Source organism: Zeus faber (assembly GCF_960531495.2).
Source record: "Zeus faber genome assembly, chromosome: 19".
In the NCBI taxonomy this organism is placed as follows: domain Eukaryota; kingdom Metazoa; phylum Chordata; class Actinopteri; order Zeiformes; family Zeidae; genus Zeus; species Zeus faber.
In genome coordinates, this window is record NC_137206.1 from 19,772,938 (window position 1) to 19,917,116 (window position 144,179).

The window sequence follows — 144,179 nt, forward strand, 5'->3', positions numbered from 1 at the left end:
TTTTACATTCATTCATTCATTCATTCATTTATTTCCGTAAATATTTCTCTTCTTATTTCTGCTTTCCCTGACGAGGACAAGCTGTCAATCAACTTGTTCTGGTCCCGCCCACTAAGTCCGAGTAATCCCTCCCAGATGTATTCGCTCGGTCCCGACCTTCCGATGCGTTCGGAGGGACCACGCACTCCGCTACGCCGTGCCCGTCAGCGCGGACAGTTGGTCAAGACTCTCCCTGCAAGCGCCCACCCTTGTCCAAATACATTTGTGATTCACCACACCACCCCGTCCCCACCCACGGAGCAAGAGTTAAAATAGCTTGTCCGAGTTCACTTCTCAGCTCTTGTTCAAATCCTGCAAGAAGCCATCGTACTTGACGGTTTCAGGCGAATGCTGCGTTCACGACACCTGGGAGCTGGGAAACATCCCGACTTCCTACCGAGATTCGAGATTTTTTTTAATTTTATTTGTCACATACATATACATACTTTCATACATATATGCAGTGAAATGTAATACCATTTCCATTACCAGTACCATTCATGATATTTGCATTTGCATTTAGTCATTCAGCAGACGCTTTTATCCAAAGCGACTCACGGGGGAGAATAACATTCACGCTACACTGCGACAGAGACATTAAGTGCGACAATAAATACTGCTAAGTAGTGCTTAGTATTTGCAGGTTAGGAGAGGAGGTACTCTCTGGGGAGCTGGGTCTGCAAGCGCTTCCTAACGACAGAGAGGGAGGCCCCCGCTCTGGTCGTGTGTACGTCCATGCCATTCACTCTGAGCGCCGCTTCGGTGATCTCGGGCGTAAGCGCTTTGACAGGGGAACACGTCGGGGAACTCGGTCGTCAGTCGGCGTCGAGGAATTGGCTTTCCAGTTCCCGGCAGTCGTGAACGCAGCACGTCGACGTGACCGGTCATCAACTGCTTGGACTGAGTGGGCGGACCAAAACAAGCTGATCGGAAAAGCCGAAGGAGGCTTTCTTTTACGGAAATAAACGAATATTTTATTTATATATATATATATATATATATATATATATATATATATATATATATATATATATATATATATATATATATATATATATATATATATATATATATATATATATATACGTGCTGTGTGTATATATATACTGTATGTGTGTGTGTGTATATATATATATATATAATTTATTTATTTATATTTGGAAATAAATGTGAAAATGAATAAAAATAAATACAATAGTCATAAATTCTGATTCACACCAATTTGTATTGCTCTATTCATTTCCAGATTTATCGATCTCTTTCTGTGTATATTTTCGACTGTTTTTTTTTTTTTTTGTTTGTTTTGTTTTACTCCTCTTTATAGTTCCACATTTATCGATTCATGCTTTGATTCATTTTTTTTTTTTTTTTTATTGTGGCACTTTCAGGGCTCCATGATGGCTGTATTCGTGTGGAAATGACAAACCCCACCGATAAAATATCTGCGTAAATATAGTAAAATTGTGTCGTAATCTGTGAGCGCGTCCGAGTGCGGGTTTAATCTATGCCGTTCTATTTTAAACGCCGCCTCCGGATTGGTCGAGAGCAACAGGAAATGCTCTGACCCCTGCCAATCGGATCGCAACTCTATTCTAAAATCTCTGGGTTGTATGGTGGCCTGTTATTTTATTTACATTGTTTTTATGTCGAAGGCGGTAGATCGGTAAGTACTCACCCTTAAAGATATAATATGTTGTTTTCGCAGGTTTAATCTACAGGTTCCATTATTGTATATATATTGTCTGGACAGTTGTAAACAGTATTACATCTCCTCCCGTGCATGCGGGGGACGAGCGTTCCCTCAATGGAGCCATGGAGTCAAACCTCCACAATCTCTTTAGGAGACCTTGCACGGCGATCACCGGCATTTTAAACCATGTAACATAAATGCAATGTGTTGGCGACAAAATGCATTAGAGAGCTGATCAGGCCTGCATCGAAGTACGTGTGTATTCGAGAATATGATTTCAGTCGTTTGCCAAGTAAAACCCTTCAAAGTTGTAAATATCGCAAGGAAACCTGCGCGTATGGAGCAGCACAACAGCAGGAGCATGCACAGTGCTTATTATTGGTATTATTGGTGTTATTCAACACTTGGCCTTCTTATGTAGAAAGGAGAGTGACTCCCCCCACGTCCTGTTATTTATAGCAGAGGCATGAGTTAATGGGCAGACACCTTATCCTTGAAGTTATTAGATTTTCTTTGTATATATCTTTAAGCGTTATAACATTAGTTTGTTCATGTTATATGAACAAACAGGAGAGGGCGCCGTGTCTACATCCAAAGTTTTTCATTAATATTATTATTACTACAGTATTGTTATTAATATTAGTAGTAGTAGTATTGTTATTATTATTGTTGTTGTTATTATTATTATTATTGTTGTTGTTGTTGTTGTTGATGTTGTTGTTGTTATTATTATTGTTATAATAATTATTTCTATTTTTAATTGGTGGCTCAGTGCTTAGAAAAACAGGGTTTAATAAAGTTTTTTATTATTATTATTATTATTATTATTATTATTATTCTATTTGCAGGTCACAGGTCGAGCTCTTACAAAATGAACATGTATGCTGTTCCCAGCCCTGGAATACCAGGCTGTCCACCAGGACTAGAGTATCTCACTCAGGTGTGTACTTTACTCTACTTTAGGCTTTACTCATATTCAAATATAATTTATGTTGAATTATTACCAGAGTCTAGCGCTTAGTTGCCTATTGGGTTAGAGGAGTGAATTTTCGACGGAAGATCACAGTACGAGACATGGTTAAAAACATCCAAAATCCAGTCCTAGTTCCTTTTAGCAATGACTTAAGGTCCATTCTCATCTCAGTGGTGTAACAACGTCACCGTTCTAATGCGTGACCAAATCCAAAAAAGGAATTTCATGTGCGTTTTTCTGTGTATTTAGGTGGATCAGCTGCTCATCAAACAGAAGGTAGAGGTCATAGAAGGTAGGTAACACCAACTCATGCAAATGAAATAAAGGAATCGTTTAAAATTTGTATTAAAAAATGCACTGCATGCTCATCCCCTGCAGCACTCGTTGGTTTCGAGAGCAACAACAAGTACGAGGTGCGTAACGCCATGGGGCAGAACGTCTTTTACGCCGTGGAGGAGAACGACTGTCTGAGCCGGCAGTGCTGCGGGCCGCTGCGGTCCTTCAACATCCGCGTCCTGGACAACTACGGCCACGAGGTCATCACCGTCACGCGGCCGCTCAAGTGCATGTCCTGCTTCTTCCCCTGCTGCCTACAGGAGGTGGGTGAGCGCTCTGGAGACTGTTAATCACCACAGGGTATAAAAAATAGGATGTGATAGCTATTTTGGGCTATTTCTGTGGGTCACAGGATGATTTAAAATACAAACTGGATAATTAAAAAAAAACGAAAAACAATTTTTTAAATAAATGAACATTTTTTTTCTATTATTTCCCCCGTCATTGAAGTATCCTATATGTGTGGCAATACTAATTATTGATTACTAGATTATGTTATTTGTATTCTTTAATTTTGTTTTTTAAATTGTTTTACACTTAACTGCATTTGAGCCATCCTAGTGTCTGACGTATCTAGGAGTAGTGGACTGCCAAGTAGTGGCATCCAAGGACCAACTCCAGATCTTGACCGATGCCTTGCTCGGTACATTGGCACTTTTTTTTTATATCTATAATGGTCATAAACAATAAAAAAAAATCTATATAGATTTATATGAAATACTATTTTCGTTGCAGTTTGGTATATTCTCTTGACTGTTGATTCATAAAGGAAGCAATCATGCACTTTTGTCTGATGATGATGATGATGATGATGATGATATATAGTTTGTGTACAGCGTCTATATCGACTAGAGAGGAGGTAAATGCATTGTCATTAATTTCGCCACATTGTCCAGTGGTGTCAGTTGTGACCTGAGCTGAACTGAGCTGTTGATTGTGAATATCTGAGGGGTTGGAAAATTTGTATTTTTGTTTCAGTGTGTGTATGTGTGTGTGTGTGTGTGTGTGTGTGTGTGTGTGTGTGTGTGTGTGTGTGTGTGTGTGTGTGGAGGGGGGGGGGGGGTGTGGCACTAAAAATAGGACAACCACCGATCAACCACAATCTGCTCTCCCCTGCCTCCCGTCTCAGCTGGAGGTCCAAGCCCCGCCGGGCAACACGGTGGGCTACGTCGTTCAGCAGTGGCACCCCTTCTCCCCGAAATTCATCGTGGAGAACGAGAACAGAGAGCCCGTGCTCAAGATCCACGGGCCCTTCTGCGGCTGGAGCTGCCTCCCAGATGTCGACTTTGAGGTGGGTAGGTTCCGGATAAAAAAAAATCCTAATAAATTTGCGAGAACAGACCGTGACACGGTAATGTTGTGGCCTCTCGGGATGTTTTCCTTTCTCTCTGGGAATCATCTCGACGCCGCTCTATGAAGCCCGAAATGTGTTTCTAATCAGATGGAGCCGCATGGCACAGGCCCAGACTGTGTGGAACAGCGCGGCTACTGTTCAGGCTCGGTTGTTTATATGAATTTGGGGCAGTTTGGGCCGGTGGTACAGACCCTGAACACATGTAGGAATGGTTTCAAACAAGCATGAGCGTGGGATATTGGCAGCTTTGGAGGTTGTAACTCTAATGTGCATATATGGCCGAGGAATTACATTGCTCGACATTGCGATGCCCCCTCTAGATTGTAACCATGGATGAGGTCAACAAGATTGGGAAGATCAGCAAGCAGTGGACGGGACTTCTCCGAGAGGTTTTCACAGACACAGACAACTTTGGGATCCAGTTCCCCATGGATCTGGATGTCAGGATGAAAGCTGTGATGATCGGCGCGTGTTTTCTCATTGTGAGTGCGACGTTTTGGTTAATAATATACAACTTTGAAATTCCAGGATAAACTGTAGTAATGCTTTCATTAGCGTATATAACATTCAGTATGAGGGAAAGTTATATCAAATGGGAAATTACTATTTCAATAATGATAACTACAAGAAGCGTTACCATCAAAGCTGCAATAGAATCACATGAACTACTTTCTAATAGGAATTATATATTTATATTATATATTTCTTCACTTATATTGTATTATATTACTTATATTTCCTGCTTGATGGGGAAATTCATCAAGCTTCAACGACATTTTGTCAGAAATGTGGTTAGAAACCATTAAAAATGTGGAACAGCTTCTGGGACTGTTTCTAAAAGCTATTTTTTTAAATCGTTATAACACATCTTGTATTTATCTGGCCATTGTACTGAGATAATTTTAACAGGTTGCATCAAAGCCCCTTTTCCCTTTCCTTTTGTTTTTTTCCCCTTTCATCTCTCTCTCCTTTCCTCTATATTGCTGCCACAGGACTTCATGTTCTTTGAGAGCACTAACAACTAGCAGCCATGTCAGATCCCGGAGCCAGTACACAACATTCCTGGAACAACAAGGCCATAACGCTATGGTGATCAGCCCAAAAAGCCCTAACTTAGTCCAACTTCCAAAACGGCTGCTGTCAAAAGAAAAAGGGGCCAGGATCTCCCTGAATGTGACTGTAGGAAAGTCAGAGCGTCGGACCGGAAGGTTTGTGTTGTTTGATTTACTCAGGTCGGAAAGTGTGAGGTGGAGTTGTTATTGAATAGATCAGGCCAGTACTGTGTGAGCGCACAGTGGGGTGTTGATAGATATTTATGTTTAGGAGAAAGTCTACATATTTATTTGTGTTATTGGGCTCAGAACAATATTATTAATGACAAAATGACTGAATGAAGATACTATTATATAATGAATGCTGTCTATACACAAGTTAGGAATCAAAGATACGTGTAATAATGGTTAATAACTCATCAACCAAATACACATTACATTTGTTTATAGCAATTGACATGACAGTATCATCGTACAAAAAAGAAAATGTCATGTTGTTTTAATAAAAGGAGACGTTTTTTATATTTTATTAGTGGAATTTGGATTTCAGATATTCACTGTTTACTAACTTATTTATTAGTTCTAATGATTTTTTTGTCAACACAATGTGTGACAATGTGACATTTATCGGTTGGGGTTTTTGCATAGATTTTCAATTTAATTTGTAATCCTAGTTTTGAACACTAGAGTGAGCTATGTTTTTGTTTACTGGCATGATCCATCGAAAAAGCCAAACAAAGTCGATATAATGATATATAGATGTGCTGCCGAATGGGTAAGGTTAACATTTGTGTCTAATGTTATTTTGCATTTTGGTACAAACTCAGGTTTAACTGCATGCTACTGTAATGTTGTTTATTGGCACTAGGAACTCATGTGCAACTAACATACTGTAAAACACTGATTATATTGGAGGCCTTTACATTAAAAGTTATTTTCATCTGAACAAAAAAATATTCCGGATTGATTTTTAGAAACTTGGAACGTCTCAGGTCACATCCGTAATAAGCATTTTGTTTTCTCTGGATTTCCACGGGCGGTGCCATGGAGATGATTATGGTGGTAACTGATTATGAGTAAGAACCATACCAGACAAACGGCTGTGTATCTTTGTAAAAGTGTTCTTCACACTCCAAAACATGTAGACATCCATGCAATCACCATCATGTCCCATGTGGATGTTTAGGGCGCTGGAAGGAGTGAGACTGGGGGAAAGGGTTACTGTTTTAAATATATTTTGGGGTCATGTCTGGGATGAACACAATTCCTCTATAATTAAATTGACAAGTAGCCTTTAATTATCTATTTAAGGCATTCTACATTCCTATCACATTAACTTAATTTTAATAGTTGAGGGGTACTTGACATGAAAAAAAAAAAAGGTTCTTGTGTTGATGTTTGATTTGTATCTGAATTTTTGTTGACATATTTTTTGTTCGTATTTAGTTGTATTTTTTCCCTAATGGTTCTGTGAACGCCACCATCATCCTGCCTCTGCACGCTCTGAGCCGGACAACAGCTCTTTCTATCGAAACACTTCAGTCAAAAATAAATGAATGTTACAGCTATGCGCTTGTATTTGTGTGCGTGCGTGCGTGTGTGTGTGTGTGTGTGTGTGTGTGTGTGTGTGTGTGTGTGTGTGTGTGTGTGTGGTGTGTGTGTGTGTGTGTGTGTGTGTGTGTGTGTGTGTGGGTGTGGGTGTGGGTGGGTGGGGGTGTGTGTGTGTGTGTGTGTGTGTGTGTGTGTGTGTGTGTGTGTGTGTGTGTGTGTGTGTGTGTGTGTGTGTGTGGTGTGTGTGTGTGTGTGTGTGTGTGTGTGTGTGTGTGTGTGTGTGTGTGTGTGTGTGTGTGTGTAAAATAATCAAACGATTAACTCTGCTTTTATGTGGACTATTAACAATTAAGTTTTATGTATTTACAAAGTATTCATTGTTGATGTTGTCCCACATCGACAGTTTACTGATCAAAACTAGATGCTGGTTTATTAAATTCGCCACTAATTTTGGTGGTGGACCCCGCCACCAACAATGGATACAGCATATAGAGGAACACATACGTCACGCAAATACATTGAATGGCTGTTTCTTAATTAGTCCCAGCTAAATAAAGTTTAAAATATGTTGTTGTTTTTAGACAAAATATCTTACGGATTAAAACCTTAAAGTTCAGGGATGCGCACATTTTGGTATTTTTTTGTATTTTTAGAGCTTATTGTGCGTAATCACCGGGTGTCATGACATTTCACTGCATATATGTATGACCGTGTGTGTGTGTGTCTGTGCCAAATGATCTCTCGAATCCTGAATCTTGAACTTAAGTGGGACTGAGTGTAGGCGTGCATGGGATAATTCCGAGTTTCCCCCGAACGCACCATACCCGGGCTCTCCGCTGTACGTCGCGGGCGTGCGGCCGGCGCTCAGTGCGTCCCGAGTCCTGCGAGCGGTGGACGCGGAGCCGCGACCGAGCATCCGGGGCTCGACCGGGGAGAGTCAGTCTCAACAGTGGACGCCCAAAGGTAACAGACACATTTGAAAACGCACTGGAGACATACGTACGACGTGTACATTGGCGAAATCCACAGTACTATCGGGTAAGGGGGACAATCCCTAACGCCGTTAAACCAGATGCATGGTGCCCCCTTACCAGACTGCTAATACGGAAGCCGCTGCTGGACAATTGAGTGCGGGTTTTATGGTCCCGAGCTGGATTTCAGTGTGTTTAACATATAAACCCGTGTTACGACTTAAAAAAAAAAACCCCGGAGGATAAACGAAGGCGTTGCTGCTCCGGGCGTGTCACAATCACGTGAATGAAATAGGTGGTTCCAGTTCGGAGCGGAGCTAACATGGCTGGCTGCTGGACTGGGCTCGCTAGCCCTGCACTGGGAAGCAGCGGTGGTTCGGTTCAAGTGCCGGTTATAAGCTGTTGAACTAACGATCCGCCCCGAACAGACCGTCTGTCAGAGCAACGTAATTCCACTTGCCCTTGGTTTAGTTCTACCCAAGTCAGCACAGTCAATGCTGGGGCGTAGATGTGGGTGGTGTTGGAGGATCCATCTGCTTTAGAGGAGGTGACGCGTTGTGATTCCGTGTTAATGGGGCTGAGTGGAGTGTTGTCATAGTGCTCCGGTGATTTTTACCCCAGTACCGTGTAATTCCGGTCCAATCCTGACAGCTGTGCCCAGGGAAACGTTGTGCGATTCCAGCTGTTCTCAACGTGAGGGTCCTTCAGCAGGCTCCAGAGAGTCCACAGCAAACTGAATAGTAGTTAAACATCCCCTTTATTTTTGTTCACGTGACGTTGCAGCCATGAGGGAATGTATAGTAATGAGGGTTTTGATCATGTTTTCACCGTTATCCCGCTATCTATAGTAGGGACTTAACAGGTTGGGGTCCCAAATCTTAACAAACGGGGTCTGTGGCATCAATGCGTATCAAATTGACGGTCCTTGATATTAAGAATCATTGGCTGGTTAATGAGTCTGTTGTTCTGGTGGAACTAAATCGTTAGCAAAATTTTCCAAACGAAATAAGAGACTATCTGAGAGTTTCCCTTCCTGCAACCCAGAGGCGGAGGAATTAGTAGAACCGGAAAGTGGAAGCAGACCATGGAGTAGTTCGGCACTGTGGTCTTAGATGGAGATGATCTCTGTGTGTGTGTATGTGTGTTTGCGCACGTGTGTGTGTGTGTGTGTGAACTACAGAAGACCTGATTGAGTTACGGCACACACACACAGTGTGTGTGGTGTTGGATTCACTTTTCCGTTGTTCCTTTCTGCCTTCAGCCTCCTCTTCTCACAGCTTTTCTCAGTTCTCTCCTGTCTTACATGGACTCCTTCAATCGCCACGTCCCGCTTTCTTTTGTTTTTTGTTTTTATTTTTATTTTTTTCTTTATCCAGGCCAGTGGGTCTTAATGGTTAAATGTTAAACTACCTGGCTATAAAACAGCAAACCAACCAGGTACTTGTTAGTGACTGGCTTCGCAGCCTCTCTGCCTGCTAATCTCAATGTCTAGAATAGAAATGGATCTCTTGATGGCAGTCTGTTGCATATGGAGTGGAGTAATTTACCGGAGGCAGACCAACTCGAATCGGTTTATGATTTGGCATCCAGCACTTCCGCTTCAAGTCGTGTAGACCACGAGTCAGTTGGCAGCTCCCATTTGACAGTTAAGTGGTGTTACTGTTGAACTTTTGTTTTGTAGCTGTTACTGTTTCACTTGAGCTTTTGCTGTCTATGGGGGTTGAAATGTGCAGCTGTCAGCTTCTTTAGCTGGCCCCCCCTTCTCTAACATGCTGAGTGGCTAAATGGAAGTAGTATCCGTTTCTGAGAAGAGCCTTCCTCTCTCACCCCCTTCTGTTTCACGTTCTACACCTTATGATCCTCTCCTTGTCAATTCTACATCGTCGTCAGTGATGCTGTCTTTCCGTTTTCACTCCTCTTATCAAGATCCAGGGTGGTTCAGTGGTCACAGGAATATAAGATTGTTGCCTGGTTTGCCGTTTCTGGTCTTTAACCTTCGCCTTGATGATGGTGTTGTTATAGTGTGTGTAATGTTTGACTTTCTCGAGTAAACCTTTGCTCTGTGTCCCATCTCATCCTTGGTTGTTTATTGCCCATGATGCTGCAAATACCCTTTTATTTCAGGCTGAGCTGTAGGATCCATCAGTGTTATTTGTTAATGGGTCATATTAGAGTTGAGCAATAATTCAGTATTACGGTATGTTGTGTATGTGTAATAAGAATGTGTGGCCTAAAATGTTTCAAAATAAAAGGTCTGAATTATTTGAAGGTTTTATTTGAAAAGTGTGGGTTGTTGAACCGGTATTGAGAGAATAGCCTGAGCCAGCTGTTGCTCATTCTGATATCAACCACTCTGCTTGAGTCCCAATGATTGAAAAAGGCTTGGCTTAAAAAGAAGAGTTCTCCTTTCAGCCTTTTCTCTCTTTTAGATCAATCAATTTGATTTAGTCCTCTGGATCTTAGGCTAATGCATGAAATGTGTATCACACATGCTCCCACTCTCGTCATTCTGAATGTTGAAATTCTTTATTAAGTGCAGCCCTCACAGAAAGCCGTGGCTTAGCTTAGGTTAATTCTCTGCACATTCTCATAGTTAACATTCCTGTTATTGTGTGTGTGTGTGTGTGTGTGTGTGTGTGTGTGTGTGTGTGTGTGTGTGTGTGTGTGTGTGTGTGTGTGTGTGTGTGTGTGTGTGTGTGTGTGTGTGAATGAATTAATTAATTAAAGGGGTTTTGTGTTTTCCATTTGGCTGTCAGACCTAATTTTACTTCCACTGGAGCATTTGAAATTCTCTCCTAAACAGGTTGCTGCTAGTTGAGCCACCTATACTACATACACATGTTTTTACACACACACACACACACACACACACATACACACACACACACACACACACACACACACTTTTATTGAGAGTGTTTGTACCAAGCTTTACACACAAAGTCACACTCAGTTTTTTCTGAATACACTTGTGATTTATGCCCCTCTCGCTCTACAGCAGTCTAATGTAAGAGGATGCTCTCTCGGCCACCATGGCCAGCGTGACCCTGAGGTATTTCTGCTACGGCTGCCTCTTCACCTCGGCCACCTGGTCGCTGCTCCTCTTCCTCTACTTCAACCTTGGGAATGAGCCGGGCCGCGCCAGAACCCCCCTACAGGCCTGGAACACCGGAGTGCTCCAGCAGCAGCAGCGGCCGATGACCAAGGCTGTGCAGAAGGCAGGACAAGGGGCCTTTTCATCCAATAAGGTGGTGGAGCTGTCTCCTGAGATGGGTGAGACATTGATGTGTCTGGAAGCTAACTTGACACTGCTGCCCGCGACTCATTATTAAAAGGCTTTGGAAAGTCACAGAAAAGTCAGGACGAGGCCATGAACTCAAAGAGAAAACAAAGTACCTTCTAGATTATTAACTCACGCCGTTAGTGCCTTTTCTGTTTCAGCAAGAGTCCAGCTGTCAAATTGTGGAAACATTGAAGTAGTGGTTGATAGCATCACATGTGCAACATAAAAAAAGTATATAACTTGTAGTACAGTATTTGGTTTCATTACCTACAGCACTTTGCCCTGACAACACATGGAAACGAGCAAAAAAGGCCCTGAAAGTCATACTACAACAACAACAATAAAAAAATATAGCAATGCACAGGGTCCTGTTAAGTCACATTTTTCCTGGTTTCCATGAAATATACCATCATTTCGTATCGACAGCAATCACAAATTTCAGAATTTCCACTATTTCACAATCATACAATTCCCAGCTATTTCACTAATTTATCGTTGCACGAGTATTTTGTTGTCAGTGCTGTGAAAACAGAGAGGTATCATACCATAATACATACAATTCATAAGTCTATTATTATTATTATTATTATTATTATTATTATTATTAACATTTTACAGAGGTTTTTAAGTGTGGCGGTTGCCAGTGCAAAGCACTGCGCCACCGTGCCAGTCCTCATGAGCAGTTCCTAGATTTTGCAGTGCAGACATACTGTAAAAGAAAGGGACGGCTCCTCCAAAATTTCTTAGAACTATTACAAAGTTCCTGCGGCACGGAAACGCCTTGTGACCGATCACAGTTTTCCGGGTTCTGTGAAACGCAGCACGAGTTTGAATTTTCAGTTTCCGTTAAACGCAGCACGGCTCCTGCTGTCTGCCTTAATATATGGAACGCTACTCTGAGCAACCACTATACAGTCTACCACACACAAATCATTTGATGCCAATCACCACCCAGAGATGATGCCTGGACATGTATAACATCGGATAATGATGTCACAACGCCCCGCTTCTAAATTGAATCGGGATATGCCAAAGTTCTTCAACTTCCGGTAAATTTGCAACAGTTTTTCACTAATTCCCCTGATTTACCCCCCGCCCCCCCACACCTTATGCATGCACGCACCCCCACTGCAATTTTGCACGATTGCCTGCCTAATACAAAGTTCCCTCTTCCATCACACTCTTAAGCACTCTTTAACTACACACCAACAGCCATCTACATTGTGTTTCTGGGGGTTTACAGTTCTCCTATTCATACAATAATTAGCTCTGTGCTGCCATGTCAAATACTGTAGTAACCACATTGAAAGTAGGATTGCACCATTTCAATTCAAGCGTGAATGAAATTCATCGGCTAAAATGCACCGTCAAGCACTGATCTAAGTAATTTTCACTGTTTTGTTATTATTATTATTATTATTGTACTCCTCTGGTTTCATAGAACACTGAAATTCCACTAGACCAGTATCAGGGTAAACTACCTCTCTTGAGGACGCACCCAGTCTAGTTGTGAGCTTATCCAGCTTGTCCAGAACTGTAGTAATCTCTCCTCATGCATCTATAAACAACTGGCTGACATGATATCGCCATGGTAACATGAGGGAAGTTGCCACTATCACACACTGTGGAGGATGGTGGTGCACGTTGCCCTGGCAACTCTGTCTGTCCCACCTACGTGATTTTTTAAATTCCTTAACTATGGAAGGAAGGTGATTCATTGTTATATTATTATATACAGTATATTACATATTTTCATTTATATAATCCACCTTTTACCTCCCCCCTTCTATTTCCCTCTAGGTCTAATATATCTTCTTTCTCTCTCTGTAGGTCTGATATGTCACTGAAATTCAGTTTGCTGTATTGTCAGTAGTAGCAGTAGTAGTAGTAGTAGGCAATAGTATTGCAAAACAAACATGTATAACACAGTTATGATATTTCCTATTTAAGTCTGAGCACAGACACATAAACACACAGATCTATGATAACAGATTCTAATGTGGGTTCTGAGGTTATGACGGATATTAAAATGTTCTCCCCTACTTTTTAGAAAAATGTACATAATAATACTGTTGTTTTTTTGTGCGTTTCACTCAAAGTCTCTCCCCCCCGTAGGTATGATATTCAGTGAGGCCGACCAGAGACTCAGGGACATGGGTTACCACCGTCATGCCTTCAATGTTCTCATCTCCACCAGGCTGGGCTCCCACCGCGACCTGCCGGACACCAGAGACTCCCAGTAAGACCAGCTCTCTCTCTCTACCTCTCCCTCTCTCTAGTGTGTGCGTGCACATGGGTGTTTAATAGTATTAAAAGTCAACAGATAAAAACCTCTAAAGCTGCTCACTACCAGCTGGCCACCCACCCAAAATGAAACACTGGTTTAATGTCAGGACATGATTATACTGATGTTGCCAAACTGGAGCGAGTAAAAGCATTATTAATTGAGTGTACTGAATATTAATAATGCCGTTATGAAATCAAGTGAAAAATCATTGATGATATAAAGGATTATTAACAAAACGGTGGTGTTTGTGTTATCTTCCACCGTCTCCCTTGCAGTCACAGGCCCTCACATAAAGTACTAGAATGTTCTTCTATTCTTCTACAAATGTTCTTACACATTGCCGGTAAAATGCTGCTCTGATCCAGACATATCCACATCACCGATGAGATGTTTGTTCTTCAGGAAGTTCCTCTGTTCCTGGTGTCTGAGTCTCTGTTAGAAAAATGATTTTGCTGAATGCCCTGTTTTCTAATAAACATTGATGAGGGAAAAAGTTCTTGGTCTCAAAGTGAATTTATTATCTTGTACAAGGGCCGGTTGTACAAGGGATGGATCAGAGATGTGCTTAAAAGCAGCTCTCTGGGATCAACAGTTTATTTTGGGGAGTCAGAATATATGGTCAGGCAGGACAGGCAAATTCTGTGACAGGCGAAGGAATGCATGTTGTGCCCCCTTTATACAGTTTATCTATTTAGATAGTTCACGGTGCGTACTGTCTGTGGGAATTCACACTGTGCTGATATGTGATTACATAGATTTGGTTATATTGTTGCACACACAAGTTTATATGGTCAAAAAATTCCCATCAGTCTCTCACACCGTCTCTCTCCAGGTGCAGGGACAAGGTCTACACTGTGGCTCTACCTTCCGCCAGCGTGGTGATCTGCTTCTTCAACGAGGCGTTCTCCGCCCTGCTGAGGACGGTCCACAGCGTGCTGGACCGGACACCGGCATACCTGCTGCACGAGATCATCCTGGTGGACGACAACAGCGAGCTGGGTACAATGGTTGCACCCGACCTGGCCTGGAATCGAACATCAGGCGGAAAGAGTTTAGTCGGAGACAGTTAGATGTGACGTCTACACTGATCCTGCGGTGGACGGATTAGGGACAGATTAGCAACTCAAACACGCACCCAGACACACAGACACACAAAGTGGTTGTTTACTATGTTTATTTACGGTGAGCCTCTTTGTCCATCTGTCTCTCTGTGGCCTCTGTCCCTGTCTCTCTCTTCCAGAGGACCTGAAAGAGGACTTGGACCACTACATTAAGGAGGAGCTTCAGCCCAAGGTGCGACTGGTGAGGAACCACAAAAGAGAAGGACTCATCAGAGGACGCATGATAGGAGCCTCTCATGCCACAGGTACATCCCTTGTCCCCTACATCCTACATCCTTTTCCTCATCATCCTTGCCTCCTACATCCTTGTACCCTAAATTCTCTTTGTCCCCTACACCCTTTCTCTCTACATCCTTGTCCTCTGCTCCCTAGTCCCCACCACCGCCCCCCATCCTTGTGGCCCCATCCTTGTCCCTACACCATGTCCCCTACATCCTTATCCTCAGAGCTTGCTAAAAAAAAGTGCTAATCTCACAACAACAACAAAAACAACCACCTTGATTAGTGTGGCCTGGTTAATATATTTTGTGCGGGGTAAAGTAGATTCAAAATAAATATATCTTGAAAAAATGTAGCTCACGTCAGAAGCAGGCAAAATAATAATAAAGTAATACGATAAGAATTTAAATGCAAAAAAGAAAATAGCAATATATGGAAAAATTGGAAGATATACAGTAACCCTAACAGTTAAACCTAAACCTACAGTGAACCAGAAATATGAACTTAAGATAGAAATGGTGATGTACAAAAAGCCTGACATTATAAGTGAGCCTTAACAGTAAAGAAAATGTTGGCAATAAGAAAACAATAGCAAAAAAATCCACATTAAACATATACTTTTGTATTAATAAAATGCAAAATTATATATATATACACATATATATATATCTCAGCCCTGGGTGGTGGTGGGGTCCCTGCACCAACCTTGGGGAAACATCGGGTTCCTGTCTGTGTTTCCAGGGGAGGTGCTGGTGTTCCTGGACAGCCACTGTGAGGTGAACGTGGCGTGGTTGCAGCCACTCCTGTCCCACATCCAGCAGGACCAGCACACGGTGGTCTGCCCCGTCATCGACATCATCTCGGCCGACACGCTGGTCTACTCCCCCTCCCCCATCGTCAGGGGGGGCTTCAACTGGGGGCTCCACTTCAAGTGGGACCCGGTGCCGCCCTCCGAGCTCAACGGGCTGGAGGGAGCTGCTGGGGCCATCAGGTGATTTTATGAACTGATCGGCGCTCAATCAGACATGATCAATCATGTTTTAGTTCATATCCAGAATGATACTAATGGTATTGATCTCCTCCAGGTCTCCCACCATGGCAGGAGGACTGTTTGCCATGAGCAGGAAGTACTTCAACGAGCTCGGCCAATACGACGCAGGCATGGACATCTGGGGTGGAGAGAACCTGGAGATCTCCTTCAGGGTGAGGGACCAGAGAGATTATTCTACACCTTTTCAACAATACACCACACTGGGTAATGTTGGTAAGTTTATGAATATCCAGAAGATGGTTTAACGGGCTGGATCTCTCTCCCCCTCCCTCCCTCCCTCCCAGATCTGGATGTGCGGCGGTCAGCTGTTGATCGTTCCCTGCGCCAGGGTGGGACACATCTTCAGGAAGAGGAGACCCTACGGATCGCCAGGCGGGCAGGACACCATGGCCCACAATTCACTGCGGCTCGCCAACGTCTGGATGGACGAGTACAAAGTAAAACTGGGCATGCTTTGGATACACACACACACACACACACACACATACACACACATACACACACACACACACACACACCTAGTTAGCATTTGCTCAATCCTCATCCAAATAAAATTCTCATACACATGAAAACCGAAATCTTCTTGAGCAGATTCTCTTAAGATTCATTCAGTAATTTATCTCCTACAAACTGACAATATAATAGTAATCAGACTTCATTACTAGTACGTTATCATTTCCTAATCCGCGAAAGAACGTACAGAGGTTACTGTGATCTTGGGCTGCACTATATACCCTGTTTTTATTTTTGTTGCGATATGAATTTCCGTGATAAACACATCACAAAGGGCTGCGATCACAGACAATCAAACAGGGTCTTTTTTCCACTAAATCTAATGGGGAGTATTTTTAACTAAATCAAGGGGAAATCAAGAGGATTATTTGTTTTCATTATCAAATCAAACCTTGACTTGTTTATTAACTCAAATGGGGACTTTTGAATTTTATTTAATCATACAGGGACATTTAAATTTTCTTAATTAAATAAAACTCGCGACTTGAGCCTTGAGCCTAGAGTTGATGACGTAATCATAGAGCGTCAAATAAATCCAAGGGGTGAAAACATGGGGGGAAAAAAAATAATGACCTTCTGGGACAATTTGAAATTTATCATTATTATTGCATTTTATATTGGAAAGGAATGCGGTATTGTGATCAACGCCGCGTTCCTCAAACCCACTTCCTGTTTCCCGTCCCTCTCGTCCAATCAGGAGCAGTATCTCTCTTTACGCCCCGAGCTTCGCGATCGTTCCTACGGCGACATCAGCGAGCGCTTGGCGCTAAGGAAACGCTTGAACTGCCGCTCGTTCCGCTGGTACCTGGACACCGTCTACCCCGAGATGCAGCTCAACGGCAACAAACAGCAACAACCGTTTATCAACAAAGGCATGAGACGACCCAAAGTTCTGCAGAGAGGACGGGTAAGAGACACCTGGGGGATTTATAGCGGTTATTATTTTATTGTTCCACGTCTGTAATGTTGCTTTTCTCATCCACAGTGAAGCTGTTTCCACGCACATCTGATTTTAATAAACAACAACTGGCACATAAGCCTTTATTTGCAATGTCTATCTCTCTCTCTCTCTCTCTCTCTCTCTCACACACACACACACACACACACAACACACACACACACACACACATACAATTAGAATAACTGAGCAGTTCTGCTTCTCTTTGTGGTGGAGTAGATACAAGAGTTAAAGGATGTTAAGTTGGAGCACATGATGCTTTGCGGGATATCAGCAGCCTGTAGAAGATACAGAGACACAAATTCATTATAGTTCAGTCTACTGAGTAGACTCATGACTTAATACACCAGTTGTTATTGGATATTCTGTGTTTACACATGATACTAGGCTAACCTAGTAATTGTAATATACACCCATCAGCAACATTAAAACCACTGACCGGTGAATTACATTGTTCATCTCATTCCAGTGGCACCTGTCAAGGGGTGGGATGCATTACGCAGCAAGTAAACAGTCACTTCTTGAAGTTGATGTGTTGGAAGCAGGAAAAGTGGGCAAGAGCAAGGATCTGAGTGACTTTGACAAGGGCCAAATTGTGATGGTTAGACAACTGGGTCAGAGCATCTCCAAAACGGTTCCTGGTATGCAGTGGTTAGTACCTACCAAAAGTGGCCCAATAAAGGAAAACCGGTGAACAGATGACAGGGTCATGGGCGCCCATGGAGTCATTGATGGGTGTGGGAAGCAAAGTCTAGCCCGTCTGGTCTGATCTCACAGAAGAGCTACTGTAGCACAAATTGCTAAAAAAGTTAATGCTGCTATGATAGAAAGGTGTCAGAACACACAGTGCATCACAGCTTGCTGTGTATGAGGCTGCGTAGCCGCAGACCAGTCAGAGTGTTCATGCTGACCCCTGTCCACCACTGAAAGCTCCTTCAATGGACACGTGAGCGTCAGAACTGGTCCATGGAGCAATGGAAGAAGGTGGCCTGGTCTGATGAATCACGTTTTCTTCTACATCATGTGGATGGCCAGGTGTGTGTGCGTTGTTTACCTGGGGAAGAGATGGCACCAGGATGCACTATGGGAAGAAGGTAAGCCGGTGGAGGCAGGGTGATGCTCTGGGCAATGTTCTGCTGGGAAACCTTGGGTCCAGGCATTCATGTGGATGTTACTTTGACACGTACCACCTGCCTAAACATTGTTTCAGACCAAGTTCACCCCTTCATGGCAACGTAATTCCTTGATGACAGTGGCCTCTTCAGCAGGATAATGTGCCCTGCCACACTGCAAAGATTGTTCAGGAATGGTTTGAGGAACATGACAAAGAGTTCAAGGTGTTGACTTGGCCTCCAAATTCCCCAGATCTCAATCCGATCGGGCACCTCACAACTCCCAGGACTTAAAGGATCTGCTGCCAACGTCTTGGTGCCAGATACCACAGGACAACTTCAGAGGTCTTGTGGAGTCCATGCCTCCACGGGTCAGAGCTGTTTTGGCAGCACGCGGGGGACCTACACAATGTAAGGGTTAGGTGGTTTTCATGTTGTTGCTGAGCAGTGTATATTGATGGCGATATTGAGGGCCGGGCCCTGGGCAAGAAAAGCAGGATGCATAATAAAAATAGTAAAACACTCACAACAAACAGGTCACCATTTGTGTGTTTAAAATCTGAAATTGAAGTGAAATACTCATTACTATCATTATCACTACGACTGGGTGGTGATTCCAGCATGATGACTAATCTTAAACTGCAAACTGAATTACCGTTATAACCTTAAACGCAGTGAAACTGCGTAGAGCTTGGCTAAGATCATAGTTTTGAATTGCAGGTTGCTAGGCAACCCTCAGTTTGGAGTCCCTGTAGCAGCTGACGCAAATGACAGGCAAGCCAGAGCTACCTTCATGCTAGCACAGTAAGCTGTTCAACTCAAAATACCCAGTGGTGTTAAAGACAAGGACTGAGTTCAAAAAGCGGATGAGGAAGTCCTCATCACCTTCTCTTTTGTCCCTATTGGGCTAATCTTCCAAGAGTCCAGAACACAAAACAACAATACAGATTACAAACTCAAAAATAAAATAATTGATACCATATATCCCACAATATAATCACACACATACAACCCACAATAATATTGACTCTCTCCGTCTCCAGCTGCGTAACTTGGCGTACAACCATTGTCTGGTGGCTCAGGGCCGAGCCAGCCAGAAGGGTGGGGCCGTGGTGCTCCGGTCATGTGACCTCAGGGACCCCGAGCAGGTGAGCGGCGCTGAGCCATGGCAACCACGGAAAAACTTTACTGCATCGTCTTTGTCCCGAAAAATAAAGTTAATAATATACACCTGGTCTGGGTTATAGTATGTACACATGTGTTTATGTGTGCGTTTTATTACATGGATACCTCGGTATGTTTGTGTCTGTTCTATAAATTGTCTGTGTGTGTGTGTGTGTGTGTGTGTGTGTGTGTGTGTGTGTGTGTGTGTGTGTGTGTGTGTGTGTGTGTGTGTGTGTGTGTGTGTGTGTGTGTGTGTGTGCGCGCGTGTGTGTGTGTGCGTATGCAGGAGTGGTGGTATGACGAGGACAGCGAGCTGGTTCTGGCCGGTCTGTTGTGTCTGGACGTGTCCGAAGTCCGGACGTCCGACCCGCCGCGACTCATGAAGTGTCACGGATCAGGAGGTTCCCAGCAGTGGACACTGGGGGTCAGTCACACACACACACACACACACACACACACACACACACACACACACACACACACCCCTAAGTGAAGACCAATGTTCCTGGTGCACTTAAACAAAAAAAAAAAAATAAAAATAGCAGACTGGTCCTCACAAGTATATTAAAACACACTAACACACACATTCTTGTACCGGTATCAAAGCGAGGACCCATGGTCTTGGCACACTTCTAAACCAAAAAATTAGGAGACTGGTCCTCAAAGGTATATTAAAACACACACACACACACACACACACACACACACACACACACAGACAGACAGACAGACAGACACACACACGGTCCTCAAAAGTATAGCAGGCAGTAGCTCAGGAGGTACAGTGGGTAGTCTAGTAATCCGAAGGTTGCCAGTTAGATCGCTGGCTCCTCCTGCTAGTGTGCTGAAGTGTCCTTGAGCAAGACACTCAACCCTGACCGCTCCTGAATGGCCGCCTTCATCGGTGTATGAATAATTTAAAGTCGCTTTGGCCTCTGTTAAATACTTTTTAAAGTATAGTGAAATTCAAACTCAAGTAAAATTCTTCTTACTTTGTGATATTGACGTTTATTTGTATTATATGTATTTTTTTATATATTGTTTTTGGATCGTTTATTAAATATTGTTTTAAAAAGCTATAGAAAGTAAACAAAAACTACTACAAATTTATCTCTCTCTCTCTCTCTCCAGAAGGCGAACCGGCTCTACCAGGTGTCTGTGGGCCAGTGTCTGTCCGTGCTGCAGCCCGTTGGACCAAAGGGCTACGTTGCCATGGCGATATGCGACGGCTCCCAAGCGCAGCAGTGGCAGATGGAGGGATGACGCCGACGAGGTCACGGCCAACGGAGAAGAAAGGACGGAGGGAGCAGCGCCCGCGTGTGGCCAGGAGGGAGGGCTGCAGCCTCTACGCGCCGCCTCCTCGCCTCCACTAGGAACTAGGAAAGGAAATGAGAGCACGAGGAGACGAGGGTGTGGTACGATGGGTGGTCGTGGAGCTCAAGCCTTCTCAGGGGGACGTCTTCAAATGTAGTTCTTCGGGAGACAATCGCGTCCTTGTTGTTTTACAGGGTTTTTTTTTTTTTGGGTTTTTTTTTTACAGAGTTTTGACGCCTCTTCGTCCAGAAACTGTTTTTATTCTTTTATTGTGAAACGTTCGTTGAAGTCTGATAAACGTGTCGATTTCGGGGGGGGGGGGGGGACGACTTCAAAGTCTCTAAAGCATTTTTACTGTGATCAACCAGCGAAGCAGAGTGGATTGACCTGGGTCATTGTCAAGGCAGCATCTAAATCCAGGAGGGAACGTTCACTAATGTTTGGTGTCATGTGTTTGACTGGTTCTTTTAACTAAATTCAATTTGGTCAATGGTAGATCGCCCCGGCCGACCCGCCCCGCCCAAAACAGCTGGCCCCCTCATCTCATCTCAGAGGAGCAATCTCATTGGCTAATTGACTTTGTTGGTTGCCATGACAACTCCGCTGGCAACCAAGCAGCTAGCCCACGACGAGCGTTCTCGCGGGTCTTTCGGGGGCCAGCAGGGGGCGCTCCCCACGAGGTCACGGGAGAGTTATCTTGAACTCGTCACGGATTGGTTTTGTCATTTGAACATCGTAAATGTTATCATTTGACATATTATAATTGTACAACTCCATTTTAAAGTGTGGTTTTACAGCCAGTTATTATAAATATAACCTATAGAATTATGTCATTTCAATATGAATCAGGGAGACGACTCAGGATGGGAAGAAATCGCTCTGTTTGGGGAGAATGGACAGAGACGTTTTTATGGGAGTTTTGGAATTTAAAGAAACGTTTGTTGTTTTTCACAGTAAGGTTTGTAAAGCTGTGTGTGAGTTTGTTTTTTGTTTTTTTTGTCTTTTTTACTCTCGTTTGTGTGTCCTCATTCATCGGAGCAGTGTCGCGTCTCATTTAGAACAAGGAAATGTGAAACCACAATTCACTGTATTCACGCGTCGCAGACGGAACGTGATCTCACCTGGAGGTTGGGACGTGGTACGAAGCCAGGGCAGGGCGCCCCCTGCTGGTCGTCCGGAGGTACCGCAGGCCCCGTGGACTGGGCCGGACCGGTTCTGCTGCTTTTAACATCGGCAGGAAAAAACAAATCGTGCTCACAACTCCAGCAGCTCTCATTGTCGGACATGATATCACGAAACAACAAGGCTTGGTTTCAAATCTGTTTGTGATTTCATACCTGCAAAACAGACATGCAATACTAAAAAAAAAAAAAAAAAAAAAAATACAAGTCTATATTCAAGTAAAGACGAAAGATGTTTATTTTTATAAATTTGACTTTTGCGTCTGACCCAAAGCTATTTTTCCTCCAGGAAAGTGATGTGAATGCACAGTGCAGTGCTTCAGAATCGCAATCATTGAATGTTTTAATAAAGTTTGCTTGATAAATGTTAACATACTTTATTACTTTATGACAAAATAGTCTTGAAGCGTCTGGTCTGATGTGCGACTTTCCTCTCAATGGAAAGTTCCCGAGTTAAAGGTTTATTACGTTGATTTAAAGGTGCAGTGTGTGGAATTTAGTGGTGCAGATCACAACCAACTGAATGCTTCTCCCCCATGGCAGCGCCACATTGCGTGCAACATGGTGGCGCAACATGGATGCGCAACATGGCGGCCTCCATGGAGCGTACCCACTCCCTATGGAGATAAAAAAGGGAACGAAAATACGATTGTTATTTTAATGGTATTATACACTTATTAAAACGTACTTATGAATTTCATGTTCTATTGAAATGTCCACGTCTGTTCTGTCAGTTGTACACACTGCACCTTTAAGTGTTGAGTTTCATAACCATTAAACAAAGGTTTTAAAATCCTGACGAGAATCTTTAATAATTGTTTCCTTTTCCATTCTCCTGGTTTCGATGTTTTCATCAAACCACAGTGAGAATTATGGTGATAAAAAAACAAAAAAACAAAAAAAACGATTTAACCATTGCAGGGAACATGTTGGTAAAAATAAAGTTAAGAATACTTTTTGTTTTCATGTGTCTAATTCAAACTTTTTCTTTCTTGTTCAAAATCTCAGAGCTATAAACTTTAAATAGAAATAATTAAAAGAAACCATTTGAGATCATGTTGGCACATTTGGAGGAGACATTTGAACCGGTTGAACTGGGCCTGCGAAGCCCTTTGAGACTGACAGGCTTTGTAAACACACCTGACTCCACTCGACTCCAGTTTTAGGTTTTCCGAGAATGAACGAGAAACAAACTTTTGGGAGGAATATTTTACATTTTCCAGTGGAGTCTCAAAAGTGGAATTTGTTTAATTTGAGTCACGTACAGGATGGATTTTTCCTCTGTCACCCACTGGGAAGTGAGTTTTACTGTGACCTACAGGAGCTCAAAGTATTTATTTTCAATAAATATATTTAAAATTGCTGCTTTTGTTTTATGAAATATTTTAAATATTTAATTGTTTATATTAATGTTTGATTTACCGGTTTTTTTTTATTAAATAAAGCGATACTTGGCAATATATTGGATACATTTATATACACAGGCGGTCTTTCCATAAAGCATAGACCATTGCCTGGAGTCTTGCACGCGAGGAGGCCTCATGTTTCTGGGTGGAGTTTTTTTTCCTCCCCTGATTCCTGAAGTTTTCATCCAAATCCAGCGACACAAACGCGTGTTTAAAAGGACTTGGATGGAAAAAGGAGGAGTCGAACCTGCAAACCATACCTGAACAATTTTTGCAGTGTTTCAGGGCGCATTATCCTGCTGAAGAGACCACTGCCATCAGGGAATACCGTTGCCATGATGAGGTGTACTTGGCCTGAAACAATGTTTAGGTAGGCGGTACGTGTCAAAGCAACACCCACATGAATGCCAGGACCCAAGGTTTCCCAGCAGAACATTGCCCAGAGCATCACCCTGCCTCCACCAGCTTGCCTTCTTCCCATAATGCATCCTGGTGCCATCTCTTCCCCAGGTAAACAACACACGCACCCGGCCATCCACATGATGTAGAAGAAAACATGATTCATCAGACCAGGCCACCTTCTTCCATTGCTCCATGGTCCAGTTCTGACGCTCACGTGTCCATTGAAGGAGCTTTCAGTGGTGGACAGGGGTCAGCATGGACACTCTGACCGGTCTGCGGCTACGCAGCCTCATACACAGCAAGCTGTGATGCACTGTGTGTTCTGACACCTTTCTATCATAAACAGCATTTACTTTTTCAGCAATTTGTGGAACAGAAGCCCTTCTGTAGGATCGGACCAGATGGGTTAGACTTGGCTACCCACATGCATCAATGAGCCTTGGGCACCCATGACCCTGTCACCAGTTGTCCTTCTTGGACCACTTTTGGGAGGTACTAACCACTGCATAACAGGAACACCCCACCAGACCTGTTTTGTAGATGCTCTGACCCAGTCGTCTACTCATCACAATTTGGTCCTTGTCAGTCACTCAGATCCTTACGCTTATCAATTTTTCCTGCTTCCAACACATCACCTTCAAGAACGGACTGTTCACTTGCTGCCTAATATATCCCACCCCTTGACAGGTGCCATTGGAACGAGATGAACAATGTTATTCACTTCGCCTGTCAGTGGTTTTAACACTGGCAGATCGGTGTATACTTGTTGTCATATTTGATATACACTTTTAAACACAATTTTATTATAAAGTAAGGTATAAAATATTAAGTTATCATACACTGCTTTAAACCAGTAAATATTCATCCTGAAATATTGTTTAAAAAACAAAAAGGTTTTAGAATTGAAAGCCCCTCGACTGCCTGCAGTGCACAAATAATCCACGAGAGGGCAAAAGACAGATCTCAGCTTGTATACAACAGGTTTTTCCAGGGAAGTATCAGGATGATCATGTTAAAGGCGTAGACCAGACTCATGTTTCGGATATGATATGGAATGTATCCTCAGTAACATCCAGGCAATTAAATATAAATATATAATCTCCAGGATTACTGTCAAAAAGAGAAAATCAATTCTTAACTGTCCTGCATGTCATTTCATTGCCTCAATAATGATGAACTAATAATCACTTCAAGATGTAAAATATTTTTATTTTTTTGTAAATGATTCTAAATTCACAACTTATTTTTTTCCAAAAACAAAAAGAGATACAATATTAGATCACTTTTTTCAAAAAAAGGCTTCATGTGTCCAACAATAGATTCTAACTGTACATATCAGGAAACCAATCAGTGGCTTGTTAGGGGTTAAATGTACAAGGACTGGGAGGCGGTGGAAGTTAAATATGTACAGGAGGAGGAGGCCACGTTACAACAGCTCCATGGACAACCCACTGGTGAGTATGTGCACAAAACTAAAAAAAAACAAAAAAAAAAACCGCAAAAACAAAACAGAAATGCTACCAGTTTATTCCAGGCGAGAGACGCCATATTGGTTCTAGAGCGCTGATCCAAAACACGGCCACACTCAAATAATACAGTTAAAAAAAAAAAACACAATCAGACAAACAGCAACAGATCAGTGTGTGGCCGTGTCGCGGTTTCAGACTTTTTAATCCCACTGATCAAGGCCTTTGACGGGCAGGAAGAGGCGGAGACTAAGCAAGCAAAGAAACATCCAATCAGACGGACAGGAAGTCGGGCGGGGCTGCGTGTGAAAGGGGCAAAGGCTGCCAGAAGGGGGGGGGGGGGAGAAACCTCAACAGAAGTCAGACAAACTTCTTTTCAAGTGAGTGGTCAGAATATTTTTTTCTTTTCATTAAAAAAAAAAAAAAAAAAAAAAAAAGTAAATGGAACAAAAATAATCTGCTTCCTTCTGCTTCTATAAACATTCTGTACACATTTACACGGGAAGGAACACACACACAGCTACCGGGCCGAGGGAGGAAGAGGAGGGCGGTGGTGATGAAGCTGAAGGCGTTAAGGTAGCTCTTGGTGGAGGATTCTCTTGTCGTTCGTTACAGATATGTACAACTCTTGCCACCAAACTTCCTGCAGTTTAGAAAATAGCTCCGTTCAGTAATAAATACAAAAAGATCTCTTATTTTACAGAAAAGAAAAGAGAAGAAAAAAAAAAAAAAAAAAAAAGACATGGAATCAAGTATTTTTCAACGGGGTTTTGTTTTCCTCCAGGTGATTAGTGCAAGTTAATAATTCTCCCTTTCAGACGAACATTCTGCAGCTTGGGTCCCGTCTCTATATCCCATAAAAATCCCTCTGGGACTTATAAGGGGGGACCAGCCCCCTTCAAAGGTGCGAACGTTAAGGCGGCAGCCATCGGTGACCCCTCCCCGCCGTCCCGCGCCAGACCTCCGACGGGTGACCTCCGACCCCCGACACTCGACAGAACGTCCGAAAACGGAGAAGAAGAAACCCCGCCCAGCTCCATGTGATTATAATCATTAGAATTAATATTATTATTATTATTATTATTGTGACGTGATCAAAAAGTGAATCTGCCCTGAACACAGCACCAAGACGAAGAGCTGCCGATCACACTAGCAACAGGAATGCACCTGGGAGTGTGTGTGTGTGTGTGTGTGTGTGTGTGTGTGTGTGTCGAGGTGTGCGTCAGTTCATCCATTTGCGACAGTTGAACGCTCCACAGTGACAGGGGATCTTGTGTTGATCGTCTTCCAGGTCGAACTTGTAGTCGTAGCACAGCTGAGGGAGAGGGCGAGAGAGCGAGAGAGAAGTTGGTGAACATCAATAGCGTTTCACTTCAAATTAAAGTGGCAATCCGAGTATTTTCTATAAAAAAATGTATATTATAATGTCTAATTTATCTGGTACTTTAGAAGAAACATCCTTTCAATTTATTTTTGGTTATATATGTGCTCCTCTCTATGCTCTTTCTGTGTGGTCGGTGAACCGTCCGCACGGAGGAACGTTCACAAAAAAAAGAACAAAATATCTCCACCACCTCAAATCACCGAGAACATACAACGGGATGGAGGTGTAAAAAAAAAAAAACCCAAAACAAACCCCAAAAAACCCACGCTGCAGTTTCTAATGGAATGGACTTAACGCAACATAATCCACCCAACACAGACGACCTCACGGATTTTGGGTTTAACCAGTTATCAAATATTACGGGCTGTTCCTCGTGGTGGTGTGACGGGTTGCTAAATGGCGGATGGGCGGCTCTACCTCCTCTCCTCTCTGGATGCGTCGGCAGGAGCTGATGATGATCTTGTTCTCCCGCTCCACGGTGACAACCTCCGTGATGCAGTTGGGAGCGCAAGAGTGGTTGATGTACCTGGAGCCAGACATTAGTCATCAATACCCCATCTACATGGTCACGTCACGATGATGACATCATCGTCTGATCAGCCATTATTGGAGATCAATTTTATTTTTGTGAAATCGCCATGATTGCACAATCGTGCTTCGATCCAAATGTAAGTTGGATTTGAAATATTTTACGCTTTCTCCCGAGATAATCTTTATCAGTCTACAGTATATTTCAAAGTATATATAAAAATAGATAAATATAATACATGTGTAAAAAAATAAAATAATGAGATTGGAGTGATTCCTTCCATTTAAAGATATTTTAATTTGTTAAATCTATATTTTTATTGTTTTTTTCAACGTTTCCTATTAAAATGTATTCTCAATTTCTCAAGTCAAATACCGTGTTGACACCACAATTAGCAGGTATACTCATCTAATCGCCTATTTTTCGCGGGTTTAGCCACGTTTAAAAAGCGCGGGTAAAACCCGTCAAAAATAGGCGATTAGATCCTTTTCCATTGCCAGGAGAGAAGTATGCCTTTCTTTATTTTTTTTCCCGGTGCGTCACGTTCGACATCACCGCCACACCGAAAAAGGGGCGTGTCATGGTTCCAGTATGACTGGGGAGAACGCAGTAGAAGCAGCACGGAGAATCCACAAATATGAAATGATGGAATGATACAGGGATGTTCCTGTCAATTTACGCCATTGTCCGGAGCTTCCACACGCGTCGAATAAAAGTGTAAAGTAAAGTGGCCAAAATGAGCGGGTCGACCCGAGTGTCGAGTTTACATCACAGCTGAACGGAGCTGGAGCCAATAAAAACCCGGGGTTTTACCTTTCCCACTGATGACAAATGCCAGATGTTAGTTAGCGGGTGTTACTGGGTTATTGGTGCCTTGGGAAAGTGGTGAAAGAAACCTAAAAATGTAGGTTTTAACAAGTCATTTATTAAAGTGGGGGAAACTGGTCCTTCCCAGTATAACAAGTCCAGAACCAATCCAGTCCAGTCAGAAGCTCAGTACCTCGCTGGGCCTCCGGTGATGGTGGCGTCGATCACAAAGTCGTTGTCGATTCTGAACATGTAGACCCCTCGATTCTACAACACGGACACAAAAAAGGAGAAGACATTTTTTCATTGTGCGATCATTTGGAGCGTTTTTATTTGCGGTTTGCGTGTATTTGAACGGACTGTTCAGTGGGTTGTGCTATAGGAATTCTGTATTTCTGTGTATCCTCAATTGAACTTATGACGTATTGTGACATTATGCCCTAACGTGTACGTGCAGGACAACATGGACAACATGTCCGCAAGTGGCGACATGCAGGAACATGTGCACAACTGGTCACAAAAGGACACATGGATCACAAAGAACTGTTTCCAACCAGAGGTGCTCCACCAAGCCGATGATGCAACAAGAGTCTCCATCCTATAAATAGTCTCGGCTCTCTAGAGAGAGCTGATCATTTGCTGTTGCTTTGTTAATGCTCCTCTGGTACCAGATTAAATACTTTATTAACCTAAAGTACAGTCGTCGATTTCCTCTGTAACGGTTTAGTCCGTCCACAACAATGTTCACAGCTGTTAAACTTTTAACAGGTTGTTTACCTGAGACTCGTACAGACGCTCCTTGCGGTTGGCGACTTCGCTCCTGATGATGGTTCCGATGTACTCGATGACCATAGTGCACTTCTCTATGTCTCTGGCCGCGTACAGACCCAGCCCCTACACACACACACACACACACACACACACACACACACACACACACACACACACACACACACACACACACACACACACACACACACACACACACACACCAACAAAATATGGGTGTTTTTCAAGTTCAGATATTTCGCTTTTCCATTTACCGTAATAGTGTTCAGTGTGTTTTACTATACTTGTGAGGACCGCCTCCAAATTGAGTTTTTTTTTGGTGTAGGAGTGCACCACAAACATCAGAATCAGAATAGTCTTTATTGCCCAGTAAGTTTACACGAACAAGGAATTTTTCTTGATGCTCGGTGCATACATGAAACATAAATGTAAACTGGGTAAAATGGGTCCTCACTTACCAGATGTATTTACTTGGACCTCACTTTGATACCAGTACAAGAATGTGTGCTTGTGTGTGTGTGTGCGTGCGTTGCATGTCTCACCTGGATGCCGGAGCGAGCCAGGTAAACGTTGGTCTTCCACTCGGACTTCATGCGGCGGTACTGGGCGGACTTGGAGTGGCGTCCCTGCGGCGCGCCAGCCACCGTCTCCCCAGGAGAGAGAGAGATGACGCCCGGAACCAAACCCACGATGGCACCGACCGAACCCTGACACCGGGGAGCGACGCTGGTCAGCAGGTTGGATCTGGAGAGGGAGGTTATCTATAAGTGCACGTTTACACACAGTATGTCCTCTATATGTCTATCTCCTCACCTGTATTTATATACGTGTATTCAGTTAGTATGTATGAGTTTTTTCTTTGAAGTTTTCTTCACTTATCTGCATATATTTCAAAACTGCAACATTAAGATTTTTTGTTTACATTTGACATTATTTGCTTCACTTTTTGTCTCAAATTGGATTCGGGGAATGTAAGCCTGTGTTTCGCATGCCAATGAAGGCCCTTGAATCGAAACAGAATTGAATTAACAGAGAGGGGAGAGATGGATTGAGAGAGACAGAGTGAGAGAGATGGAGAGAGAATGATAGGAAGGGAGGGGGGGTAGAAAGGGAGGGAAATAGCTATAGAAAGGGGGGAGAGAGGGAGATGGAGGGAGAGGACAGAGTGAGAGGAGTTTGTAAATCAGCTTCTACTAAAGCAGTACAAGATGTCAAAGTAAATTAGAAAGAGCAGCACATGAAAGCATGAATGAATTATGAATGACATTAATATCATAACAAATGATTATTTTATGTACTGAAGCGGTTTCTGTTCAGTGTGTGTGTGGTCGCGGTACCTCTTGGTCTGACACACTTTGAGTTCGGATCGGGCCGAACCAGACGGGTTGAAGGCCAGGGGCCACTCCATCAGGGGGTTCCGACCGTAGCGGAAGGTGTAGCGCTCACAGGCCTCCACGCCAGGCAGCTGCAAAACGCGCACGCACAGTTAAGAAATAAACTCATTGGTCATGTTAATAACAGTCTGTCTGTGTGCGTGTGTGTGTGTGTGTGTGTGTGGGTGGGTGTTTGTGTGTACTCACAGACTCTAGGATGCGGGTCACAGCGGAAGTGGTCAGTCCGAACAGATCCTCTCCTTTCAGGTAGATGGGGAACAGTTTGAGAGTTCCACACACCGTCCTCAGCTCTGCTACCGGCTCCAGGATCTGGTCCCAAACCGCTGCAGAGAGACGACAATATACATGTTTGGAACAGCGGTAGAATTTACACTCTTTTAGAATGGTCTGTTTTGAAATGTTTGACACAATAACAGATGTTTTGTTGGGGTCAATACAGTCTGTCACAATACGCTGCTGTACTATTCCTAAATAGAGATGTTTTCAGATGTCCTCAGAAACAAACCAACGGATGCAATACTCCATGTCAAAGCTGATGACAAAGACCAAGACAGGTATTTCTAGTTGGGTCTGAATCACAATGACCAAGGGGGGCAGTGAGTTCTGCCATCCATTCATAATAAATACATTTAAGTGCATGGATCTCTCGCTAGATCTCAAAGTCAGAGGTTACCTTTGGGATTGCTCGCTGTGAGGATGAGGTCATCGTGTCCCTTCTCCACCACCTTGACCTTGAAGAGCGGCTCTCCGTTACGCTCCTCGATGGAACACATGTACTTGCACCGCCTGCGACACAAGCATATTCGCATGTTAGCATGAAGACCCTCTGCCTGTCAGCGCACAACACAACTTCAAGTCAAAGTACCTGTTGCCGTCTCGCATGCTCCAGTAGATGCGGTTGGCCTGGTAACCCACGGGGAAGATGGCAGCATGGTTGTGGAAGGCCGCCATCTGCTGCGGGAGAAGCCTGCCGATGACGCGGAACACCAGGCTGCCGACCCGGAAGGTGTGCTGCCGCTCGCCGCGCTGCACGATGGCGGCGATCTGCCGCGCCTCATCGCGCTGCACGAAGACACGGCGGAACACGGCGAAGCAGCGCAGCTCCGAGTCGTACGGGTCGGGGTTGGGGCTGCGGGCGGGCGTGGAGGAGGGAGAGCAGCACGAGCCGGGGGAGCCGCCACCGGCCGAGGGGCGCTCCCCGCTCAGAAGCCCCGTCCTGGGCTTGTGGAGGTGACACAGCATGGTCTTGTCCTGGGGGTTAAAGGTGAAAGGTCAGCAGGGTGTGGGAGGATGCGTCGCTCCAAGGTGGCGCTGAATGCGTTTAGCTTGAGTGTCTATCCATCTATCCCTTTATCCATATCTCTATCATCCATCTATCCATCCCCTTTATCTATCCATCTAACCCTCCATTAATCCATATATCTCTCTACCTACTGCTTCATCCATCTATCCCTATATCTATCCCTCCATCGCTCCCCTCTATCCATCCACCCAACCCCCTCATCCCTGTGTTACTACCTTGAAGAAGGTGCAGTGTGCCTGCAGAGCGCAGGTGAAGTGGTAGGTGTTGGAGCATCGCAGGCGGTTGCAGCCGCTGGTGGCTCCAGTCTGCTGGCAGTGGGCGCAGCGCAGGGCAAGGCCCCTGCGCAGGGCCAGCTCCACGTTGATCAGGGCCCCCGCCTGCGTCTCATACACCTCACTGGACCACAGCGCACAGTTCAGGTGGACCTGCACACGCGCAATTTCAAGGAAAGATATTGATATTTTGAGTTAAAAAAACTACATTTTCAGATCACAATGACATTCCAATACTAATGCGTAAAGACTCCTCGGGAAGTTATGGTTTAGTTATCCAGCGAGGCACAATTTCTTATCTAAAATAATGATTATATGGATGAAAAATTTGACTTCAGTCAGACGAACCTCAGTGAGAGTCTTCATCATGGGATTTAAAATATGTGAACAAACACTAAAACAAAAGTTCTTGATGATTAGATAGTTATAATTACTCATTCATAACTATTTCGGCATGGCCGTAACTACAACAGACGCCAGTACAGCACAATAGAAGCCAGAGGACCAGACCATAGACCATAGATGCAGTAGACAATAATACAAGTCAGTATCATAATAGAAGCCACGGGATCACAATAGTACAAGACCACATAGGCGTAAACTACAATAGAAGCCGGACGGGGACAACAATAGAAGCCCATAGACCCACCCAGAGGTCCAGGTCCAGGTTCAGTAGTCTTGCCGGTCCGTCCGTCAGTCCGTCTCCCAGCTGGTGACAGAAGCAGCAGCGGCGCTGGTCCCTGGGCAGCGGGTCGGGTCGAAGACTCACGCCGAGCTTTTTTAAGAGCACGTCGATTTCCTCCTCCGTTGGCATGGAAACAGCCTCGTTGGTCACGCTGGGCCCCCTGGGTGAGAAAACAGAGCCGTGGTGAAAATCTAACGTTGGCAGTGTGACGCTACGCTGGCTAACGGGAGTAAATAGTAGTGTTGCTCATAACAGGGTTAAGCCAGAAAGTGTGCTGCAAGTGGACTCGTCTAAGCGAGGTAGGCTAACCCTTGCGCAGCCCGGCTAACCTCGGAAATGTGATGTGAACGTTCCAATGTCGCCATCGACAGCTCTTCATTCTTTTCCCGTGACGAGATGACGATGAGGAGGATGAGGAAGAGTCCTCTCCTCCGGGGACGGCACGGGGACGGGGCTTCAGCTTCACCGTAACCTGTCAATATAATCCATAAATCAATACAGACAATCACCTGGAAAATTGATATGCAACTCTCCATGCCACTAGTATGTAACACTACTATATTTAGTAGCTATATATAATTTTTTATCATGTATTAATTTCTAGATCACAGCCACTCACCTTCAGGCTGTCTGTTTTGGGGGTGTTGTCCATGGTGAGAGCTGAGGCGAGAGGGAAGGAGAGAGGGGGCGAGGAGGAGGCAGCGGCGGCGGCGGGGGAGGAAGAGGAAGACGGCAGAGGCAGGCAGTGGACGGCGATGGCAGACATGTTATTGGTGTACTGGTGCTGAGTTCTACTGGAGGGAGACCCAGCCCCCTTCTCCTCTGGAAGGATTAGTGGAACCACAGGCTGCGGAGAGAGAAGCGGATACCGTTTGTACAGACATCAAGTGTTATCTAACACTATCGACAGTTTCGGGAAAGGTGGACGCCACCACCAAACAATGGAAACAGCATATAGAGGAGGACATGGATGACAAATACACTGAAGGGATATTTCTGTGCCGGATAAAAAAATATTGGATAATGTACAGTTGCACAACAGGCTGACATAGGCATCTGAGCTGCCAATGGGGATCGTGGAAAATATGATAGAGGAAGCTAAAAACTATTTTGTGTCTGTCGGGTGGACGTTGTGCGTTTGTACCTTTGCGTCGGATGGTTGCTTTTGTAAAGCAGAGCAGTAGAGCGCAGAGCAGTTGGTGCTGCAAAACACCAGATCCGTTCGTCCTCTGGACTGACCTTCCTAAAACATACAATTAAACAAAATAAACCAGTTATTTTCACAATAGCTATAATTCCCAAACCATCTTCATAACATGGCTAATGTTTACAGAAATACAACTATCTATACACTATTCATCTATCCATCAATATGTCTCACTTGATTGATTCACCTACTTTAGATAAAGACAGGTTCCTATAGTTTAAAAATACATGTTGAATATTGGACTGTGTGTAAGTGTTGGTTATATTATATAGTATATTTTTGTACCAGTTTCGAGTCCTTTGTGGCCACGTGAACAACATTTCCCATTAGCGGTGACTTGCATTGAGTGCAGCACTGCGGCCTGGGGCCAGCGCTGCCATCCATTCTCACGCCTGGATGATAAAAAATTAAATAAAATAGATAAAAACGTCATATTGGAGGGAAACAAACTAACAAAATAAATATGGAAATAAACACAAACATGACAAAAAAATGTAGCTGCATACTGACCATTATTATTGGGGGTTCCCGTCAATCCAGGTGGTCTGAGCAGTTTGCCACCCGCCTGGTTAGAGCCTAAGGCTGGCTGCCTGATCACATCTGCAACCTGAACACACACATGAATGGACGGGAGTAAATACAGAGGATGGAAAGAAAGGGAAGATAATCATTGCAGGACTCTAACCCAAAATAGCTTAAAGCAGCATTATGAAACCTTTGGCATTTGTGCCATGACAGTTTCTGAGTGCAATTTAACTTTTACAACACTGAAGTAAAACTGTGTCCTGAGTCACAAAATAATTTATTTTACCGGACAATTTCAACCTTATAGGTCACAAACGCATATATATTGTACACCGAGGTTACAGCGTCTCTTGGAAGGACGGGGGCTCCTGCTACCGGTGTAGGTATCAGGTGTACTCGGCCTGGCAGATTGGCTCGCTAGTGAGAGGGTGACGCAAACACCGTGGCACAATGAAAGTGAGGGTGAGGGTGCCAGGCGCTCCACCGGGCCGTCTTGCCCGCGCCGTCGGGGAGGTGGAGCGGCTACGTTTTGTATGAGCACTATTACCTGACATTCTGACAGGCAAGTTTATAAATTATTGTTTTTAAAAATAAATGTTACCAGGCCAAAAAAAACGTTTATTACCGGATAACGGAAACCCTGAGCCCGACATCAAGCAAGTGACTTAGTGCCGTAAAGTGTAATGCACTCTTCCCGCGGGTTTCGAACCCAATCACAGGCATTCAGGTGGGGGGAAGGGAAAGAAAGAGGTGATATAGAGGTAATACAAGTCAGTGTAGCATCAAAATGATTGAGAATGAAGCTGTTAGTTTATATAATGAGGTGAAAAAGTTACATTGTGTTGCTTTAAAAGACACGACTTCCTTCTGGGTTCTTTGTGCGTCTGACAAATGATAACAGTATTAAAACATTTCTGTCAAACAAAGTATAATGATGATCTGTTATTGTGGTTTGAACCTGTATCATAGGGACTCTGATGCCAGCCAGCAGGGACAGGGAGCTGCGGTCGGGTCCGGGGAGTTGGCTCAAGGGCCCGGGTGGTAGGTGGCTGAGCTGGTAGCTGGCTGGCACGGGCACGCGGAGCAAGTCGGCTACGGCCACCATGATGCGAGGAATGTTCTGGAAAGATGGGAGACAATCAGATAAAAGAAATGTTCAAATCAATATTCTGTGACCATATAATAAGAGGTCAGCAGCCAGCAAGTTCAATCTTCAGATGCAGCCAATGAACAATAATAATCTCTTGAATCCATCTGGAGGATTTATTATTATAATTTTTTTTTAAAGGACCAGTGTTTACCTGAGCAGCCATTGGGTTCAGTGTTATGGCGATGGAAACCAGGCCAGCATTGGAACAGGACGGTGGCCCCTGATGGCCGGGCTCTGCCTTGATTTCTTGCTTCACTGCAGAGCCTGGACACACACACACACACACACACACACACACACACACACACACACACACACACACACACACACACACACACACACACACACACACACACACACACACACACACACACACAGTGATAAGTCCCTTTAAGTGTGGAAAATTTGTTTGTGTACTCCTGAAGCAAAATTGCAGTATTTTTTAACCTAAGCCCTGGAGACGTGCGATCTGTGGGAGCCAACCCGAGTGTTTGCCATCAGATTCTCTTCAACTGATCCAGTATTGAGGGAATAGCTTCATACACATGTTACACAACCAGTTACTTCACCACACCTCATGAAATTGCCATTCTGAGACGCTTACCTTTGCCCCACGAGCAAGGCATGATGGGTATTGTAGGCGAGGGGCAGGGCGATGGAGGTTCCAGTTTGATGTGGGAGAGGTCGGGATAGCGGCTGACTTCCCCGTCCACCTCGCTCTCTGGAGAGGACGAGGGTACAAAGCCCTCTGGACTCTCCCGGTTCTTGTCTCTGTCTGCAGGCGCTTCCTGGACCCTGAAACCAAACAAATACATATGTGTGTGTGTGTGTGTGTGTGTGTGTGTGTGTATATATATATATATATATATTTAAATAAATATGTCTGACGGGTCAATTTGAGGATGGGGGGCGGGGGTGTCTTCCTCTTATCCTCTTACCTCAGCTCCTCCTGGTTGTTGTGTGGTGGAGTGGGGAGGGAGGCAGGAACATCCACCATCTTGGAGGCATTGTTCAGACCGAGAAGCTCCTCCCCCTTCTGCTTGAGCCCAGAAACTCCTTTCACTGGAAGAGAAACATTAAGTTATTTAATGGATAGTTAGGGACGTGCAAATCTATCTTTTTTTTAAGTTTATGAGTTGATGTGTTGTTCATGAAAATCAAATTGAAAAGATAAAATATTACACAGGCATACGAGCTTGAATGTTATTCTCCCTTGTAAGTCGCTTTGGATAAAGCGTCTGCTAAATGACTAAATGTAAATGTAAATGTAAATACAAGCATTCATGACGCAAGAAATGTAAGGCTGAAATACATATACATACATAATTCTTTGATACATTATGATGCAAATTGGTTTCAATTTCAATATTTGTCTGTCTATAAACCACTTGACAGTATTAATACTTGGCGGTATTATTGAAGCTCTTACCCTCCTGCTCTCTGAGCGCTGCTGTTTTCCTGGCCAGCTCCTCCGTGGTGGCGAAGCCGTTGACCATCTTGTGTCGAGCCACAGGCGGGGGGGTGGGAGGCAGGGAAGCCGGGGGTGTCGGTGGGTTGCTGAGGTTGTTCTGCTGGGGAGAGGACGGACAACACTACACTCAGCCAGAGGTTCCTAGTGTCTACTGGAGTTCAGTTTAAGACCATCACAGTACCGTTTGAAACAGCTTTGTGTCTCATATAATCATCACTGAATTATTCTATTGTAGTACATTTTACATAACAAGTGTTGTGTTTTACGCAGTACTAAAGTACAAGTAGTACTGGCGCACCTTGTATATGAGCTGTGAGTAGTAGTCTGCGACTCCATCCAGAGAGGCGTTGCCGAAGGAGCCAGTGAGCTGGCTGTCTCTGTCCAGGGCAGAGGTGCCGTAGGGGGGGAAGAGCGTCATGTTGACCCCCATCACTGGCTCCATGAGGGGCAGCAGAGACAGCTGCTGCAGAGACAAATCAAATCGAAACACAGGAATAAAATAAACAAATTAAAAAATTTAAAACACATGCGTTCTTCAAAGGTTACATACACATTACTAACAGAATGTACAAAGTGCCAACAGATAAGAGATGGGAATATAAACAGGAACTTTTTAATACCACTTAGAGTGAAAGGTAATGCCAACTTCACGTCCATACTGACAAAAGTATGATGGATATTACGGAAAATCAGTATGGATTTTCATCCCTCGAAAAAAGATATTTACCAAGTACTTGAATTTAAAAAAACATTTTATTATAATACTCACATTTATATTAAATACACAACAGCTTTGTGAGGTGTGTGTGTATTCTAATAACATAAAATTGTATGCATTATGTGCCCACACCCTTCACCACGGCCTCACATAGAGCCTTTTGGTCACAAAAGCTCCTATTTGGAATGAAGCAACTTTGCACATTTGCACAACTGTTTTCAATAGTAAGAAAAATAAAATAAAATAAATAACAATAATTATAATAGCAAGTTGCAATGCACAGGGTCCAAGTTAGTCACAGCAATTGAAACAATGTGAAAACAAGCTAAAAACTGAAATAAATGATAACTAACGTACTACTACTACACAATCTAAACCTCATTAACTACAAATAATGTTAACTTCAAACTCTTGCGATACATTTCACAGCTTCAAAGCTTATTTTTGTTTGAAATGTCACTAAAATCCCAATTAATATGAAATTACATAAATTTATGTTTTACTAATCGACACTTCGATAAACTGCACTGTCCCTTTAAAAGTTTAAGTCGCCACTTGATGATGTCGTCCCTCTGCTGCACCGTGGTGGCAATGCGGATACAGAAAAACACACTAAACGCAGGGAACTTGCATGTAAACAAGTGTGGACCAAACCAGATGTTGTTTACGACGTTACAGTGTTTTATTTAATCCTACGAAAGCACAAGAACATTTTTTTAAGACCTTTGTAAACAAAATTCAATACTTTTAAGGCCTGATTTTTGGAATATTAAATTCAATGCTTTTAAAAAATACTTTTAAGACCCCGTGGGTACCCTGTATAAAATATGTAATATAGTACAGGGTGGGTTGGTTACTAAAAAAAAAAAAAAAGTGTTTTCGGAAACTTTTAGAGACAACACATTATTGAGTGCACAGCGTGCTTTGGGAAACACTAAGACTCACTGACACGGGGAGGACAGTACCTGTTTGACTTGTGTCATGAGTGTGTCGGTGTTGGAGGAGTAGAGCGCGTCGTCTTCCTCGTCTCTCCTTCTCCTCTTGGTTTTAGTGGGAGCTTTGTCCACTCTGGGCAGCCTCTTGCAGCGCTGCTGTTTCCTCTTCACGCTGTCCAGCAGCTCACCGCTCTCCAGCACCTGACACACACACACACACACACACACACACACACACACACACACACACACACACACACACACACACACACACACACACACACACACACACAGAGAGAGAGAGATGAAATAACACCCTCACCCAGTCAAGTTATTTCCAATTACAGGGCTTGACGAGATGCCAACTGGCTGTTACGGTGATTGCATTTTCCTGCCACAAAAGTGATTGCCAGGAGGTATTCTCAGCTTCTCCCAGTGAGCTCCACCCTCCATTTTGTCAATATGGGACATAATATACAAACACCAATGCATTATGGGATAATTACCATATATATTGAACATATGCATTCCAAAGGTGTCAAGTTATCTAGGTATTCTAGTATTAAAGCCATAACTGTACATTTTTATTCATATGTAGAATTGTGATATATGTTGACAGTATATTGTTTATATCATGTATGCTTTTTTATTTTTTGCAATTGGCACTTAATGCAGCCCTGACTTCTTCCTCACCATGCTGCCACTGTTATGGGAGCCGGGCCGGACGAGCCCCTCCTCTTCCTCGGAGCGCACACTCTCGCTGGAGAGCTGCCGGCAGGCGGCGAGGGCCTGGTTGCCAGGTGATGGAGTGGTTGCCGGTGAGGTCTTGTCCTTCAGCAGGTGTCGCAGTAACTCCTTTCCTGCGTCTCCTCCGTGGACAGGAGACGAGGAGATCCGCTGACTCCCTCCTGCCTCCAGCTTCAACATTCCTCCTCCACAAGCTCCACCCTCCACGCGCTCCTCCTGGAAGAGTTTGTGCGACACAAGCATGATTAGAACTGGGTGACAGTGACAAATATCAAATAACAATCTAATCTGATACAACAAAGTGCTGTTGAAAGCTATCTTTCTAACAGCATTACTTAAAACGTTATTAACCCAATATGCCAAGCACCACATAACAACAAATAATGTTATCTTGTTTCCTTTAAGGTTAGGTTTTTTTATGGTTGTGCACTAGGGTTGCCGCCATTACTGGTGTGACACGGTGTTCAGACAGATTACATTATCTGCCCACCGCAACCAATGTCCTTTTGCCTTTTTTTATTTTATAGAAATAAAACCAAAACAAAAACATTTCGTTAATTTCCGCGTATCAGCGCCAACATTTATCAAATGAAGAAAAAAAATAATTTGTAGAATACGAAGCGTGTTATCAGCACTCAGTTTGACTCTACAAAACTGAAAGTCAGTGTCTGCTTGTGAGTGCAGCAGAGTTGCAGCAGTCTGCTAATCACAGGAGGAGAGGAGAGAAGGCTATAGGGGACCTTTGATCAGGTATAGATCTGGACCTGTCTCCTTCTTAGCACCCGTGCGTAACGGAGGAACTCTGCACGCCCCAAGAAGTGGTAGGAAATAGAGTAAATTAAATACATCAACAATAAAAACACACTGCCGGTGTGCCACAGCTCCGATCTGTTTTTCCCTGTTCTGTATTTGAGGCAGGCTTTTATTTGTTTGTGTAGACCACATCCCCAGCATTTTTAGGCCTGGTTTTTATCTGACTACCAGTGAAAATGCATATGTTGAAATTAAGACCAAAACTTTGAAGGCCTCATATTTATAAAAGTAACTTGAAGACATTTTAAGGACCTATGGAACAGCTGTGCTGGTGTTTTCGGTCTGGTCTCCTCACCTTGACCTCCATGGGAGCTCGGTTTAAGATGCTTCCCTCTTGAGCTGCTTGGGCGGCTGCGAGCCGTCTCTCCAGCTCTGTTGATGGAACCAAACTGGAGAGGGCTGAGCTTTGATGAAACAACAATTCTGATTGGTCAAGGGTTCCCCTTGTTGGGGTGGAACAGGAAGTGTCAGAGACGGCGGGAGTGGATGGAGCTGTGATGTCATCAGAGTAGGACGACAGCGGCGTCCTGGCTCCATCGTCCAAGTCTCTCTTCCTGCTCCTCTTCTTCTTTGGTTTCTCATCAGGGATGATGTCGGAGTAGAGCTGTGCCAGGGAGGTTGGGCCTCCTCCGGCAAAGGAGGGGTCTTGTCCGAAGGGAGGCAGATGAAGCTCCCCCACACAGGTACTTCCAGGCTGGGAAGGCCTCAACCCCGGTCCGCCTAACCCCGGTGGACGCACCTGTCCTGGGCCAGATGGTCCAGCAGGGCCCGGGTGTCTCGGTCTGGGCTGGAGGAGGGAACCAGCCATGTCATGCCCAGGTGGGGGCCTTAAACCCTGACCTGGGGGAGCGCCGTAGACCTGCTGCTGCTGCTGGGGAGTCGCTGAGCCTGGGGGGGACTGGAGGAAGTCCTGGGGCAGCTCCGAGCTGAAGAAGGGCATTTGGGAAAGGCCTGTCCCGCCAGGAGTTCCTCCTGAGCCAGCCTGGGAAACTGCAGCTCCAGGCCCAGCAGGGGGCCCAAGTTGAGGCACAGACACCAGTGAGGGACCTGTCCCGGATAAAGCCCCTGTGGTGGTCATGGCTCCTACTCCGATCCCGGGCCCCATGGTGGCCCCCAGAAGGTTCTGCTGCTCCAGCTCCAGTCTCTGCTGCAGAGCACGGTGGCGCTCCACCTGACAACAAATACACCACATTAATGCCATGACAACAGAAGTATCATCAAAACCATCAAACAGAACATGAACACCAAAAGCATAAGGACATACAAGAAAATGACACACGACCACCAAAACCGCACTAAACCAAATATGACTCATTCACACCAAACTGACGACAGCATGAAACCAGACTAACAACAGAACTCTTAATACCAAATTACTGGAAGTGCTGTTATTTTAACAACATGTTCTTAAAGTTCTACCTCCTGCATGAGCTGGACTCTCTGTCTCTCTTGTTGCTCTCGGAGTCTCTCTCTCCTTTCTCTCTCCTGGAAACCTTCACTGAACGGATTATTATCATCAAACTTCACCTGTAGGAGGAGGAGAAGTTACCTGTCTGTACAGTACTTCTGGGTGTAAACACACTACCGTCACTTGTCGAGAGCCTTAACATCTAACGGGTCCAGATACAGTACTAGAACCGGTGCTGAAAGATCTATTCTACTTTCTGCTAAAGTCTGATTTTAGGCATCAGCAAAGGAAATATTTAATATCTGAGTTTTATTATCTTAAACCAAAAGGAAATCCCCCCCACACACACACACTCACTCACACATACACGCACACAATATATAGTGATTAATGATGGGACAACAACTTGATACTCCAATTCGATTCAATTGTTTCTATTTCTGAATAGATTTAGAACATTTTGCTGTGCAATGCTGTGTTTAGAAGTTACGCAACCATTTTCCAATTAAATTAAATCTCATGCTACTCTGGGTGTCACATTTAATAATATCAGGATTTCTTTTTTTTTTATTTGAAGCGCTGGTTAAATAAAACTAAGAGTAAATAGAAAACTTTATTTTGAGATGAATTTAGCTTTTTTGTATTTCAGCTAATTATTTCACATATTTCTTGATGAAAATAAAAGTATTTAAAATGGTTTGATAATGTGATATTTATTTATTTATTTATTATTATTGTTTTGTTTTTTTTACAGAATTTGTTTGGTGAAATATTTTCATAGTGCACATCAGATGGTACACTCAAAACGTTGTGGCAATTCTCATTATTCATAAAATGTCAATATATATCAACATAGAATCATATTGTGACCCTTTTGTATAGAGATCTGCCCAACCTTGATTAATGAAAGAATGTCATAACGGTAAAAACATCGAAAGGAGGAAGTTTTAACCGTACCTGTGGAGCGCCAGCTCCGTTTTTCCCCGTCGCTCCACTAGAACTGCCGCCCGCCGGGGCCTGGGCCGCCGGGGTGAAGCCCGCAGGCGGAGCCCCGAGGCCGGGCACCATGGCCTGGGGTGGCTGGGCATGGGGCTGAGGGGGGTTAGTTACCCCAGGAGGCATCTGGGGAGGCATCTGGGAAGGCATCCTCGGCACCATGCCTTTTGGGTGCACTGCTCCAGCACTCCACCTGGCAGGTGCAGTTAGTACTGGTGGTGTGGCGGCACTGACTGGGTTTGGCTGAATGGGCATCATGGGCTGTCTCAGCATGCTCTGGGCAGGAGGGGGCGCTGCAGGGGGAACCGACGCAGGGGGAACCGACACAGGGGGAACGAGTACAGGGGGAACCTGTGCAGGGGGAACCAGTGCAGGGGGAACCAGCGCAGGGGGAACCAGCGCAGGGGGAACCAGCGCAGGTGGTTGCGGAAGCGGCAGCGCTCGCTGCTGCTGCTGCTGCTGCTGCTGCTTGGTCTTGTAGTCCTCGATCAGCTCTGCGTGATCTTTCTGCTGCTTACGGATCTAAACAGGACGAGAAGAGCAGGTCAGACAAGGAAAGGAGTGGAAAATAGAGGAAAAACGGTGAGGAGAGCCAAGGCGTAGATATTGGAGAAAATCAAGAGACATGCTCTCTTTTTGTTTACGTTGAGCTGTAGTTTGTCCTGATGCTTCTTGCTAATGGTTAAGTGTACCTGCTCCAGCTGTTTCTGCACTGCTCCCTGCTGCTGGGTGATGTTGCAAAGCTGCGTGGCGTCCTCCTCGGTGAAGGGTCGGCCAGCCTTCTTGGCGGTACGCTGTTTGGCCGACAGCGCCTTTTTTGCCTTCCTGTGACCTGCGATCTGCTGCTCCAGGTAACCCTGCTGCATCTGCAGAAGGCGCTGCGTCTCACCGAGCCACTCCTCGTACTGATGGCGCTCAGTCTCGTCTACATAAACAAGGAAGGATTCAATAAAATTGCCCAGTCTATCAGCATTTTACCAGGAATTATTTTGAATATTTCACAGTAACATGAACTCCGAACACAGATCTGGCCACAGAGTTCACATTCAAATGCCAAGTTAATACGCCAGGTCTGTGTTCCGATCTGACAGATACATACTGACAAATCCGGGGGCGAAACTGGGAGGGGTTGGTCTGGCCAACTGGGGGGTGAGTTTCCCATCCTGAGGGTGAAAGGAAAACCAAAATGTGAATCTGCTGATGTTGATAACCTTTCTGTTAACACTTTGAACTCAAGGGGGTTCAACCTACCTGTCCCAGAATCTGAGGTGGGACGGGAAGCTTCTCAGGAGCCTGAGCTGCTGGAGCCTGCTGGATCCTAAAAAACAAATTGACAAGCAAAAACTCAAGGGTTAACACAGGAAGCTGTGGAAGACAGGAAGCTGTGGAACTACCATTTTTATTATCAAAGCTTCTATATGGAGGCACTGTAAAATCAGCCAGGAAACAGACTAAATAGATGTTTGAGGGGGGAAAATAATAACCAATTTTAATAACAAATATATGACTACGAGGAAGCAAATGCACCAAATTGTCCAAGGCCTGACAACACCCTATGGGGTCTGGCACCCCAGGTTGGGAATCACTGGTTTTCGAGAATATATATGATGAATATATGATATGTGATGAAGGTGTGTGAGGATCCAAAACAGCTGTGAGAGCGGGGTTGAGGTGAGAACTTGTTACCTGTTGATAACCATGGGGTTCAGTCCTAGACTGCCCTGGGTCATGACCTTATTGATGCCCTGCAGAGCCACCATCTTGGCCTTCATGATAGGATCTGAGATGGAGTCAAACTCTACACACACACACACACACACACACACACACACACACACACACACACACACACACACACACACACACACACACACACACACACACACACACACACACACCCTTGTTAACATGTTATAGAAACAGCAGGTTTTATTTTATTCTGTGCACATGAGTTTGACTGTATTCTAATATCTATTACAATTTTACCAACTTTCAGGCTTTGTTATTACGCGTTAAGCTTGGGTGATTGTGCAAAATTTTAATTGTCCAATCGTGGCTCCCAGCCGCCGCCTCCTCTGGAGAACAGAGACTCAGACCGGGGGGTGTGATGGACAGCCCCTTTCTCTGGGATAATTACACAATCCTTTTATCTTGTTCCTCCGCTCTTTATGCTTTGTTGTGAGATTTTGGAAAGCGCCGCCCCCCCACCCCAAAAAATGAAGAATACATTTCTGTTGAAATATTTTTCCCAATGTTAATTTTCAGATTCTAACATAATTTTTTTTTTACAATTTGAATATCATTCGAATATCGATCCATCGTTTGACAACCCTAGTCATTATATTATGATTATTGTTAATATATTCAATTACATTAGAATTTTTTTTTTTTTTACTACATTTTTACTTTGATAGTTTTCTTTCATAGTTTAAAGTAGTCTATGGCCCCGAAATATTCCCTCAAACACTAAAAGGTTTCCCACCTGTGATCCATGAGAATGATCTATTTTACTGAATTAGAGAATGAGCTCAAATTTTATTTCATACCCATGTTGGGCATCATGGCTTCAGGGGCAGGTCTCTGTCGGATCATGGCTTGCATCTGTCTCTGCTGCTGCTGCTCTTGTCGCTCCTGGTCCAGCAGGTCCTGCAGGAGGAGAGGCTGCTCTTCCAAAAGAAGGGGACGGTTGGACGGATCCAGGGAAGCGGCACCTTGCTGAGCTGGACCCTGCGGCTGAGGGAACAGGGCCTGATTTGGAGCCTGGAGCTGGGCTGGCATCCCTGCCTGAGGGGGCTGAGCGGGCGGAGGCTGGGGGGTGAGGAGCAAACAGGGCACGGGAGTGCGGGGCAAAAAACCCCTCTGCTGCGGGTACATAGATGGTTGCCCTGTAGACAGGTGACAGAGAATGTCAGTTAATAAATGATAACTTGTTCATTGTTAAATGGGATTTCATTGTGACTGTGAGCTGCTGCTACCTGCTGGGGAGGGGGGCATCCCATGGGGGGCCAGTCCAGCCGACGCAGCGGGTTCCTGGGCTTGGATGGCTGGCACGCTCCCTACTCTCGTTCCAGCAGCCTCCTCCAACTTCTCCTGGAAGGTCAAAAGAGAGGGAGAAAATATAAATATGTACAGAAACCCCGAATGTAGTTTTTCTTCCAATCCTGAAAATGGTTAAAAGCCTGTAGTAACGCATTATGATATTATGATATTATAACATCTTTAACGCAATGCTTTTGCCTGCATTTTTTATTGTTTGTTGTTTGTTGATTGTTGACGGGCAAGTTTTTCTTTGCCCGGATGGGGTTGTGAAACCCTTTGAGCTTGTACTGCAATTTAGGGCTATATAAATAAACTTGATAATAATTCATCAGGATTAACTGCCCTTTTCCAAGACTGAGGGTAGTTTTCATCAATATTTTATCATATAATCACTAAATTAATCAAAACTCAGCACCAACAATTGTGCAAAACTCAATGATCTCTCGAACACCTGGCAGCACACATTGCATGTCAGCAACTGTAACAACTGTAAAATGCAAACGTTACAACATAATAAAGGCAAATCTTTTACATTTTGGTGAAATATGGCATGATTACATAATGCATCGCTACAAACCTTAATACGACGACGTTATTAGAAAATCTAATCGAAAACACTCTGAGCTCCTACCTGTAGCTGGATAGTGGACCCCAGCTGCCGAGGAGAGCCCTGCAGCAGGCTGGAGCCCGCTGGGTCACTCCCGAGGGGTCTGTTAGAATTCAGTGCACCAGGGTGGGGTGAGGGGTGCTTGGGGAGGGAGGGGCAGTCCCTGGCCTCTGTTTTGACGTTGTCCTGCATGTGTGACGTCACCAGAGACTCGGACACTTCCTGTTTTATTTGGCTCATGGTGTTGCTTCCTGTTCCTCCACAGTCGCTCGCCATCTCCCTCTTCTCCCGCTGGGCTTTGCTGCGATCTCCTACCTCTGTCTCCCCCTCTCTCTCCTCCACCGTCTCCCCCAGGTCCAGCTCCTCGTTGAACATGTCCTTCTTATCCTCCAGGTTTAGTTCCGGGTCGGCGTAAGCGATGAGGTCGAACTTCCCTGACAGCAGGAAGTCGTCTAGGTGGAGATCATTTGCACCCAGGTCCAATTCCTCTTTACCTGGAAAGCAATTCAATACAAAACAACTGAATTGGTGTGATACCAATGTACAGGCACTCAAGCATAAGTAAGAAATGCGGTCTTATCATTATAGTCACAAATGAGATCCATCCATTATTTGGGAACAAGATGAAACAAGAATTAAGGTTTGGGCAATTCACAGGTTAATTGATCGATTGCGTTTAGAAATGAATAGTTCGTAGTTGTTCTTTCTTATGTTTAACACGGACGGTAAAGGATCTGCCACATGACGAAATTTGGTATTTTTAAAATTACTCATTTGATCATGTTACATGATCTATTGGGGAAAAAAATTTAAAGATTATTGCTCGTTTTTTTGGAAATAGTACACAGTTTAGACTATAAGACAACTGTGGAGCTTACTATATGAGCTGCCTTTACATTTCCATCACTCAGATTTAAGGCCAGAACCTATAATCATCTGAGAATAGCTGAAATATCAGCTCCATCTGCTTTTATGATTTGGGTGTTTCTGACATCCTACCGTCTTCGGGGTCAAGGTTCAAGTTGAGGTCGACCAGATCTTTGACCTCCACATCTTCCAGGTCCTTCACGGCTGAATCCTCTCCCTCCAGGTGCTCCTCCATCCCATCATGCCCTGGTAGAGCCGCCTCACCGCTCTGAGCCAGGCCGCCTACTGCTGTGGTGATGTTGCCGTGGTGACCGAGCGCGGCAGCCAGAGGAGGCTGGTGCTGCAGTGGAAGGTGCTGGTGAGCTAGCTGGGGCATGGACACTGACAAGCCCTGGTTCAGCTGCTCCATGCTGGTGGACATTCCCATCTGCTCCACCGTCTCCACCATCCGGTCCACGAGGCTGGGCCGGACCCCCGGGTTCTGCAGTTGGTGGTGCTGCTCCAGGGGGCTGCCAAGCGGGAAGGACAGCCTGACGCGGCTGTCTGGTGCTCTGTGTCTCAGCTCGATGAACGGCTGGCCCATGATGCTGTGCTGCTGGACTGGAAGGGGCAGGGGGAGGAACGGCTGGGGAACACCTGGAATGTGGGGGGTATAATTGGAGATTCAGTTGATAGCAATTCTCATTATGTATAAAATGTCAACACATCAAATCTAGACCCTTTGTTTTGAAAATGGAATTGTGAAATCATAATTATTTTAATAATTAAATATAAAATGTATATGAAAATATTAAAAATATAAAGCGCATTTGAGTCATTAAAGTAAAAAACACCCTATCAATCAACCAACAAGCCACCCTTCCCTTACCTGTCATCATCTGCGGGCGTGGCTGGATGGCAGGCGAAGGGATTGATTGGATGCCTGTGAAATCTGCAGGCATGGGATGCCTCATCTGGACAGGCAGGCTCGATGTGAGGTTCTGCCCGGAGCCCTGCACCGTCTGCAGGAAGGCCTCCCCTGGGACACCCTGGAACCCAAACCTAGATAGAGAGAGGCGAAGAAATCAGAGTAAAGCAGAATCCATTTTACCTCTGAGTAGAAACTCGAGAGACGCCCACACTGCTTACTTCATGTTTTGGGGTTGGAGCCCGACGTTGGCTCCCATCACACCAGGTTGCCTCGGGTAGGGGCTCTCGTTGGGGGGGAAGGGTCCGGGGCCTCTGTGGATGGGTCCGGATCGGCCCGTGCCGGGATAGGGGGGCGGCGGGCGTCCAAACATGTCAGGTGGAACTGTCAGAGCGGAGGGCTCCTCTTGGGGCCAGCGGCGAGGGGTCATGGGACCAGGACCTAGAGGTGTAGTGGACAGACCAGCGTGGGGTCCGGGTCCAGAGGCCGCTTCTTGGAGGCCCTTCTCCTGGCGCAGAGCAGTCTTCTGCTGCTGCTGTCTGAGGATGAGCTGGCGGAGTCTCTGACGCTGGAGAGAAACATCATGTTACAGTAGAACAGAATAACAGGATGTACTCATACTGGTGTTGGATGATGGTGTTTGGATGCAAGACAAAAATAGCGCATGTATATTTGTATCTAATAATCTCAACCTCGTCCAATTCTGTGCAGGTCAGGAAAAGCAACGGATCAGAATGGTGAACCGTGTCCAGGACTCAGAACACAGGGATGGACAGATCAGTTGTCCATTTAGCTCAAACACATTAAGATTGGTTGAAAATGCAATTGCAATTGGTTGAAAATGAATGCTACGGTTCAAAATGTCAAAATACAATTTGTTGGCAAATGATAAACAACTTTTAATCGGCTACTCTAAAGCATTTCAATATTTTTTCGCATTGTCTAGATTGTACTTTCTAAGTACAACCTAAGAAAAGTGATTTTCTTATCTTAAAATTACAGTGGAACTTTGATCTCTTAAATAGATCGCTGTAAGAGAGAGTAACACAATAGTTCTCAAAGTAGGTTCCAGGGACCCTCAGGGCTCCTTCAAGAGTTTCCAGTAGGTCCCCAGCAAAATGATTACGAGTTAAACGGTATGGAATTTTGGACCACTAACTAGGGCTGAACGATTTGGGATTTTTTTTTGGGGATTTCTTTAGACCAATATTGTGATTGCAATTTAGTATGCAATTTTTTTTTAAGTTCCTTATCTTTTGTATTATTCATTAACAGCAATAAAAACAAGAGTGGTACTCAACCTTTCCCATCTCAGGAGCCACGTTAACAAAAAATATCAAATATCATAAGAGCCAAATTTCTGAAACATCCCTTTCCTCCATCAAACCATTATGCATCTTAAAATAAGGCTACTAGTAATATGATAATTAGGAATGAAAAGCATGATGTATGCAATAATTGCAATTTATTATTACCATTACCATATTGTTACTTGTATGTTTTTATTACTATTGCAACCACAAACATTATGTATTATTACACACAAATAATGTACAAATGTATACGGGTAGACTGGAGGACGAGCTGACTGCATGTCTGCTGTGGCTGCTATGGGTTTTTGCGCTGCAGCAGTAGATGCTGTGTTCTCTGGAATATTGCAACCAACAACAATCCTTGTGAATGCATATATTCCATTTGTTCTTTAATAATCAAATTTGCCATTTTAAGGTGAATATAGCTACGCAATTGATTCTCTGCAATTGAACTAACTAAGTTCACTGATGTAAGTTATAAAGTGGAGCAAAATAGAGGAGAAAATGCTCAATTCACAACTCTGTTTTCACCTGTCTTAATTTCTCCTCCGAGTCTCCCAGGTGAGGAACCATTCCGATTGGTCCTTCTAGAGCGCCCACACCCAACGGTGGCATTTCACTGGCCGTAGTCTTGTCCACTTGCAAAGGGCCTGGTGTCATGTGACCCTGTTCGAAGAGGTCATGACCTGGCGTCCTATTGGGCATGTTTGAAAACCCGCCCTCATCAGACATCCCAGGGTGCTTTGGGGTGTGGGCGCCGGGTGTCCTGGCAAATGAGTCCTGCTGTTGTAGTCTTCCCGGAGACTGCAGTAAGAAAGACAAATAACGGAATCACAAGGCGAGAAGACACTGGCAATGGAACTATTTAAGCGTATTTAATCTAAGCGGAAAAAAGTTGCAAACATCCATACAAAGTATCAATATTAATATTCCATACAGAAATCTATACAGAAATGTTTCTGTATTGAATTATCTTGTTTCAGTACTGACACAAGATAATTTGGTAATCATTATGGAATTTTGTTTTGTCTTAACTAGGCCTGGGTATTGGTACTCAATACCTTTAAGGTATTGATGGAAATAACCCAATACCAAGTAGTACTGAAAGTTCTCCTTTCAGGCAACACCTGCATTCCATCTTTTTTGTCCACAGATCTAGAAAATAAAAACACTATTTGTATGGTTTTGCTCGTAGCCAATCACCACAAGTGTTTTTCGATTAATTCCGACGTGTGATTGGCTCACTACCACAGCAGCTACAACAGTCAAGGAGGGGTTCACAATTTTCAAGTCTGTCTTAAAACAATAGTGAGGTGTCCAAATGAACAGTGAAAGAGGTTTTCCTTGCTGTAATCATTCCTCCTGTACTGGCTATTTATTTATTTGTTTTAAATCACACTGACCACACACTTCATCGTACATTGTTCGTTGTGCATATTCAATAAATATTTCAATAATTTTTAGCACTTTCAAACTGTATTAGTGTAAAAATCATTTGGATGGGGAGGAGTGGTGGCATTTTATGCAACTGAATGCTTCCATTCACATGATGGTATAGTAGAAAAAAAGAGGCATCGAATTAAGTACCCTATTGATATCGGTATCACTTTAAGGGTACTGGTAGCGTAATTTTTTAAACAATACTCAGCCCTAGTCTTAACCCATTGTGCATTCTGTATAATACAGTGGTATTCATGACAGCAGTGCAAAAAGGACCAATGCGATTTTAGTAAAAACATAGATGATTTATACCTGTTGGTGTGTGTGTGAGAACGAGACTGTGTCTCCAGAGTGGCTCTGGGACAGAGGAGACAGCACGGAACCTCCAGGCTGAGAAGCAAAGCTCTCAGCCGGGCCAGTCTGCCTGGGGGTCCCGGGCGCCTTCTGTGGGCGGGGAGTACCAGGCTGCTGGGCGTAGGGGTCGGGCGAGGGCCTAGTGGCACCGGCGGGTTGGGAGAATGGGTCACCACCCCTCTGGCTCCCGGGGGAGCGCGGGAAGCGGTCAGTTGGCGAAGGACGGGGCGTACCAGGCATTGAGCCGTATGGATCTAGAGAGGAATGGGAGGGGGACGGCCTGCTACTGGCCACCTGCTGGCTGAACTGGTCCAACCGCAGTGCAGGCGAGTTAGAGAGGTAGTTCGGGTCTGAGTGGGGCCGTGGCGTGCCAGGGGTGTGTGTGTTGGAGTAAGGGTCCGGGGAGGTTGTGGTGAAAGGTTCTGGGATCTGGCTGTAGTCTGGTCTAGGGGTCCCAGGTGCCTGGGCGTAGGGGCTGCGGTGGGGGGAGCCCAGACTCGACAGAGGGCTGGAGGGGAACGATGGGTCCTGGAGTTGTGGGGGAGGGAAACCCAGCTCTGTTGGTCTGGAAGGGGGGAGAGAGCCACGGTCGAACACCTCCCTCCTTCCCATTACCCCAGTCGCTCCTCCCCCCACAGAGGGGATGGCATACCCCTCCTGTTGGTGCTGGGGTGGCATTGGCGTCTTAAACAACCCTCCCGGACCCATTTCTGCCCCGCTTGGGCTTGGCGCTGGTCCAGAGCGCCCGTAGGGGTCTGAGGCGGCTGCACGGCTGTTACTATTATTATGGGCTGTCCGCTGATAGGACTCGAGTGCTCGGATACCCGTGTATTTTGGTGTGAGGTCCGGGTTGGAGCCTGAGGCGGGACCGGTCCTGCCCTGCTGATGTTCTGGAGTCCGAGGGGGTCCTGAGATAAGAGAAAAAAGGAGACGTCAACACCTCATAAAATATATATTGATACATATATTCAACATATATATTCAACATCTACAACGGTCAAACTCTAGTTTTTACATCCAGATTTTGTCGATAGTAAATACTGCAGCAGTCTGTCACCTTGTTGTGAGCCGAGGTTCCTGGAAGTATCAGAGGGTTTGGGGTCGGGAGAGGGGCTCCCCAAGGCCTCATGAGCGGGAGAGACACTGAGGGAGTTTTGCCGCTGGTGCTGTGGTGCAATGTTGCCTCCCTGCTGGGCCGAGGCAGGGCGAGGAGTCCCCACCACCTTACTGTAGGGGTCCCAGGGGGAAGAGGGCCGCGATGAAGGTGAGAACATCTGCGGTGAAGGGGGGTGGGGGGAAGACGGGTGTGACTGGGAGAACCCGGAGGGGGGTGGGGCCTGGGGCCTGAGGAAGACGTCGTCAGCCAAACCAGAGTTCTGAACTGCCTGGAGGTGGTGCGGCCTCACTTGACCCTCCTTTAAAGACATTAGCTGCTGGGGGGAGGCATTGCCCCTGGCAACGAGTTGCTGGGAAGTCATCATTGGGCTCCTGTTACCCATTTCTGGAGAAACTCCACTGCTGAGGGTCTGGTTGCCGAGCAACTGTTGTTGTTGTTGTTGTTGTTGTTGTCTCTGCTGTTGGAGCTGCTCGTTCTTTACTTGCTCGAGTTTCTGAGTGGCTTCAATTTTAGCCTGCTGTTTACTCTTCTGACGCATTTGCTGAGAGAGAGAATGAGAGAGTAGAGAAAGAGAGAGAAAGTACCACAGGCATAGAGAACGGAGAGCAGGACAGAAGCAGATAGAAGTTGACAGGGAAGGATGGGAGAGGAGAAAAAGGGAGGGGGGCATAAATAAAGGAAGAGACAGAAAGACACCAGGAAAAATGGACAGGTAGAAAGAGTGTTATTAATAGTCAGATTAATAGTTATCTTCAAGTAGTCCAGTCAGTTTAAATGCAGGATGACATGGTAGCTAGTAATGCTCTCTCTCCCTCTCTCTGAGCAATGAGTGGTGGAGTTAGGACATGCAGGGGAACAGTAGACACACAATCACAACGGTTCCACTCTTAAAGCCACCGAGATCTGAACCAGTGTGAGGCCATCATTAAAAACATCCTAAAACAGCTTCTCACATGATGCCAGAGAAATACAACCATGCCTCAGTCTGGTATATTTAATGTTTCGAAGAAGTGACGGCTGGTTTGACTCTGTTTTAATTGTGATGTGGAAATAAGAGTTACCAAGGTGATGGTCAGACCGTACTGGCAGGCACCTCACAGGGTGTGGACTCATAACTTCCTGTTTACTTTTCAGGTAATTCTACATTCACCCTGACAACTGCTCTCTCTCTCTCTGCTCATCCTGACCTTCACCAGACACTTTGTTCCGTGAAACACAAGTTAATTTTAGACTAGCACACACCTATCTAAGGGCTAGCAATTACTATTGCCCCGCATTTACACCGGACACTCAACACCTCCGTTGTGACAACAGATTGCCTTGGATAGAATGTCAGAATCTGTACAATCTGTTTGTGTACTTCATGTGTGGTTGTGAAGACACTTGAATTGGAAAATCAAAATAAAAGTGGACGGCCGATATAATTGAAAAAACAATGTGAAAAAAAAAAAAAAAAAAGTCTGAATAGTGTCCGGTCGGAACGCAGGGTCATTTGAGCCAACCCTCTAATGGAACATTTTCAGGAAATGGTGCAAATTGACTGGTGAAGGTTTTAACATGCCATCATCCAGATTTTTTTTGATTGCTTTTAAACACAGAATAGATCAGTTCTTAGACAAGCTATGGCCATGGGCACCAGGTCTGGGCTCAACATATTGAATATTCTGGAAATCCAGAGGAGCACTTTGTTTCACAACTCTCTGGGTGCTCAGGAATTGTGAGAGGATCTGTTGAGGTGAATTGATGATACCTCAAATTCCAATAAGTTATTGGGTTTAATATACATATGTGTTATCGCCCAGAAATGATGGTCACAGTCAACCCTGGCTCAGTGCATCTGAAATCCTCTTATAATGCCTGGAGTATTTGGTTGAGTCTGACTGGAGGGCAAATGGCACGGGGCGCGACCATGATTAAACACTTATTTGGCTTGCTCTGTGTTGGTGATGATGTCATTATTATTATAATGTTATAATTATTTTGTTTAATTGTTATCTCTCTGCTCATCTGAAATATTACAAAAACAATATGTGGACTCCGCATCAAATATCAAAATATGACACAAAAAGACCTTGGATTCTGCACTAAACCCAACATCACAGCATTTTAAATGACAGGTCTGCAATTACATAAATGGTATGATTTAGTTTCATTTCTGTGTCATCTGGCTTTGGGGCATCAGCTAACAACTAACTTCATCACAAGCTGTGTGCCCTAAATCAAGGGCATAGCACAAAAAGATTACAAATCATACATCATCATTATTGAACCATTTCAACTGCTCCAGACAAGCTCAATCAATTGCAGAAAAGGGGATTCCAGAGCATCTGAATCGAGCCAGAGCTCCTAGAAGGTTTGCCTTGAGATCTTACCAGAGCCTCTTTGTCACCTCCTGCTACAGATGCCTGGTAGGGACAATCTTTATCTGTTGGTGATTTTAGGGCTTTGCTTTTGATGAGATTTTCCTGCCTCTTCTTACCGGCTCCCCATGTGTCATTAACCTCTCCCTTTTCAATGACAATTCACAGTTAGAAATATTAGTTTCAATGACTCACCCGGCATGCACATCTCTATAATAACCCAAACCATGTTAATAAATTGCACAATTATTAGGATTACAAACTGATAATTAGTCAAAATACGTCATTGTTTCATGCCCCCCAGTCAAAGCCAGTCTATTTCCCCATCCATCTATTTATCCATTTATCTATCCATCTGTCTGTCTATCATTCCCCTGGCATGCATTTTAATGGTAACTAATGGTAACTCGTCAGGGTGGGAATTAACATCAGAGGGCCATAGAGTTGAGGGCTCTAAAGCCCAGAGTGAGACATCATGTCCATGTGGCCGTGGCCAAACCCAAAGTCTATGGATACTGAGAATTGGATGATGGCTGTTGGGCATCATCTTACATTATCATTTAATGGATAGGTTTGCCATTTTCCCATCATTGATTACTGTTAATAGCACAAATTTGCCAAATGTTCTTGAGAAACTTGGATGTGCTTAAATGCAGTCCAAGGCTTATCCTACTGTATGTAAACATTTTTGGAAAAACTTACATTTAACTAAGTTCTGTACTAACCAAGCCACTGAGAACTGGCATCAAATTCATTGTATGTGTAAGCATACATGGCCAATAAAGCCTGATTCCGTTTTTTTTTTTTTTATGTTTCCTGAATATCAGTGTCTTATAAAAGACTGCGGAAAAACAAAAGTTGCTGAGCTTCAGCAGTTTCAGCTTTTCCGCTAACCTGCTATCATTGGATTCTGGTGTCAATTATCCACCCTGACACTACTGATGGCGGTGAGGTTTGTTAACATGACTAAAACACGCGCACACACACACGCACATGAACACACACACAGGCACACAGACACAGAGACACAGACACACACAGTACAACAAACAGACACATACAGACACACACTCCTCCCCTCACCTGTCTGAACTTCCACTCCTGTTCCTGTTCAGACTCTTTGGGACGGAGCGGATCCCTGAACGCCATGTCGCTCTCCATCGAAACGGGGTCGTAAGTGCCCACTGGCAGCGGCTGCTGCTGCTGTTGTTGCTGCGGCTGCTGCGGCTGCTGGGGCTGCGGCTGCGGCTGCTGCTGCTGCTGCTGCTGCTGTGGCTGCTGCTGCGACGGGAGTCGCTTCAGAGGGTCATTGGAAAGCCGGATCTTGTTAATACGCTGAGCTGCTCGGTTATCCCTTGCTTTTTGCTGTGGTAGGAGGAAAGAGAAATAAATAGACGGGAAGGACATATAAATAAGCGAGAAAGATAAAGGTGGAGTGAGTAGAGGGAGAGAGAGAGAGAGAGAGAGAGAGAGAGAGAGTATACAATATTAATACACTATCTCACAATGTCAACTTATAGTTTAAAGAATGTTAATTCATCAAACTGAGGTCAACACAAATATAAAATAAGACTTAACATTTGGAATGAGATTCAAGTTTCTCAATAGTAACAACGGGGGTTGAAAAATGGCCAACCTATCTTTTAAATTGGATACAATTCTGGACATCTTCTCATCTTTATTATTCAGGCTACAAAATTGTAAAACACACAACTTGATGATACAATATATACACTATACAACACCAGTTTTTAGAAAATAAATGCCTTATTACCCAACTCTGGAATGCTCTTTTAAAAAGTTTTTGTTTTGTTTTGTTTTGAAATGACATTTTATATCAAAAATGTGTCTGGATAAAAGAGGTGAGATTACAGAGTGAGACTCACCACATAAGGCGCTCTGTCCTGCGAACTCGCTTTCCTCCACAGCTTGGCGATCTGTTTCACTCTGGTAGACCAGTCTGTCTCACAACACACACATAAACACGAACAAAGTTATCAGACTCCGATCTACAATTTAATGCTTGAAAATGAGTCTAAATGCACAGCGTGGTTGTGCATACCGGGGTACTGCTCCTTCAGGTCTGGGAAGTTGACATTGCTGTACAGCACCGGGGCAACGGTTGCCATCTCTCCCAGACTCTCCTCCTTTTCCCACTTAAGTGTACTCTTCTGGGCGGTTGACATCCCATCATGCTCTCCATCCCCAGCAGGTGCAGCACTGGAGGTGGGGCCTACCTGACCCCACGGACCAGTCACATCCCCTCCCAGCTGGCTCACCTTTCTGTCCCTCGGGGGAAGGGACACAGGCTATTTTTATTTGACGTCCAGCAGGGCATGAGCCAAGGTGACTGACTACCAACAGGCCCTCACTGCGTCCAAAATGGCATACGAGTGTGCCGTTTAATATGCCAAATTAGAGTTTAGTCCAAACCCATAGTACGCTCAAAAAATATGCAAAAAGTCCTGTATGAAATACTGCAGTAGTACGTTATGTAGTTATGCGATCGTATGTCTTCATGTTCTATATTATAGTACTGGTGAACCGATAATGATGATGGTAAGTAATACAGTATTAATAATTTAGTCATAGTTAGGGCCCCTACCAAATTCACGGGAAATTCTGTTCACAGACCTAGATTCTCAAAAAGAACTGATTTCATGGATTTTAAAAGAAAAACACGACATTTCGTGGATATTATTAAATTGAACTACTTAAGCACCCACAGTCAGGTCGAAAAGTTCTCATCACATGCAGTGATGTTTCATCCGGGGCCCGGTGTTTTATGTTCATGTCCGATGGTGCAAAAAAATAAAATAAAAAATAAAAATCCAACGGCAGGCACCATTGTTAAAAGACTAACTGAGATGAGTTTAAAAAAAACATGCTACAGTATTTAAATCATTTCAAATTTGTTTGACAAAAAATAAAAAAAATGCTGATTTGCGCGTGGACAAGATGACGGGTCCTTATATCTACAGAAAGGAGGACAATGCAGTCGCTGACGCATCCCGTCAGTTGCATCACTGTAATTTATCTTATGACTTCCTGCTGCTGATTCCAGCTCCGCCGCTACAGGCAACATAAACCGTTATGTCGGGCGTGACTCGGCTCAGTGGCACTTCACACCTGTTTGGTTTTTTTCTTTGGTGGGGGCAAATTGTTTTTTGGGCATATTTCAGTCTGTGACGCGATTTCCGCGGCCGTGAATTTGGTAGGATCCTAGTCATAGTGAAACAATTCAATTGTAGCACTGCAGTTATTACTAGTAATTATGTGATAGTGATGTACCACGTACACAGATCGTGTTAAATGTACCTGTTGATGTCAGGGTGAGGCATCCTGAAGCCCATTTGTTCCTGGGCCACAACGCCACTAGGCATGATGGGAGTTGAAGGAAAGCGAGTAGCAGCGGTCAGACCATTCATTACTGGAATATGAGGAACCATCCCTCCAGCTGATGGAGAGAGAAAATGAGAGAGAGAAGACGTGTTAGTGAGTGACTGTTCTAATGAAATTTGATTGATACTTCACATTTTTTTTAATAAAAAAATTATTTTGTGTGCTGGACCTGTGGGGTGAGGTAGGGTCTTGGCTCCAGTAAGGGTGTGTGTATGTTGGTTCTGGTGCAGCTGACTCGTGGTGGTGCTGATGGAGACACTGCTGCTGGGGCTGAGGACAGCGGTGAACAGATCCTCCACGTCCTTCCCCTCCAGCTCTGTCAAAGTAAGAACAGGTACTCATGCACTGAGAATTGGAGTTCTGGAGTTCATATACACATGACAAAATAGAGTTTAATTAAATTAAAGTTGATTAAACTAGTTTAAGGGAGCAGGAGTGTGGTAGATATGGTTCCAGGTACCTGGGATCCTGTACAGTCTGCTGAGGATAGCACCTAAAAACAATAACAAAACACTTAGTGCTTCAGGAAACAGGCTTGCCACTATCATCAAGAAATAGTTTTCCATGATCCGCATATGTATTCATATTAAAGCCTGTGTCAACTCACATTGGTCTTTATTTGTGAGGGTTAACAGAGAGGCAATTTAACATTTTATAAATAAATATAGTATGTATTGTATTATATAAACATTAATTCTAAAATGACTCTTGCAGCACAGAGAATTTTGTTGCACATTGTATTGAACTTTTCCAGGACAACTCTGGCTTTCATGACAGTTTGGGCAATATTGTCGAAGTAGACCAAGAACCACACGCAAGGAAGTGAACACACCGTCAGTAACCATCTTGTCCAGCTCTGGGCTCAGTATGGCGTCCAGGGGCTCTTCCTGTACGGCTCTCTGGCCAGGCGCACTACTTCCTGTATGGTCAGAGGCCAACGTGGGGTCATCAGCCATAGGGCCAATGTCCAGACCAGCTGGAGGGTGGGGAGGGAGAGAGACAGAGTGAAAGAGAAAAGGGACAGACAGGGAAAAGGAAAGACAGCGAGAAGGAGAGAAAACAAAGAGTGAAGAGAAGAATGCAGAGGATAGAAATCCAGTTATTCATCATTGTCTCTCATTACTAACAGAAAAAAATCTTTATTGGTTATTCACTCAAATTGACCGCCAGCAGAGAAAAGCTTTATCATTTCTATGTTGTGTATAACTATATTCTGGGAATATAAAGGGATTCCACTGCAGGACCCAAAACATAGGAGGTAAAACAGAAGGCAGGAATGATTTGGAGGAGTGGAAGAAAAAAATAATTAGCGATTCAGAGAAGCGGAAAATAGTCATTTTCTGGGGAGCAGGGTGCCTGCAGGTAGCAAATAATTGAATCTACTAAAATACTTTTTGAGGCCAATATAAAGGTATGGCGTAGAATAACTCATTTTGACCTAAATAAATATATGAATAAATTAGGGCTGCCCCCTGATTCTTTTAGTCGAGCAGTCGTTTTGTTTTTTTTTGTCAGTCCGTGTGCATAACAATTACAGGATAAAACAGATAGAAGCTGACAAAGTGCACAGGGATAACATTTCAATGGGGAATTTTAAATAAGGGGAATCATAAATATATTTTTATGCGTGTGAATCGTCTGCGTCCGGACACAAACACGGTTTTCAGTGCTTCCCGATCGCGGAGAGCCGCGCACCGTTCCTCCACATAAAACAACTAAAAACAGTGTGGGGACGGGGCCCAATCGCTCCCTCTCTGCGCCCCCAATCAGACAAAATGTTCATGTTGAAATCAAGACATTCACAGAGAGACAAAATTTTTGACTTAAGGCAAATTGCAAAATCACATTTTTATTAAGGACCTGCAAACACCCTGGGAGAGTAGAAATAGTATTTTGGAAAGAAAACCAAACATTAAAAAGCAGTATTTATCTGGAGGTGGTAGAGGAAGAAAGTGGTAGTTTTCTGGGGAAGGAGAAGAAGTTATATTTGAGGAATAGAAGAAGATAGCAGTAGTTTTCTGGAGCAGTAGAGGAAAGCAGAAATAAGCAGCAGTTATGTGGGGAAGGAGAAAACATGAAAGAAACAGTATTTTGGAAAAGTAGAAGGAGAAGGCAGTAATTATCTTCAAGAGGTCGTCTGGATCTTACCAAACGGGGACGGTGAGCGCTCAACCTGGAAGTGACAAATGTCTAGACCTATGAAGCAAACACACAATGTTACTGTCTGCACACACACACACACACACACACACACACACACACACACACACACACACACACACACACACACACACACACACACACACACACACACACACACACACACACACACACACATACACGGCGGGTGTGTGTGTGTGTGTACACGTGAGAGAGCGGTCCAGTAGTTCTAGCTGTGAACTTGATGGAGATGTGTTCACTGATGTCACATGATATTGATTGACAGGAAAATGAAGAGGAGCTGATCGGCTGCGTGTGTGTTAATCTGTTGGTGTATGTGAGTGTATACCTGTGTGTCCGGTAGCCAGTAAGTGAGAGTCAGTGTTGAAGACGTTGGACAGATCCACTAGATCATCCTTTGACATGGCTGGATGGCGCAACAAACACACACACAAATGACACACAAACATCCACAAACACAGAAATATGATTTACTAATGAATAGTGATGTATACATATATATTCGTCCGTTCTGGAATTGTCAAGAAACAAAGCCACATGATCTTCACCAAAAAACGAAATAAAATCAAACGTAACCATGGATATAGCGACTGGGTGCCGAGAGATGGAGAGAGAGCGAGGCAGAGAAAGAGACAGCAGGAGACTATACTTACACAGAGGCACCTGCTTCCTGCCAGAGCTGGTTGCCATGGCCCCAGCCATTGTGTTTGTGGGTGGGTGCTGCAGCACAGTGGGGGCGGGAGCTTTAGCCTCCGCATGGATCACTGATTGGCCCTGACAGGCAGCCACTGTGTCTGGCCCCGCCTTCCGGTCCGGTTGCTTGCTCTTGTCGAGTAAGTCACGCCCAAAGAACGCTTCCTGGGGGAGGGGAAAGAAACAGGCAGCAAATCAGAAACAAGGATTCATTAATGCCGTAGAAAATAGAGGTAAAGAAGGGAAAGCATGTCATGTTATGTTTTCGTCAATGTGTGTGCTCATTATTATTTATGCAATATATATGCATAATGTTTTATGTGTGTAAGTTTCTTATGAAAGCACCAACGGTCATCCCCAATATATTTTATATTTTATAATAAACAATGTATTGAATATATTATCTGTATTTATGTATACGTCAAAAAGGATTGTTATATTTGATTTTGTCAACACCACCCAGCTCTTGTGCGTATATAGAATAGGGCTGTACCCAACTCAGCATTTTGTCAGTTGAACTTTTTTAGTTCCAACTGACAATTTGACTCATTGACTTTCAGGGGGCAGGCCTAATATAGAATATATGTTTGTTTTAGTATGTGTGTATTACAGTGTTATTTTCAGTGTGTGTGTGTGTGTGTGTGTGTGAGGGACCTGTAGATATGAAGGGAAGGCTTCCTCCAATTGGCTCTTCTTCTTGCGGTACCTCTTCTTCACTTTCTCCACCTGGTCAGTAGGAGGCGCTGTCTCAACCCCCCCCACCATTTCCACACACCCTGAAACACAGATATAAATACACTCTTCAAATAGACAGGCATAGAAGACAAACAGATGGACAGACAAGGAGGCAAGGAAAGGAATACCAAACATGCAGACAAGCACAGAAGAGAACCTACCTTCCGCTTTGCCGAGCACGGTCTCTGTTAGCGAGCCGGTGGAATACTTCCTGCTCAGGCATCGTCTAGCTCTGCCTGGCCCCGTCTTCCCGCCTCTCTGACGCACCATGAACCCACCAATACCTAGAGACAGAGGGAAGAAGAAACCATGACCATGAGACTAGGGCTGAGCAGTACACTGTTATAATATCGACATTGTGATTTGAGACGAGATACTGATTCTGATTATCGCAATGTAGTTAAAGGTTGTCTTTCAGTGTGTGTTGCAGTAACGTAATGCAGCTTTCTGAAGGTGTAGAGTGTTTCTTGTGTGTAAATATCTTATGAAAGCGCCAATAGTCATCCCCAATATAGTCAATGGGGTTCGACCGATAGATCCGATTTCTGATATATCGGATTTCCGTTATATCGGACTGATATTGGCGTTTTATTAAATATAGGATATAGGCCTCTCAATGTCATAAACCTCTGCAAAGACAAATAATGAGTATTCAAGAATATACTGTGTGTATATATATATACACACACACACACACACACATATATATACACATACATATATATATAGATACATACATATACATACACACATACATACATACATACACACACACACACACAAATACGGTATATCGATATATTTTCAAACGAGATATAGGGATGGTACAATACCGTTTATATTGATATAGGTTGATGCTGCGTTAAAATACTGTACATAATCCATTTCTTCCGTAAAACCACATCTCTCTTTCTCTCCTTGCAAACTCGCCGGCGCGCAGAGGGAGAGGGGAGCAGAGGGACAGAGGGAGAGTCCGCTGATGCCGGGATCAGACTACACTATTTCAGCCAGATTTTGACCCGATTTTGTCGTGGCCGACAAATCTCCGCCATCGGGCCCAAATATGAACGCAGAGAAAGAGGGATTCTGCTATTGCTGCAATGACTGCCCGTTGCTCCTACACTCCATTATTCTGAAATCCCAATAGTCAGAAGAAAGTTCCATTGCACCTGAGAAGGTCTGTTGATGTCATTCTGCATAATAATGAGCCATGTGCTCTGGGCGCATCCAGGGACGGGGGCTCCTTTGGAGGGAACAGAGTCCGTCCGGGAGGCACAGGAAGGTGGAAGCGCACCCAGAATCATAGCTAGTGCTTCTCTCGCCATGTTTGTTAACAGTTTCTTTACCCCTCCCCCCCCGCCCGACCACCTATAAACCCGCGCAATGATGATGGGTCGAGTCATACTTGTAGAGTTGCCAGTCTCCAGACCAAGACAGAGCAAGGGTTTATGGCACTATGATAATCTAATCTGATATGGTGACAATGATGAAAGACAAAAATATTGTGTAGTCTGATCCCGGCATAACTTTGGGCTTCTTTTTTTGTGAAGCCGCGTGAAAGAAAAAAAAATAAATCACATGTTGCCTTTTTTGGGGATTGATTTAAAAAAATATGGTTACTTGTTACAAAAATCTGACAGGCGACTTTGTTTTTTTTGTTTTTTTACTTTTATGGTCGGTATTTTCCCCAATGCAGAGATTCGAAACCACAGGGCATTTGTCACCGGGCCGTAGGCAGGAAAATTTACAGAAGCGATCTCCGCTCTGCAGAGCCACGCTTCCTCTTTCTCAGGGAAGAAAAAATAAATGTGTTAAAAGGACAGTTATCTGTTCTGCGTCTGATTGGTCATTACAGCTGCCATGCACCTTTATTTTGCACATGCAGTTTCATTTTCTTTGCACATTCTACTCATGAAAATGAAATTAAAAAATTTCAATTTCAAAGAATTCTTCATTTAAAGGCAGTTATCCTGGAATGCACAATTGCACTTTTTTGGGATTTTATTTGGCCTAAAGAATTTTGAATTTATGATATTAATATATTGAATAGCGGCACAAAATATCGGCATCGGCAGCCGCAGTCAAAAAATATCGGTATCGGCCCTTAAAAACCCATATTGGTCAAACCCTAATATTCAATTTACTGATACCGAGGTATTCATCAAAAAATATTGTGATATATTAGCTATTTAAATGTTTAAGTACACGAAGACAGTCGCTGAAAAAAAACAAACACCAAGACATTCCCAACAAGCTACTTGAGCCTTTTACACGGTGGATAAAGCAGTAAAATAAAAAGGTCCTGCAGATCATAGATCATATCGTCCATCTGTCCTTATCCTCACCTGGTCGGTAGGGCTTCCGTTTCCTTTTCTTGCCATCAGCAAGCTCCATTCCCTTGGTGATGTCATCGTCGTGACCGTGGTCTCGCTCAGGGCTGGAGTCAGATTTCATCTCACACTCCATCTCACCTGAAGAAAGAGGAAAAAAAAAGAAAGACTATGATCAGAAGAGCCCTGGAGATACAGATAAATTCAAGAGATTCAAAGGGTTTATTTTTCACAGACATAAACTTCCATACATATATGCAATGAAAATTATAGTTTGTAAATGACTTTTGTTTAAAATGAATTTTAAAGACCTCACCTGCTGAGGAAAAAAATCATGACCTTTTCAACTGCCAAATTTTGTATTGCATGGAATCTTTACCACTGATTAACAAATAACATTAATTCATATTTGATAGTTTGTATTTAAAGTTTTGTGTCTCACTACTGCCTGCAATGATCCTATCAGGCTGCCTACCAGCAGCTACTGTACAGGACACAAAGTCACTGGACAGCTTCCTGTAGCTACTGAACTACCGGGGCTTGTCTGACATTTGACCTCTGACCTCTGCAGTCATCCTGCTCTCCATCCCGGCTTGTGTCAGCGTGGGGTTCTGGATCCGGTGGGGTCTGGAGGACCGACACGCTGTTCTGGTTGATTATCCGCAGTTTCAACTTTGGCTTGGACCTGCGCAACACAACCAGAGATCAGAGACTGTCAGGCGACATCCAGTGGCAACCGCGTTGGAAATGTATCCGCTCTGACCTACGTCAGCTGAAAACAGGTCCATTTTGAAACCTAGGAAATTGTTTGCATAACTTCCACACAAAGTTTTAAAATCAGTTTTGAAATAGTTTCAGAAATGTAAACAATAGAACTGAATTGCATCGCGGTAAGGTATTTTAGCCCTAATACAATATTTTATTAAATAATTTCACCCCCTCTTCCAATTATTAACAATGGTAGTCGTGTTGGGACCAGAGTCCAGCTTCTGTGTCTGGCATCGGCAGGTACCTGCGGTATCGTCGAGGCGAAGTCAGAGGTTCTACAAGGGACTGCAGCTGAGTCAGACCGGACTCTGTGAGACACACACCATCCTGGGTGTACGTCTTAATGTCTAGAACACACACACACACACACACACACACACACACACACACACACACACACACACACACACACACACACACACACACACACACACACACACACACACACACATTAAAGGGGACCTATTATGCAAAACTCACTTTTTCATTACTTGTGCAGATAGATTTGGCTCCCTAATGGTCCTACTAACACGCAAACTATGAAATAAGACAACTAAGTCTAAGTCAGTTTTTTGTGAGCTGTTTCAGAAAACATGTCCTGAAACGAGCCGTTCAGCTTTGCTGCCCTAATACACATCAGCAAGGGCATTATTGTAATTAGACCGCCGCCAACATCTGAGTAACTCCACCCGCAGCTGGAGCATGACCACCCGATAGCATTGAACCTAAGCTCTAAGCATGGGATCTGGTCTGTTGTTGGCTTACAAGAAAGTGAAATACCAATTGTCTTTGTCAAGATTCAAGAGGTTTATTCGTCACATACATATACATACTTTCATACATATATGCATTTAGTATTTGTCAGTATTTGCTCTGTGTTTCTTTCTGTGGGCGTGTGTGTCCACGGTAGGTTGACTGTACTGTAGACTGTGGTGTGCGATGCACTCTGCATTTGTCGAAACAAAACCGTAGATTTATTCATTTTAGTTTGACGTTTTTGAAAAAAACAAAAAAGTCTGGTCGGCTGTACCCCATGGTGCTCCAAGCTCCGTGCGGCTCCGTCTACCGCGGTGAAAGCCGGAACCAACTTTTGAATTAGGCCTTGTAGATCTAATATGAGTGAAGATTCAGCAACGGGATTGCTTATTTATCACCTCAAATTTGTTCAGAAATAGATTCTAGTGGACTGATAAGTTCAAATCAGTGAACGTTTACAGTGAAAAACTTCGGAATCCGGAGTAAAGCTCAAACCCCATTGGCTCCCACAACCTGGAACTTGTGCTCAAACCCCATTGGCTCACAGAACTCTGAGCCTTAGGAGAGTGGCTCCTCGCACTTAAACAGAGCGTCAGGAACACAGTGGATTTAGAGGCATGTTTAGACTGGCTAGGAGGCCTAATCCTAGTGGTATTTTTAGCAAAAAAAAAAAACTTCAATAACATGTTTTGGGGAACTGGTCCTCTTCAAGATTACACAGCCTGTGCATATTTATACTGCAGTATAGAGACAAAAAGCAAACAAATCTGTGTCTCACCAGGCTCTCTGATCCTTGAGACAATCTGGGCCATGTAGGGAGACTGATAACCGTCTGCTCTCCCTGAGACTGTAACACACACACACACACACACACACACACACACACACACACACACACACACACACACACACACACACACACACACACACACACACACACACACACACACACACACACACACACACACACACACACAGCTAATCAACATCACACAGTAAACAAAAGTCTTTCAGGTTGATTTATCACAGATTGAATCGCACAAATGAATAAATTAAATTTGACATTCAAATTAAGGATCAGCCCAGAATGAGCGGTGTGTATGTGCGTAGGGGTGAGAGTGTGTGTTACCATAAAGTGAGCAGCTGTGTGGGCGACACAGAGAGCAGTCAAAGCCTTCGTCAGCAGCACACTCCACCTCTTCATCAGTGGACAGTCCCTGACACAGAGCATGGACCCACCTGCACACACACAAGACAAATATACACAGAATATACCATTCTGATGAATGATGAAGAATATTTACATGATGAATATTTGGCAAAAAAGCTGAAACAAGTAACGCTCAAAGCGCTTCGACATACTCACCAAGACTTAAAGGGGACCTATAATGTAAAACTCAACCATCCATCCAGGACCTGTACCCGTCTCGCTGTCGCAAGAGAGCCACTAATATCGTCAAGGACCACACCCACCCAGCACACAAAGTTCTCACCCTCCTACCTTCTGGCAAGCGGTACCGCAGCATGCGGTGCAATACCACCAGATTCAGGAACAGCTTTTTTCCAAAGGCCATCAGACTACTAAACTCACCAACCACGACATGAACATGACACCCACAAAGACCAACTGACTGCACAATATTTACATTTTTACAATACATATGTATCCCCTTGGTATACATATGTATCCTCTTGCTGCTAGCTTTGTACTGCACCTTATTACCTTAATAACATACCTCATTTGACTTCTTGAGTATATTAAGACTATCCTTCGTCTTGCTGTGTTGTGTCTATTGTTGTCTTTTTGCACTTTTATGTCATATGTTGTGTGTTACAAATATTACTTGCACATTTGGAGTATGGGGAAACACAATTTTGATCCTCTGTGTACTTACGTGTTGCATGGTACGATTGACAATAAAGTACACTTTGAACTTTGAACTCACTTTTTGCAGTGCTTGTGCACATACATTTGGGTTATTTGTGGGCAGCCTTTTGTCATAAAACATGTCCTGAAACATAGATTTTTGTACCCTTCGTATGCCACAGGGCCCAGAGTAGAATTAAAACTGCCCCCCATCTAAGTAACTCAACAACCAAATAGTTTAAAAGAAGGAGGAATTAATACCAACTGTCCGTGAGGAAACTGCAGACGATGGAAATGTAAATAATTTAAAAATAGTTCTGCTGTGTGCCCTAAAAAAAAAAAAAAAAAAAAAATATGGTACATAGAGTGTAGTCTGCGACAAGCGATCCACTGTGCTAATAAAAATTGGGTGTTTATTGTTGATGTATTTATTTATGGGGCTGTGTGATATGGCCAAAATCTTCTATGACATGACACTATCAAGATATATAGACCTATATCGGGTTAGTAAATAATGGTATATATATATATATATCAAGATAGAGCATGTTTTCTGTCTATTCAATTAATAAATAGCTTATATGTAAAAAAAAAAAACACACACAAAAAAGACACCGAAAACCGCGGTGAAATTCAGAACTAACTCTTAAATGAGGCCTCGTAGATCTAATATAAGTGAAGATTGGATTGGTTATTTCTCGCTTCAAATTTGTTCTGAAACTGATTTTGGTGGACTGATTGAAATCATTGAACGTTACATAACGTACGAGTAAATACAACAAAATCTGAAAGCTATGCTCAAACGCCATTGGCTCACAGAGCCCGGGACTTGTGCTCAAACCCGATTGGCTCAAAGAACTTAGAAGAACCTCAGGAGGTTGGCTCCCCTCACAAAAACAGCTTTGGAACAGGATGGGTATGTTAGAATGGCTCTAATGCATAATTCGAGTGGAATTTTCAGCAAAAAAACTTCCAGGACATGGTTTGGGGATCTCATAGACCTATATTAACTTGTGTAAAAAGGAGCATAATAGGTCCCATTTAAGGCACATCTAAATACCACAGGAGCTACTTCCAGTCCTTGTGAAGGATAAAGCGATCGCTGGCGGAGCTCACGCGCGCCTCTCCAAAAGTCTTGCTACTTTAACGCAGCCCCGCACACAATGTGAATGGCTGCGTGATTTGGGCCCCAGAAATACCGCCACGTAATTTCCTCCGATTCACTTTTAACAAGATGAACATTATTATTAAAAATACCAAGATTGAGAACTCATGGCGGGAATTATCGCCGAACATCAGGTTAGACATCACAAAATGTGAATTACAGCACATCCGTCAGGATCGAGCCGGTCCTTTTTAATTTTTTTAGAAATATTTTGTGCGTGTGTGGCTCGAAAACTGGGATGAGTAGTTGGGCATAATTTGGGTTCAACAATAAGATGCAATAATAGTAATAAGTGTGACATAAGAGTAAAAGGGGACAGCGCTGCCAGCAGGCTCCTGGCGGCGTCCGCAGTCAGCTCATCACCACCGTTGACACCCGAGAGGGAATACCGGCGTGGTTAGCTCTGAACCATGTCTCAGCCTTCAGTCATTGCACAGCGTTTTGCAACTGTTACGCCACATGATGAAACATCAAGGCTAACTCACGCACACAATATCACAATGTTTTGTAAAGGGGGACGCCAATGATTCACACACTTCCTTTACCAAAACCTATCAGAAATGCCAGAGGCCGTTGAAATCAGAACTGAAGCAAATAAGAGCGCCTTGTGGGAGTCCAACGCAACTTCACGGCAACAGGGTGCCAAACTAAAAACCGCCGAGCCCCAACTCTGTGTAAAAATAGACTGGCGAAAAAAATGAAATTGGGTTACCAGGCTGCCGTTGCTATATTTAGATGGGCTCAGACCACGTAGGATGGTAAAATGACCCTTCCTGGCCACTGTACACCGGGAGATTGTGACATCTACACATAAGATAATCTTTATTTCTTAAAAAAGCTCCTTGTCTCTTTAAAGTAGAGCTAAACATCAATTGGAATACTTGAAAATTCAGGTAATTTTGATTAATTTATTAAATAATGCAGTTTTATGGCCAGTTAAGAAATATTCATGACTTCATGAAAAACAAATAATACATTTTCAAGTGATCTTTATTCATTAAAATGTAATCTGAGTCTCATTGTCTATTATTAAACCAGGGGGAATATCACAGGTTTTCAACTATCACATTTCGGGGCTTGTCAAGCACTTCAGCACAAAATGAGCAATTTTAAGGTATTCTAGTACTTGCATTTCTGAGGACAAAACCCAAGCACGTCAAGCACCTCAAGAACCCTCATATACCAGTATTTTTTAGTTTTTAGGTGTGTACAGCAATTTCACAAGGTGAGTGCAGTACCCCTTACGATGACTAAAATGGACTTCTAAATCTACACTCAATATATATAATTAAACAATGCTTTCTAAATGAATGTATTTTTAGTTAGAATTTTGCCCAGGAAAGATGTCACTCAAAAAATTTTTTATAGAAAATGTAAAATAATTTGAAAATAATATTATGGTGGTTGAAGCAAATGCATATTAGATCAATCACATAAATCCAACTTTATGATGTTGAATTTTACCTGTCGCACTGCTGACACTGCAGGATGAGCTCGTGGTGGCTGTAGCAGCGCTGGCACACAGGGCACTGGCTTAGACTGGCACATGGACCACACTGGGTGTAGTTCTTCAGCCAGTCAGAGCGCGCGCCCGGTGACGTGGATCCACATTGAACGCACCACACACACCTGGAGAAGAGGACAAAGCAGAAACACGTTATTAGCGTGCGCACGCACGCACGCGCACACACACACACACACACACACACACACACACACACACACACACACACACACACACACACACACACACACACACACACACACACACACACACACACACACACACACACACACAGATCAGTCTTTCACACAGGACGTATCACGGTTCCACACCAGGAAGTGTGAACTTTGTGTCAAAATCCAAAGTTCTGCCACGCTAGGAAGTTTTATTTTTGGGGAAAATTGAATCCCGTGCAATGTCAATGCAGTGGTCAAGAGTGAAGGTAAACACTTCTGCTGTCGCTCGTGTGAGTGAGGCTTGTGTTGTTATGTAACCAAACACTCTGGCTTCTTATTCTGACAAAACCCGTTGAACAGTCGCTGATCAGGATAAAATGACATCATCTCATTTATAGAGATGCACCGATTTATTTACTACGGAGACCAATTATAAGTCTTAAATTAAGACTTAAATGATCACTGACACACTAACCCCGTCTGATTACCAATCCCATAAATGAAGTTATCTGAACAGTAGACTTTGTGGACTGTGTAACAAAACAAAACAAAAAAGATGCTACGTATAATACATTTTTGTCTATTAGATATCCACACATGACACTGTGCACCAAGAAAGCAGGAATTCCAGTCATTCGTATAATCATTTTGGCATTCAATAAAAGCTTTCCAATAAAATGTCTGCAGGGCGGTTTTTCCGAAGGGTGAACCCACCACTTGCACTTCCAGGCGCCCTTGGGCACGGTGTGTAGTGGCGGGTCCAGGCAGTAGGTGTGATAGCTGATGTCGCAGTCGTCGCATAGCAACAGCCGCCCAGGGTCGCTGGCCTCCCCGCACGCCTCGCAGACTGTGCACTCCAAACAGCGCCACCCTTTGGTTAAAATCACCCGCGTGATCTGCAAGTGCACAGCGACAATTAATACATAGCCAAGAGGAGAAAAAAAAAAAAAGGTGCACACCTTCAACCGATAAGACACCAACAAATTATTAAAATCTGTATTAAGTAATTTTCAATCTTAATTAATTCTTTAAATAAGTAACTTCAAGTAACTTTCACCGCACACTTGAACAGGGATACCACTCTCTTCAAGAAAAACATATCCAGGACATTTTTCATGATCCGCACATTGATAAATATATTTTTGATCAATTTTGCTGATCAGTCCTCTTCTCAGCAATCAATGGGCACACCTCAACCAAATAAGAATTCTAGTCTACCAATACACCTGACAGAATGGAAGGCTCCAAGAGAAGCAATTTAATTCTTTTTTTTTTCTAAAAATGAATAAAGCATTCCCAGGGCAACTTTTATTTTCCATGACATTTGGGCAAGTTTGTCATATTCCATGATTTTTCCATTAGAAAACCATTTCCAAATAGAAAACTAAGCGTGCTGGAACCCTGCTTCGAGCACCAGTCCTTCATAACATCAAAAGAAATCAACATGACAGTAAATACACTGTTATGACCTTCGAATACTTTTGAAGCAATTGTATAGCCATCGGGGCTGCTCAAAGGATCTTGTTTGTGTACAAACTCAAAACAGCGATGGTGTAAGAGCAGGGTGTTAACAGGTGTGATGAGAGCCATTAGGCCTTTGATAATTAGATTAGATTCTCACCCATCTAAACTAAACAGGAAAATGTGAATATGTGAAGGACGGCGAGAGACTGTGTGTGTGTGTGTGTGTGTGTGTGTGTGTGTTGACCTTGATGTTGACGCAGTAGGGATGGTAACACTGTCCGCACTGAGAACAGGCCAACAGTCTCCCTTCAGCTCCCTGACCGAAACTCCCACACACCACGCACATGTCCTGCAAACACACACACACACAAATATCGTACAACAATGTCTTCACAGAAATTCCACATAGTAACAGAAGTGTATCTTGTAATATGCTGATTGCAAAGACCAGTGCAGATAGGAACATAATCAGTAAACCACCAGAGATACTACTAGATAATACTGAAATATTGTATATGTGTTTGTGTATTTGTGACCCACAGGGTCACATTTCTAAATCTGACATTTTAGTTTTTTTCCACATAATATGCAAGCGTAGCATCAGAGCTTCAAAACAAGATATCACTTGTGGGAATCAAGCAAATATTTTGGAAGCTATGACATTACGGTCTTGAAAACAGAAGTTTGAGAAATCAGCCTTTAAGGTCTTGGAAGCATTTCCAGACATATGCAGCACAAAATACTTGGATTGTGCCATACTCCTCCAATGAGATAATATTGAATGTGTTTTTCTGAAATAATGTTTGAATTATTCATTTAGAGAAAATATCTATTCTGGAAAATGCATAGATCAAGTTAATCATTTAATTTGAAGTCATTTAGTTTCATTCAAAGTTAAGTATTTATTGTTTAATAACAACAATAGTTTTAAGAAAGTAGCACTTTTCAGACTGTGCGCATGAAAACCTATCACCAGCAGACATCAATGCCCAGCCATTTGCATTTTGGGAATTGCTGTTTCCTGGGAGCGGCGATATAATTGAGAGCATCTGCCACCCTCTTCTCATATTTCTTGCTTCTGGTTGTTATTTGTTGTTTCTTTAAAACATTGCCCAGTGACATCAGCTGTTCTTCTTTGTGTCCTTCGAGCCAGCATCTCTGGCGCCAGCGCAACTTTTTTCTTTCTTTCTTTTTCAAATTTTTTTTTTTTTTTTTTTTTTAAATCACGCGAAGAAGACACTGTTTTATTCACGATTCGATACACTTTATAACCTAATATTATCACAAAACGGTTTCACATTCTCACTTCACATCACTGAGAATATGAAAGGATGATCTTGATATGTACGTTTGCACCAAAAGGAACAGTAAGATCGCTGTGTGTTCAACAGCTTGTTGGTGACTAACTCAACTAATGCTAATGGAGCACGTATCCGCGACATTCTAATATTTATCTAATATTTAGAAATCAAACTCTGTTTTGAAAATACACAGAGAAAACAACTTGAGGAACATTAATCTTCTATAATCACATTTTCGACTAAAAAAGGAATTTCCGACGCTTTTTCACAAACAGCCAAAGGTATAGCCCTGCGATATGCGCCGGGTTAGGACGTGGCAGGCCACATTGAGACTGGAAGATGGACCGAGAAAACCTCAAAACTTAATGGAAGTCAACAGAAAAAGAAGAAACTTCTCGTTAAGACATACAAGACACTTGAGGTTCTCACTATCTAAGTCTGCTTCTCCGTCTTGGTGGTGATATAGAAAATGATTGCTCCGAGAAGAGGATATGGAGGCTTAAAGAGGGGTATTTGGGCATGTTGTCACTTGATTGAGAAACATGGGCGTCTTTCTTACTTCCTCTGACTTATCTGGTGGTTTCACTCACCAGTCTCTTCACAAACCAACGGTGACAACACACAAAAGCTACGCCCAATTTATTTTCCACAGACTATATACACAAACCACATATTGCATTATATTGTAGGAATAGATGCAATACATGTATTGCGTATAATGCAATACAAAATAAATTCATTCACCAACAGTGTTAAGTATCAGTTTGATACTTTAAAATTAAGTATTAGTAATTTTTTGCAAGGTTAGATGTTTCTAACGTCAAACAGTTGATTATATGTCAATCAACCAACCTCAAATTAACAGTCTGAGGGGAAAAAAAGGACAGACAGACCTGTTTGAGGGTGAAGTGGTCTGACGTAGAGAACATGACCACTGTGTTGTGCATGGAGTTCTCCTCTTCCTCCTTTATCGGGTAGGATTCCACATAACTAATCTAGAAGGAGGAAACAAACAAAATGATGAACAAACGAGTCAATGATGAACAAACAATTATTTTTAGTCTCAATCTACGTCTCTGACAGCCACAAAATTACACCGATCAGCCAAAACGTTAAAACCACTGACAGGTGAAGTGAATACCATTGATCATCTCGTTCCAATGGCATCTGTCAAAGGGTGCGACATATTAGGCAGCAAGTGAACAGTCAGTTCTTGAAGTTCATGTTTTGGAAGCAGGAAAAATGGGCAAGCGTAAGGATCTGAGCAACTCCCTTTAACAAGGGCCAAATTATGATGCTAGACGACTGGGTCAGAGCATCTCCAAAACAGCAGCTGTTGTGGGGTGTTCCTGGTATGGTAAGTATCCACCAAAAGCGGTCCAAGGAAGGACAACTGGTGAACTGGCGACGTGAACCTTGGGTACCCAAGGTTCATTGATGCGCGTGAGGAGCGGAGTGTAGCCCGTCTGGTCGAATCGCACGGAAGAGCTACTGTAGCACAAAGTGGTGAAAAAATGAATGCTGCTATGATAGAAAGGTGTCGGAACACACAGTGCATCACAGCTTGCTGTGTATGAGGCTGCATAGCTGCAGATCGATCAGAGTGTCCATGCTGACCCCTGTCCACCACTGAAAGCTCCTACAATGGGTACATGAGCATCAGAACTGGACCATGGAGCAATGGAAAAAGGTGGCCTGGTCTGATGAGTCAGGTTTTCTTCGACATCATGAGGATAACCTAGTGTGTGTGCGGGGAAGATATGGCACCAGGATGCATTATGGGAAGAAGACGAGCAGACGGAGGCAGTGTGATGTTCTGGGCAATGTTCTGCTGGGAAACCTTGGGTCCTGGCATTCATGTGGATGTTACTTTGACATGTACCACCGACCTAAACACTGTTGCAGACCAAGTTCACCCCTTCAACGGTATTCCCTGATGGCAGTGGTCTCTTTCGGTAGGATAATGTGCCCTGCCACGCAGCAAAGATTGTTCAGGTATGGTTTGAGGAACATGACAAAGAGTTCAAGGTGTTGACTTTGCCTCCAAATTCCCCAGATCTCAATCCAATCGAGCATCTGTGGGATGTGCTGGAACAATAAGCCTGTTCCATGGAGACCCCACCTCGTAATTTACAGGACTTAAAGGATCTGCTGGCAACGTCTTGGTGCCAGATACCACAGGACACCTTCAAAGGTCTTTTGGAGTCCATGCCTCCACGGATCAGAGCTTTGGGGGCATGAGGAGGAAGTATGCAATATTAAGCAGGTGGTTTGAAGTGAAAGTGGACCCTGCCACCAATAATGGAAACAGAGGGACATACATTAAATGGCTTTTTCTAATAAAGTGCCAGCTAAAAATGGTATTAAATACAGGATTCTTTCTAATAAAACAATCTTACGGATTACCACTTTTGGGCTGACGAATTCAGTGAATGATCTCATTTACTTCAACTTTAGTTTTCTATATACACTCACGATATGCTGTTATTATACTCTTACTTATACTAATTTGTAATCGCCACAGTAAAATTTGGTTCCTGGCACAAAGGTTTTACCCTGTTTTGTTGTGTTTTTCAGACCCCCTGTATTTGTATGTATTTATTAAGGTATAAATGTGTGTGTGTGTGTGTGTGTGTGTGTGTGTGTGTGTGTGTGTGTGTTCTTACTCCAGGTGACACAGGGAGGATCTCCTGGGTCTTCAGCCTGCTTCTTCCTCTACCTCCTCTTCCTCCTCCCACTCCTCCCCCTCCTCCTCTGGACCTCCTCCTTCCTGGAAACCCTGACCCTCGACCCTGGAGAAACCAGAGCAACAGCCAACGTGACCGTCTGACAAGTTTCATGACACACGCACACACACAAAAACACGTTCCATTTTCTGAGTTGGGTTATGAACCAAGATGGCTTCCATGTTACTATGACGGAAACACGATAATACCAGAACTTTCCTGTTGTTTCTGCCCAGTACCCGTGATATTTGAAATAGAGGATATTAGGATATTAGTGGCACTTATCTAAACAAAAGTAATCCACATTACACAAACGCTTCATTTACCCCATTAGACGCCCCCAGAGGGCCGGAGCGTACAGGGCAACAGAAGCAAATCATGCGCCAGCTAAACGCAGGTAAGCTACGCTTCATTTAACTTCCAGGTCGACGTTTGGAAGTACAAAGTTCAGGTCAAAATGAATCAGGAATTAAACAAACATTGTGAATAAAACATCAGCGAGGAACTGGGACGCTTCATGTGGATAGATAAGACAGAAATATTAGATTGATGAGTTATTAACATGGAGGTTAGAATCAGGCCCACACACAACAGCAGGCACAGTTAGGGTGCATTTCTTTTACCACTCTCATGCTCCACAGGGGTGAGTCCGGTGGACGGTACTTAGGGCTGTTCCACCCCCCCTCTCCTGTGGAATCCTGGGAGGAGGAGGGGGGGCTCACTGCCCTGCGATTACTCCACCAGGAACCCTGAGTTAGGGAGGAGGTGAGAGCCGAGCGGAGCAGCAGAGAGTAGGAAAGGCAAGGAAGAGGGAGAAAGAAAGAGGGAGCACAGGGAAGAAAAGGACAGACAAAGAGAGGAGAGAGGAAGAAGGAGAGGAGACCAAAGGACAAAAAGGGCAGAAAGCGGGGCGGGTAATAGAGTCAAAGAATGAAAAGCGAGAGATGGAGAGAAAAAAAAAAAAGAGTGTAATTGACAAAATGGAGCGCAAGACAGGAGGAAGAGACGGAGAGAGAGAGAGAGATGGAATGACAAGAAAGAAAAAAGCATAGAGAGGAGGGGGTGGGGGACAAAATGTAGTAACGTAAATCCAACAGTCACAAAAAAGTTAAACTCAAATCAAATATGTTAGAATGTGATGTGTCTGACCAAGAACATGCAGAGACCTACACTGTCATACCATTACGTGCATGTGGATAAAAGTTTTTTTTAATAATAATATCTTATTATTATACAGCAACCTGTTGGTGGATTGGTGATCAATTAACAATTACAAATAATATCAACTAATAATTAGGGGTGTCACGATTCCGATTCGAAATCACAAGCAGGTTTGCGATTCCTCCTGCCACCCTCCTGAGGCCCCTGTGAGCCGTTCTGTAAGCCGATGGGGTTTGAGCTTTACGCCGGCTTTTAATCTGTAAACTTTCACTGATTTCACCTCTTTTTCTGAACACATTTGAGGTGAAAAATAAGCAATCCAGTTGCCGAATCTTCACTCACATTAGATCTACAAGGCCTCACTTAAAAGTTTGTTCCGCCTTTAGTTGCCGAAACCGCATCGGTACACTGCATCCGGGGGCAGGCGGGGATTTTTTCGGTTCATGGAAACCGAAATTCGGTTATGTCTATGTAAAGCGGCTATTCACGGCTATCAAACAGGTTAAAAGAGGAGATATTCACATTGTGTCATGCAGTTAAATACAGTGTGTGTGAGCAGAACATGCAGGAACCATCAGAAGTATCAGAGCTTCAGAACCATGCACTGGTGTCCTACATGCTGCGGTTCAAGTGGATGAACTGATGTCAAGAAGGTGTTTTTCAGAGAAGGTGTTTTAATGACTTCCGTAAAATAGGAGGAGAGTAGAGCAGAGTGTAGAGTAGAGTAGAAGAATAGAGTGAAGAGCAGAGAGCGAAGCTAGAGCGGAGTAGAGTGGAGAATAGTGTATAGAATATAGTATAGTAGAGAATAGAGAGTGGAGCAGAATCGCAAGAAGCGCAAAGTGTAGAATGGAGCAGAGTGCCAAGTGTAGAGCAGAGTGTAGAATAGATTGGTGCGCAGAGTGTAGAGTAGAGCAAAGTGTAGAGTAGAGCAAATTGTAGAGTAGAGCAAAGTGTAGAGTAGAGCAGAGTAGTGTAGAGCAAAGTGCAGAGTAGGGTAGAGCAGAGTGTAGAGCAGAGTGCAGAGCAGAGTGTAGAGTAGAGTAGAGTGTAGAGTACAGCAGAGTGCAGAGTAGAGCAGAGTGTAGAGAAGAGCTGAGTGTAGAGAAGAGGGTAGAGTAGAGCAGAGCGTAGAGCAGAGCGTAGAGAAGGGAAGAGCAGAGTGTAGAGCAGAGCAGAGTGTAGAGTAGAGCAGTACATAGAGTAGAGTTCTATGCTGTACTACATCAAATGACTAAATAAGGTTTCCAGTACATTCCTTCCTGGTTCTTGGAGGATCGCAAAATATATCGAACTGCTTCATGTGTGTATCACACACACACATGAAACTGCTGAGAGAGACGGAGCATGTTTGGTCCGGCTTGGTCCTTTAGAGGTCAAAGGTCATAACCTTGAGCTACGGAGGAGGACAGCTACCTGTTTGAGTCGGGGTCGGCCCGGCGAGAACTTCCTCTTGGTGATAGCGGGTTTTCCCATGCCGATCTTAGGGATGAGAGGGACAACTGTAGTGGGAAGAAGGGGCGTGCCTGAACTGGAAACCTGGTCCTTGAAGAGAGAAGAAGAGGGATGAAGTGGTCAAAATTGGTTGACCCCCCCATTTAAAGGGATACCTCTGCATGCTAACTGTGTTAGCTCAATACAAGGCCGCAGAGGGGATCAGCTAGCCTAGCTCCTGAAATGAGGTGAAGCATCAAGCATCCAGCATCAGAAAAGCCAAATTACTTAAGCAATTCATCTTGCGTCTTTGAGTTAAAATAAAAACATAAAAACAATATATTGGTTTTAAATACGGATACATTTATAATTACTATGAAATATAACTACTAGGGGTGCCATGATTCGATTTCATCTTCGATTTTAAGGTCACGATTCGATTCAAACATTTTCTTGTCAGCATTGTTAGATTAGCGAGTCTTTATTTGTAAAGAAAAACACTTGTTTCTCAATAAGTTACTTTTATTCGAACAATAAAAATTATAAATAACAGAAATATGACAATATTTAAACAACATACCTCAACAGTTAAGAGCTATATCAAAACCAGACTCCAGAATAATTAAGTTTAACATTTACTTTATCAACAATTTACACATTGGTTTTATGCCCTGACAACAGTCATCTACATTTTCAAATTCTTCTTTATGAAGATGGAGAGGGGGCTGCTCTTTGAGCTGTCACAATGTCCGCTGCCGGATTCCACAGTGAAGAACTTTTTCCCCCAGTTCATGAAATCACCACGACACCGGTGTTACCCGACATTTGACGCTTTTGCCTTTGACACCAAATCCTCCGCCACCGCCTTGTGTAACCCTAAGGTCTAGAACCTTCTTTCTCTCTATACTCCCGCCCTGTGATCAGTGGAATGCGACCCCGCGAGACTGTGCTGCGACTTTGCAGCGCAAAAAATAATTAAAAGCGCCTCCACTTCGGGAAACAAACAACAACTGCACCGCCATGATGAATCCGCCTGTGACGTCACCAATCACGTCATCCGCTGCCTGTCCAAACCCCAAATGCACCCTTGGTGACGTCGGCCAATCAGAGCTGGGGGTGAGGGATTTTGTGCCGCTTGTTGTCTTTTGATATTAACTCCCAATTTCGGACAATATTTTCCACAGAAATACTGGGAGAATCGCAAAACTTGCTTGTGATTTCGAAGTTCTAAATCAAACGCTCATCTCGATCGGAATCGTGACACCCTTAAAAAACTACTATACAAAGCAACTTTACTTCCAAAACATGGAATTCCCTCAGAAACAGTTGCAATTTCCCATCATTACCACACAGACTGCCTTTCACTCAAACACATGAAGCTTTCAACTAATTTAAAAGATTTAATTTAGTTTGACCTTGTTGATCGGTCTAAACAAGTTACCTTTCTGTGAATGGGAGATTCGGGGACCCCCGGGGAGGATGTGCCCCTGGAGAGGGGTGAAGGCGGGGACAGGGGGGGCGGGGTGCTTGGGTCCCTGGTGGGGGAGGTTTCTGGGGAGGCCTCGGTGGAAAAGGGAGACATCCGCAGACGGATGGACAGATCGTCCGAGGGTCTGGAGGAGGGAGGGGGTCTAAGGGACCAGGTCTTCGCCCTGCGGAAGGAGGAGGGAGGGCTGGGGGAGGAGGGGTGCAGCAGGGAGGCAGGCGGGGAGGAGGAGCCCATGAGCGCCATCACCTCACTGTCCAGAGAGGGGTCGAGGGGGAGCACGGGGCTGAACGGTGCCTCCTCCTCCTCCTCTTCCTCCTCCAGCTGCTGCGTCTCCTCCGCCTCTCCTGATTGGCTCTCCTCAGCGTCCAGCCGCTGCTCCTCCGTGTCCGGCTGCTTTGGTCGGCCCTCTTCCGAAACACTCCCGCCTTCCTCCTCTTCCTCCTCCCCCTCTCGCTCCCCCCCCATACCAAGGAGAGACTCCGGACGCCTTTCCAGTGCTTCATCCACAACTTCCTCTTCCTGGTGCACCGTTGTCAGTGGTTGCCTGGCAACCACCTCCACAACAGTGACGGACTGAAGTTGCGCGGTTTCGCGAATGGGCAACTCCACGGGCAACTCCTCCTCTTCCTCCCTCCTCTCCTCCGCCTTCCTCTCCTCCGCCTCCTCTTCCTCCTCCTTCCTCTCCTCGGCCTCCTCCTCCGAAGGCTGGGGAGGGGGATCTTTGGTGGGGGGCACGGCCGGGCTCTCCGGTCGGCCCTCGTCACCCACTGCCGGCTGACCACATGACAGGACTGATGCCTCCATTTCAGCCGCTTCCTCTTCCTGGGGCCAGTCCTTCAGAGGGGAGGAGGGGCAATGAGGGGGAGGGGGAGGGGAAAAAGCAGCCAGGGAATGGTCTCCCCCGGTGGGTGAGGATGGCTGGGGGGAGGAGAGGGGGGAAGGGGAGAGGGGCAGGGCCGTCCTGTGAGAGAATGGGAGAGGGGAGGAGCTGACCTCCAGAGAACCAGCTCTGGGGGGGGAGGAATGGAGGGAGGGATGGAGGGAGAGTGAGGAGGAGGAGGAGGAGGGAGAGGGGGAGGGGGCGGTGCCGGGGGTGGGGGAGAGCACTTCGGACGTCTGCTGGGGAGATAGGGGGGAGTCGGGGACAGCGGGTGAAGGAGAGGGGGAGGGCCGGGGTGGGGTAGAGGCGGTGAAGGTTGGAGGAGGAGAAGCTGCGGTGTGGAGGTCTACACATACAGAGAGATATGAATTTTTAACCACCTCCTCCACCACCTCCTCCATCAAAGCCTCCACCGAAGCCTCCACAGTCTCTCCATCTCTTCTCTGGAAAGACTCCTCTTCTATTCCCTTGTGTTGCTCAACCTCTCCTTCTTCATCAATCCCCCGCTCCGCCTCCGTTCTCTGCTCCACTTCATCGCGGACCACGGTCTTCACCTCCTCTCCGCTCTCTTCCTCCAATTTACGCTTGCTTCGCTCCTCGTGCCGTCTGTCCTCTTCCTCAGTTTCCCTTTCTTCCTCTATGTATTCTATGGCCGGGTTGACATCTGGAGAAACGTTCAGGAAAAAGGAGTTTAGGCAGAGTGATATGAGGAGTTATACCTAAGATCGGCGATAATAAAGAACAGTGGATAATTCATATTTTCCAGTTCTAAAGAAAACAGAAGGACATATTGAAATGCGCACAGACGTACCAGGAGAAATACTCACCAGGAGTTACCCTCACTTCACCCTCTTTGTCTTGCTGAGGGCTGACAAGTCCAGGAAGCGATCCAGCAGGACCGGGACTGGGCTCTGGCGAATTAGAACTCATGGCACCAGCCAGTGTTTGGCCTGACCGCATGGGGCTTGGGGCCGGGCTTGTGTGCTGAGAATTAGCCTGATGAGTCTGAAGGGGGCTTTTCTGAGAACTTTTGAGGTTTAGACTGATATGTGTGGGCCCAGGGGTAAAGGGGCTGAGTGTTATTTCACCTGTATAGCTAAGGCTAGGTGCTGAAGAGGCGCTGTCAATTTGACTAGAAAGGCTTGGGCTACCTGGAGTGGAAAGAGGATGGACAGCGCTGATTTGGATAGGACTAGCCTGACGGGACCTGGCATGGACAGGGCTATTATGAGGAGAACTGGCCTGGAGAGGGCTTGCACTGACAGGGCTAGCCACAGTGGAACTTGCATGGATAGGGCTTGCCTGAGGGGAACTTGCATGGACAGGACTAACATGGATAGGGTTTGCCTGAGGGGAACTTGCATGGACAGGACTAGCATGGATAGGGCTAGCTTGATGGAAACTAGTATGGACAGGGCTCGTAGCAACAGTAGGATGAGACAGAGGGGACTTAGCATGGACAGTGGTAGACTCGGGGGAAGTAGCATGGGCAGGGCTGGACTGAGAGGAACAAGCATGGGCAGGGCTGGACTGAGGGGAATAAGCATGGGCAGGGCTATCATGGATCGAAGAATGCTGAGTGGAATGAGCATCAACAGGGCTAGCTGGACTTACACAAAGGGGGCCTATTAGAGCAATGCTCTCCTGGGTATCAATGCCAGAGACTTCCTGGCTGTCTGGAGGACTAGTTGGTCTAGAGCTAACAGTATAGGTGATACTATAAAGAGGACTGTCAGGTCTCAAGCATTTGTGGCTAAAGCTATCTGTGGGTTTCACCTGTAGTGGACTGACTGGGGCAGAATAATGCCCAGGGCTAGCACGGGGTTCACTTGTCTGGATTGGACTCTGTGAAGAGCTAGGACAGGGTTCACTGATTTGGGGAGGACTTTCAGTGGAGCGAGGACAGGGTTCACTGCTTTGGACAGGACTTTGTGTGGAGCTAGCAAAGGGTTCACTGATGTGAGCTGGACTCTGGGTTGAACTAGTACAGGGTTCACTGCTTTGGGCAGGACTTTGTGTAGAGCTAGGACAGGGTTCACTGGTGTGAGCTGGACTCTGGGTAGAGTTAGCAAAGGGGTCAATGGTGTTGGCTGGGTTTTGTGTGGAGCTAGGACAGGGTTCACTGGTGTGAGCTGGACTCTGGGTAGGGCTAGCAAAGGGTTCACTGGTGTGAGCTGGACTTTGTGTGGAGCTAGGACAGGGTTCACTAGTGTGGGCTGGACTCTGGGTAGAGCTAGCAAGGGCTTCATCGGTGTGAGCTGGACTCTGTGTGGAGCTAGGAAAGGGTTCACTGCTTTGGGCAGGACTCTGTGTGGAGCTAAGATAGGGTTCACTGGTGTAAGATGGACTCTGTGTGGAGCTAGGAAATGGTTCAATGGTGTGAGCTGGACTTTGTGTGGAGCTAGGACAGGGTTCACTGATGTGGGCTGGACTCTGTGTGGAGCTAGCAAAGGGTTCACTGGTGTGAGCTGCACTTTGTGTGGAGCTAGGACAGGGTTCACTGATGTGGGCTGGACTCTGGGAAGAGCTAGCAAAGGGTTCACAGGTGTGAGCTGGACTTTGTGTGGAGCTAGGAAAGGGTTCACTGCTTTGGGCAGGACTCTGTGTGGAGCTAGGATACAGTTCACTGGTGTGAGATGGACTCTGTGTGGAGCTAGGACAGGGTTCACTGGTGTGGATTGGGCTATGTGTAACACTAGCACTGGATTGACTGACATGGATGGGACTGTGTGTAGAGCCATCACAGGGTTCCTCAGTTTGGATGAGACTGTGTGTAGAGCCATCACAGGGTTCATCAGTTTGGATTGGACTGTGTGTAGGGCCAGCACAGGGTTCATCGGTTTGGATTGGACTGTGTGTAGGGCCAGGACTATGTGTAGGGCCAGCACAGGGGTCACTTGTGTGAACTAAGCCATGCGTTGGGCTAGCATAAACTATGCTAGCATGGAGAGGATGTGGAGAGCATGGAGAGTTCTCTTGTGGGGGACTCTGTGTGTTCACAAGGCTAGAAGGGGATGAACTTGTTTGGCCCTGTGAAGGACTAGCATGTGTAGATCTTGCTAACCTGTGGATGATGCTCAGGCCACTATCTGGGATTGTTTGTACTTGGCAATTATGGGATGGTGAAACAGGATTCAGATTGTTGTTTGCGGGGCTATGGATTAGGATGTCAGTTGTCAGAGGACTGGAACTAGCCAGTGAAGCTATCGTGCAAGCCTGTACCTGACTGGATTGTAAGGGGCTGCCAATGGATTGACCCTGTGTGGGACTGGCATCTTGATGAATAATGGATGACAGAACACCAACTTTGGTATGCATGGGGCTGACATTAGCTTCTTCGCTGATTGGGCCAGCACAAGATGAGCTTGAATGATCAGGGCTAGATCTTGGGCACTCACCATGAATGGGGCTACTTTGGGTTTGAGCAGAATGACAGTGTATCTCTACAGATATCTCCATTTTCTCATCCTGAGTTAAGTTGTTATGGATGGGACTAGCCAATTGGACTGAGGACCCATCCTGATTTGACTGGCTAATGTCTACAGGGGTACCATCCATTGGCATGGGAGAAGCAGCGTCTTGAACAAGGCAAGCGGGCAATTGGTTAGTGGGCATTTCAATAGCATCGCTTTGACTATCATGAACTGGGCTTGTTTTAATCTGCCTTGGGCTATGGTGAGGTTCAGTTGCCTCCATGCAATGAGAGGGGCTGACAGGAGAAGAGATTTCCTCAGTTGGGCAAGCTGCTGTGAGGACGTCAACTGTTTTGCTAGTATCAGTTGGGCTACCTTGACTACAGTGTTCTACAGAAATGAAAACTTGGCCACGATCATCCGGGGAAGGAGGCTTGCTCGAGTGTTCCGGACTAAAAGCGGCAGGCAAAGGTGGACAAGCTGACGGAGTTGAAGGCGAGTTGAGGCTGGGACTTAGACAGGCAAGGTTACTTTCCAGTGTTTGGTTTTCATGGCTAGGACTAAGCTTCAAAGGGCTAGGCTTCTTGGTGTTTAGTTCTGTCATACTCATTTCTGTTATACTTAAGAGTGTTGCACTTAGCTGTGCAGGGCTAGCAGGCTGTGACAGACTACATTGTGTGAGTCTAAGAGGTGACGTGGAGGGGCTACATGGAGCTGAAATAGGCCTTTTGAGGGCTTGGGTCCTTAATGTGTAAGTAGGCAAACAGAATGCAGGTAAAAGGCTTCCCTGGTCCAGTGTAGAAATGTGTTGTGTCGCCCGACAACACATTGGGCTAGGAGCAGGCTGATGACTACTCTGTTTACGGCTCTCCGGGTCCAGTGTAGGCTCTTGTGTAGGCTGATGCTCAGGTGATAAAGGACTTGGTGAAGGTGGAGCAGAAATGACTTGTCTATGTTGTGGGCTGAGTTGGGGGCTTTGGGGTCTAGGACTTGGCTGCATTGGTGAAGGGCTATGTTCAATCTCTGCAGAGCTAGAACTAGGGCCAGCATGTGTAGGGATATGTGGAGTAGGGCTGCATGAAGTAGTAAAATGCTGCGTAAGTTCATTTTCAGCCTCTGTTTTCCGCAGCTGACACTCTAGGGGCTGCATGGAAGGACTCGACAGGGAGTCGGCTGGACTGCAGGAGGCCTGTGGCAGACTTCTTCTCTCCAAAACAGGGCTGTGTTGATTCTGGGTGAAGATGATGTGTTCAGTGCTGGGTGGTGTAGGGCTAGGCTGAGGATATGTAGGGCTTCTGGGTGGAGTCCTCGTAGCACTTGGCAGGGGTTCTGAAGGTGTAGCATCCTCAGGTGTGTCTGTAGGACTGTGAGCAGCATGTAACGGGCTAGAGGGTGGAGTCTGTGAACACTGTGGGGGACACGGTGCAGTCTGGGGACTGATGGATGCAGCCTGTAGAGGTGGAATCTGCAGTGAGGGCAGGGATGTTGGAGAGGATGGAGTCTCGGGAGAAGAATGTAGATCCTTTGGAGGACTAATGGTTTGAGCTTGTTCAGGAAAGGGTGGAGACTGTGGAGGAATAACGTTCAGGGCTGGTTCAGGAGAGGGTGGAGCCTGTGGAGGACTGACAGGTGGGGCTTGCTCAGGAGCAGGTGGAGCCTGTAGAGGACTGACGGGTGGGCCTTGCTCCGGAGCAGAAGGGGCCTGTTCCGGAGAGGATGGAGCATTTATGGGAGATTTTGGTGGGACTTGTACAGGAGAGGGTGGAGCCTGAGTTGAACTGATGGGTGGAGCCTGTAGAGGAGAGAATTGGGCCTGAGAAGGTAATGTCTGTGGAGAACCGATGGGCGGACCTTCTTCGGGAGAGAGCGGGGTCTGTTTTGGCGAGGGTGGAGTCTGTGTAGGGCTTTGCGGCATGGGAGTGTTTGAGGTAGAGTCCTCTGAAGCCCTGCAGACGGAGCAGGTGTAGTTGTTGGGATCCAAAGCGTCCGCCTGTCCTACACACTCCAGATGGACACACCTACACACACACACACACACACACACACACACACACACACACACACACACACACACACACACACACACACACACACACACACACACACACACATATTAAAAGCAAGGATAGGTTTGGATATGGACTGTATTTTGCCAAGTGAATAGTTTGTTTTATACCTGTAGCAGGCCCTGCAGGTCAGGTGGTCCTGCAGGGCGGAGGGGTCTGCAGCCTGGTCACAGAGCGGACAGGGTAGGCCTGGGTCACATGACTCACATAGAGCCGGGTGATTGGCCCACAGGCCTGACGACCTCACCCCACACTGGCTACACACTCTGCAGTTCTGGAGGAGAGTGGGTCAGGAGATGGTTAGGGCTGGGTGTTGTTAGAAAATCAACATCATGACAGGAAACTAGATATCCTCTGAGATTTTAGTTTTCGTAATAAAGTTAAATGTTTTCTTTAAGGTAGCATTTTTCTGTTCCGGATTTTCTTATCACTGCCTCGACCTGATTGGTCATAATATCAACGTAAAATCCTTGCTAGAATCAGTTCTTACACTTCTGGTAGGTAAGAACGGGAGATATTTGCTCTTAGAGATGGATGGCAAGAGCAGTAATAGTGCAGTAGAAGGTTCATTGATATGAAGCATCAGTCTTTAACCTTTCCACTGCCCTCAAATATCTTCTCAACCTCTCCTTCACCTCCTCTTTTTTCTGTTCCACATTCCACATAATTTTCCTCTCTCCTCAGTCCATTATCCGTTTCCTCCAGCCTGTGTGTTTCTCAGTGTATTTCTGAGTGTGGGTGTGAGAGACGGCGCAAGTGTCGGAGAAAGTCACCTTACACCTCCAGCGGTATGCAGGTGTGTGTTCTAAGGCGGGTGTGAGACAGTGTGTGTGGTAGGATTTATCACACTGCTCGCAAACTAGCAACACACTGTCATCTCCTCGCGACCTAATGGGGACGGACACACACACACACACACACACACACACACACACACACACACACACACACACACACACACACACACACACACACACACACACACACACACACACACACACACACAATATGAATTCCGCTATTTACATCTTTGACTTTGCGTTGGTCTATGTATTGTGTGTGTGTGTTACCTGCAGGTCTGACAGACCCTACAGACAGGACACTGCCAGCCAGCCCTGCATAGAGGGGTGGGCGTCACAGGGGGGTCCAGGCAGCTTCCATGGTAATGGTTACCACAACAACAACACATCAGCTCACTGCTGACATCACCAACAGTAGAACATAACACACACTGGGTGGAAGCTAGAAGGAGGGAGAAAAGATGGAGAGACAAAGAGGTTAAAAACAAATAAAAATAATCACTCAAAGTGTTACAGTATAAAGTGTTTCCCACATCATTTGATTATATTTGTGGTTTTAGCTGACCTTTTACATTGTCGGGCGATCATTTCGAGTTTAAATCCGTGATCGGAGAAATCCCATTTTCTCATCATTTGGTCTCATTGGGTATACACCTGGGTATATCTACGATACGTCACGTGATCTGAGCACGCTCATGTGATAGGACAGCTGCACATACGGACTACAGCTGCAATTTTTTAATTATCATAATAGTGAGACTTCTGATTTTGACACTGTGCACCTCACACAGCTCTACAATGATATAATATTTGACCTATTTTAAATAGTAAAGAAAATTAGAAAATCAATATGTGGCGGTCAATGATGATATTGTGGCGGGCACCATAGATAAATCAATGTAAGGGAAACATTGGTATATGCACGCTTGGATATGTGTGTACCTGTGTGTCTGTGTCTGGTGCACAGTGTGTGTCTCTGCTTCGAGTCCTGGTGTGCTGCCGCAGCAGCAGCACATGGGAAGTGGTAGCTCCGCCCACATCCTGTCTCCCGGCAACGCAGCGATGCTCCCAGACGACGACAGAACACGCACACCTGGAAACAACAGAGAGGCTAAGCTAAGGATGCTGGTACAACATGTGTGTGCGTGTGCGTGCGTGTGCGCGTGTGTGTGCCTGCATGCGTGCGTGCGTGTTAGGGGTGTTTTGGTTTGAGCACTTTTGGCCTTTGGTTTTGTAATTTACAGCCCAAATTTGTAATGGCCCATTCAAAACATTCTAAAAACTTTACTGCTTCTAAAAGAGCCTATTCAAAACGTTCAGAATAAATGTAAAACTAACAGCACTGTTTTGTAAATGGGAGAGGGAGCGAGTCTGCACCTGCACGGCCGCCACGGTGTGCGCTGCAGGATTTTTGCTTTCTCATCTTGCGTGCTTGAAAATGGCAACTTTGCATAAGATTTGGAGGGTCCCACGAAACCCCGCGACACAATGAAAGGGATGAAACCTCCACCGGCACGCATGGGGGCACGGGCGCTCCAAAGCCTCCGCCCGGTCCGTTGGAAGCATATTTACTCATTTATATATTTATTTATATATACACACCTTTCTCTATTTCAGGATTTATTTCACAGGCGTATTTATTTTTATTTGCATGCTACATCTACATAGTTAATGAGCTGCATGCTCTGCTGCTCCACCCGTCGCCCTCTGGCCTGGGGAACTATGTGTGAAAGGGGCTTAACCCTCAATTAGCAAATAAAAGTTTGTTTAAATCTAAAATAGAATCGTGGTCTTAAAATCAAAAGTCAAATCAAATTGTGGATTTGGAGAATCGGGACAACCCTAGTATGTGTGGGTTTCCGATTATGAAGAAGGCTGCTCAATTTGAGGATCTAGTGAGGGCAGGGTGAAAATTCACTTATTCCATATCATCATCGTGATAATAAATTGCTTGGTTTCCAAGACGAAAAGTGATCAAACAGACCCGTGTGCTTCCTGAGTCGATGGCTTTGTCAACGTAGAGCAGTGATTGGCCCTCTCCTCGACACACACCCTCCGACCAGGACGCACACTGCAGGTGAGCGCAGCACTGACCTGAAAAAGCACACACACACACACACACACACACACACACACACACACACACACACACACACACACACACACACACACACACACACACACACACACACACACACACACACACACACACACACACACACACACACACACACAGGCTGTGTCTCAGAAGTCAAGCTTGAAATGCCTCCATTCATCTCCATTTGCCAGCATGCAACCTATGTAGTTAACAAAACAGTGGCTCGTGTCACTCCATAACAGACAGAATGGAAAAAAAACAGTGAAGGCGTGGAAAAGAAAGAGGGTAAGAATGATTGACTGTCGACAAAGTCACAGAGAAATGTGGACTCCCGCTATTTTGCTGCCGGCAGCAGGTTTGTGACTCTTTTAATGGTGAGTTGTCTATATTTTATATTCCGTCGCACAAAACACTATTTACATTTTATTTTCAGATTAAACAACACGGCGTTAATTGTTGTTGAAAAGTACAGTATTGTTATTAAGTATACTGTCACAAACAATCCTTGCTTTTCAACTTGCGTCACACACACTCTTTCGGGTTTCGGGAGACAAACACTAATTTAGTGGGCTAAATAGTATGCTAGGGCAATGGCGTCACCATCTAAAAACGGATAGCGTGCTCCCTGTTCAATAATACTGCCTGCCTGTGTGTGTGTGTGTGTGTGTGTGTGTGTGTGTGTGTGTGTGTGTGTGTGTGTGTGTGTGTGTGTGTTTGTGTATACCTGTGGGGTCAAACAGTGATTGGACATTGATGTCATGGGGCAAACCAAGAGGACCCAGCTGTTGTAGAAACTCTGTGGAAGACGACTGGTCCTCTGAAAGACAACACATTATACACAGCTCTGTCAGCTCATGTAAACATGAAATACGTGACATTCGTGGATAGGTCAAATGTAGGCAGCAAAGTATACTACTACTCACCGTTTGAAACTGCTCCATCTGGACTGCTGCATGTGGGAAGGAAGAAACAAGGACACAAACAAAGGAAGAAAGACAGACAGGAATAGCATTTAAAGTGTCATTTGCGACATTGACACGCTGTTTACACGGCTCAGGACAACATGCAAACAGAACGCGTAAATTGTGGTGTGTAAGTGCACACTGTGTTTGTATATGAACACATTTGTGTAGAAAAATGTTAGATTTAAGCACCACACTCATGGAGATCGCATGAAGTCGACCTATAGAAATATTTACCGTTCTTTCTCACCCCCTCCAAATTTCCACATTCCACCCACACCTTTAATTCATACTTTATCTTCTGTTTCTTCCATATGCCTCTCTGTTTTAATATTTTAATAATACAATAACTCCCGAAACTGTATTTTTTTCCCCACCACCATTTCCTTAAACAGTATTGTGCTGCGCTAACATTTTGTTTATGTTTTTTTTCTTTGTTGAAAAACAATGTGAATACACGTACGTTGGAGGTGCGTGGTTGTCGCGGTAGCAGTCATCGTGGCAGTCGTTGTCGCGGTCGGGTGACGCTCTGCGGTTGAGGATGTGTAGAGGGACGTAGCCCGGCGTCGGTCCAAACACGACCAGATGACCCTGGCCCAGAGGAGGGTCATCGCCACGGTAACAAAAGGCACACTGCTTCACACTGGTTGGGGAGAGAAAAAGGAAAGCCCAGGTTGCACCACAGACCATATTTGGACACAGTGCGACTAGATTTTATAACTAGGAGCACCAGCGCCTGGCAAATATGCCAACCTTTTTTTTTTTTTAAATCATCGATTATCATGTGAAATACTTGGATGGAGCAAGAATTGGTGTGTGTGTGTGTGTGTGTGTGTGTGTGTGTGTGTGTGTGTGTGTGTGTGTGTGTGTGTGTAAGATAGAGAGATGGAGAGCTGAGGCTCTCGCAGTGGCCACAATATCAACATTGACCGCCACATATTGATTTTCTATTTATTTTTTTATTTTTTTAATGTTTAAAATGGGTTGAATCTTATATCATTGTAGAGCTGCCGGGTACAACTCCTATACGATCGGTATCGGTGTATCAGATTATGGTGCCTCATTTCGGCGCCGTGCCCGAGCTGCTGACTGAAATTTCCGCCCTCTGGTGCTCCGAAACCACACACGCCTTCACTTAAAAGTTGAGGTTGGGGCGAAATTAAATCCTCTCCTGTGCGACTCGAGCCAAACAGGAGCGTGGCTCGTCAATGTCACATTATGGTCGCTTAGCCATTCAGAGAAGAGCCGGGTCATAAAAGTTCTCACTACCGATAACGTCCGGTTCATACAAACTGTCAGTTATTTTTTTTACGTGTGAAAAGTACATGAAAAGTCATTAAGGACAAATCGGGTTCATAATAAAAATCTCTAAAATAGCCCTGATCTATCTTTTTTTTTTTTTCTTTTTAAATTAATTTTTTTTTTTTTTTTATGTTAAAGCACTACTTTGTGACTTTTTCCTTTAAAATAAAACAGCACATTGTTTTTTCTGTAAATTGTCTATATATTACCAAAGCATTTATCAGTAATACCATTAAAATGGAAACATATGAATGTGTTGCGTTGCATGTCGATTTTTGTGGTGCTCCTAAATTTTGTGCTGCTGCTCCTAAAATTTTCAGTAGGGAGCAGCAGTACTGCTATTGGAAAAAGTTAGTCTGGAGCCCTGCATCGCAGTCATGTCAGGTGTTTGTCCGTGCTCTAAATTCTCCTTGTGCTCAAGTAATATGTAATATTGTAGGATTGAGAAGCATACATTGTATTGTCAAACAAAGAATGTCAAGGATTGCAGAATAATTGCTGTGATTAATATACCATAGTGGCCTTTTTACATTTATTCCTCAAACACTTTACTACTGTACCTAAGAATTACATAACAACAAGTCTGAAACTTGACCTAAAACTACTGACTGTATTACCGTTTTTTGGCGTGGCCCAGGGAGGGGGCCGGGGAGCCTCCAGAATCTTCTGACAGGGAGCAGTGGAACAAAGGAGACAGAGAGTCCTCATCCACTCCGGGACTGAAGCTTAGCCTGGGGCAGGGGCTTGGGCAGGGACTCTGGGCCGGGCTCTGGAACATGGGGCTACCTCCTCTGTCTGTAGTCTCAACAGGCACGGGGCTAAAAGTACAAGTACCCTCCTCCATGGTGCTGGGACTACGAGCACAAGTTTCTTCTGTAGGGTTAGGGCTAGCAGTACAGGTAACATCCATTGCGATAGGGCTTGAAATAGCGTTACCTTCAAGGAGGCTGGCCCTGGGGACATTCTCCCCCATAGTGGTAGGACTTGGATCAGAGGTACCCTCTTTAAGGGTTGGGGTAGGAACGGGCATAACCTCCGTAGGGCTGGGGTTATTATGACGAATGCCCTCCATAGCGTTGGGACTTAGGCTAGGACTGACTCTGTCTTCTTCACTAGGGTCAGGTGCTGGCTTGGGTCTAGGGTCGGGGGCTTCCTGGGGACTAGGGTCGGGGGCTTCCCGGGGACTAGGGTCGGGGGCTTCCCTGGGACTGGAGTCGGGGGCTTCCCTGGGACTGGAGTCGGGGGCTCTCCTGGGACCGGAGTCGGGGGCTCCCCTGGGACCGGAGTCGGGGGCTCCCCTGGGACCGGAGTCGGGGGCGTCACTGGGACCAGAGTCGGGGGCCTCACTGGGGACAGGGGCCTCACTGGGACCAGAGTCAGGGGCGTCACTGGGACCAGAGTCAGGGGCGATACTGGGACCAGGGTCAGGGGCGACACTGGGACCAGGGTCAGGGGCGACACTGGGACCAGGGTCAGGGGCGACACTGGGACCAGGGTCAGGGGCGACACTGGGACCAGGGTCGGGGGCGACACTGGGACCAGGGTCGGGGGCGTCACTGGGACCAGGGTCGGGGGCGTCACTGGGACCAGGGTCGGGGGCGTCACTGGGAACAGGGTCGGGGGCGTCACTGGGAACAGGGTCGGGGGCGTCACTGGGAACAGGGTCGGGGGCGTCACTGGGAACAGGGTCGGGGGCGTCACTGGGAACAGGGTCGGGGGCGTCACTGGGAACAGGGTCGGGGGCGTCACTGGGAACAGGGTCGGGGGCGTCACTGGGAACAGGGTCGGGGGCGTCACTGGGAACAGGGTCGGGGGCGTCACTGGGAACAGGGTCGGGGGCGTCACTGGGAACAGGGTCGGGGGCGTCACTGGGACCAGGGTCGGGGGCGTCACTGGGACCAGGGTCGGGGGCGTCACTGGGACCAGGGTCGGGGGCGTCACTGGGACCAGGGTCGGGGGCGTCACTGGGACCAGAGTCGGGGGCGTCACTGGGACCAGAGTCAGGGGCGTCACTGGGACAAGAGTCAGGGGCGTCACTGGGACAAGAGTCAGGGGCGTCACTGGGATATGGGTCAGGGGCTTCACTGGGACAAGGGTCGTCACTGGGACCAGGGTCAGGGTCGTCACTGGGACCAGGGTCAGGGTCGTCACTGGGACCAGGGTCAGGGTCGTCACTGGGACCAGGGTTAGGGGCTTCACTGGGACCAGGGTTAGGGGCTTCACTGGGACCAGGGTCAGGGGCTTCACTGGGACCAGGGTCAGGGCTATGTATGGGGCTACAAACAGGGCTATGTATGGGGCTACAAACAGGGCTATGTGCTGGTAAAGGAGGGATGGGGCCAGCTCCCTCCTCTTCTGTAAGATCAGAAGGTAGTCTGGGGCTCGTGTCTGCCTGGCTGTCCCGGCAGTCTGTGGGGGGGCCAGGGCTGGCTCTCTCTCCTTCCTCAGGAGGGGGATTAGGTTCTGGGCTCTGTGCTGGAAAACTGTCCGTGGGGGCAGAGTCTGGTGGGTCAGCATCAGAGGGTGCAGGGTCTGGGTTCTGATTCTGTTGTGGAAGCATATCCTGGGGGGCTTCCAAGTGGGGTTCAGGTTCTTGATAGGGTTCGGGATCTGGCTCTGGATCGGGTTCGGGATCTGGATCAGAATCTAGTTCAGGATCTGGTTCGGGGTTGGATTTTCTTCGAGAAGCTGATCGTCGTCGGCCCACTGTCTTCACCTCTTTAACTTCTGTAGAGTAGAAAGAGCAGCTAACGGAAGGTTCTTAAAGCCGAGAGTCAAACCATGATGTCATATATCTCATCAGGATATGGCTAGATATTTAAAGTGACCCCTCCGTTTATGCATTGCGAGTCACTTTCAATAATGACTCATTTTAAAGACAATAAAAACCCAGTATTTAAAGAAACATTTCTTTGGATGCGCCATGGGTAACTACATGCACGACATATCAGCTTACACTCAAACAGCAGGGTGGCGGTGCATAAACCAGGCCTGAGCCGCATGGGTCACATGCACCGTACAACAGCTGGTTTCCATGACAACCGTCGTTAGTAACGACACACACACACACACACACACACACACACACACACACACACACACACACACACACACACACACACACACACACACACACACACACACACACACACACACACACACACACACACACACACACACCTGTTTTCTGTGGCGCTTTCTTTGCTGTGATGATCTGACTTTCTTCATCCTGATTCCTGCTTCTACTCCTCCTGCTATGGAGAAAACAAGGGGAATGGAAGAAGAAGAGAAGAACAGAAGAAGAAACAGACACAAAAACATGTCAGCGTCTATGTGAAAAGTTATTTTGACTTTGTGGAACTTCATATACGGACTGATTAAACCAACGGCAATTTTTTTCATAAAACCAATTCCCAGCATCAATGCAATGTTCTACCTGACAACATTTTCAGGAACAAACCTCATCAAAAGCCGTTATAAACACGTAAGCATGCATAGTATAATCATGTTTGTTTTTGTGGCCATAAACCTGCTCTGTGGGTCATTTTCCATACTATGTGACTGTGTGGTTCGCATCTAACAGGCGCTCCACTTCCTGTGAGTACCACAAACACACAGTGTCACAATATGCAGGAAAGCCTCCGTTTCCCTCTACTCCCAAGTCGCTGAAACCCGAGCGATCCAGCATGCCAAGGTGACACGCACACGCACACACACACACACACACACACACACACACACACACACACACACTTTTCATTCAAATACTTGAAAACACTGGAGGGCAAAGTCACCAAACAAACCTTTATTGACTGACAGAATAGATATAGAAAATGAAAGCATAGGTTGACAGAGACATTCATAGTAGGGGTGCAACGGATCATTACACTCACAGTTCGGATCGTATCAAGGTTTTCAGTCACAGATCGGATAATTTTTTCGGATCAGGGGAAAAAAAAAAAAAAAGGAGCAAATATAACTTTTGCTTTCCATTTATTACGCAAAACACTTGAAGCAAGGAAATCTTGTCCGTGGTCTTAAATGAAAAAAACATAGAAGATGTCACATATTTAAATAAAATCTTAAAATATATAAAATATTCAATTGTTAAATAATGAAAGAATTCATTGTTAAACATGAGGCACACACGATACCGTCTTCCTTTAAATATGGTAGTGAATGAAAAAATATGATTAGATCCGCCCTCAGTAACTGAACGTGATACTGGTTGCTTATTGGAATTAAATTCAATTTCTCATATTTATAACAAACCAAGTTTCATGAAAATCGGTTCCGAATTAAGCATGTTACAGTCGATTTTGTCAAGAAGTCTGCATATCTCAACACAGATTGTATTTGTTTTCTAGTGGATCTTGACCGCTCCAATATGGCGGCAGCGCAGACACGTAGCAGCGACATACAGCAGCGGCCAATGAGGTATTTATATTTCTGTATCTATGGTTCCTTGCCTAGCTGCCGCTGTATCCACAGCTCCTTCACGGTACAGTATGTCGTAAAGTAGCAGCAATATAGTGCGCTGTACCATAAACCAATCTCTGCACTACAGAGTAAAACAAAGCACGCATGTCTCGTCCATCTTCCCCCCCCCCCCCACTGTAACAGTGCCGAGCCCCCGTTCGCAATAACCCTAACCCAATGTTATTAAAACATTGTGATCGTTTTCAACCTGTCCTACACTCTCTGCCTCCAGAGAAGGAACTTTCTCCACCATTCTTCTACCTCCCCCTGTTCGCTCGTTCCCTCTCCGGCTCTGGTGCAGCCGGCGGGAAAGTGAAGCGCTTGTGCCCGATGTCACCGCACTTGAAGCACTTCATACTTCCCAAACTGACATACACCGCGTATTGCCGCCCTCCATCCGTGACTCTAAAGACACGTCTATGGTCTGAGAGGCATTTTTAAGAAACATAAAATCTTCATCTTTTCAGCTGAGCTCCACGGTTCAGACTCGCCATTTGTGCTTTGCCAGTATTCTAGCAGCCAAACTTAGGAGCTAATTGTGGACTTTAGGCGAGGATTACCATCGAGGACGCACACGCCCTTGGTGAATAATGGGACTTCTGTCGATAGGGTGAGCAGCTTCAAGTACCTGGGAGTCCACATCACAGAGGACTTAACATGGACTTTACAAACAGACACTCTGCTGAGAAAGGCGAGGCAACGTCTTTACCACCTCAGGCAGCTGAGCAAATTCCGGGTCTTGGTGAGGATCCTCAAGTCCTTCTACTCTGGAGCAGTGGAGAGCATCCTGACAGGCAACATCACTGCCTGGTTTGGGAACTGTACTGCACAGGACAGGCGGGCCCTGCAGAGGGTGATGCGTTCAGCTGAACGTACCACTGGAACTACCCTCCCCTCCCTGCAGGAGTTATACACCAGGAGGTGTAGTAGCAGAACCCGCAGGATCATGAAGGATCCTCATCACCCCAACAACGGACTGTTCCAGCTGCTGCGGTCAGGCAAGCGCCTCCGCAGTCACACAGAGTGAACAGAGAGACTGAGACGGAGTTTTTTCCCGCAAGCCATTAGAACTGTCAATGCTGACCTCACCAGGGGTCCTCACTGAGCCACACACATAGGCTCCACTACCTTCTGTACTGTACGTAGCATACTGTACCGCATACTGTGTCACTGTTCAGGGTTGTTTGGTGTTACCGTATTGCTGCACCGTACTGTTGTATACTGTGCTGTATTATCCCACAAACACTACCTCACTTTATTCACATGCCACTTTAATGCACATATCTGTACATACATAATTGCCTCTCTCTTATACGTAAGTCTATCCCATATACGTAAACCCATTCCCTTTATCTATTCCATTTTATTCTATATATTGTTATTTTATTTATAAGTATTTGACTTACTGTATTATGTTTTAGGAATCAGTTAGTTGGTCTAGGAGAAAGAAATTTTCCTAGGACATAGTGTGTAATCACCGGGTGCGTTGCATTACATTTCACTGCATTTATGTATGAAAGTATGTATATGTATGTGACGAATAAACCTCTTGAATCTTGAATCTAATTTGGCTCCACCCACCCTTTACGTGCCCGTCCCAGCAATGTTACTGCTTCCATTCACAGACACACATTCATAGCCGTACCCGCATTTTCCCGTAAGTGATTCTAGGTCGAGAGTGGGGAACATTATGGAACAACATTTATGGAACATCGACACCGCTCCTTTTCCCACGTGACGCCAATATGGAACATTGCCAGTGGATAAACGACTTTCAGTGCAAGTGAGAAAGGGGCTTCAGTAAACTAGTACTAGTTTACTTGCCTGTCTGCGCGGTAATAGATGGGCAAATGCTGTAATAATCTATCCAATAAGTAATGTCCGGAAGCACCACGTTCACCCATGTTTGTTTACATCACTCCCACGTGCAGATCATGTAGAGCATAAAATATTGATGTAAAGCTTCTGCCGCTGATTCGTGACATAGCGATAGAAACTGTACCCGGGTGTGCACACACCTCTGTTTACGTCTCGGAACATGGCTGAGCGCAACAAGCGGTCGAAAGTTTGGCTTCACAAAATTGTATTTTTAGCCATTTATTTTTTTAAATTAAGGCATTCAGTGCATGTGAATGCGTAGGCGAGTGGGGAACCACAACTGTGGACTGTTTCACAGTTTCACAGAACCCCCCCTGTCACCTTTAAGGTCATTTTGATAGACATCAACACTTTCCTGCTAAGAGGTTTAAGTGGCAAAGCAAAGAGGAGAGGCCATGGTGCCCCATCAGAGTGCCGGATGCAGACTGTCTGACTTAGCCATCCCTAAACATAAGTCATGGAAGAATATTTTTGGTTGGCGAAAAAGGAAGTACACCCCGACTGAATACACTCCACAAAGTAAAGGAGTTTGTCAAATTGACCAAGACGAGGCTGGTTTAACGGTGGCCAACACGGCCACACGTGAGGTCATTTTCAAGAGCTAGCAGCCGTGGCTGCAGACGGACGGTGTTCCTTCCTGTGGGTTCCCTCCTCTAGCGTGCGCGACTGCTCCGTGTGCGTTTATGCATCTGCTAAGTGTTGTTATCTGTGTGTTTCCCAGCCTGTATGGATACTGTTTGAGTGTATGTGTGCGCTGACAGGCCGGAGAGGCTGCTTTCTCGAAAGTAGTTCCAGCCCCGGAGGAGGGCCGGGGCTAAAACCCGGAACGGAATGGGTGATTGGCTGGAGTAGAGCCATGTAGACACACCTCCTCTTCTTCCTCTCCTCACCTCCCCTCCCCCTTTTTGCCCCCCACAGCATTGCTGCTTACCCAGCATGCAACTTAACCACTTCCTCTCCAACCCCAGTACACTGTCAGATACACGAACCAAATTACACTGGCCTTGTAGGAATGGGGTGGGGGTGTGTGTGGGTGTGTGTGTGTGTGTGTGTGTGTGTGTGTGGGTATGTGTGTGTATAAATGAAAACATTAGAACTAACCAGATATACAGACGGAGAGGAGATTTTACACCACTTAGACACTATACCCCTAAGAATTAAACGTTTAGTTTTAAGCCCAACACAACCACCTGACTAGCTACCAGTCTGTTAGCCAGCTCGCCTAAAAACACAAACAAAACCGGCTTTTTCCAATGTCGGCCGAGGGAACACGATCCAGGGCTACTGCCATTTTTGGCGACAGTGCCACTAAATTTTATAACTTGGAGCACCAGCGCGACCTTTTTTTGTTTGTCAGTCAGCGTGTGACCGACACAACAGGATAAAACAGATAGAAGTTTACAAATTGCACAACATTTCAGTGAGGAATGATAAATAAGGGGAATCATAAATATATATTTTTTTATATGTGTGAAGCGCCCGGACACAGCTCTCTGTGCGCCCGACTCGCCGATTTTTCCCGTGAAAGCCCGACTTCACTTTGGGACTTTATTAGGGCTGTACCCAACTCAGAATTTTGTCTTTCAAATCGGATTTGGATGTTCAATTTGAATATTTGACTTTTCGGTGGGGGGGGTGGCACGGATTTTTATGTGACGTTATCTGAAAATAAATTGTGTACTGTATCGCTGAAGCGGAGCGTTGGGGAGGGGGGCGAACCGAAGCCCGAGCCGCAGGAGCTGGAGTCCTGCTGGAGCGCAAGCACGGGCGTTCTAATAATTTAAAGAAAAAGCGCGCTCCGATTCAATAAAATATGATATATTTTATAACATGTCCACTTGATTAGTCCACTTGAGAAGGCAGAACAGAGGCCGGCAGCGAGTTAGAAGTGCCGGGAGGCACCGGTACACGCTCCATAAGAGTAGCTAATGTGATGGATATGAATTGGATTGTGATATCAAAGATAAGATAATAAAGTTATCAAAGATAAGAAAATAAAGTTAAAAGGAACATGATGCTGTGATACGATGAGTAGAGAAAAAGGTTCAGAGTAGAGAAGAACCTACAGAGCGCACACGGACGCAGCGGGCAGAGAAGAGACGTATTTGCAGGGTGTTGAAAAGAGCCGGCTCCCAAGCATTTCTTTTATCTATGAAATTGTATGAAATATTTTGTTTATATTTATTCCACTAGAATGAAAAGAATAACATTATTCATAATGATTTAATGTGACTGGAAGTGTTTTCTTTACAAATCAAGACTCGATAGGGTTAGGGTTAGTGCTGAAAACAATACATACTGTATGTTTAAATCAAAAATGGAATCGTGTATTGAGAGACGCAGACTTCATTACAACGACTGTAACCCCTTTAATTCTGAACCGATTGTCAAGAAACTTTGTTAGTTATAAATGTGAGGACTGAAAAACTGAACAGGATACTGGTTAGTGTTACTGGAATTAAACTCAGTTACTGGGGACGAATCTAATCATATTTTCTCACAACATGTTTAAAGGAAGAAGCTATCACGCATGCCTCATATTGCAGTTTGATTTAACAATTGAATATCTTATATATTGGAAGATTTTATTTAAACATTTGACATCTTGTATGTTGTTTTCATTGAAGACCATGGGCAAAAGTTCCTTGCTTTCAGTGTTTTATATAATAAACAAAAACAAAGTTATATTTGTCTCCCTTTCTTTTTTTGTTTTGCCAATCCGAAAAATGATCCGACCTGTGACTCAATACCGTGATACGATCTGAAGGATCGTGCGTGTAGTGATCTGCTGCACTCCTACTAAATTAAATACCATAGCTATGGAAGGCAACGGGGAGACGGGACTGAACGGAACAGTCCCTGAGCTCAGTTGTGATTAAAAAAAAAAAAGGTTTTATCCACGTAGGAAACAAACAAAAACAAATGGATGTAAAATAAAGACAGGCACGGGAGCCAGTTAACCAGCACGTGCTCATGGTGCACTGCTGCCTGCAAGAGCAACGGAAAACAGGGAGACGCTGTGCGTGTCAACTGGCTGTCAGAAAGAAGAGAGAGTGAGGAAGCAGCTGCTACTGGTATATCGATAGTGCGGGGAGTATTTAAACCATTTCAAATATTCAGAATTGATATGTATTGGAAAAATCGATATTTTTGACACCAGTCTGGAGACATTTTTTGTTAATCGGCCTCATGAGCGCAGGCATCGGCCAATGACTGTTGCCTTGAAATGCCCAAATATCGGTCCAATTAATTGCCCGACCAATCAATCAGCCGATAACTAGTATTTACATACTTTCATGCTCATTGGGCCAAGAAATCCTTCTTATGAGATTGATACAGATTTATATTAGACCAAGCTGAGCTATCACAGGTTAACAGCTGCTCTTGCTGTTTTCAAACAAACAGCAGTAAAGAATATGACTGAAGTATAAATCAAATTCAAACGGACATAGCAATGTAATAGGACGCAATTTTCAAATCGCAAAGGCAGGGGTTTTTTTTTATATGTTATACTCAACCCATGCGGCTCTTTGATGACTAGTTGCGGCTCTTAAAACTATTATTTAAAATTAAATAAAAAAAAATTCTAAAAGAGTATTTCAATAAATTGAATACATTGAGACATTGTCTGCAGTACTCAACACACACACACACACACACACACACACACACACACACACACACACACACACACACACACACACACACACACACACACACACACACACACACACACACACACACACACACACACACACACACACACACACACACACACCTCTTGCCCTTGTCAATTCAAGTAAATGATTGGACCACTCTATGAACTCTCTTTCATTGATCCCGTTCAACACTGGCCGAATTTCAAACTACAAGCAATCACATTCCCAATCAACCGTTTACTGTTCTCTAAACTGACTGATAGCATTATTTTAGGGCTGGGGGCAAGTAATATGCCCTCTCTTCCTCACCATGTCTGTCTTTCACGTTAAACTGATGCAAGGATAGACCTGATTATTTAATGACGGGCTACCCCCAAATACTCGACCAAACATAAGTCGACGTAACCTTGTTACCTATATGGCTGGACCCGCGTATGAAACGCTAGACGGCTTCTAATTTGAAACAAATTTTAACAATTATAAATGTTCAGTCTTCTTGCCGGTGGTTCCGACACATTTAGAACAAGGATGTTCTTAGCGACTAATTTCCCTGAAATTTAAACTTACTTATCGAATACTCTTAAAGTCAGAAAAAATATTGCGGATTAGATTTGGACAGATTTACTATTAAATCCTCAATTGGGATTGACTCCATCAATCGCGGCTGACTTTGTTGGGAGGGAAAATGCCAGGAAAAATCCCAGCACTGAAACAGTGAAAGTGCAGTTTACCGTGTTCTGAAACTGAAGCAAAGAGGGAGCAAGGAGAAGAGGGAGAGAGGGAGCGAGGGACAGAGAGAGAAGAGGGACAGAGGGACAGAGGGAGAAGAGGGACAGAGGGAGACAGAGGGAAAGGGGAGAGAGGGGAAGAGGGGAAGAGGACTGTAACCCCCTGTGATTGGATCTCACCTCCCCGCTCTATATGCAAATCTTGTGATTATAATACATAATATAATCTCATAGGATTTCGATTTATTTTGTTTCCTTAATTTCTTACTTGTATTGAAAATGAAAAACTAAATGAGTAAAGGGAGTGTCCCGTTCCGTCCCAAAAAAACCCTGCGTCTCCTCGTTGGTATGGGACTTAATTTAGTAAAAACTGGATGTTTTCGTGTAAATACTTTATTTGTAAATAATAAATCCTGCACCTCTGTAACAGGAAGACGGCATTTGCCGCATTACATTACGCTCTTTGTGCACGTGCACGTACACCCCACCCCCCTCCTGATAAAATTGCCAAATATTGTGTATATTGTAAGAGCCATTTGAAACCGTTAATCACATTCTTGAATAACCGTCGGCAAGGTCATGCGGATGGGCGCTCTAAAGCCAGAGTCCACAGCCCCGGGAAATGCGTCCGACATGACTAGGGGTCCCTGATGAGGGGACGCCGACACAGGGAAAACAATCTTCCATACATCACATTTCAGTGCAAATTGTGTCAATATGTAATTTAAATGTGTACCTGAATAAAATAATAATAACACCTAGTAACTTTAATGTAATATTAAACCGGTGTAATTAACAGGTGACCTGCTTTGAGCGTACAGAGCTTGTAAATTAAATATACACTCCTCACAAAAAGTTAGGGATATTTGGCTTTCGGGTGAAATTTCAGGATGAAGATAAAATGCACTATAACCTTCACAGGGGAACTTAATTTGACCTTCTCTAAACTTTTGAATGCACATGTCCAACTGTTCAATGTTTCAGTACTTTTTGCACAACTTGCTGTTCTTTAACAAGGAGCTGAACGGCAAAAACAGGTGTTTGATCCATGAATCGACCAATACATTTCCTGGTTCAATTAGAATTGGTATTTAAACAGTCCTCTTCATCATGCTTCATCCAAGACGACACCTAACAATTGATCAACAGTACCTCGCCATTGCGAGGCTTCAAACAGGATGTTCTCAGAGGGAAGTGACCACTGAGCTTAGAGTGTCACAGAGTGTCATCAGCAGGTTGCAACAGAGATACAGAGACACTGGAAGAGTCACGGAAAGGCATAGAAGTGGACGTCCTTTGGCCACATCCAAACTGATGACCGCTTCATTGTGAACAGTGCCCTGCGGAACCGGATGATGAATGCCACTCAACTCCAGGCACATTAAAGGGAGGTGAGAGGCACCCAAGTGTCACGTCAGACCATTCGAAACCTTTACATCAGCGTGGTCTGTGTGCTAGACGACCTGCAAGGGTACCTGACCACACCGCCAGGCACAGGCATCATTATCTTGCATGGGCCAGGGAGCATTTACGCTGGACGAGGCACCAGTGGCCTCAGTGCTATTCTCTGATGAAAGTCGATTCACGTTGAGCAGAAATGGTGGCCGCCAACGATGAGACGTCAAGGAGAGCGCTATGCATCAGCCACTGTTGTCACCAGATGAGCCTTTGGTGGTGGTGGTGTTACAGTGTGGGCAGGTGTGTCTAGTCAATACAGAACTGCCCTACACTTTGTGAATGGTACAGTGACAAGCCCATACTACCTGAATAACATCATTAATCCAGTCATTGTGCCCCTGCATGAACAACACAGGCCTCATTTCATCTTCATGGAGGACAATGCTCCAGCTCATCGAGGTTGCATCCTTAGGGAACTGCTGCTGGAGCCTGGGGCACCTCAAATGGAGTGACCTGCACTTTCTCCAGACTTGAATCCCATAGAAAACCTATGGGATCAGCTGAGTCGCCGTGTAGAGGCTCGTAACTCTGTACCCCAGAACCTCAATGACCTGAGGGCCGCCCTTCAAGAAGAGTGGGGGGCCAGGCCTCAGCAGACAATAAGTCAACTTGTGAACAGCATGAGACGTCGTTGTCAAGCTGTAATTGATGCTCAAGGGCACATGACAAGTTATTGAGACATTGACATTTTTTGTTGTGGTAAACCCACCACTGTTGTTGGCTTTTGTTTCAATAAATTGTTTGAGATGAGGAAATCACCATTGCATGCTTCTACTTAAATGCCCTACTTTCATGATATAATATCACTGTAGCGTGAACTTTTTACATTTTCCATAAATGTCACCCAAAAGCCAAATATCCTTAACTTTTTGTGAGTAGTGTATATATTTTAAAGGCTGGTTATTACATTTTGTATTTATCTGTAATGTAGCGCAGTGTTAACAATGTTAGTTCCAACATTCATTCCCAAACCTGGAACTCAAACCATTTTCTGATGCCCCAAAAACATATTGAAATAATTAAATTCATATCATGAACGTGCGATGATTAGTCGACTAATGGCTTGAACCGAAGACTAATAGTCGAAAAAGGAAAATTTTGAGTCAGGGGCAGCCCTCAGTGATTATTACCTAAATGTGTTTCCTTTTTTTGTCTGACATCAGACCATGAGAAATGTTCCTGTCAACGTTAGTTCACAATACAAAATGGTGTATTTCAATTTAAGCACCAGACCATAGCGCTTAAAGACAATGTACGATACTAAATCATTGCTCACTCGGCTGCTAAAGTGGCGAAAGGGTCTTGGAGACCAAGATAGCAGACGGCGGGTTCGACTCACTTTGTCCTTGATTGTGGCGGGGGAGGGGGGGCAGGCGCAGAGCGGCCGGCGCTCCCATCCTTTCGAGGTCGCCCACGTGGCCGCTTCTCAGGAGCGGGACTGCGAGCAGCTGCTTTGGCCAATAGGGCGCTGCGTCCGGCTCGAGTGACAGGAGGGAGGGGTCCTCTGTCACTAGGCTCCTGGGACTGAGCTTCCGATGGCATTCTGGAGACAGAGACGGACGGGGGGGGGGGTTTAAAATGCTAAAGAGGTACCGGAAAATTCAATTTATAGTTCAGATGTTATTCTGATTTACCACTCGCCGACAGGTTTTCGGAGATCGCCGAGCAAAGCCCCAGTTTGGAGGCAAATCATAGCGCACTCGCTTGTGGTGTGAAATGCTCACGCCATCCGATTGTCTACCGTCTAGAGTCTAGACAATGCGAGGCATCAAGCAGGTTTAATACGCTACGACGCAACGAGCTACAGCCATTGAGAGCGGGCAAGGAGTGAGGGGGACGAGTCAAGAAGGAGAGACCAGAGTGCACGGAGCAGCGGCAATAAACACACAACATACCTATTTTTATATATATATATATTTCTTATTTAAACTATGCTTTTATTCTGGGTTTTTTTTAATACAGTAATCAAGAATCGAATAATAAAAAATAAAACCCTGTCCCGCGCATGGTATCGCATCATTTCCGGTGTAACTTCTTGCGTTTTTTCATGACAAAACATAGTTTGGAAACACGACAGACTTTGGTGAAAGATCTTGTTATGTGTGACCCCCTGCCGCCGATCAGTCATGTAGTGTGAAATCACGACTTCAAGATTCCAGAACACAAGACAGAAAGTTGTGTAGTGTGAACCGTACAGAAAGTCGTGTAGTGTGTCTAGATAGTTTTCAATATTTTCTTTTTCCCTAAGGGAAATTTTTTCATGTATTAAAGTGTCGCTACATTACAAACACCATCACACGTGGTCATACACACAAAGTATATTGAACAGGTAGCACATACAGGGCCACCAATTTGCTTGCCACCATTTTGTTTTTTACTGTATCTGCAGAGACCCCTAGTAAATCAAATGTCCCCATCTACAAATCTGTAAGCTAACACTGGCTATACACTGCCAGGCAATCATGAAATCGTAATGATTAATCGTCATAGAAATAATTGCGATTAACTCAGATAATTGCGATTAGGCAATTATGAAATAATTAAAAAGTAACAGCTCTAATCTTTATACCTATACATACAGTAAATATCTATAATACCTCAATAGTGATAGCTTGACAATATTTTGAGGATGACCAATGGTGCTTTCATAATATATTTAAACTGAATAAAAATTAATTAAGAAGCAATCATTAGCAATGTGGTTATTATGACCAAGCTAGAACAGTTGTTCAGAAAATTGCATTACTTTACTGTAATGCAGACAATTGCATCACGATGACCAAAATACCAGTTTATCTCATCACATTTTATGATTGATATCGCCCTACAACTTTTGACTTATGTGGTGACTTGACTGTGTGGTGACTGTGTGGTTGTTTTCCCTTCTGGGATTACATTCATACAAGTCAATCATGTAGCGGCACTAACCCGTGGACTGAATACTGGAACTCAACCCGCTGGCGGTACCGCCTGTGGTGTTGGCGAGGCACACTGCTCAAGTTTTCAGCTTGGATGGTTGGTGGGCTTATAAATAATATTGTAATTGGTCTCAAACCACTTCTAACTTCTGCTCCTCTCTGATCATATAATATACTGTAATATAACTATTGGGGTAAAGTTCACTCTATTTGTTTCAAAATAACTAAAACGTCATCCTCAAGGTCGGTTGCTCCACCTGAATTACACATTGCAGAGGAGTCTTCCTGCATCCATTTGTAAGTAGTTCCACATCTGTTTTTCCCCGTTCAAACATGTTACCTTAATTTGAAAAATGTAATTCTTGCTGTTTCATAGTCAAACATTCTGCTTTCTCAAGTATCACCGCTGACACCTGTAAAGGAACATTCATGGAGGATAATAGTCACATAAAATGCAATTTTGAGTTTTTCCACCTTTTTCCACTTAGTAGTATTTAGTTGCACTGACAGTTGCAATGTCTGGATAATCAGGTCCAGACATTGTCCAGAGTTGCCCTTTCACACATGTAGTACACAACCGGAGATTGTCCGTGTCAGATGCGTTCACACCTACTGGAAAAACTCTGTTTGTTTTAGGCTAAGGGCGGAGTCTGGGTAGAGCATGCAGGAGGCAGGAATGACACTATGACACTGCAGAGTTTTACAGCACACCCAAAATGACAGATGAGGCTACTAACTAATCCGTAATTGTTACTTATTTTGCGTTGATACTAGGCTTGGGCGATCATGCAAAATTCCATTATGTTCTAATTCCATTAAGTGCTGTGCGCGCACATAGACATAATGTAATGTGGCATTACAGAAGTCCTGAAGTTACTATTTACAAGTAAAGTACTTAAACAAAATACTAAATTAAGTCCCATAGCAACGGAAAGCCAAGGGGAGACGTGCATCCCCACTGTCCGACAGTGAGAGACCGATCACAAGTGAGACCGATCACAAGTGGTTAGTCGACAGACTGAGTGGGCGAGAGCCCCCCCCATCTCTCCATCTTCCCCTCTCTGCTCCAGTTTCAGAACACGGTAAACTGCACTTACACCATTTCAATGCTCGCGGACTAACAAAAACGTCTCTCATCAATGTCAATCGATTGAATCGTAAATATACCCAAGGCTAGTTGAGACTCCATGTATTTGGACATACCCGCAATATAAACATATAGTATCTTCCTCTTTGTCCCCGTATTTTATGGCGGGAAATGACCCTTTTTCACTCTGGGCGAGTGAGCGTGTTGATGACGTCATTATCATGCACCAGTTGCATGATTTACGTCATCAACACGCAACATGCCCACTCGCTCGCTGTGAATTCGCTGGAAAATCACCTGCTCTGTTCACACATACCACTTAAACGAACATTACAGCTCCTCCAGGTAATGTCCAGATTATTTATTATTTTTTTTTTTTTTACTCATGCTGTCAGCATGCTTGGCATACAACACAGAGTATTTGGATGCCATTGCATCCAAATACTCTGTGTTGGATGCAAGGAGCCAGGACAGAGTTAGTCTGCAAGTGGAGTTCAACTTCTCAACCTGCAATGCCACTAACAGTCATTTTTTAATCACCAGGGACTGCTGCAACAACTCTGCCCTGTGGACGAACTGTCAGATGACAAGAGCACAGTTTTTTGTCACACAGACCCGCCACCAATCCCCCTCTTCGGTGGCAATCTTACCATGTTGTGTCTATAAACAACTCCTCGTTACTACTTCAAGAGGTGGAGGTGTGCCTGTGATGAGTCTGCCTGTATGTGTGGGCGGAAAAGGCCCCGAAACCACCCCTCAGTCCCAGAGCCGTATAGACACTCCACAACCGCAGGAAAACCCAGAGCACCCTGCCCTGCAGCCACAGAAGACCCCCCCAGCCCCCAGAGAAGCCAGGAGCCCGCGGAGCAACACCCACGCCCTGCCCCGAGGAGCATAAACCGGTCCCAAAGAGTGCGAGGAGACCCTGCACCCCCGAGATGCACCCATACAACACAGCCCTCCCTATGTGAAGGCAGAAGACGCACAAATATAAGACGATCCCACTTTTTCGTATTTCCAGAAAAAAAACAAAAAACAAACCTGTCTTATATTCGGGTCATTAGGGTATATGGAGCAGGCAGCCAAATAAACCCACTTTGACCCAGTGACCTACTGAAAACACAGATCAATCATTATGACAGGCAGCTATTTTCGCCAGCTGAAACACACTTAATTCCTGGGGGTGATCTACAACCAATAACAAGCAGACAGTGGTGTGATAAAGAGCTCACAAATTTGTGTATTTTGACAGACAAATAGTGTCTAGAAGGCAAAAACAAAACCCTTGTCATGAGCGGCTTCGAACAGACAAACTTTGTTCGGTTTAATGATGACCACTCGCCAGCACAGCAGGGAAGCATCTTTCCAGGTCGTTTATCAAACTTATTACCAGGACTGGATGCTGGAGATAATCCCTTCCAGTAAAACATTCAAAAAAATAAAAAAATAAAAATAAAGATTAAAAAACCCAGGATTCTTGTAACTTCTAAATATATTTTCATTGTATTGCATGAAATAATGACGGCACGCAGGTTCCAGGCGCCGAGCTTGAGAACAAGTGATCTTGAGCACTGCCCCTGGTTTGCGACAGCATTCATCACCTCAACATCCGTAACTACGGCGCCTGCTGAGTGTCGTTTTCTGTGGGGTTGTGAAAAGTGCTTTAATTGCCGTTCTGGAGCGCCACTTCCATACAACTATGCAAACAACTGAGTAAGTGTAGGTTCTGTGTACAATGACAGCTGTTGTCACGACTGTCAAAAACGTCAATTTCTGTGCGCCTATGATAACCGTCCATGCTTTACCGGCATCCGTCAATTTAGATATTTGACTAAAAAAGGGAAAAATATATATATTGTTTTGACCACCAGAGAAAAGTTCAGGAGTTGAATAGAAAGTTCAAGGAAAAGGGACGGCAGAAAAAAGGAAAGATGGGAGACGACAATAACACGCCCCAGAGCATCTCTCTCAAATGAGTTTAACAATGCAATGCTGACATGATGGGGCAGCGTGGGGGGATGGACATGACAGAGGTAGACGGAGATGTCAGGGAGATTGAAGTCAAATAGACAAGGACACGTTGGTTAAGATACTAAGCAGGTAAATAAAGATGGAACAGAAAGAGAGGAAAAGGCTAAGACAGGTAATATTTATTCTAGTGTCTAAGACTAGTATACTGTTGACTCTGATAGAACAGCCAGTTGCTGTACAAATAACCATCACCTGGAAGTGCTGTTATATTCTAAACATCTGGTTAGCATATACAATGGCTAGATGAATAGCAAAATTTGTCAAAATATATTTGTGGATACTTTTCACTTTTCATTTTGAAAGGAAACCAGTCATCACATGGTGCTATTCTGATCTAAACATATAGTACAATTAGGGCTGCAGGAAATTGAAAAAAACCGCCATTGCAATATTTTGATTTTTCTGCGATATATAGATTGTAATATGAAAAAAAAGAAAACAAAAAAAAAACAAAAAACAGGAATTTTCACCAGATGACTTGAATAGCTCTTTTTGGAAAGAATTACCAGTTCTATAATGATTGGGGTGATTTTGTAGGGGAGTGCATCTGCATAGAAAAAAAAATAATATTTATTTTTTTTCCTGGCACATTTAGGCTATAATCAGTAAACTGTCAACTTTGACAGGAAGGTTTCTTTTTCCCTTCATTTATAATAAATATTACTCTTTCTTATAAGGAATGATTGCCAAGAACAATTACAAACCAGAACTATTCAAACAAATAATGGAGAAATATTATTAAAAAAAAAAAAAAAAAAACCTACTACTACTAAAATGTATGTATTCAAGCCAAACGATTCGAGCCTTTGCTTGGTCCAGGATGTAAACACAAGCGTGTGCGCACCCCGATACCGTTTCTAGTGCTCTGTCGCAAATCAGCGGCAGAAGCTTTACATCAATATTTCGCACCACGGTGAACAAACATGGGTGAACGTGGCGCTTTGGATTACTCACTGGATGGATTACTACAACATTTGCCACTACCTGCTACCGAGCCACGACAACATAAGGTGAGAAAGCCAGCAGCGCGGTTGAAATATGCAAAAGATAGAAACCCGTAAGTAGTCTCGAAATGCATGTGTCTAATCAAATCCACGGTTCTCGGAAATTTGGAAAATAACCCTTAAATCTGAGTAAATTGTTATATCCGCCAAACTTCTCTTGCAGATTGGCCACGGAAAAAGAGAAAGCGTGCGCGTTTTCCTCTTGTATGAAGCAGCAAAACAGTTGTAGCATGACGTGTTTGAGTTCATTCGCCTTACTTGACATTGCACGTCCTGCGATGTGACTTTTGCGCACGTACAAATCCCGATGATGGATGTTGAAACAATATATGGTGCAATGGTCAGTGGTCAAATACTGGGAGTGACAGGTGAATTCAAGGAGATACCAGATCCATGTCCAATAGGTGGCATGTTCTGATGAGTGGACAGATTCAGCTCTCACGACCGGCCTGTGGGTCAATGCTACCAGCCAGCTACCAATGCCATCCCTATGAGTCCGTCATCATTCAATGCTTCCATTTATTTCCATTTCAAAATTGGGAAAGTCACATTATAGTCACACTTAAAGTGTTTTTCATTTTTAGAACAAATTTTTATAATTGCCGCACTACATCCACAGCTTAATGTTGGCTACAGCAGGTTGCCAATAGGAAGCAGATCAACTTCCTGTTTCCAGTCTTAAGTTAGCATGGATGGAGCTGAATTGCAAAAGTGCAAGAGTCAATAAAACTCTGAAAAGCCTGATAAAAAAAATAAAAAATAAAATATATATATATATATATATATATGCACGATTTGAGACCTTGTTTCATTATAACATGGAGACTGACTGGCAATATTAGCAGCTTCCTTTTTTTAACGCCTAAAAGTTGCCTCGTTGGACTGCATTTGAGCACAGGGAGAAGCTCCAGCAGAGCGGTACATTTCTCAATGGCAAAGCAAATGGCAAATTTGAGCTATGAACATTTAGAAATGATTGGAACCAACATATTAATGCGCAAACTTATAAAACCTATTCTGCCTTAGCAAACCTATCCTTTAAATGTAACACACAACAGATACCTCGCTTAAGATGGAATAGAAGACAGTCTTTATTCCAAGTTCAGAGGGACTCGTGATTTTAACTTAAATTAAATATCCTGGCACAAGAATATACCGACAAATTATATATATCAAAGATTTTGTCACAAGGTTACTTAACGTGGTATAAGCTACTATTTTGAAACAGGCTTTATTCACACTGTACCTCTGCTTCTCTGAGCAGTGATTCTCCACCTTTTTCATATCATAGAACCTTAAATTGATAAGCATTAGACCACAGACCACATTTGATAAAATGTACTGTGGGATTACTGTGGGACACCAATCTGAGAAGATTTTTATTGTTAGACATGACCTAGTCCTGGGGACCCCCTTGAACCTGTTGAAGGACTGCTGGGGGTCCCTGAACCCCGTGTTCAGAACCACAGCTCTAGATAACTGCTTAAATATAGATATTCACACTGCTGGGATGTGGACAGTTCAACTAAAGGCGTTTTCGCACCGCAGGAACCTTTTCACATAACTTTTTGGAGGTACCCTCCCTGTTTTTGTGCCCGCACTGCAGGAACTAGGAACGGTCGTCGTTCTAAGAACGCCCTTTTGAGGAACTTTTTTAGCTTCTTCTCAGGGGCAGGGACCGGCCGAAACAAGAGGAACCTTCAGTGACGTAAGTGCACAGCGACTGGTCCAGACGTAAGTCCATGGTCCCTCGCCCCCGGAGCACAAAGGGCAGTCCACCCGGTCGAGTCGCATGGCTCTAGGTGCGGACCAGCCCACATACACTCAGCGGCAATAAAAATTAAAAAAACCTTAAATATTGGTTTTTGTTTTTTATTGTAGATGTATAAATTTCATTTTCCGACATTAATTGAATGACTTAACGTGCGCCCCCGTTGCAAGCCCATGCCGTTCGAAAGTCGGAACTAACTTTTAAATGAGGCCTTGTAGATCTAATATGAGTGAAGATCCAGCATCTGGATTGAAATTTGTTCAGAAACAGATTTAAGTGTACCGATAAGGTTTAATCAGCGAAAGATACGGAGTAAATACGGGGAACTCACGCTGAAACCCCATTGGCTGACATCACTTGGGAGTTCCAGTGCGGTGTGAATACAACCAGAAAAAAAAAAAATCCCATGACAGTATCTAGTTCTCGGGGCACCTCCCCAGTTTCTAGTTCCGCTCAGGGAGTCCCAAGAACTGTTCCGTGCGAAAACGCCCTAGTTCTCAGCACAGATAAGGTGTTTTTGTCCACTTCTCATCGGCAATGAGGTTGCCATAGAGATGCAAACAAACTCAACATTTCTTCTGGAAATTCTTGAGATGTCCCAAGCCCAAGCACCGAACCAAGGAGAAATCATGGCTGTCAAGAACTGTGAAGAGTTTCCTCTGTGGCTCATAGAAACACACTTGAATGAAGCAGGTTTGTCTGAGGGGTCATCTGCCTGAAGGTTGGTGGGAGGGGGAGCCTTCAGGCCGAGACCCTCCACTCCAGATTGGCGGAGGGTTTACGCTCATTCCTACGGACCATCTGGATTTAGCACAATATCAGTAAGATACAGGGTTGATTAAAAAAAAAAATGGCTGTGGGTGTCAACAGCCTCATGCCTGGAGTAACGGTGGATTTAGTTTGCTGTAGCCAGCAGATTCTGCTTTGTTTGGACAATACCTTTACACAGAGCCCCACCGACACACACATCCACACACACACACACACACACACACTGTATTTATGCAATATATTATCATAGTACTGTAATAACAGATTTTAGGCATCACAATCATTTTGTAATCACAGTGAAATAATTTCGACCTACTCATCCATTGTTATCGATGGCAGTATTATCGTATAGATATTCATTCACCCTGTGCACAATATGCCATTCCCAGTGATATTCATATGCCACAGCAAAACACTGGCAACCACACTGCCACCCAGCCCCTGACAACCCTTACATGTACCTTGTGCATGGAACCCATTGTGTATATTAAAATATCCTGCCTTGCTTTACTTAAACTTGAGCTTCTTCCAAGTTAATTGTCAGCATAGCGCACCAACCCTTACCAAGACAAACCCATTGTGTGTGTGCGTGTCTGTGTGTGTGTGTGTTCTTGGGCTAATAAACAGATTGGGATTGTGAGGTGCATGCTGATACCATACACCACATAAAGGGAGTTATGAGATCCACTGCTATATGTATAACTGTATGTTAACGGCAAGTATATGTTCAGAATGTAATCCTTATACACACACACACACACACACACACACACACACACACACACACACACACAGGCAAACGTGCACAATTTGGTATTTTTGACTGTGTGAATCGTTGATATAGAGGTTAGTGATGTTATAGATGATATTCTTTATTGATCATCTTTAGGTTTACTGTATATCGACACCACCCCCCCCCCTATTTTTTCATTTATTTATTCTTTATTATGTATATTTTTTATTGATAGTGTTCTTACGTTTAATGTATATTGGCTTTCTCTGTTCATTTTGACGTGTATCGCCGTATTGTTTTCCTTTTTATTCGGACCGCTCCATTATTTGTGCCTTTTGTTTTGATTAAAGTATCGTATCCGAGCGTGGACCGCCCAGAATCTGACTGATCACTTCTCCGCTAGCGTTAGCTCGCTAAGCTAGCTCTTAGCGCGCATTATAAACGAGCGCATCACACCTCCCCAGGCAGCATCTCCCCGGACCAACGGTGAATAACGGGCATTAAACGGTGAAATGTCGGCCCCGGTCCCCGAACACACGGAGGTAAACACGCACAAGTGTCGAGAAGAAAGAGGAGGAGGAGGAGGGAGGGAAAAAAAAAAAAAAAAAAAAGAAGCCCTTACGGAATTGATGCAATTCTCTTTTTCCTCTCCAGCTTTGCGGCCGATTTAAACCGCTGTGGCATCCAACGACGAACTTCTCCGCGCGGCGGCGTTTGTTGACATATTTTCCGACGGAACGGCGCCGTGAGAGCGGACTCCAAAAGCGCGATTTTCGCCTCCAAAAAAAGAACGCGAAAATTAAAGTTAGAGCGTACGCTCCATCATGGAGGCCATGTTTCAGAGCGACCGCAGCACCGCCTGTCAACGGCGGCGAGAGAAGTAGGTCCGACGCCAAATTAGTTTGCGCGGGAGCGGAGACGCGGTTTTTTTTTTTTATTTCCGAAGCGGCGCCGTCGGAGGCTCGCGGCGCCGATCGGGGGTGAGATCTCAAATGTGCGTCCACGCAAGCGGCTGCACTCGCGGTGTCCGCCGGCGGAAAGTGTGTCCGAGTGCGGAGGGATCCGCTGGAGGCGCCGCCGCCGCGCGGATGAAGCGACGCCGCTCTGTCGTCAGACCGAGCTGGAAAACCAGGAACGGAGCCGCGCCGGACGCCGAAACGGAGTGCGCTGTTTGCTCACTAGCGTCTCCCTCAGGTCATGTATGGAAGCCCTGCGCGGCAAGCGATAAATAGAGCGTGTACAAATACTAATTCTTCTTAAACAGTTGTTTTATATATATATATATATATATATATATATATATATATATATATATATATACTCACCCTCAATTAAAAAAAAAACCCGCTTGCCTGCTTCATTTATTTATTTTTTGATCAACAACGAAAAGAATGGCCATCATTTAAAAAAACATTCCCTGGCCTATATATGAAATTCAATCACTTCCTGTGTGTTATTTTGATCAGAATCTCACACGAAGCCAAACGTGACCATTTTAGATTTACGGTTCGTACTTGAATCCAAAGCAAAAACGTACGATGGTAAGTAGGCAAGTAGGCAGGCACTTGTCAAGCGCAAGCATTCAATAAGGACAGCACCCATCAGAGGAGGCACGGTTGCATATTTTTAAAGTGGCAATCCCTCATGGTTGTCACGGCTGTTTTAGATTCCTTACAGTCTCGACTGCTGTGTTGAATAACACCTTTGTCCTCTGAAAATAAAACATCTTCAGTGATTACAAGTGTGCAAGGACACGGGGACACAAGGTCAGCCATTTGCAGTGGGTTTTCAGAGAGAGCGAGAGAGAGAGAGGAGGCATCACGATCCACCTTTGTTATATTACATGTGTTTGCTTGGGTTTCATCTTTACTTGTGTTCTCTCGCGTTGTATCGGCCAACAAAGACAAGTGCAACGCGAGTTTGCAGAGAGCGGGAGAGACGCGCGGCCGACAGTGATAGAGCTAAGCAACCCAAAGAGAGGAAAAGAGGAAGTCCAGGTGCAGGACCAAGGAAGTGATCTCAATGAGTGCGATCCCTCCACTGGCCAGCGAGACAGAGACACTCTGTGCGGGAGAGAGAGACAGAGAGAGACTGTGTGTGTCAGAGAGAATGAGTGTGTGTGTGTGTGTGTGTGTGTAAGAGAGAGAATGAGTGTGAAGTAGTGTGTGTGTGTGTGTGTAGATGTCAGAGATGGATTGTATGTTTGTGCCCGAGAGGGAATGTAAGTATGTGTGTTTTGGACCTTTTCACCTCTTTCGCTTTGCCAGCAAAATAAAGCGAGGGATGAAAAGCAGTCACATAGCAACGCATTGGAGAAAGTGAGAGCGAGACAAAGAGGAAGAGGGATGGAGCATTCATTTGACTAGGCACTCCACCTAATAACATCTCATTCACACACACACACACACACACATACACAGCATATCTTGGTTTTTTCTTTTAGAAAGCAGTGGAAGGATAGACAGAATAACCATCTGTTTACCCCAGTTAACTCACTGGTGAAGCCTGAATTATGTGTGCGTGTGAGAAAGAGAGAGAGAAAGCAATTAAATGAAAAGATCTTGATGTTTAAATCAGCTAGATACATATTACAGAACAAAGTAAGTTTAATTAAAAGTTTGACTTCGTACATATCAATATAATTTTCTTTCAAAAAGTTTTTCTTGTATAAATAAAATGACCCATCTTTAAAAAATTCACATTCTTTGACATTAAGTCGAACCAATATGCAAGGCGAGACATTTCTACCAGGGTTGTCAGCCTTAAATTTAACCGGCTTTTTTTCTTTTACTGACATGACACATTTTAAAGCATTGAAAAGCACCAACCCCACTCCACTCAAGTGTCCTGGTGTTTTTTTGCGGTCATAGTCACATTGGCAGTCCTCATCATCTGCTGAGTCGATCTGAAGCTTTCACTTCTTACTTTCTCGTCCAAGCGACTGGAAAGAGTGTCATCTTATTTCTGAAGGAGGATGTTTGGTCTTTTCACTCCGTTTCTCGCACTTGAATCATTCGCAATTATCCACACCCTAATTGAATACTTGTATGGTTAAAAAGAAACACTTTACTTAAAGTAATGTTAGGACCATTTACCATCGATTAGAAATCATGTGATTTTTATGAATGACAGAATTATGGGGCATCTTTCAAAAATTTTTTTTTTTAATTGACTAGATTTGTGGATGTTTGGCCAACCATGATTTCTACCCATTTTATTAAAGAACTCTGAAGGAAAACCCCATCAACCTAAATGTTTGTTTAATTAAAAACATATGACTGCATTCATTTTACCATCTACAATGCTGTTTGTGTCAAAGCCTGACAATTTTAGCAATGTTTGTGGACGCCCCTACAAAGCGTCTGTAACACATGACATGAATAGGCAGTCTGGTCAAAAAAACGTTACCTAATCTTTTCCAAAGAAAATTACATTGGGGCAAAGTTTCAAATCTCAACTCATAACAGGGGAGGCGGTCGAGAGAGCTCAAATAAACACCACCCCTCCATCCGTCACATGGAAGGAGCTGATCTTCTGAGCCTTGGTTCGGTTGGAGGAGGGGAAGGAGGTACAATGAACGGTAAACACCTGCCGCCTCCTCTGCTCTGGAGTACCGGCAGCGGCGGCCATGTTGGGTGCGGCCTCCCTTCTGGAGCACAGGAGCCTGTGGGTGACCAGGCGCTGCCAGGCACGACAGAGGTAGGGCTGGTCATATTCGGAGGTGGAGGTGGAGCTCGTGGAGCTCGTGGAGGTGGAGGCTGGAGAAGGGTTCCTGTAGTTCCTTCTGACCGCGTGGGAGGTGGCGAACACGGTGATTCTGTATTCTCTGTGAATGGAAGCGGTCACTCAGACATCCACCTCCAGAGAGGTATACATAAGCGACAGACCGACAGATGGATGCAAGAAAGGAAATGAAAGAAGGAAAAATAGATGCTTCCATTTGTCCTCGATAGAGGGAAGGATGAAAGGAATGATATATGGACGGGAGAAAGATAGATTAAGGAAAGAAGGAAGCAGGAAAGTAAGCATGGAAGTAAGCAAGCAAGGATAGATGGAAGGAAGGAAAGGTAGTCGGAAGTCAGGATAGGTGCTTGGAGATCTATCCTAGATGGTAGGAAGGTAGGATTGATGGAAGGAGGGACTGGTTGGATAGATGGAAGGAAGGATAGATGCCTCCATCTATCCTAGATGGTAGGATAGACGAAAAGGAAGGAAGGAAGGCAAGATAGAAGGGATAGATGCTTCCATCTATCGTAGAAGGAAGTATGGCCAGATGGATGGGTGAGTGGAAGATAGACACCCAGATACACACCTCAGCAGTCGGGCCAGCAGCTCTGAACACCTGGTCAGCTTGTCTTCCTGTTTGGCCACGCTCTCCCCGCCCCCGCAGCGGTCGAGCCAATAGAACGCCGAGACGCTGTCGAGGAGGAGCAGAGAGAGGCCGGGCCGGGAGGAGAGCGAGCTCTCCAGGTAGTGCAGCGTGAGCAGCAGCTGAGAGGAGGAGGAGCAGTGAACGACGAGGAGGCGAGAGAGACAGGTGCGCAGGACGGTCTCCTCGGAGCCGTCTGCACCGGACCGACCCTCTGGTCCGGTGGCGGCGAGACCTGGGCTCAGAGCAGGCAGAGAGACATAATAATGATTCCGGTTTCCAAGACGCACAAAACCAGTCGAGGTTTTCGGGACTACAGTGTTACAGTGAGAACTGCGGTGGCCAGAATTCCTCACGCTGTCGGTGTGCTGAGCAGTGTTGGGGAACGACGCCCCCTAGTGGAGGCGGCAGTGGCAACACAAATTGAATGTAGGTCGTTTTGGATTTTATCGAAGTACAGTCATCGTGACTTCAACACTGTACGTAGAAGTCACAATTGATGTCTTGTTGCGCTAGGGCCAGCACTTAGATTGTATCCCTTCATTTTTTCTTCTTCTTTGTATATAAAACATCTTTATACAAACAATCAATCATTATCCAGGGCATTCACGATCATGACATTCTAGGTTGACATTTTATCCAAAATTTCAACCTGAAGGCGGACTCGAAGGTGTGTGTGTGTGTGTGTGTGTGTGTGCGTGTGCGTGCATACCAGTGGCCAGTCGGTTCTCCAGTATGGTGACCAGACGCAGCATGTCCAGGCTGTAGTCCGTGTCCACAAACACCACCTCCACACACAGACCGCCGGCCTCCGCAGGCAGCACGCAGCGACACAGCAGGTGGTACAGCAACTCCGTCTTACCTGGAAGATACACAAGCACGCTGCTTTAAACTAAACAAACAGAAGGGCAGTAAAAATAAGGTTTTATTGTGAATTATTGCGCCGTTTAAATTCTAAACCAGTTTACCTGTCCCCTGCAAACCGTGTTACTCAACCACCTCACCTGGCAGACAGACAGACAGACAGACACACACACACAGACAGGATGGGTTTAAGTCAACAGACGGCTCATGAGCCGTGAAGACGGCTGCCTCGTTGGCATCGCCAACGGTATTTTCCCCAATGTCGTGCTGATGCTATTTGTGTTGCGGTTTATACGAGGACTGGTACCACGTCCGGGTCCGCTGTCGCTGGGGAAGAGATGGGGTTCGATATCCGCCAGGCAGCGCCGCGCGTCCAGCCGGGCAAACAGCTGCAAGACACAACAACACCGCACCTCAACACCCGGCGCCCACCAGCGGCACGGACACGCCATCGCGCTGGGTCTAGCTGACAATCTCGGCCTTTTACATTGCACTTCGGTGTCTTTATCCGTTTTTTGCGGTTTTGATTCATTTTATTTCAATTGTTTTTATCCTTCTTTGCTCTCGTATATAATGTATTTGAAGCCCTATGGACGTCACTTCGAATTGACCCCCGTGTATGAAATGTGCTATAGAAATAAACTCGCCTTCGCCTTAGTCATGAGGAGTGTAGGGTGTGTCAGTCAAGTGTGTTTTAGCCATGTGTACCGCCGTGCTCGTCCCTGTACATGCACTGTAGTGCCCAACAGCGATGGACAAATCAACTTGAACTTGGAAAACAACAGTACAATGGAGGTTAGGATGTGTACCCGCTTAGATATGCAATATTCAGCCTCTCGACTTTAACTCCCCCACATTTCAAGGCAAATATAGCACGGCGGCGCTACTGTAGTTCAGAAAGATCCGGATTTTAAACGATAGATATACATTACATTAGTTGTGAATGGCCTAAATGGATGAGCTGCAAGCAACATATTTAGTTACCCGACTTTCAGAAAGATGTTAAATCCGATTGTAACCGCAGAAACTGTACACAACTGTAATAAACTGGTCTGCGTTCATCGCGCAACCATCGCGAACCACCGTATAACGTAATACACTGGTTTGTATTGACCAGTCAGAGTTGGACTCGGTGCCAAACCAGTCGGAGTTGTACTTTACAACCAAACCCCTGCGCGGGATGAGCCGCTCGCAGTGACGTGTTGACAGAGTTCGTCCTCCAACCTGTGCTCCGGTCTCCGTCATGCTCCGCGCGTGGACATGGAGGGAAAACACGTCACGCTGCTTTTTTTTTTTTTTTTTTTTTTTTTCAAAAGACTTCCTGATTCTGACACTTTACCGTAATGTCTGGTGTGGATGGGAAGCGGAGAGAATTGACGTTCTTTGTCGTTCCTCAGGAATCAAAACGTTTGTACAGTGTTCAGTGAAGATGACTTGCCTGCGTGTCTCAATGTCTGTCCTTGCATGTAGATATGTATACATGTAGGTATTTGTGTATGTATGTACAGTATGTACGTATGCATGTAGGTATTCATGTATGTATGTATGCATGTAGGTATTTGTGTGTGTATATGTGTATGCATGTAGGTATTTGTGTGTGTATGTATATGTATGCATGTAGGTATTTGTGTATGTATGCATGTAGGTATTTGTGTATGTATGTATGTATGCATGTAGGTATTTGTGTGTGTATGTATATGTATGCATGTAGGTATTTGTGTATGTATGCATGTAGGTATTTGTGTATGTATATATGTATGCATGTAGGTATTTGTGTGTGTATGTATATTTATGCATGTAGGTATTTGTGTATGTATGCATGTAGGTATTTGTTTATATATGTATGTATGCATGTAGGTATTTGTTTATATATGTATGTATGCATGTAGGTATTTGTGTATGTATATATGTATGCATGTCGGTATTTGTGTATGTATGTATGTATGTATGTATGTATGTATGCATGTAGTTATTTGTGTATGTGTATATGATATATGATATATGATGTAGGTTTTTGTGTATGTATGTATGTATGCAAGAAGGTATTTGTCTATGGATGTATGGATGTATGCAAGAAGGTATTTGTGTATGTATGGATGGATGGATATTATAGGCCCTAGGCCTATACATATGTGAGGCCCATTAGTCAAAGCATATTTGGCGTGACATAAAGTAAGATAAGATAAATATAATGTAAGATATAAGACTTTATTTATCCTCTGTGGTGAATTCAGGAGTTCGTGAATTTGTGTACCTATTCTAATTAATAACAAACAGGCTATACGACACAATTCAACCCGTGTCCAACTTTCCTTCTCATAATTAGTTGTAAATATTCGGCCGGTAACATTTGGCCAAGATAGGACAGTGTCACTGACCTTTTCCCTTTTCTTAACTGTTTTGATTTATCTTTGACTGTTTTAATTATTTCCACACGACTTTAATGTTTTTGAACCCTGGGAAAACGAGTATACAAATAAAACGTATCATGATTATTAGAATTATGATTATGGTTATGATGATTATTATTATTATTATTATTATTATTATTATAGGGATGTAAGTCGGTGCGTAGCCTTTTTAACGACAGCTGAGCCGCACACACACACACACGCGCGCACACACACACACACACACACACGCACACACACACACACACACACACACGCACGCACGCACACACACACACACACACACACACACACACACACACACACACACACACACACACACACACGCACACACCCTCCCTCGCGTTCCTCTCCGGTTACCGGGCCCGCGTGAAAAACAGAACGTGTTTCTATTTTTTCCCGTCGTCCCCCTGGCACCGGAAGTAGTCGCACTGTCAGATAACGGCACCGACCAGGGGAGCGTCCCGCCGTCCGGGATCCGAGGGCCGAGGCGGGTTAGAGGCGTCGCGGTTACTGCGATCCTATATTATCGCGATATTACCGCCGATTAGTCGGCATCGGAGCATCGCGGACCGGACCGGACCGGACCGGCGGCATGGCGGTGCAGCTGCCGCCCTGCGTGATAGACTGCGGGACGGGGTAGGTCGGCGTGTTTACAGGGGAACAGCTGGAGGACACGCACACGCACGCACGCACACACACACACGCACACACACCCACACGCACGAGCGGGCGTGCGTGCGGGTTGATAAGAACCTTCGGGTTGAACCAAACTGATTTCGGATTTAATTTCTCTGTCGCGTTATTGCGCTTGTGATGGTGTGTTTAAACGATTGGACCGTGTTTTTTTTTTTTTAAATAATATTCTTTATTTTATAACGTTCATTTGTATCAATATTATTTTATTAACATTTCTTGTTTTGTTTATTGATGTTATTTATTGAATGATTGATGTTTTTTTTGTGGTAATATTGTTAATATCAATATAAAGTTTGTATTATTATAGTTGATTGTTTTATTTATTAATATTACTTATTTTATAATTATAATTATATATATATATATATATATATATATATATATATATTTATATATATATATATATATATATATATATATATATATATATATATATATTAATATTATTTCGAACATTATTGATCTCAATATTATTTTATTAGTGTAAATTATTGTTTTTTGATATTTTTTAATTCCCGAATGATTCTTTCTAATTCCCAGTGATGTAACTGCGCTGGCTCTGAACGCTGAATTTGTTCCCAACACCATTGAATGTTGGGAAAAGCTACTTGATATGTTGTGTCAAGTCATTTTGAATATTAAAAAATGAGATAAGATGCAACTTTGTCGTCCAACCAAGATTGGAAATTTGCCATAGGTCACATCACGTTCATTCACATTATACTTACAATGTGTATAACTTATATAATAAATACTATAAAAGTAATTAGTACCTCCCACACATACATACATCATGTCTGAGGAAATACTCTGATGCAAACAAACAAGTTCACTGATTATTTTTAAGTATGATCATTTACTGGAGAGAAATATGGAAATACTATTCCAGTACAGGTCTTGTGCCTCTGGAGAAATTTCAGATCTCACATTTAAATCAAATATTTATTGTGTGTTTATTCTTGGCTTTACTTTAATTGTGTTGTTTGGGGGCGCGTACTGTAGGAGCAGGTCGGGTGTTTAGTTTGCTTTTATCTGCACAGACGGCTTGTGCAACTTAGTAAAAACTGAAGATGGCTCAACAATACATTATTAATGCTGCAAAATGCTGCACAGTGTATTTTAAACACAACAGTTACATAAGCAAAACTACAATAATATGGCGATACTGCAACAGTTGCATTGTAGTAAATGAAACATTGAAACAACAATAATGTAAGAACATGTCATAAAAGTGGCATTAAACGCAACATGACAACAACGGTATTACCATAGCAACGTTAATAAGTAATAACAGCTCCATGTGTCCGGCTGCAGGTACACAAAGATCGGCTATGCTGGAAACACAGAGCCACAGTTTATCATGCCCTCTTGTAAGTAAAAAAAACAAACACACACACACACACAGAAACACACACACACACACACACACACACACACACACACACACACAGTATGTGAGTGTGTTACAGTGACGACTTGCCTGCACAGGGACAAAAGTAATGTCACACTTAGGTGGATTAGAGAGAGTGTCTGCCAATTCCAATAATGCATATACGTATGCAACTCTATGTATAAATGTAAAATACACTATATACTCTTTGTAAGTGTCTATGAGGATATATGTATCTATAACATCCGTGCTCCTACCAGGTATAGCCATCAGAGAGTCAGCCAGCGTGGGGGAGCAGGCCCAGCGGCGTCTGGTCCGAGGGGTGGATGATCTGGACTTCTACATCGGAGACGAGGCCATCGACAAACCCAACTATGCAACCAAGGTAGAGAGGAGGGAAGAGGAGGAGGAGGAGGAGGAGAGGAAGAGTGTGTGACATGATTACGGATGTAACATTTTAATTTTATTTTAATGATAGTGGCAGATGACAAAAAATAACCCCGGATGATAACAGATAACAGCAGGTATAGAAGATTTTCAGAGCCCGTCGGGAGCCGGCAGATTCGTCGGCTGAGATCCTGGATGAGTGCAAGGAAATAAGTGAAAGTACTACTTCCCTAAAGCTTTGAGTAAATGTAATAACAGCTGGCCACCTTGTCCAACTCCACCCAGCAGGGTACACCAGGGAAGTGTCAAGAGTTGTGGCATTCTCAGAAATACATATACTGTAGGCCAGACATATAGGGTTACAGTGCTTACAGATTTGGGTGTCGGCATACTGACTACGCCCCTACAATAATACAATAATACAATAATACAATACATGATGTGTTTGTACAGAAAATAATAATGAGCGGTGTGCAGTCTGGCTCAGGTGCAAGGTGGAAGACGTGCCCGGGCTGTCTCCTTCTTATGAAGGAACAGAGAAACAGTGTCCGGGAGTAGATAAGCAGAAACTGGGAAGTCAAAGGAGTCAAACTCACGCACCGGGCTATTAGCAATTAAAATACTATGGAGGAGAAGGGTGTATAGTGTGAGCTGGAGAGTCCAATCTAGGAAGAAAAATACAGACACAGCAAGATAAGATGCTCTCAAATGCAGACACATGCTGTTCACATTGTGAAGCATATAATACTAGTGTTTGAAGTATATGGATATTGATTAAATAAGTGAGGGTAAATAAAAGGTCATTTGAAAATATCAGGTCAATCACAGGTTGAGGGAGATGTCCTTGTGATAACAGTAGATTCAGTTTGATTAGAGCAGTGGATAACGTATACAAGTATGAACAATGGACAGCAGTGATCGCACACTGTTGATATCAGTGGATTGTGTCAATAAGAACAGTAGATTTTGACCATGCTCCCCTCCAAATCTGGTCCTTCCAGTGACAGTGGAACAACATTTCACAACTCGGTCCAAAAAAAGAACTGGGACACAGAGGAGCATAGCAGGGGGAGTTAGCTGTGTGCGTGTGTGCGTGTGTGTGTGTAAGATAGAGAGATGGAGAGCTGAGGCTCTCGCAGTGACCACAATATCAACATTGACCGCCACGTATTGATTTTCTATTTTTTTAACTGTTTAAAATGGGTTGAATTTTATATCATTGTAGAGCTGCCGGGTACCACTATGGCACGGGTTCCTATACGATCGGTATCGGTGTCTTTCTATGTGCAGTGGCCTATTCGTCATGGGATGGTGGAAGACTGGGATTTGATGGAGAAGTTTATGGAGCAGGTCATCTTCAAATATCTGCGGGCCGAACCGGAGGACCACAGCTTCCTCATGGTGGGACAAAACTGACCCCGGATCCGATTTGCGTACCGGAAGGAAAGAAACACGTTAAATGTTCTCTCTCTACTCTCCCCCCTCATGTCTGTTCAGACGGAGCCTCCGCTCAACACTCCGGAGAACAGAGAATATTTGGCAGAGATCATGTTTGAAACCTTCAACATACCCGGGCTCTACATCGCCGTGCAGGTACAGACACCGGCGTCCTGTCAGTCACCCTGGTCTCAACAATCATTTCAGCAGAAGGGGATTAGAGGGGGGGTTGATGTAGTCGCGGTTTCTGTCAACCTGCCAGCTCCACAAAACCCGACAATGCCAAAAGTACAGATGCATCCTCTGTGCGGTGTAACAGATCTGTCCCGGGTAAAAATAAACCACCGCCCCACCCCGGGAAACAGATTGGTCCAAAGTTAATAAGAAGGTTGCTCGTTAAAATGCAACGCAAAGCTCTTCAAGAACATGCAACAACAATTTCAAAAGACATATTGCTGAGGTTTGATATCAAACCAACAAGCTCAAAGTCTGAACTGAATTTAATAAACACAGAAACAACAATACCGTTCTTATTATACTACTGTAATACCACTCTGTTTCATACACTATATGTACAGATTATATAATTGTTTATGCATACTGGCACAATTTCCCACTTTTTTCCAGAATGGGAATTATTAATACAGAGGCTTATCGTTCATTTTTTGGGGTTTGTCGTTTATTGCAGAATTTTTCTGTTTTCTATTACTTTTATTATTATTGCCTATTCATTATATGTGTGCTGCTGTAACACCGCAATTTCCCCCCGAGGATGAATAAAGTATCTAATATAATATAATAAAACACAGAATCAACAGCTCCTGACGGTCTTTAGTAACTAAATTTCAGCTAACACACACTCACAGCAGAGTGAGCAGAGTCAAATTACTTGTATTTCAATAATAATCTGATGATATTTCTCCTTACTAATGTATCATTGTCTGACCCATTTCCCCCCTGACGGTCTCTCTTTGTCTCTCTCTCTAATTCTCTCTATTTTCCCATGTGTCTCAACGTCTATCTCGGCCCCACACCCCTCTCTCTCTCTCTCTCTCTCTCTCTCTCTCTCTCTCTCTCTCTCTCTCTCTCTCTCTCTCTCTCTCTCTCTCTCTCTCTCTCTCTCTCTCTCTCTCTCTCTCTCTCTCGCTCTCGCTCTCTTTCCCTGTGTGTCTCCGCCTCCCACCGTCAGGCCGTGCTGGCGTTGGCGGCGTCCTGGACGTCTCGGCAGGTCGGAGAGAGGACGCTGACGGGCATCGTCATCGACAGCGGCGATGGAGTCACCCACGCCATACCCGTGGTGAGAGAGAGGGCGAGAGAGAGAGAGAGAGAGAGAGAGAGAGAGAGAGAGCGAGAGAGAGGCATCAGTTATTTATCCTCTTCCCCACCTCCCACCAGGCGGAGGGTTATGTGATTGGCAGCTGCATCAAGCACATTCCCATCGCCGGGCGCGACATCACATTTTTCATCCAGCAGCTTCTGAGAGAGCGGGAGGTGGGCATCCCCCCGGAGCAATCCCTGGAGACCGCCAAGGCTGTTAAGGTAATAGGCTGGCTTTTGGTTATTCTGCCAGGACATCACACACATTACTACACAGCAGCCAGCAGTACATTCCTGTTTTAAAATATGAAGTGTGTGTCTGTGTGTGTGTGTGTGCAGGAATGTACTGCTGGATGCTGTGTAGTAATGTGTGTGATGTCCGCTGACCCGTCTCCTCCCTAGGAGCGGTACTGCTACATCTGCCCAGACATCGTGAAGGAGTTCACCAAGTACGACTCGGACCCGGCCAAATGGATCAAACAGTACCGTGGCATCAACGCCATCAGCAAGAGCTCCTTCCACATCGACGTGGGCTACGAGCGCTTCCTGGGCCCGGAGATCTTCTTCCACCCCGAGGTAAACCCGCTATGGCGTAAACTCGACCAGGATCTGTTATGACATAATGTTTTGACTCTACTTTAATGCTGTGTTCTATCATTTCACAACTGCATTCTCCTCGTCTAGGTTAGTTCCATCAGGTTTATTCATTAATAAAACACTCTGTCAGATAGTCGTCAATCAAGCAGTCGTGCACCTCTTGACACAGTGTCTAAGTCATAGTGGGGTTTTATTGACAAGGAAAGTCAAATGTAATGTAATAGTTCACATACAGTATGTAGTGCATTCCAGGGCAACTAATTAATTATATCTGCAATATAAAATAGTAGTAGAAAGTAGAAAAGTTAGTTACTGTAAATGTGAATGAAAAAGTAAATAAACATGTATCTTCCAGTTTGCCAACCCGGACTTCATGCAGCCGATCTCCGATGTGGTTGATGAGGTCATTCAGAGCTGTCCCATTGATGTCAGGAGACCCCTCTACAAGGTAACACACACTGCTGCTGTGTGTGTGTGTGTGTGTGTGTGTGCGTGCGTGCGTGCGTGCGTGCGTGCGTGCGTGTGACACATTGATTTTGGATTAAACACCACGATGTGAGTTCCTAAACAAGACTAAAGGCGTTTTCGGACCAAACACTTCTGGGGACTCCTTGAGAGGAACTGCCCGCTGAGGAGCTCCCCAGAGAACTACATAATATCTTCGAGGGCTTTTTGTCTGTTTGCATTAGCACCTCCAATAGGAACGCTGAAGTGACGTAAGCTGGCCGGCGGTTGGTATAGCAACATTACTTCTGCGCGACATACAGCAACAGGGTGGAGGACGCTTCCATGATTTTAAGGCAACGGACAAAAAATGTGTCTGTGTTTTGTTCCATTTTTTTAATGCCACCGTTACAAGTTGTAGTTAACTGCCAGCGTTTTACGCAGTTTTTTAAATATGGTGGTTCCCGGTGCTGCATTGGCTCATGCTTTCGACCAGTCACCGTGGATTTAAAGCGCATTATTCAAGTTTCCTCTCGTGCTGGGAGAGTACCTACCCTGGAGTAGGAGCTAAAAATGTCCCTCATAACGGTTCTGTAGTGTGGGGGTGGTGTGGTGTGAGTAGCCGCACCTGTCCAGGATCTAGGTAACTGGGCCCAGGATCAGTGTGGCTGTGCGCCTGTTGCAACAGGTAAAACCCCCATCCCCACACACACACGGGAGACGAGACCTTGTTATGACATGCCGTCCATCTGCTCCGGGGCTTGTTCCACCTAGCCCACTCGCTACAATAGACCTGTGTGTCTTCTACTCGATTGTCTGTGTTTCTGTGCCAGAGGGCCCTGAAAATGTCACTCTGAAGCGTGCGGCAGGCAGATCTGCCACAGGTTCTAAGAACTACGGTCGTTCCCAGTTCCTGCAGTGGGGACACAATAAAAAATAAAAAAAAGGTTGGGGTGTCCTCCAACTGTTCTTAGAACTTTACAAAAAAATCCTCCGGTCCGAAAACGCCTTATATGACCAAAAATTTGAAGTGAAAGTGTGTGTGTGTGTGTGTGTGTGTGTGTGTGCGTGCGTGCGTGCGTGCGTGCGTGTGTGTGTTTATCAGAACATAGTCCTCTCCGGTGGCTCCACCATGTTCCGGGACTTTGGCCGTCGTCTCCAGAGGGACCTGAAGAGAGTGGTCGACGCCAGACTGAAACTTAGCGAAGAACTCAGCGGAGGAAGAATCAAGGTCATTAGAACGCAGACAGACAGACACACAGACAGACATACACACGGACTGCTGAAGACCATATCGGCCTACATAATGTGTATTTGTCTGTGTGTGTGTGTGTGTGTACAGCCCAAGCCAATGGAGGTTCAAGTTGTGACTCACCACATGCAGCGCTACGCCGTCTGGTTTGGAGGCTCAATGCTGGCATCCACGGTAACCACACCCACACCCGCACACAGATAATGTGCTGTCTCTTTACTTGATTTGATTTCTTTATCTAAAGCCTTGTGTACAATTCTTCCGTCAATGTTACGTATCCAAAATGTCAGCGCAGTAGTGGCCCCTGAAAGATGACTGACAAGAAAAAATAATGGAGGACACGCGTTTGGAGTTTGATTTGTGGCTTGTTGTGTTATTTAGCTCCCAAATACTGGTATTTTGTACCAGTACCTCTTGAGTAATTTATACTCAGTTAAACATGTAAACATGGTAGTTTATTCATGGCAGCACCTACTTCCGGTGGAGAATGAGATTCTGACAATACGTTGCCAAATAGCTTGAATTTTCTCAACCTATCCCTCACTCCGTTTTCACCGGCTGCACCGGCCACCAGGGGGCGTTACATCAACACTCCATTACAGAGCTCCTTCACCGACTCGACGACTTCCAGCGCAACCGACTCAATTGTGTCCGAGGCGTAACTGCCGCTGGGCTCTGTCGCCGCCGTCCTTGTGGTTTGTTGCTGTGTTGACCGATGTTCACGTTTCTTTTCCAGCCCGAGTTTTTCCAGGTCTGTCACTCCAAGAAGGACTACGATGAAATAGGCCCCAGCATCTGCCGCCACAACCCCGTGTTTGGCATCATGTCCTGATGGCGACCCCGCCAGCCTTGCTCCCGTCAGCGTCTTGTCTTGCCAGCATGCAAGCCCCCCTGGCCCGACGACGTGTCGTCCTGCAGCGGCCTCCACATCTCACTGCTTCAGCGTGGTTATTATTTTTGTTTGTTTCTGTTTTGAACACAAAGCCGTCAACCCGGTGTAAGTTGGAGGCCGTGTTTCTGAAGGCTTACTCCGTGGAGCGGTTCTGATTTTTTGCGGCCTTGTGGCTGATGAACTTAGGTTGTGATTGCGGTTCTGAACCCCATCGGTTCATGTTGACTCAGTCATATCCCATGATAGTCCCCAATGTCACCTTTTACTGTTTGTCTATATATATATATATATATATATATATATATATATACAGTACATCGGTGGTATAGCTCCGAAGATACAACATAAGATTAGAACACATTGGAACCAGTAGAACCTGAGACATGATGAAGTTTAGGTAATAGTTTATCAATAATGATTCCCTGTTTAGTTGTTCATGGTAGGAATCCACATCTTCCATTTTTTTTTTCAATCATCAATTTTAGTCGTTTAAGGTCATTCACCCAATCCTCCCACGCCAGAAAGAAAGGCTACACGAGCATGTCACCTGAACCTCATGGGGTTGTTGATTTTTATAAGGATGAGGAAATGGAAACTCAACAATTCACATTAACATTTGGCTTCTAAAGCCAATGAAAGGGAAATACATGGAAGGCTGGAGTGATTTGTTGACTGCCATTTCTTTTTGCCGTTGACCATTTTTTTAATACTCTCTTCTCTCTTATTTAGAGTTCTCCTAATCGCTCTCTCTCTCTTCTGCCGTATGTGTCGCTCTAGAAGGAACAAGACTCCACATAGTCTTCATTGATATAGTGATATACTGACTGGCGTTGCGCATTGTGCATTGCGGACTCTTTTTAAAGGTTGATATTGGCTTTGTGCTGACTTCTGGTACATTTCCTCACCAGAACTTGTCATCATGGGGAAAATACTTACAGAAACGCATATTTTATTTATGGATGTTTAGAATCGTTTGCTTTGCTCGCCAGTAAGCCACAAGTCGACTCGCTGCCCTGACGAGCCCATGAAAATATAGATCATTTGGTTTTCAGAAGTTCAGATGCCAGCATTTCCCAATTCCCACACATGGTAATAAAAACCATAGTGAGCAACAGGTAAGAAATGAAAGAACTGTCGTCATCATAACATCCCTGAAATACTCTGGAAAGCACAATATTGACTGGACGAGGTCTTGAATAACGACTGGAACTGGAACGGCGACTGTGATGTTTGACTGCAGGGATTGTAACACCGCACCTTTCTGGAGGCCCGACAAGCATCACAACACCCCAATAGCTACGAGTTGTTTTGTACTTTGCTGTTATTGTCCCATTTTATATGTCGGGTTCTATGTATGCCTTCAAGTGTGTGTGTGTGTGTGTGTGTGTGCTGTTTTTTTTGTTTTTTCCTCCAATGTGAACGTCCCGAGTTTCCAAGTTGACACTTTGTTTTCTGTTGCTGTGAGTTGACCTGTGTGCCCAGTCCCCGCATTTAATGTACAATATACAGGTGAATCCAGACTGTTTCATAAGCTACTGCAGATTGTCTATATTTGTAAAGTAAATAGTTTATCAGAAGAGAGAATATGACTAAAAGAGATATAATATATAATCTATTGTAATATAAATACAGATATATATACACGATACACTAACACAATGCACTGAGGCATCAAACTTTTCTGTTGCCTGGCCAAAACCACAAGTTGCTTAAATTATATTGGCGTAAATATGAGCATTTGGTACATACGTATAGTTTCTGTTTTTGGCTTTAGCCTCTACGGAAGTTTCATTTCTCATCTTTCAACTCTATTTTGCGCACTTGTGAACAATGAAGTCTTGTATATGACCAATACAGAGATGACAAAAGAGATATTTAGTTTTATGAAGGCCACATGGTGGTAGAGCATTTCATTATATCTGTCAGCTCTAAGAATGAACTGGCTGACATTCTGTTGACCACATTGAGTGGGGATGTCCGGAAATGAATGTAGTGAATATACTTGTATTTGACAATTTGTTATTGGAACGCTTACAACGCTGACCGATCTGGTTGGATTGAGATCATGTCAATAAAGACACAACGCCTTCAACACGAATTTGCTCTCAGAGTTAATGGTTTAAGCACTAGTGGGTTACATGTGAAGTAATGAAAGTTTTTATGTTTAATATTGTACATTGTATATGTGTATTGTGTGACGAAAATGATTTGAAGATAATATATCCATGACAAATGAGCAGTAGTTAGTTGGTTTTTTAAACAGATGGTCACAATCGATTACTAAATTGCATTGCCAGTGGAATTTAGAACAATTTTAAATGTAAGCAGTGGTGTAGAGCAGGGTATACACAGGTATGCAGAGTATACCTACTAAGTTAAGCGACAGTTTTCAAATACCATTAGGCCATTTTTGGGTGAACTAAATACGCAGGAGTAGTGTTACATGTCACTGTTTATAACACAGTGTTTATCCTTTGCTGGACAAAAAAAAAACACTATTGGCAAAAATGTAGCTTACCCACTTCTCCAGGCACCACTATACCACTAAATCCAATAAAATTTTTACACTAAAATTAGCAGGTTTATCCGGCCCGTATAAACCTGCTAATTTTAGATGAGTGACGCCTTTCCCTTTGCCAGGAGAAATGCTATTTGTTCCTGGTGCGCCGCGTTCTACATCACGAACACGCTGTAAATGGGCCGTGTCATGGTGCCAGTGTGATTGGGAACAAAAAAGTAGAGGAGACAGCAACTAAAAGAAACGATAACATTATAAGTATTCTGAGCCGTTCAAATGAATCGGATCGTTCGTGACCAACCCAACACTACAGTAGAAACAGCGCGGAGTGTGGCGGGGTGCTCCGCGGCGCTCCCCACTTAGTGATCCCCACACTCAAAACATTTCATGGTCCCCATGGGGGAAAAAAAAGTAAATAACTTCTGATTTTGGATTCTAAATGGCATATGAAATGATCGAATGATGCACGGATATTCCTGTCTATTAATGAACGCAAGCCGGTAAAGGGGCCAAAAAAAGCGGGACGACCTGGGCGTCGCGTTTACATCAGAGCTGATCGGAGGTTGAGCTGATTAAAACTGGTGTTTACTGCAGGGTCATTTGACCCGGGACTGAAAACCGGGTTTCTCCTTTCACACTGATGACAAATGCCGGATATTAGCGGCTGTTACCGGGTTTTTGGTGCAGTGGGAAAGGGGTATAAGTAATTACTTGCTTCTTCTGTGGATGACAAAGCTGTCAGTGTTACATTACAGAGTTACATTAATATTAGTGTTTGACATACCTGTGAAGGCATGGAGATGTTTAGGAGAGATGGCAGTGGAGTTTTTTTTTACTAGATTGTTTAACCCAATCCTGGAAAGTGAGGGGAATGCCTGAGGAGTGGAGTAGAAGTGTACTGGTACCGATTTTAAAGAATAAGGGCGATGTGCAGAGCTGTAATAAGTACAGAGGTATAGAGTTGATCAGCCACAGCATGAAGTTATGGGGAAGAGGAAGCCAGGGAGAGGTGGTGTTTCATGAGCAGCAACATGGTTTCATTCCAGGGAAGAGCACTACAGCTGCGATGTTTCCTTTGAGAATGCTGATGAAGAGGTATAGAGAAGGTCAGAAGGAGTTGCATTGTGTTTGTGGATTTAGAGAGAGCATATGACAGGGTGCTGAGAGAGGAGGTGTGGTATTATATGAGGTATATAATTGAAGTCGGGAGTTGCAGAGAATTATGTAAGAGTGGTGCAGGATCTGTATGAGGGCAGCGTGACAGTGGTTGATCCAATGATGAATGAGTTTAAGGCGGAGGTGGGATCATATCAAGGTTCGGCCCTGAGCCGTTTCTTGTTTGCAATGGTGACGGACGAGATCAGGCAGGACCCTCCGTGGACTATGATGTTCGTAAATGACATAGTGATCTGTAGCCAGAGTAGGGAGCAGGTTGAGGAGAGCCTGGAGAGGTGGAGGTATGCACTGGAGAGAAGAGGAATGAAAGTTCTAAAACTGAATACATGTACGTGAATGAGAGGGAGGACAGCGGAATGGTGAGGATGCAAGCAGTAGAGGTGGCAAAGGTGGATGAGTAAAAATACTTGGGGTCAAACTGTGCAAAGTAATGGAGGTGAAGAAGAGAGTGCAGGCAGGGTGGAGTGGGTGGGGAGGACTGTCTGCAGTGATTTTCGACAGAAGGGTATCAGCAAGAGTGAAAGGGAAGGTTTACAAGGTGGGAGTGAGACCCGCTATGCTGTACGGTCAGGAGGCCGTGGCACCGACGAAAAGACAGGAGGCGGAGCTGGAGGTCGCAGAGTTGAAGATGCAAAGTTGCAAGTTGCAATGTGGCCAGATTGAGATGGTTTGGACATGTACAGTACGGAGGAGAGATGCTGGGTATGCCGGGAGAAGGACGCTGAAGATGGCGCTTCCAGGCAAGAGAAAAACAGGGAGGCCAAAGAGGAGGTTTATGGATGTGGTGACGGAGCACATGCAGGCGGTTGGCGCGACAGGAGAAGATGCAGAGGACAGGAAGCGATGGAAACAGATGATCCACTGTGGCAGCCCCCAGCGGGAGCATACGGAAGAAGAAGTGTTTGACTTGTAAGGATCGATACCACTTTTAATACTTAGTTCAGTTTGCGCATATACCTTTGTCACATGACTGTACATAAATTAATGTACAAATTTTGGAGACTTTTGGATTTTGTCAATGTCTATTCGTCTTGGGTGTTGATGGCGCTTTGCGTCACAGCCTTCGTCATAACTAGCAGTTGGACAACCAAGAGACAACCAATATTTCCTTGTACTGTAACGCGGATGACATTCTCCTGTATACCCCCAGACCCCAGACCAGTGATTCCAGACAAGATTCATTTGTTTTGGAGCTTCTCGGGCTATAGAATTAACATCAACAGAAGTGAATTGATGCCTATACACACATGTGATGTGCTCTGGATGCAAAATCTCCCCTATAAGAAGTCCCTGAAGAACTTTACTTACCTGGGGACTGAAGCGACGAAGTGCCACTCCTCCAACTTTCTCACCTTGGTAGCCAGACGGCAATCAAACATCCACTTCCTTCATCAATAATTGGTCAGGTTAATGCCATTAAAGTGTTTTTTCTGCCACAACTTCTGTGTTTCTCCAGAGCTTCCTTCGCGAAGCATTGAAAAGAAAAGGAAGTCGACATAAACATCACTGGATTCAATGGATTTCACTAATATAAAACCATTTCATTGGGGAAAACGAAGATGTATGATGAGGACAGGAAAAAGTTGAAGGAAAAAATAAATAAAAGTTTTGGAAATATATCTTTGAATTTTATCGTGAAATGACAAAAGCTGGGACCGGAGGCGCAACTGTAACTGGAAAATAGTGAGGAAAGGTTTGACTTTGACTAGATTCGGTTCTTGATGAGTAATTTATTAAAAATATATATAAATATTTGTTCGGTTATCCAACTCATCGCTGATTTGGGGGGGTGCACTGTTACGCACGAGGGGGCGAATTCAGCTTGGGTCAGAATGAGCCACCTTGGCCTTGTGACTGTTTGGAGAAAGAACCGTCTGAAGGTTCTGACCGAACTGTGAGAGGAGGACCCCTATCTTTCTCACGTCCGGGGAAAAATATCAAAACCTGGGTTTCCTGTAATAGAGAATGAGCAGGATGATGGAGAGTGCCATTTCTGTGGCAACCTCATCACCAGGACAAGAGGACTGCTTCGCCTCGGATCCTTCCCCTTGGCGGGAGGAGAGCGGAAGGAGCTGGGTTATCAGAGTGAAGTGGCTGAGACGAGGGACGCTTCCGTCCAGGTGTGTCTTCCTCAAGTCATTGTCATGATGAACACCATTCAGGACAACATTTCAGCTGTGCGGCATGGGCTGCCCTTTCTGTGGGTGCTCGACACAGCACCCACTTCTGACTCCCTTACAGCTCTCCCAGTACAGGCTTCAGTCGAAAATTAAAACCCCACGTCCTGCGGACACGACTCCGGAGAGCAAAGCCCGTGGCTCCGAAAGGCCACCAGGTCAGCAGTCTTCATCCTTCTGGCTGAACTCCTCTACTCAGCCCCCCTGGAGTTCCCATCAGCCCTAGCCCACTCCCCCGGACCGGGCGGTTCCCTCGCCCACTCCCCCTGGACCCATAGCTCCGCTCAGGCCACGACTAGAAGAGGATGAGGAAGAGGAAGCGGATAAGAGGAGGCCAGTGGAGTCCACATGACACTGGTGAGTTTTTCAGATTCATTCAGTATTGGGGCTGGGTATGGTCAGGGACGAGGGGTGGAACAACTCTACAGTATGATATATTGCATTACTCCCTCTTGTGATACATTATTGATACACAGGCACCATACTGTATATCTCTTTTTTATTATTATTAACTTGAAACAAGGTGTGTGTGTGTGTGTGTGGGTATGTGTGTGCAATTTATTTTGAAATGGTGTTCGCTGTTGAATAGATTAAGAGATGTCAAGATTGAAATAATCCAATTAAATAACAATAATTGATAGAGATTTAATCTTACATAGGTTAAATATGATTTGGTGTGGTATCTTTATATTGGATCGTTTTGATTGTCATGGTTAAATTATAAACAGTGTATAAATAGAATAGGTTTGATTGATTCATTATATTATTCCCATTGGCGATTACAATGTTTAGATCATTACACTAAATGATAATAATCTTCTAATAATCAACTATGTCAAATCAATTCTCCGTCTCTGACCAGATCCGTCTCTCTGAAGGAAGCGGACTGGATGAAGTGCCTGGTCCGCTTCTACCTTATAAGCAGACATCCCATAATAAGAACCCAATGTAAATGCGTCGCTTCACAACCTTCACGGGACAACATCCATGCGTATCCCTGCGATCTCTCAGCAGATCCTTCACCGAGCGTGGATGTCTGGAACGGCCGAAGAGAAGCATCCGTGCCATTGGTCCTGCCAGAACAGGGCAAACCAGGAACAGCCTAAAGGGACATCTGGAGCTTGGAAAGGACTTGTTTTGTTTTGAATGGCTCAAGAGTTTTCACACAGCGATGGACCTGAAGAAACGTGCAAAGTTGAAGAGATGATCACAGGAACAATGGAGACGCCGCAGAATTGAGGAAACCATCCAGAATAGTGATACTAACTCTGCATAACCATTTTGTATCTCAACAATTGTTGTAGTTTGTATTGTTAAAGTCAAAATTGGCGCCTATAATTAAAATAAAAGAAATAATAATAATCAGTTACACAAAGGTCATACAATTTTTTTTATGAAATATGTTTTATCTGGATCTGTCGATGAAAAAAGCAACCTTTAAATATTGAATCCAGGGAATATTCTTAAACAATTTATTTTCATGATTTCAGAAAATGATGACAGTGACTCTCGTGAAGTGTGTACTTGTTAGATCAGACATGTTTAAAATTAGCCAAATTCCAAATGGTGAATATTTTTTTTAATCGTTTTACAATTCTGTTGGGAATGTCTCAGGTGTTCTGTTGCTCACAGACCCATTCAAGTCCTGATATTTGTTCTAAACCACATTGAGTAGGAGTTATTTTTCCGAATTTAAATTGTCTGTGAATTGTCTCCCACTAGGTGCTGCTGTTGCATCTCTGTTTGCATCTTCTGTCCGTCAATTCAACATGGAAATAAAACTAAAATTACTACAGTATAATCATTTGGCTGGCATGTTATTATAATATTTTGTTGCACCTAATTGTTCATGAGACTTGATGTACTGCATAATGTTACTGTTATTCACATGAGCTTAGCAACAGGTTTTCTTTATATCATCGTTCTTTACATTGTACTGTATGTCGCTTTTGTCCAAAGTGACATACAATTATTCACACACTGATGGACGCAGCCATCACGAGCAATTAAGGGATAAGTATCTTGCACAAGGACACTTCAGCACACTAGAAGGAGGAGACACTGCCCCCCTTTTCTGTTCAAACCACACAGTGTGTGTGTGCGTGTGTGTGTGTGTGTGTGTGTGTGTGTGTGTGTGTGTGTGTGTGTGCATGTGTGTATCCAAGTCCTTCTCAGCCTGAAAAATAATTGGCCTCCCTTTCTCGTCAATACTCTATTCTAACTAAATCTCTTCCTGGCAGAATAACCAAAAGCCAGCCTATATGCTGCATGGATTGACCTTTTGAGGTTTTTAAACATTTTAGACTTATTTCCACATTCAAATCCTCAAAACAAGTCTCAGATAAATCTCACAACCCCACACACCCACGCACCCACACACACACACACACACACACGATGCAACAACAACTGCCATGAATAGAAATGCAGAGATCATACAGAGGGAGCGAAAGACTTTTAAACACTCCTTCCTCCTCCCCATAGCCGGAAGAGGTAATTTGTCATCTTGTATTCTGGGCAGCGGCTCCATTCAGTTCATCAGGTGTTTGGCTGACTCTAATGGGAGGCGTCCAACCTCATGAATTCACATTTACAAATTTAGAGAAGCTTTATTGATCATCAAGCTGGGCGACAGAGCATTGTCTGCAGTTTCTGGATTTGTGAGTGACAGAATACCGCCGGCGTCGTCTCATTTAGTCCCCGTGTTTGTTTCGTGTTGCGTGGCACTTTTAAGGTCAGCGTTGTAAAGTGTGAAGTCTGTCCTTTTTTTTTTTAAACTTTGTTCAGCGTCTGTCCGTCTGCCTCTCACTCCCGCGAGTGCTGTGGTCGTCACTTTATTTAGTCTTATATGATTTCTTCACTGAGCTAAGCATCTTGCTAAAAAGCACATTGGTGGTCGTTGTTCATCCGGGCGCTGAGCCCATCTTTAAACTCCGCTGCGCTTTTGCTCCACTTACCCTGACAGTACACACTCAGGTTGGTGTAAAATATGCGCAAACACTAAATCTTTGCTACAATCATTAAAACTGCAGCTTCAAGCCTCTTAGTGATCCCATATCCTTTTGAATTAGCTCTGAATATATGGTCGGTTATCGTGGAGAATATGATATTAACAGAAGGCTATTTCCCACTTAGAGTAGTCAGCGGCTTTTTATGATGGAATGAAAATCATTTAATATCCTCCTGGAGGGACTATTGCCGACGCAGAATAAATGGACGGGAGGTCGAGAGGGAGAGACACGGAGAAGAACGTAACCGTTTTCGTGAGGGAAGTTTGGGGAAAACGTCGAAAAAAAGAAGACGGCGGGGAGCGGGATGGCGCCCGACTAAAGAAGGAAGAAAGAAAGACCGAAAGAGACTGCATCCGCTTCCCCTCCATGAACTTTCTGACCTGAGATGGCTTCCTCCACCTTTTCCTCCCCATTCCTCCGTCTCTCCTACTTTCTACAGTAACTGTCCAATTGCAGTGGGGACATTAACCACGGCCCCTGTGTTGTGTGTGTGCGTGCGCTGGATGAAGGTAATTAGAAATAAGTGGTGAGTGTAGCCGGACAGAGAGACAATCACAGGCCTGGAGATAATCAATACTGAACCATTACTGGGAAAGGAGAGAGAGAGAGAGGGAAAGGAGGGATGGAGAAAGGGTTTTGGCAGGAAGGAAGTGCAATATTGATAGACAGATTAATAGGACACATATATATAAGGACAGATTAAAGGGAGGATCTAAATGCTAAATAGAATGATAGGTGCAATTCTATTTGTGGAAAATGGAAATCAAAGCTCATCTGGGATATTCTGACCGGGTATCAGAACCAGACAAAACTGGAACCACAGGTCTGATTCCCTGGCAACATACAAACAGCAACAATCTAAGAACCACAGCGGGTATGTGTTTTCTTTTGTGCGTGTGTGTGTGTGTGTGTTGTGTCTCCGCTTGCAAATTGTGCGCCTACAAAAACAGTTGGTCGCTGGCTGACCTCTGCTGAGTGATGGAGGGGTGGAGAGAGAGGAGGAAGAAGGATGGATGGATGGAAGGATGGAGGAATGGACAGATAAGACTTCAGTCAATCAGGTCCCTTCAGGGTTGTTAAGAGTTTAGATCATTAGTGTCTGTGTGTGTGTGCATGCGCGTGTTCCGATGTTTCCACAGACAAAATTAGGCAAAGGGATGATACAGACCCACTTAACTTGGTGTGGTCATTTGGTGTGTGTGTGTTTGTGTGTGTGTGTGTGTGCGATCCTAGACAGGCACCAGTCCTCTTAAAGACCAAAAAGTCTTAGGGTTGGGGGCCGGTCATCTGCCTGTGACAGTGGCTAACTTCTAGATCAGCTACACCCCATGCTGAACTGTAGGATGCATATAGAATAGTGTACACACTATACAAGTTGTTTACAAGCATTTTTCCCCTTAGAGCCCTTTTAGAGACCCCCTAAATCCATCCCCATTTAAAAAGACGCAAAAAATATTGTTTCTCGTGTATTTATTAGCGTTCGGCCGTCATTTTTTCTTGATTGGTTCTATTCCATATTTTCAAGGTTTGAGGGTTTACGATACATCAGAACTTACAGTTGTGTTTATTTTTGTGGGGACCTAATATAAATAACTCACTTTTTCAGTACTTATGTACAGAGATGTGGGTCTCTGACGAGCCTACTAACACACAAACTGTGAAATAAGACAACCCAGGCAGTTTTTTGTGAGCTGTCGGTTCAGAAAACATGTGATACAACCCGTTCGGATTTGCAGCCCCTTCCCATGTCAAGTGGGGCTTCGGTAGAATTACAACCATCCTCCATCAGAGTAACTCCACCCAGAGCTGGGAAATAACAAGCGCTGGTGGGAACCGCTCTGTCGGCTCCCAGACAAGCACAAATCTTTTAAAAGAAAAATGAATGAATCCCAACTGTCTGTGAAAAAACTGCAAGCGATGCAATAATTTAAATTAATAATTCTGCTGTGTTTCTTTCTTTATCTAAAAAAAAAAAATGCAGTAGATAGACTCATTAACAGAGTATCCTGGAACAGGGTGGTTTAGAGGCATGTTAGAATGGCTAGAATGCATAATTTCAGTGGTATTTTGAGCAACAAATGTAAAAAAACATGTTTTGGGGACCTTAGAGACCTATGTTAACTTGTTCAAAAGGAACATAATAGGTCCCCTTTAACCACAATTTGACTATTATAAAACGTATGCCTCAAATCGTCCAAGCCTCGTGACCCCCCCCCCCGTGATCTCTGGCGACCCCCTGTAGATGTCTGGCATTCCAGTTTGGGAATCACAGCTCTATACTATAGTATCGTCCACAGAGGAGCCTGCTGCTCTGTGTTAACCGGAGCTATCGGGTTTCGGGGTTAACCGTGTGTATGGTCTCCTTTAGCCGTCAGCCGCCATTAGAATGTTAAAACTTGGATCCCTTGACTGACACGCTCAGACTCTCCAACGCTATTAATGAAACACAATCTGTGGATGTAAGTGTTGGGTTGGATTGTGTGTGTGTGTGTGTGTGTGTGTGTGTGTGTGTGTGTGTGTGTGTGTGTGTGTGTGTGTGAGGTTTAAGCAAGGTACACAGTTCGATACTAAGACATCTAAGACCAAGAGTGGGTAGAGATTAGAGGATGATGAAGAAGAAGAAGAAGAAGAAGAAGAAGAAGAAGAAGAAGAAGAAGAAGACAGAAGGTGGTTAAAGCAGGGGGCTACCAAGAGCTGTAAGAGGGATGGAGGGGCTGGTAAAATGGAGGGCAATGGAGAGTGATAAACGGGATGGAATGGCAACGGCAGGGCCAAAGAGTGGAAGCGCTGCTTGAATGGTGTGCCACCGTTGGCTGATCACATTATGGTGCGGTCGCCGTGGCGATGGTGGATGGAGGGAGCATTTATAGCCCAAGAGGAAGAGATGTAAGGGAGGAGAGAAAAATGGGGCAATAGAGGGGGGAGGAAATACAAACAAAGCCTAACAAAATGGCTAAGGGATGGGAAGATTGGGGCGGAGGAAGAGAAAGGTGGAAAGAAATCCATGTTGAGTTTAATGGGTCCAAGGCTGAAGGTTTGATGTCTTGCTCAAGGGCACCCGGGCAGTTGTGTTTCATGGCCGGGAAAAGGAGCGCACATCAAAAATAAACCCAGAACCTCAAGGCAAAGCAAATTAAAGTCAGGTGAATCACAATAGTGTTAGTTGGACATAGACATCATTTTAGTTATTTAAAGGTTTTTAAAATGCCTTTGTGCAAAAGACTTCCACAACGACGAAGCTGTGTCAGAAAAATAATATTGAAAATGAATATTGAAAACACAGCGGTGGATTAGGGTTGCATTTCCTGCGTGATATTAATACGACGTGGGCAGAGGGACACTATGCATGGGTGCGTTCAGTCGATAGGACCTAGTGAGTACGACGGCAGTCTGTTCAGGGTTCTATTGATTTCCAATCCCGGTTGGAAAAGAAATCAAACTGTTCTGTCACCTCCACAAACACATTTCACACGGCATCATAAATGACAAAAAAAATAACAAAAGATGTCGGCATATAAATTATTTTAAATCTTTCGAAAAATCTACAATTTTCCATTAAATATGGAGACTGATAAGATGGATATTCACCATTGAGTAAGTTTTTATATGTTTTACATTTATTTGAATTGATGACTGCTCAAGCTGATCTGCCTCCACTAGAACCTTCTCCTCTCTCGGTCACAGCCGGTGGTCAGGCTGTATGTGGTTGTTGTTTTTTTAAATGTCAGCCTGAGGATACATGTCTTTGCTCATTTTTTGAGCAAAGGTACAAGTGCTTTTTTAATAATATGACAGTTTGACAGGTGAATGGCAGCTCTCTTTGGTGGGGTGGGGGTTGAACCTTGCTTCCTCTCATGACAAATAAACAATGTATGAAGCAGTAACCTTGAGACAATACAAAGCATTCGTAAATAATATAAAGAATAAACATCCCTTTATAAAATCCCTATTTCAAAATGAAAGTTAGACATAAAGCACTACAGAATCTCTTTGTCGGCCACAGATAACATAAAGGTACCACGTGATCAGTAGAGTATAGTGTAGTCAAGTGTAAAACAGTATAATAATAATAATAATCATCATAATAAGTATAAGTACAGTATTATTATAGCATAGTGCTGTATAGTATTAGTAGTGTATTACAGTATAAGTGTTGTTTAAATATGGTACAGTGTAGTATTAACACAGAATTTGTATAGTATTGTATACATTTGTACAGTACAATATAGTATTAGTATGGTACTGTATAATTATTGTATAAGCACAGTATTGTATAGTACGGTATAGTATAATTGTTGTATTATTACAGTATAGTATTATTGTAGTATTTGTACAGTATAGTATGACTGTCATTTTAGTACAGAATAGTATTACAGAATAGTAGTATTAGTACAGTGTAGCATTATTGTAGCTCTAGTACAGTATATTATTATTGTTGTATTTGTACAGCATAATATTGTTGTTGTATAAGTCCAGTATTATTGTAGTATTAGTAAAGCATAATACAGCATAGTATTACTGTAGTATCAGTACAGTATAGTATGATTGTAGTTTTAGTACAGTATAGTATTACAGTATTGTAGTATTAGTACAGTGTAGTATTATTGTAGTATTAGTACAGTGTAGTAGTATTGTAGTATTAGTAGAGTATAGAATTATTGTAGTATTAGCACAGTATAATATGATTGTAGTTTCAGTACAGTATAGTATTATTGTAGTATTAGTACAGTATATTATTATAATTGTAGTATTAGTACAGTATAGTATTATTGTAGTATTAGTACAGTATATATTGTGCAGACTCACCTCTACTGTTTGGAAATGGCTCCTTAGTGCTGTTTTATTTGCTATTGTTTTAATCCATTGGGCCCTTGTTTTTGCAGACAAATCAACAATACTATTAGAAGAAGTTCTAAAGTTCTGAAGTTCTAAGTTCTATTTGGGTTGAAACAGAGATGAAAAGAATAGACAGAGGAAGAGACGCTGACATTGGGATCATTGTAGCAGAGACAACGGCTCATTTAGCTTCACTGCAGAAACAAATAAGATGACGATGGAGACGGTGACGAGGAAGGAAGAGACACTGACTGTATTAATGATGTTTCTGCCTCTGACATATGCATGCATACGTAAATACACACACACACACACACACACACACACACACACATATATACACACATATGTGTGTATATATGTGTGTGTGTATATATGTGTGTGTGTGTGTGTGTGTGTGTGTGTGTGTGTGTGTGTGTGTGTGTGTGTGTGTGTGTGAGAGAGTCTATGGTTGTGTGTGGTTTGTTTCAATAGTTGTCTCATTCCTTCAGACTGCCTGCTCAGCAGCCCTACATTGTGCCCGACTGTTTCTACGGCCCCGGGGCGAAGAAAACCCTGGCGCGCGCGCACACACACACACACACACACACACACACACACACACACACACACACACACACACACACACACAC

General features: G+C 44.3%; 5 protein-coding genes across 5 annotated transcripts; 3 read left to right on the plus strand and 2 right to left on the minus strand.

Annotated features, from left to right (window-relative positions):
• The first annotated feature begins 1,614 nt into the window (after positions 1-1,614).
• On the plus strand, positions 1,615-6,378 carry LOC307245219 (phospholipid scramblase 2). The gene is made up of 7 exons (XM_080020675.1): positions 1,615-1,702; positions 2,578-2,669; positions 2,952-2,994; positions 3,081-3,301; positions 4,168-4,329; positions 4,713-4,874; positions 5,385-6,378. The coding sequence occupies exons 2-7, from the start codon at positions 2,601-2,603 to the stop codon at positions 5,415-5,417; spliced, it is 690 nt and encodes a 229-aa protein (XP_079876801.1). The 5' UTR covers positions 1,615-1,702; positions 2,578-2,600; the 3' UTR covers positions 5,418-6,378.
• A 1,499-nt stretch (positions 6,379-7,877) lies between these two features.
• Positions 7,878-21,228, plus strand: galnt11 (UDP-N-acetyl-alpha-D-galactosamine:polypeptide N-acetylgalactosaminyltransferase 11 (GalNAc-T11)). The gene is made up of 12 exons (XM_080020558.1): positions 7,878-7,958; positions 10,965-11,239; positions 13,365-13,488; positions 14,369-14,535; positions 14,777-14,902; positions 15,618-15,867; positions 15,962-16,079; positions 16,212-16,364; positions 17,138-17,347; positions 19,554-19,658; positions 19,961-20,098; positions 20,806-21,228. Exons 2-12 carry the CDS (start codon positions 10,999-11,001, stop codon positions 20,935-20,937), a joined length of 1,764 nt encoding a protein of 587 aa, XP_079876684.1. The 5' UTR covers positions 7,878-7,958; positions 10,965-10,998; the 3' UTR covers positions 20,938-21,228.
• A 3,937-nt stretch (positions 21,229-25,165) lies between these two features.
• LOC307245016 (histone-lysine N-methyltransferase 2C-like) lies at positions 25,166-93,813 on the minus strand (the record flags this gene model as incomplete). Its single annotated transcript, XM_080020427.1, is given in 80 exon segments — positions 25,166-26,758; positions 27,245-27,353; positions 28,357-28,430; positions 28,941-29,057; positions 29,495-29,696; positions 30,290-30,417; positions 30,533-30,669; positions 31,020-31,132; positions 31,212-31,597; positions 31,865-32,074; positions 32,571-32,766; positions 32,936-33,078; positions 33,226-33,453; positions 33,751-33,849; positions 34,099-34,205; positions 34,324-34,420; positions 35,297-35,458; positions 35,640-35,752; positions 36,093-36,283; positions 36,427-36,550; positions 36,918-37,059; positions 37,258-37,422; positions 38,643-38,813; positions 39,306-39,575; positions 40,468-41,343; positions 41,592-41,699; positions 42,538-43,098; positions 43,269-43,501; positions 43,676-43,739; positions 43,828-43,894; positions 44,263-44,374; positions 45,123-45,461; positions 45,552-45,666; positions 46,247-46,716; positions 47,222-47,725; positions 47,958-48,130; positions 48,218-48,564; positions 49,841-50,113; positions 51,062-52,011; positions 52,161-52,761; positions 54,593-54,727; positions 55,664-55,945; positions 56,467-56,540; positions 56,643-56,869; positions 57,899-58,037; positions 58,152-58,298; positions 58,443-58,475; positions 58,815-58,958; positions 60,131-60,178; positions 60,492-60,569; positions 60,817-61,021; positions 61,511-61,632; positions 61,753-61,875; positions 63,937-64,062; positions 64,485-64,606; positions 64,934-65,036; positions 66,224-66,292; positions 66,575-66,684; positions 69,942-70,106; positions 70,872-71,053; positions 71,866-71,970; positions 73,816-73,917; positions 75,589-75,714; positions 76,272-76,397; positions 78,226-78,335; positions 79,685-79,744; positions 79,747-80,044; positions 80,423-80,650; positions 80,993-81,276; positions 83,030-83,139; positions 85,653-85,727; positions 86,202-86,365; positions 86,865-86,979; positions 87,162-87,333; positions 87,834-87,984; positions 88,876-88,985; positions 89,714-89,804; positions 90,399-90,594; positions 91,871-92,048; positions 92,190-93,813. Coding segments are annotated over 80 exon segments (16,629 nt in total). The 3' UTR covers positions 25,166-26,665.
• A 22,594-nt stretch (positions 93,814-116,407) lies between these two features.
• xrcc2 (X-ray repair complementing defective repair in Chinese hamster cells 2) lies at positions 116,408-120,248 on the minus strand (the record flags this gene model as incomplete). The annotated part of the gene is made up of 6 exons (XM_080020428.1): positions 116,408-117,596; positions 118,083-118,261; positions 118,852-119,001; positions 119,108-119,143; positions 119,311-119,392; positions 120,118-120,248. The coding sequence occupies 6 exons, from the start codon at positions 120,246-120,248 to the stop codon at positions 117,257-117,259; spliced, it is 918 nt and encodes a 305-aa protein (XP_079876554.1). The 3' UTR covers positions 116,408-117,256.
• A 1,588-nt stretch (positions 120,249-121,836) lies between these two features.
• actr3b (actin related protein 3B) lies at positions 121,837-132,065 on the plus strand. The gene is made up of 12 exons (XM_080020638.1): positions 121,837-122,053; positions 123,428-123,483; positions 123,764-123,888; positions 125,181-125,291; positions 125,388-125,483; positions 126,517-126,624; positions 126,723-126,866; positions 127,047-127,220; positions 127,597-127,689; positions 128,791-128,916; positions 129,028-129,111; positions 129,674-132,065. Exons 1-12 carry the CDS (start codon positions 122,010-122,012, stop codon positions 129,767-129,769), a joined length of 1,257 nt encoding a protein of 418 aa, XP_079876764.1. The 5' UTR covers positions 121,837-122,009; the 3' UTR covers positions 129,770-132,065.
• Positions 132,066-144,179: the final 12,114 nt, after the last annotated feature.

Coding starts and splice junctions, on each gene's coding strand:
- LOC307245219 (XM_080020675.1), top strand. CDS start 2,601: ATGAACATGTATGCTGTTCCCAGCCCTGGAATACCAGGCTGTCCACCA. Junction 3,302..4,167: donor TCCCCTGCTGCCTACAGGAG/GTGGGTGAGCGC, acceptor CTCCCGTCTCAG/CTGGAGGTCCAAGCCCCGCC. Junction 4,875..5,384: donor TCGGCGCGTGTTTTCTCATT/GTGAGTGCGACG, acceptor TTGCTGCCACAG/GACTTCATGTTCTTTGAGAG.
- actr3b (XM_080020638.1), top strand. CDS start 122,010: ATGGCGGTGCAGCTGCCGCCCTGCGTGATAGACTGCGGGACGGG. Junction 123,484..123,763: donor ACAGTTTATCATGCCCTCTT/GTAAGTAAAAAA, acceptor TGCTCCTACCAG/GTATAGCCATCAGAGAGTCA. Junction 129,112..129,673: donor GCTCAATGCTGGCATCCACG/GTAACCACACCC, acceptor TTTCTTTTCCAG/CCCGAGTTTTTCCAGGTCTG.
- galnt11 (XM_080020558.1), top strand. CDS start 10,999: ATGGCCAGCGTGACCCTGAGGTATTTCTGCTACGGCTGCCTCTTCACC. Junction 11,240..13,364: donor GGAGCTGTCTCCTGAGATGG/GTGAGACATTGA, acceptor TCCCCCCCGTAG/GTATGATATTCAGTGAGGCC. Junction 13,489..14,368: donor CCGGACACCAGAGACTCCCA/GTAAGACCAGCT, acceptor GTCTCTCTCCAG/GTGCAGGGACAAGGTCTACA.